The 121896-nt window shown below is 53.2% G+C and overlaps 1 protein-coding gene and 1 pseudogene across 2 annotated transcripts; both read right to left on the minus strand.

Annotated features, from left to right (window-relative positions):
* Positions 1 to 55343: 55343 nt before the first annotated feature.
* Positions 55344 to 121316, minus strand: USP12 (ubiquitin specific peptidase 12). Of its 2 annotated transcripts, XM_075562788.1 has the most exons (9): positions 121096 to 121316; positions 87472 to 87552; positions 79286 to 79499; positions 73873 to 74102; positions 66805 to 66881; positions 66609 to 66692; positions 63149 to 63346; positions 61601 to 61679; positions 55344 to 58481 (listed from the first exon to the last, which is right to left on the minus strand). In XM_075562788.1, exons 1-9 carry the CDS (start codon positions 121141 to 121143, stop codon positions 58380 to 58382), a joined length of 1113 nt encoding a protein of 370 aa, XP_075418903.1. In that variant the 5' UTR covers positions 121144 to 121316; the 3' UTR covers positions 55344 to 58379. The 2 variants fall into 2 exon arrangements, with proteins under 2 accessions (XP_075418903.1, XP_075418904.1); XM_075562789.1 differs by lacking the exons at positions 87472 to 87552; positions 121096 to 121316 and having other exon boundaries at positions 79338 to 79471.
* LOC142461535 (large ribosomal subunit protein eL13-like) lies at positions 68832 to 72988 on the minus strand (annotated as a pseudogene).
* Positions 121317 to 121896: the final 580 nt, after the last annotated feature.

Raw genomic sequence — 121896 nt, forward strand, 5'->3', positions numbered from 1 at the left:
AGCTGATGGTCCCTGGCTATTACAAGATATGGTGCCTGGGGTCTTAAAGACTTGAAGTTCAACAGCCATCTATAGAGAAGCAACAAAGCCCATGTGGAAGAAGCACACCAGCCTGTGTGACCACGAGGTGTCAACAGGATCAGGTATCAGGCATCAGAAAACCCAAACAAGCAATCATACTGATGTGAATGAGGGGGTCGGAGTGGAGACCTAAATCCCATCAATTGGACATCCCCTCAGAGAAAGGTCCCAAGGAAGGGATGAGCCAGCCAAGGTGCAGTATAGATAGCACTGACAAAACACACAACATTCCTCTAGATTTCTAATGCTCCCTCCCCACCCCTTCACCTCCCTCATGACCCCAATTCTACCTTACAAATCTGGCTAGACCAGACCATGTAGACTGGTACAGATAACAGCTCTTGACACACAGTATCCAGGACAGATGACCCCTTCAGGACCAATAATGAGAGTATCGATACCATGAAGGCAGGGGGAAGGAGTGGGGAGAAGGGAGAGAATGGGGGAGACAATCGCAATGATCAATGTACAACCCCACCCCCAGGGGGTGGGGTGTAAAACAGAATCATGGGTAAAAGGAGACATCAGATGGTGTAAAATATGAAAATAAAAATAATTTATAAATTATTGAGGGTTCACGAGGGTGGGAGGGTGGGGAAGGGAGGGGTAAAAGAGGAGCTGATACCAAGGGCTCAAGAAGAAAGAAAATGTTTTGTAAATGATGATGGCAACCTATGTCCAAATGTGCTGGACACAAAAGGTGTATAGATTGTAGTAAGAGCTGTAAGAACCCCCAATCAAATGATTTATTAAAATTTAAAAAAACAGGTCAAGGGGGGTTCAGGAGAGGGTGAAGGGCCACCATCACTCCAGCACCCCACAAAGCTCCAAGTCAGTCCATCCTGGGCTCCTCTGGGCATGATCCTCCTGTACCCCAGTTTCCTCTCCAGAGCCGCCCCCTCAGGGAAGACATGGAGTGTTCTGCTGCTTGCAGGAGCAGGCACTGACGACCAGTGTCCATTTTCTCAAGGGTTACCTCTTTCATGCACCCTGGCCCACGGGAGCCCCAAGGCCACCCGAGAGCCCAGCCATGGAGTCCAGCCCTGAATGATTAACCCGAGGAGAGGGGCCCTGAAGACCGCCAGGGTCGTGGGAAAGTTCTCCTGCTATCTCAAGGGCAGGAGAGCAAAGCTGGGCCAGCCCGCTGGCTTCCTGCCATGTCCCTCCCTGGACTCTTTCCAAAGACCAAACCCTGGCCTGCCCAGCCTCGCCAACATGACCACTCGAGGGACACGAGAAGGTGGAGGCTTCTCTTTAGTGCCTGGCTCATCAGATGACACCCACGGGAGAGAAACTGGTCAGGATTTCACCCAGACTCTCTGCCCCCAGACAGTCTCCTCCCCTTCAATCTTTTGCAAGAAGGAACAAGGTAGCACTTCTGAACCATCCGCTGCTCCGAAGCTGAGACTTTCTGCTCCAATAAAGAGTTACAGCCTCTGAAATCCACAGGGGATGCTTCTCCTCAGTCCCAGCGGGAATTGACTCGATCCCCAACAACACCTCCAAACGCCCACAGTTCATCTCATTTAGACCCACAGCCATCCAGCCGACTCCAACTCTAATCAGCTCCCCAGGCTGGAGGAGAAGTGCTCCCTGGGGAGTCCAAGGCTCCCCATCTGTACGGGAGCAGAAAGCCACATCTCTTATTCTGAGGAGCGGCTGGTGGGTTCAAACCGCTGATCTTGGGGTTAGCAACCCAATACACCACCTACTACACCACCAGGGCTCTTACCGCATCTCCTTAGGATGGCTACACAAGCACCTACTGTGTGTCCACTGAGGTGGTGCTCAACACGAAAGTCAACAGAATTCTTTCACGGGGGGCTTAGGACCCACAGATAGAGTGACGATGATGATAGTAGGGGTTGTGAGTGTCGTGGTTTGTGGACACACGTTGGTTCCAACGCATGGCGAGTTGCCTGGTCTAGCGCCACCTTCAGGATGTTCAATGTGTCTTCAGGATGTTCAATGTTGTGTGGCTCCTGGTGGCTCGGTGGGTTAGGCATTGGGCAGATAACTGCCTAGTCAGCAGTTTAAACCCTGCAGCCTCTCTTTGGGAGAAAGATGAGCCTGTCTTGCTCCCATAAAGATCCACCATCTTGGAAATCCCAAAGTCGCAGCTCCGCCCTGTCCTATAGAGTCCCTGTGAGTTGGAATTGACTGACAAGCTGGGGGGGGGGGCGGGGGTTTGAGTTTCCAACTGTGGGGTTCTATCTTCCAGCACGGTACTCTATTGTGAGTCCTTATTGGCTCACTGTCAGAAATAGATCACCAGGGCTTTCCTCTTCCTAGTCTGTGTTAATCTGGAAGCTCCACTGAATTACTTTAAGTATCACAGCAACATGCCAGCCACGAGAGGGCCACAGACGGACAGATGGACAGGTCAGTGTGGGGTCATGAGGATTCAATGGGTTCCCAAACTTATTTGGCCTACAGCCCCTTTTGCAGATAAAAATGACTCAGCCATGTCCTCGCAATTAAAGGTGTTTCTCCTATAGCCCATCATCCAGGGTAACGTGGAGGGATCTGCTTTTACAGCCGGCTCTGCACCTTTCCAGAAGAAGCCCAGGTGGTATCCTGGTGATGCATTGAGCTGCTGGTCACAAGGTCAGCAGTTCAAAACCACCAGCCGCTCTACTGGAGAAAGACGAGGTTTTCTACTCCCGTAAAGAGTTTCAGCCTGGGAAACCCAGGGCCAGTTCTACCCTGTCCTTTAGTGTCACAGTGAGGCCGGGTGGACTCGAGGGCTGTGAGTGAGAGTGAACCGTGCCAGCACCCACCCCAACCTCGGGGTGTGACACACCCCTGCCACTTGGAGAAACTTCTAACGAACATTTCGCACTAACTCCCCAAGCTCATCCTCCTACCCATCTAACACAATGTGGGCTAAGACGATCAGAACCCCTTCTCTGGCTGGGCGGCCCTGGGCTGGAGGGTGGTGTACAAACAAGTCCAGGTTGAATCAAGAGGGCCGTGGGTCAGGTGACGGGCCAGCCTTGGGTGTGGTCACGGACCTGCTGCTCTTCGGGGGCTGGGGATGGGTGGATGGCCCATCCTAAACTGCCCACCTGACGGTTTTCTAAAGGCTCCCACATAGCTCCAGGCTGTTCCTCTGTCTTCAGATTCATCAGTAACCTTCTGAAGTTAGGCTGAGTCATTCTGCATCTCGGCAGCAGCACGATGGCACAAGCAATTCTCAACAATTCAGGGATCCTCTGGGAAGTTGATCGACTCCTGGTAATTCACAGATCCTCTGGGAAGTTGATCTCTGCGGGCCGGAGGTGGGCGGGGGTGGGGGTGGAGAGGGGCAGGGGAGAAGACTTCCTAAGGTGGTGTTTGCTTCTGATAGCTCCTGGCTGGGGTGGATGGCAGTCCTGTCTCACCCTGGAGAATCTGGGCCAGGTTAGGAATTTGAGCGTCACACCAAATGTCACACCCCGACATTTGGAAACATCTGGACAGAGACGGAAACCTGTGCTCCCCTTGCCCTGCCACACTCCATCTGGCCTGCCCCCTACCTGTCACTTCTCACCTTCTTAGTCTTCATCTGTCAGCTTCACCCTCACCCAGGCCCCTCATGGCCCCAGTGAGAAGACCCAACAGCATTTGATTAACTGAAAACCTTGCCCTAAAGTAGCCGTATCTGGTCACGATAGCTCTTTGTGGATGCCACTGGCTTCAGGTCTTGTCTAGTTCCCTGGTGCATGCTGCTACAACAACTATATCACAAGGGGGTGCCTTTCATAAACAGAAAGTTGTTTTCTCACAAATTTCAAGATTTGGGAAGGTAGACATATGAGTTCAGAGCACAGACTATAGAGAGATACTCTCTCTTTCTCTCTCTCTTTCGGCTCTGGGGGAAGGCCCTATCTCTTAGCTCCTGTCCCTCAGTTCCTGGGTGAGCTGCTTGTAGCCGAAGCGAGAATTTTGCTGATGGCCCATCAGGAATGGGCCCAGTGATACTGAACTTCGAGCTGTCCCCTCCCCAGCCCCTTCCCTCTGCTGAGCCCTGGGCTGTTTGGCCTTGGAATGGGCGTGGTTGGCTCCAAGGTACAATCCTCACCTTCCATGTGGGACACTGGGGTTGGATCCCCAGCCAGCTCACCCCACGCCCAGCCACCACCCACCCACCAGTCAGTGGGGACTTGTGCTGCTGAGACACTGACAGGCTGAGACTAGGAAGAAAGGTCTGGTGATTGGCTCCCCTATCTGATAGGATGGGGGTGGGGAGGCTCTCTGGGTCAGCAGCGTTTCATTCCAGTTATCATGGCGTCCCCCAAGCCCAGGGACCAACTCCACAGCAGTGCACAGCCACAGCAGTGGCACAGTGGGTTAAGCAGTCAGACTGCTGACCACAAAGTGGACAGTTCAAACCCACCAGCCACTGTCCAGGCAAAAGATGAGGCTGTCTGCTGCCCTAAAGAGTTGGAGTCTCAGAAAGCCTAAGAAGTCGTTGAGTTGTGTCCTGCAGATTCGCTGTGAGGCGGAACCAGCTGGAGGGCAGCGGGTTCGGTGTGGCAGCAGCAGCGTGGAGCCAGACAGAGACGCTTTCGTGGGTTTACTTGTTTTGAACTCAGACACACGCTGCGGTCCTTGGGAATCACAAAAAAGCTCCACCCCGCACAGCCCACTCCCCCTGCTCCCTGCTGCCTCTAGGACGTCCCCCCCTTGCACTCCCTCCCTCTACCTCCCCCCCAACCCCCACCCCCCGTACCTGTGAATCAAACCAGCCCCTCGCTGAAACCCCTGCTGGCAGCGCTTCCACAGAGATTCTAACTTCTGAGCCACTGGGAGACCCGAGACCTGTACCAGTGGTATAATGGGTCAGGGCATAATCACAAGGTCAGCAGTTCAGACCCACCAGCTGCTTCTCGGGAGAAAGAGGAAGCTAGCTGTTCTGTCAAGCTTTATGGCTGCAGAAGGCACAGGTGGGGGGGGCAATATAGCGGGTGGCAGGTGGGCTGCCAACCCCCAGTGGCTCCTGGGGAGGAGCCTGAAGGCTTTCCACGCCAGAAAAGAGTGGCAGTCTCTCCCTGCAGGCTCCACGCCCCTGGGCTTCATTTACTGAGAAACAGAAAAACAACACAACTTCATGAGAGTGACACCCCCCCCATCTCCCCCAGTGGCAATGAACTTCTGAGAAACACCCTAATAGAGTGACCCCCCCCCCCCCGTGGCAGGACACCTCGGAGATACACCCCAATATAAACAAGCATAAGCAAAATGAAACAGAATGGCCCTCACAGGATTGCCAGGATAGTATGTATCTTAACACAGCCTGGAGGGCGCGGATGCAGCAAGGCCTGTGTGTCTCCAACCATCAGGGCAGCCCTCCTGGTGCAGCTGTCTCCTGCTTCCTCAGACACCATGTGATTTCTGGCTTATGTCCTCAGGCTTCAAGTGTGTCTGGGGTGGAGTCCAGGTCACCCTGTGGAGTTTCCCCCTGGGGTCTCACCGAGGCAGCCTCTGGAGCATGCTGTGCGCCCCAAAGATCCAGGATTCAGTGTCCCAGCCTGGGTTCCCGGGATACCCCCAGATGCCAGAGATCAATGTTGCCTACCACCAAGACCCTCCCCACCTACTGTCCCTCAAAGCATCCTTAGGCTCTCCTCCCGACACCTGGCGGTCAGTGTTCCCTCCCCTCCCCTCAACAGGCATGCACCTATGCTCCCCCAAACTTGCCCTTTCCCTCTCCCCTCTCCTGAGCCACTCCTCCCATCAGAAAGCCTCATCCCTGACAGGGCTGCCTCCCTCTCCAGGGGCCTCACCCCACCACTCAGCACACAGCATACCCCCTCCCCCACCATTTGATCCCAGCTGGCGTGAGGTGCTCTCTGGCCAAGTGAGTTACACCATACAGTGGGTGGAAAGTCTTGTGGATCCAGTGGCAGTGAAAACATCTCAGCACTGGTGTGGGTCTCCATGTGGCTCCTCCAGCTCCAGGGCTTAGGCTGCCATCAGATGGGAGTTCCCAGAATCCTCAGGAGAATGCCATGCCCACACAGAGGCATGATTGGTTATGACTTGACTGACAGGCTAGACTCCACCCCTTCACTCAAGTTGACAGGGGATGATGTCACTGCCACACCCATGGTTGTAACCACCATGTCAATCCATCTCCTTGAGGGTCTTCTCCTTGTTCAATGACCCCTTCCTCCACCAAACACCAGGTCCTCTCTCTCCTGATAACATGTCCAAAGTACATGAGACAAAGTCTCGCCATCTTTGCTCTCAAACCCAAACCCACCTCACCACCATCAAGTCGATGCCGACTTGACCCTGTAGGAACCTGTAGGAACAGGGTCCTGTAGGAACAGGGTCGAGCTGCCCCTGTGGGCTTCAGAGACTGTAACTGTTTGTGGGAGTGGAAAGTCCCATCTGTCTCCCATGGAGCAGCCGATGGTTCCGAACTGCTGACCTTGGGCTGTGGTGAGCAGCCCAGTGTGTAGCCACTAGGCCACCAGGGCTTTGCTTCTAAGGAGCATGAAAAAACAGATCATCCGCTTTATATTGTTGTTGTTTTTCAGCGCCATCTGGTCAGTTCCGACCCATAGTGCCTGTGTTCGTCCAGGTAGACTAGATAAATAAATTCATAGACACGCATATGTATAGAAGAAAGAAGTTTGTGTACAAGAGCAATTGAATATTGAAAAACATCACAGCCCAGTCCAGATCAAGTCCATAAGTTCAATATTAGCCCATATGTCCGATACAAATCTATGAAGTCCTCTTCAGACTCATGAGACACATGCAATGATGCTGCATGCAGGACGATCACAGACCAATGGGTGCAAAGTCAGTGGCGGTAGAAGCATCTCAGCGCTGGCAGGGCTCTCCCGGTGGCTCCTCCAGTCCCCAGGGCTGCATGGGGGGTGGGGGGTGTTCCACGTGGCTTCTCCTCAGGAATGTCTCACAGGAAGTGAAGAGAGAGAGAGAGGTGTCTCCTGACTCCAAGGAGGAAAAACCAGAGTTCCCAGAATTCTCAGGAGAAGACCATGCCCACACAGAGGCTCATTGGTTATATCTTGATTGACAGGCCAGACCCCTCCCCTTCTGATGTAACTACCACAGTGCCCCTGAGCGCAACAGAACAAAACATCGCCCAGTCCTCCACCGTCCTCATAATTGTTCTTGTGTTTGAGCCCATTGTTGCGGCCTCTGTGTCCGTCCATCTCCCTCTGGGCCTTCCCCTCCTTCCCTGCCCCTCCGCTTTACCAAGCACAATGACCCTCTCCAGGGACTGGTCTCTCCCGACAGCCTGTCCAAAGTCCGTGAGACAATGTCTTGCCATCCTTGCCTCTAAGGAGCACTCTGGCCGGACTTCTTCCATGACAGAAGGGTCTGTCCTTCCAGCAGTCCCTGGTACATCCAACATTCTTCTCCAGCGCCCAGCTTCAAATGCATCGATTCCTCTTCCATCTTCCTTGGTCACAGCCCAACCTTCACAAGCACAGAAGGCCATGGAGAAGACCATGGCGGGGGCCTTTCCGTGGAGAGGAGAGAGACGCCAGAGAAGCAAAGCACTTATGAAAGAACACAGGGGCAGGCGGAGTCTCCATCTCAAAGCCAAAGCCAGCGCGGGACTCCATGGAGCGCAGTTCCACCCTGAGCCGCTCGGGGCGCCCTGAGCTGGCTGAGCAGGGCTGCTGGTGTAAGATTGTAATATTGGCAAAGTGGGACACCATTGATAAAACTCATATCCTGGCGAAATAGCCACATGGCAGCCGAAGACGGTATACCCTAGCTTGTCGTGCATTCTTTCCAAAAATCAGGACTTTTTTTAAACATCGTGGGACGCGGGGAAAATTGTTAAAAATCGGGGACTGTCCCGCCAAAAGCGGGATGTCTGGTCGCCTGTGATTGGGCTCAGAGGGCCCGTGGAAGCTCCAGGAAAGGAGTTGGGGGGTCTTATGTTGTGAGGGACCATGAGACACTGTCCTGGGAAAGCAGAAACCAGGGCCAGACCACTTGCACCTGAGGGAGTGACCCTTGTCAACCCTGTGGGTTTCTGAGGAACATGCTTCCACGGGTTTTCAGTGGTTGATGCTTTGGAAACAGATCACCAGGCCTTTATTCGGAGGCACCTCTGGGTGGGGTGTCCAGCCAGGGGGGAGAAACATGCTGCCGCCATAAGCCAGACTCAGCTTCCAGAGAGGGTGGCCACCCCGGCAGGTTTGGGGCACCCGCTGGCCTTATCTGCAGAGGCTAGGGGGCTCTCCCAAGAAAGCAGGGTGCTATGCTGAATGACACGTGCAGGCCCATCTTTGTATGCAAAGTATGCTGACCCTCGAACAGGAAGCCAACACGGTACCCAGGTATCAGGTATGGGTGACCTGTGACATGCCCAGCCTGATTGGGACTCTGCCACCAGGAAGTTCATCAGTTCCTCTGAGGCCGGGCATGAAAGGCTGGTCAACGTCCAGAATGGTGGACTGTGTATTTACCTGGTGGCCAGAGAATGCATGTCACATAGGTTCTTCCACAAGAAGCCCCTCTGCTGAGCTGGCCTAGAGGCAGCCTGCTCACACTGCTTCCCCCAAAGGATCTAGTCCTGATGATTCAATGTTTGCTAGCAATGGTGCTTCCAGCTGAAGAAGCAGAGCTTTGAAAAACTCAGAGCCAAATTCCTCCTAACGCCTCACCAAATCCCAAAACAGTCCTCCACAATCCAGTCAGCCAGGGCTGTACATGCCCAGGTCTGGCGGGGAGGTGGGCATAGGTGGACCTCTGCTGTCAGCAGCCAGGGCTGACCAGTGTGCCCCATACAGATGCTGCCACCTGCTCCCCTTGGTTTGTCTGTTGTGCCTACTGGTCACCCACTATGTGTCCCTGAGGCCAGCTTTCCTGGCCAGCTCCCCACTCCCTTTCTTGCCCAATCCCGTTCCCCTTCCCACTCCTCAGGCCACCCCCAAACCAAGCCCACTACTGCTAGCCGATCCTGATTCACGGAAACCCTGTGGGACAGGGCAGACCTGCCCCGGGAGCTCTCCAAGGCAGCGGTCCTTCAAGGAGCAGATGACCTCATCCTGGTCCTGGAGAGCCGCTGGGGGCTCCGGACAGAAGTTAGCTGTCCCACCCTTACCCCATGGAGTCCTCAGGGCCCATCAATACATCAGTATCCCCAATAGTTGTAGTCGCAGAGGGTCTCTCCCCGCCTCCTCACAAGGGGCTCAGCGTGCACATGTCTCTGCAGAGCTGGGCCTCAGTCATTTACCTAAGTCCCCCAGGGGCGAGCAGCCTGGCCATCTGCCCTCACAGCCCCCTCAGGCTGTGTCACCTGAGTCTCTGGGGTGGGGAGAGTCTGGGGAGGGGTGGCGTAGTCTCAGCAGCTCTGCTCGGTCACGGTCTGGGCCTGGTGCTGACCCCAGCACGAGGGCCTCAGCAGTGGCCTCAGTCTGCCAGCTGGTTGTCACCGCACGTCACGTGGAATCTGCCCCTCTTCCCACCAAGCACGTGGCCGCTCATGCTGGTCTCTCTGCCCCACACACTGCTGCCAAAGGGTCAGTGACTATGAGCCAGAGTGAGGAGGGGTGCCAGGCAGGGTTCAGCCACAGCCGGGGGGCCTCAGGGAGTGGCTCCCCCCACCCCATCTTGAATAAAATGGTGGACCACCAACGTGCTCGAATGCACACGTCTCTGAGAAATGACTGAGACTTTGGGATTTTAAGCAGGCTCCCAAAGCACTGGAACAACCATCAGAAAAACGGTCTCTTGCAGGTGGTGAGGAAAAAGTGGGAGCAGTGGTCTCAAACCGAACAAAACTCACAGCGACCCTGCAGGACAGGGGAGAGCTGCCCCTGGGGTCTCTGAGATGGTGATTCTTTATGGGAGTGGAAAGCCTCATCTGTCTCCCTCAGAGCGGCTGGTGGATTCGAACTACAGGCCTGTGGTTAGCAGCCCAGTGCATAACCCATTACACCACCAGGGGTACTCTGGGGTGGGGGTGGGGGTAATATCTCAAATTCAAACATGTTTTATATACCCCTTCCTACGCACAGAGGCCCTATAGCTTCAGTCTTGATGAGAGCTGACTAGCTCATGTCTCCCTTGGAGAGGCTGGTGGGTCTGAATGGCCGAGCAATGAGGAGCCCAACGCTCAACCCGCTGGGCCACCAGGGCTCCTTTTCAGGAATGAAGCTGGCTGTTAAAGTGGAGTCACCGTAAGCAAATACAATCAAACCCCGGGTTACGTGCCGGGCTGCTCACCACAAGGCTGGCAGTTCAAACCCACCAGCTGTTCCAATGGCGGAAGATGAGGCTGGCTGTAAAGAAACACCCCGGGGACAGTTCAGCTCCGTCCTGTAGGGTTGTGATGCATCAACCGCACCGCCAGGGCAGTGGTTGGGTTGGGTTTCTTCCACACACCAGGAGCCCTGGGGCTGCAGAGGTCAAGTGATTGGCCGTTAAGTGCAAGGTCAGCTGCGCCCAGGGAGGAAGGCTGGGCGACCTGCCCCTGTAAGGATGGCGGCCAAGGACCCTATGGGCGGCTCTGCTCTGGGTCAAATGGACTCGAGCAGCAGGCCCGTTCCACACGCACAGAGGGGCTGGCGATTTTCATCTCAGAGGGTCCACCAAGAAGCAGTACAGCGACTGTGTAGCAACCTTGACTGAGCCCAGACATCAGACTGGGAAGCTATCATTCCCAACACGTCCCCCAGCATGGTCTTCACACGTCGGAGGGTGGCGCTTCCACCTCTCCAAGCCTTTCCCCAAAGAGCCGACACTCTCCCATGGGCACCACGGCACAGCTGTAGGGTTGCCATCCTCTGCTTGGTGTTCCTTTCCAAGGCATCAGGTGGGGAAGAGGAGGAAGCCTCAGGGGCGAGGTCAGGCCTGGAGGGGGCACGAGTCAGCCCTATCTGAGAACAAGCAGGTACAGAGTCATGATACAAAAAGTTTTTAAAATCCTTCAGCTCAACTTTCCAAGCGTTCTCCTCGCCAATGCATGTGCCTGTTTCTCAGAACATTTCCCTGGGAAGACCTCAGGATGGGCCTGTGTCCGGGGAGAAAGGCTATCAAGATGAGCCCTTCGGAGGCCCCCGAGGGGCCACCCCCCCACCCCCTCTGAGCTGGTGTCTCGGCCCTGAGGCTCACTGGCCCCGCAGAGACCCTCAGAGAGCCACCGTTGGGATTGGACCCTGGTTACCAAGGTGTCCGAGAAAAACAAAGACACGAATGGCAGGGAGCTCCCGGGCCCTCGGCCACCCCTGACCACAGACACATCTGGACACAACTGGTTTGGGGTCAGCCTGTGCCTGCATGTAGTGGGCACCCCACAGTGATACATTCTGCCCTCTGCCCTGCCCAAGACCTCAGCTCCTGCCAGGCAAGCTCGGTGGTCCTCAAGTCTGAGTGCGAGCAAGAACTAGTGAGCAGGCCTCTCTGCCCAGAATGGTCTCCCCTGACTTTGAGGGGCGGGGAGGAGGGGAGTGGCTGGTGGTCACCACACGTGGGCATCGACTCGAGGGCAGAGAGTTTGAGTTTGGGGAGGACAGAGGGCGCCTGGCTGCGCCTCGGTTAAGCATAGGGCTACTGATTAGGATGTACAGGTGACAGCCATGGAGACCCCGTGGGGAGGATTGCTTGCTGTGTTTTTAGAGGATTTTCAGAGCTGGTTTCCAGCAGACACGCATCTGTACCGCTCCTGCCGGTATATGGCCCTGACCTGAATGGACTGTGGGGGCTGAAGAGAGTGTAGGGGCCCAGAAGGCGGCCCCACCGCCTGTGCCCCAGCTCCTTCCTCCCCTTCAAAGAGATAGGGGCAGCTGGTCTGTGCGGTGGGGTGTGCTCAGCACCCCTGGTTGGAGGTTCATTTTCGTTTTATTTTTTCCATGTGCACCTTGTATAGGCATCTCCAGGTCAGGCGAGCACGCACCCCCGACACCGAGATAAAGAAATGGGAGCAGAGGCTGCGACCCCCCTCCCCGTGGCGCCGCTCCGTCTGCGCGGCGCCGTTATCTCTGCGCCCAGCCGGCAGTTAGATAACCGGGCGGTGTGGAAAAGCCAGGCCCGGTTCAGAGCACCCGCCATCGGGAAGCGTCACGCTGCCCTGGGGCGCGCTGCAGGGATGCCGCCGCGACCTGCCTGCGGGTTCCAAACTGCTGTTTGGTCAGCTTCTTCGCCTCCCTCCAGGTGCTGGCCCCTGGAGACAGACGCACCACTTCTGGCCCCACCCCATCCCTGGAAAATTCCAGGAGTCCCTTGCTCCCAGAGAGCATGCCATGCCTGACAAGCGTTGGATCCCAGGCCGGGGTGGCAGGTGTCCCAGAGGGTCTCCCCGACCCCCCCATCAGCCCCTCCTGGCTGATGGAGAGAGGGAGAGATCAAAGTTTGATTCAGTGTAAAATAAAAGACAAGAGGGGTTGCTACTGAAGACGCCTGGGGCACAATCCTTTGGGCTGCCCCCCCCACTCAGCCCAGCACCCCCAGACCTAGGTTCCCAGCACCCCTTGACCGAGTCCCCAGGACACTGACCCGGGTCCTAAGCACTCCAGAACTGGTCCCCAGTACCTCTGATCTGGGCCCCCAGCACCCCCAGACTGGGGTCTCCAGCACTCCCATGCCCAGGTCCCCAGCACCCTGTCACAGCTCCACTTGCCATCAGGTTGCTAGTGCCCCCTGGTGGCCTTTGTGTGCTGGAGTAGAACCTTAAAGCTCCTGGGACTTTAAGGACTGGCTTTCCACAAAGGGAGTCCTGGTGGCACAGTGAGTTAAGCACTTGGCTGCTAACCTTCAAGCTCAGCAGTTCAGAACCACCAGCAGCTCTGAGGGACAAAGATGAGGCTTCTGCTTCCATACAGAGTTCCCATCTCGGAAACCCCCAGGGGCGGTTCCGCCTTGCCCTCACTCACTGCCATCGAGTCAATGCCAACTCACAGCAAGCCTATAGGACAGGGTTGAACTGCCCCTGTGGACTTCTGAGACTGTAGCTCTTTAAGTATTATTAAAAGACCATTTTACTGGGGGCTCTTACAAGAATAGACAGCCTAGCTGTTCTCCCTGGGAGCAGCGGGTGGTTTTGAACTGCTGACCTCTACTCTCCGGTCGGTTCCGACACACAATGACCCGGTAGGACACAACAGCCCCCTCGGACTTGCCTTCAGGTCTGCAGACTGTGAATCTCTATGGGAGTGAGCAGCCTCATCTTCCTCCCCAGGAGGGACTGGTGGGTGTGAACAACAGATCTTTTGGTTAGTACCAACAACTTCATTTTATAAACAAAACCAAACTCACTGCCATGGAGTCGATTGCAACTCATAGCCAGGACAGGACAGAACTGTACCTGTGGGTTTTGCAAACTGTTTACGAGAGCAGAAAGTCGTACTCCTGTGGAGCAGCTTGTTTGTGGTTTGTGCTAACCACAAGTCCAACACTTGCCGCCAGGCGCCTCACGCTTTATTTAGGATACACAAATGTTGGATGTTTGTAATTCCAGATTTGGCCCCTAGATGTCAGACTTGGACTATCTATTGTCTGTGAAGCATCAACACCTGGTTGGTTAATCACCTGGAATCAACACGCCCAGGGAATCCAGGGTGCCGCTCAGGGAAAGAGTGGCCCCGAGGTTGAGGTTGAAAAAGGCAGATCTCTGTTACGACTTCCGCCATCTAATAAGCAAAATGCCCTGTAGGAATTACCGCTTATAGTTCACCGTTTCCTTTACTTCTCTTAAGCCCAAACCAGACCTATTTGCAGAGTGGATTCAGACTCAATGAACCAGTAGAATACACCTGCTCCACAGAGTTTCAGAGACTACGTCTTTACGGGAGCTGACAGCCTCTGTTTCTCCCATACAGATGACAGCCTGCTTAATGCAGGGCGCCACGGGATATTTTAAAAGGTATTGAAGCTCAGGCTAGAGCTACAGGAGGAAAACATCTAGCTTGAGATGTGGTGCTTTTGAAACTTTTTAGGAGCTCTCAAAAAACTCACTGTCTTCCAGTTGATGCTGACTCACAGCCCCTGTGGGCTTTACAAGGCGGGAAGTCATTATGGGAGCAGACAGCCTCATCTTTCTCCCAAGGAGTGCCTCGTGGTTTTGAACTACTCACCTCATGGTTAGCAGCCCCATGTATAACCGATACACTACCAGGGCTCCTCCCAGGAAGCATTGCGGCTCCAGTACAACCATGGATGTGTGATTGGACATTTGTTAGGTACCTATGGCCCTAGAGAAAAATGGGGCTTTCTAGTCCCGGAAGGAGTTACAGTCTAGGAAACTAACAGAGACAGTTCTGTCCTGTCCCATGGGTCGCTGTGACTCGGAATTGACTAGAGGGCATTGAGTTTGGGTTTGGGGGTTTTCCAGCCAGGAACACTGAGTGGGCTGCAGAGAGATGCCGTCTCGCGATGGTGGCTCCTTAAGCCGTGCTCCATCAAATGGAGTAGCAGCCTCAGCTGGGATCCGTGTCTGGTGGGCTGTAGGGTGGGATGGGGTGGGCCCAGAGTGGGTGCTTAGGGAGGCTTCTAAAGAAGGTGACCTTTGAGCTGAGGTGGGGAGGCACACAGGCCAGGGTCATGTGAGGGGTGCACTTAGCCCTCATTTGCTCAGCAGGTGTCCTAGAGGGCTCCTGCCTGCCAGGCATCACCACCTAAGAGTTCTGGAGTCTGGGATGCGCACCTTGGCCTCGGGTGGCCCCCGTTCCTTCACATATAAAGTGAGAGGTCCTAACGGTCTCTCTCTCGTAAATTCAAGAGCTTCTAGCACAGTGGCCCCGCCAGCTGTCTGTCTGCCATGCGGCGAGGCCGCCTTGAGGCTGCGATGCTGAGAACCATACCAGCGACACTTCATTAGGGTGGCCGCGGTGCCGGCAGGCTAAGATGGACCAGGAAGAAAGGACTGGCGATCCATTCTGAAAGCCTGACCATGAATCGAATCGCGTGGAGCAGCACGGGTCTGGTGCACAGCCACTCACGGCTGTGGCGTGAGCGAGGAGGGCTTCTATTTGTGAGTCCCTCCCTTTCCAACACTGGCTGCACAGATAAGAGATGGGGACACAGACAGGCCAAGCAGACAGTAGGCCAAGGGCCCCAAGAATCATGTCCCAGTGACACAGCCCCCACCCCAGCTGGCCCCTTGACCACTCCAGTGCACCAGGCCCTCCCTGTACACATGGCCCCTGCCATGCGGCTCAGGAGCAGCCACTGTGCTGGGGGAGGGCTGGACTTGAAGGGGTGATCGAGGGGAGGGGAGGAGAAAAGAATGAGGGAGGGATGGAGGGGAGGGAGAGAAAAGAGAGCGGAAATAAAGAAATAAAGGCGGGGGCAGGGGGCAAAGAGAAGACAGAAAGTGGGGGTGGGGCACGGAGCCCGGGAGGAGGCAGGAAGGAAAGGAAAGAACTCGAGGAGCCTTAGCCTGTACAGCCCCCACCCCCCTAAGCCCAGTGCCCCCCACCCAGCTGCTCATCGCCTGTACAGCCCCCCACCCCCCTAAGCCCAGTGCCCCCCACCCAGCTGCTCATCGCCTATACAGACCCCACCCCCCTAAGCCCAGTGCCCCCCACCCAGCTGCTCATCGCCTGTACAGACCCCACCCCCCTAAGCCCAGTGCCCCCCACCCAGCTGCTCATCGCCTGTACAGCCCCCCACCCCCCTAAGCTCAGTGCCCCCCCACCCAGCTGCTCATCGTGGGGTGATCTGATCAATTCCTCTGTCCCAGCCTTGAACCTGGGATCCATTCTAGTTTCCACATCCCTCAGAAGCCATGCCCCTTCATGATGGATGGAAAACCAAAACACAGGGGAACCCCGGTCAGTGATTGGGCAGGGTACAGCCGGGGCAGGCCCAAGTCAGCGAGAGAAACCCCGCAAGCAAATGGGATCTGCTCTCCGCTCCCTTCTAGCACCCCACCCACCCCAGAAGGCTGAGTCTGAACCATTCAGCAAATCACCAGCCCTTTCTTCCTAGACTCTTTGTCCAGAAACTCTGCTGACACCTGTGCGCCTCAGTGAAGTTGGGGGTGTTTGCACTCCCAGGGGTGTAGCTTCCAGCATCGCCCCAGCACACCAAGGCAGGGGGGCCGGGGATACCACAAGGTCTGTGGACAGGCTCAGGACACCCACAAACCTGTATGGAAAAAATACACCTGGATTCATTTAGCATTTTCTCAGTTTAGGAAAGATTTTCACAAAAGCACTAGCCACCATTCTGACAGTGGTGCCTGTGGGTCTGTGGAAGAGACATAATCTGTTGTCAGCTTGAGACTATTAAGAGTGAAGGGGTGGAGTTTAGCCTGCCAATCAGGTTTCAGGTTGATGACCTCATTTGGGGGCACTAAGGCAGCAGTTCTTAACCTGTGGGTCTCAATCCCTTTGGGGGGGTGTCGAATGACCCTTTCACAGGGGTTCCCTGAATCAGAACAGTAGCAAAATTATAGTCATAAAGTAGCAATGAAAATAATTTTATGGTTGGTAGTCACCACAACATGTTGAACTGTACGAAAGGGTCGGGACATTAGGAAGGTTGAGAACCGCTGCACTAAGGAGATAAATAGCTCACTGGAGGTGGGACACAGGCTCGCTCCCTGGGAGACTGCTTGACCTTCCTGTCGACAAGCCACATGGAGCCACGCTGATGACAGTCAGAGCCGTGGAGATGGAGGAGCCATGTGGAGAGCGGCGCCTGCTGAGATCCTTCCACCTCAACCACTGGATCTACAAGACTTTCCACCCACTGGTCTGGTATCTTCCTGCATTTGGCATTATTGCATGCCTGCACAAGTCTAAAGAGGACTTTACAGATTGGGATCAGATATATGGGCTAATATTGGACTATGGTCTTGAGCTGAACTCAGCTTGGATGTTTTCGTAATGTACAATTACTCTTTCTCATATAAAACTCTTTCTCATACACATGAGTGTCTGTGAATTTGTTTCTCTAGTCTACCCAGACTAACACAGGGTCAGAGGCCTGTTCTCGGAAGCATCTCTTCTTTCCCTGACACATTCTAGTTCACTACTGACGTATGGTAGTTACTGCTGACACATTGTAGCTACTACTGTCACATTGTAGCTACTGCTGACACATTGTAGCTACTGCTGACACTTTGTGGTTAGTCACATTGTAGCTACTGCTGACACATTGTAACTACTACTGTCGCGTTGTAGCTACTGCTGACACGTGGTTACTGCTATTGCATTGTGGCTACTGCTGACACTTTGTAGTTACTACTGTTACATTGTAGCTACTGCTGACAAGGTGTAGTTAAGATGGGAATCTCAGGATGTCACACACTATCACAGCCTCTCAGCTCCCACTACCGTAAAACCTGCTGCTGGTGCCATCACTGACTCCTGATGACCCTACGCAGAGCAGAGCTAAATATTGCCCGTCTGTCCTGCACCAGCTTCACAATTGTCACCGATGCTGCGTGGGTCCATCTCACCAAGGCACTTCCTCGTTTCCACTGACCGTCTACTTTGGAAACAGATAGATGGTAGACAAATGATAGGTGATAGACGTGTTTGGAGAGATAGATATGTGATAGAAAGAAAGCTATAGATACATGGGTGAATAATAGCTATATGGATAATACAGAATTATCGGTAGATATATGGATAGATAGATCTAGAATTAGAGAGAGAGAGAGGTAATAGCTCAAGGTAGATGTTGTTTCCAGGTGCCACCGAGTGGGTTCTGGCCACAGCGATCCAGTGCACCACAGAAGGAAGCACTGCCTGGTCCTGCTCCTGACAGTTGTTCCACCCTTGCGCCCACGGTTGCAGCCTCAGTGTCCATCTGTCTCGTGGGAGGCCTTTTTTGTGCCGCCCCTCTACGTCACCAAGCCTGGTGTCCATCTCCAGGGACTGGTCTCTCCTGACAACATGTCCAAAGCAGGTAAAACAAAGCCTCCCCATGCTTGCCTCTAAGGGGCACTTTGGCCATTGTATTCTGTCCAGCACCACAATGCGATGCAGAGATTCTTCTACGGTCGTCCTTATTCATATAGCTGAACAACTAGAGATAACGAGAGATGTAGAATTAGAGATAGAGGGAGACAGAATGAAAGGTAATAGATCATAAGCAGATATAGAATTAAAGGTGGCAGATAGATGATTGATACATGATAGAAATGTATAGATACCTAGACAGAAAATTGATAAATATTAGAGATAGACATAAATGTAGAATTAGAGATAGATCGATGGTTGATAGATAAATAGATAGTCAGACACCAAATAGAGAGATAGAATAGACACACAGACATAAAAACTATTTCTCAGGGAAAACTTACAGCACTGTAAAGTAAAACCAATGCTCCTGGACAAGGTGCCCATGTGGTCACCCGAGTGGCAGGCAGAGCTGCCCACAGGTCGCTCTAGGCTGCTCCCCCATCAGATCACCAGCACTTTCTCCTGCCACTGCCACTGGGTGGCATTGAACCTGGCCTGCTTCTGTCTGCTTAACTGTTGTGCCCGCCGGGCTCCTGTACACCATCGTCAAGGCATGAGGAGGTGGCAAATGAAGAGCCCCCGGGCCGGTATTTTTCTCCCTAAACCAGCCTTTGCAGACTGCACCCGAGCAAATGCTCACAGATGCTCTCTGAAGCCTGCTCAGAGCTCAGCGCTTCCGCTGCGACTGTCCCCCTTGCCCCCTCCCCGACTCCCCCTCAGTCCTGTCCTGCACACCAAAGCCTCCCCTTCCTTTATTTGGGGATCTGTGTATTGTAGCAGCCAAATCAAATCGACTCCCAGCGACCCTATAGGACACCCGAGGCTGAGATTCTCTGTGGGAGGGGACAGCTAGCTGCTCTGAGCTGCAGCAGTGACTGGCCGCACCCGTTGGTGATCTGGGTTGTCTGCAATCTTCTGCTGTTGTGAACAACGCTGCGACAAGTGCTTCGGGGCCCTGGGGCCTCTTCACGCATGCGGTGGGCTCGCTGGGGGATCAAATGACCACTGCCTCACGTGGGCCCTGACTCACAGCTGCCAGAGACTGTGTATCTTTCTTTTAAGACTGGACATCTTTTCGGCACCAGTGTGGCAGTTGCATAATCCTTTGTCAACTTTCAAAGCGGTAGAGTCTAGCCTGTCATTCGGGTTGCAGCTTAATGACTTCATTTGGAGGCGCAAAGGAGATAAGTAGCTCACTGGAGGCCAGATACTCCCTCTCTTCCTGAGAGACATTCCTGTTGACAAGCCACATGGAGGTATGCTGAAGGCAGCCAGAGCCCTGGAGCTGGAGGAGCCATGTAGAGACCTATGCCAGCACTGAGATGCTTCCACCATCACTGGATCCACAAGACTTTCCACCCACTGGCCTGTGATCCTTTCATGTGCTGCATGAGTCTGTAGAAGAATGTATACACTGGTAATGGACATATGAGCTAATATGGGATTTATGGACTTGACCTGGACTTGGCTGTGATGTTTTCTTAATGTACAATTGCTCTTTGATATACAGTTCTCTCTGATACATATGTGTGTCCATGAATTTCCACCCACTTCTCTAGTCCACCCAGACTGACACAGAGAGCCACATCTCTCTCCCTAAGGGGAGCCAATGGATTCAGGCACCCAACCTGTCTGCTAGGAGCGCAGCACTTTAACCACTGCATCACTAGGGCTGACTCCATAAACATTGTTGTTGTTGTCACCAGGTGCTGCCGAATGGGTCGCGCCTGAGCCCAGGGTTGCATCCTTGGTGCCGGTCCACCTTGTCGAGGACCTTCCTCTTGTTTGCTACCCTCGACTTTACTGAGCGTGACGTCCATCTTCAGGGACTGCTCTCTCCTGGTGGTATGTCCAAAGTACATGAGATGGCGGCCTGGAACACAGTTCCCCCGTGTCGCACGGAGTGAAAATCAACATACAGCTAATATGTTCCCATTGAGACCCTGTAGGTCTCTAAGGGTGTAAATCATTCCGGGAGCAGACATCTCATCCTTCCCTCACAGAGGGCCCACTGGCTTCAAGCGAAGACCTCAGCCACCCAATATGAACCCCTGAGCCACCGGACTTCTTAGGGGAGAAAAGTATTTAGAGAGGCCGGGTCCAGGCCAGGCTTGGCTGCACGCACTTCTACGTCTGTAGATTGGTGACAAGATCACTTCCTGAGGGGTCTGTCCCCAACTGCACATCCCACAAGAAGCCAAGAGGAGCCGGCCAGTGTGGAGGGCAGAGGATCCCTGGACAACCCTGTAAGGAAGTGGGGGGGGGGGTGTGGACCAAAGAACCGTCATCTCTACCCAGAGGACTGGCCCTCTTGGGTGAGCATGGAACCTTAACGTCGGTGGTTCAAACCCACTAGCGGCTCTCTGGAAGAAAGGTGAGGCTATCTGTCCCAGCAAGATGTACGACCTACGAAGCCCTCCTCAGGGCAACAGCCGTGAGTCTGGCTTGTCGTTCCGTCTGTTTCCAGAGAGGAGCCCTGGTGGCGCGGTGCTGAAGCACTCCGCTGCTCCTGGAAAGGTGCACCGATTCGGAGCGAGTTGCTCAACATTCGCCTATCGAGGAACACGCGTGCTGAGAAAGTTCTGCCCCGCCCAGCCCAACTCCATTTTGTTTATTTGTTTAGGGGTGGGGTACCCCCTCTTATAGTTTGAGCATTCTGTTGGGTCACCCTTCTTTGGAATGGGCACAAATGTGGATGTCTTCCTGTCAGTTGGCCAGGTAGCTGTCTTCCAAATTTCCTGGCACAGACGAGTGAGGGCCTCTGGCGCGTCCTCCGCTTGTTGAGACACGTCATCCGGGTTCCGTCCACTCCCAGAGGCTTGTTTGTGGCTAAGGCTTTCAGTGGCTTCCTGCTCTTATGCCACCTCCTGACTTGGTGGACTGTCCACTGAGTCCTCTGTGTGCCTTCTTAAAACTTCGCAGAGACCATGAACTAGCTCTCTAGAAGCAGGGTCCTATCAACCCTCTCCGTAGGTGGCTTTTGCCCATCCTGTCCTGTGGCCCTGGTGGCAGCGTGGTTGCATGCTCTGCTGCAACCCACAAGGGCAGCTGTTCAAAGCCACCAGCATCTCCATTCTGCTCGCATAGAGTCGCAGTCTCAGAGACCCCCCAGGGGCAGTTCGACCCTGTCCTGCGGGGCCGCAGGGAGTCCTGTGTTCCCCTCCCTTCCACAATTGGGCACTAGATTGGTTGCATCTGCCTGTCTTTTGTCCCCTGCTGGACTGGGAGAAACAAACCAGGAGTCTTCCAAATTGTAATTTCAAGACAACAGGATTGTTGCGTGAACTGTTTGAAGCCCCTTTTCCTTGTCTTTGAGGAGTCCTGGGGGGCACAGTGCATTACACTGCAAGCCGCTAACCACAAGGTCAGAAGTGAGAGCCCGCCAGTGGATCCATGGGAGAAAAATGAGGCTTGCTACTCCTGCCAAGACGTGCATTCTCAGAAGCCCCCCGCCGGGTAGGGGGCTGTTCCACTATGTGGTGTGGGGTCGCTATGAGTTGGAATCGACCCCATCGAGGTGACTGTGGTTCCAAGGTGTTCCAAGAAGGAATCCGTCCCCACCCTGCCCTGTCCTGCTCGGCAAGAGTTGCCATGTAATAAACCCATTCGACATTTCCACAGCCACCTAAAGGAAATCTCCACGCAGCCCATCTGGGGACAGAGCACAGCTTCCGGGCCCTCTGCTACTGGGACACCAGGTGGGCACCGCACGCCAGCACAGAAACTGGTTTCTGCAGAACTCAACTAAGGAGAAGAGGACAGCTCACTGGGGACGAGTGACAACCCCACACGGCTGCTCTTCTAAAGGAGTCCTCCCAGGTAGGCCTGGGCCATCCTCTCCCTTGCCCACCCCTGACAGTCCTGCTCCCCAACACAGCCCCAAGGCTGGCTCTCCTGGACTCTGCAGTGGTGCATGGAGGGAGTGGACTCCGAGCCATCCGGCAGGGAAGACAGCGCCTTTCCCACCAGGCTGTAATGAGACCATAACATGCCATTAAGATGCGGCGTCTCGGCGTGTGTAATCAGGGGGTGCAGGTACCATCCCTCATGTGGTTTCATGGTCAGCCCCCAGGGCAGCTCTGTGCACGGCAGCTGAGTCGGAGCTGCTGCCACGGGGCGTGGGTGCGGTTTACAGGTCGGGCTACGGTTCAGACAGGAGGCTGAGACGCTCATGCTGGGCTCTGGCTAGGTTCGGGACATTGGTTCCTAGAAAAGAGAGGGCAGGAGAGGGAGGGTGCCCTTCCAGGCGTGTCCAGGGTGCCCGCCCTCCACCCCGGCTTCCAGCCATTGCAGGGAGGGTCACAGAAGGCTCATGCTGTCTTTCCAAACCATCTGGCCAGCAGTGACCATGGGGCAGCCCTAGATAGAACCACAAGGAGCAGAGAGTATTTTTTTTAAGTCAACATTTTCCTTAAGATGGGCCAGGTTCCATCTTAAGGAAGGCAGCCAGGGTGGGGAGATTCCCCAGCACACTGCTGGAGCACGCTATGGAAAAGGACACGGCCCTGACCCACTTGTGCTGGGTCCGGGTCCTGCCTTTGCCTCACCAACTCTGGTTCTCCGGGCTCCAGACACTGGCCGGCCATACTGCCTGCCGTTCCTGGGAGACACTGGCACCTGGTGCACTTGGATTCTTTCTCTGCTGCTGCCAGAAGCCTCTCATCTGACCTGCCACCATCCCCGGGGAATCCACCCCTGCAGCTACGCCAGTCATCGGATCAGGGGTGCCAAACTCCCTGACCTCTGTGGCTGTGTGAGACATTTCTTTTCTTTTTTTTTTTTTTTCACCGCCGAGACATTTCTTTGAAGCAAACCTCTCTTGGAAACGCAAGAGGAGCCCTGGGGACTTGTATTTGGGGGTTCCCATTGGAGGCCCCCAGGCACTCGAGGGAAAGATGGGGCTGTCTGCTCCCGTGCAGAGTGACAGAGACCCACAGGGTGGTTCTCCCCAGCCCAGCAGGGTCCCGAAGAGTCGGTATCAGCCCGATGGTGCTGGGTTTGGCTCTGTCTGTGCACACAGAAGCTTCGCTGGTTCTTCTTCTCACCCCAGATTAGACCCAGCCAAATGCCGGCTGGCGGAAAGGGAAAAACAGCTCGTTCACCCATCAGAGAGTGGTCGAGACCTCGCTCAGGGGTCATAGGACCCACTAGGAAAACAACCAGTAAGGATGTAAGAGCCATGGACACAATCAATAGCCTGCTTGACCTAAAAGATAAATTAAAATAATTAAAAGAACACAAACTCACTGGCATCGAGTCAATTCCCACTCATGGCAACCCTGCAGGACAGGAAAGACCTGCCCCTGTGGGTTTCCAAGGCTGACACTTTTTACTAAAGTCAAACAGCGTATCTCTCTCCCAAGAAGCATCTGTGGTTTTGAACTGCAGACCTTTAGGTTAGCAGCCCAATGCGTAACCAGCATACCACCAGAGCTCCCGGCATGACCCAGCCAGCATCTACAAAGCACCACCACCCACGATGCAGCAGAAGCTCTGATTTTCCAGGGCCGGGGAGCACTCTGGAGGGCACCCCACCCGCCAGGCTATGAAACAATGTCCGTACACTTGAGAGACATTGCATCTCAGGAAGTATTTCTCCAGCTCCTGCCGAAGTAAAGTAGACTCAACCACAGAAAGGAACGTGGGGGACACGCCGGCCACTTGGAAACAGAACGCCCCTGCCCTTGATCACAGTAAATGAGAGCCGCTGACACGTCCCAGTGCGGAGACAGGTGGTCAGGCTCGCTAGGAGAGCAGCACCCGACTATGCGTTTACACGACGCACATTCGGACACCTGCAGGGTTAAAGTCAGCAGTGGGGACAGGTAGACCCCACACTGGTAACTGGCCAGCAGTAGGGGTGGGGGTGCCAAAGGAACACCAGGCACAGCAGACTGGCAGCCAGCGACTGCTACTGACCTCGGATGGCGAGGAGGTGTGAGAAGAAATCACAGAACACTGAGAATAAGTGACAAGGAAATGAAAAGTGGTGTGGGTGCGACACAGGGACGTCCTTGGGGAGAATAACATTCATCGCCACTATGTCGACAGGTGGAACTGCCCCTGGGGGTTTCTGAGACTATGCTCTGCGCCCAAGTGGAAAGCCTCATCTCCCCAGAGGGGGGCTGCTGGTCATGTGAACTGCTGACCTTGTGGTTAGCACCCGAAGGCATGAGCTACAGACAGAGAGATTGTTAGCCCTGGGAGATACAGATGTAGGTGCAGATAGAGAGCAAGTCCAATGCTGAGACTATCTATATCTATATATCCAAGTGTGTATCTATATGGATATGCATGTGCCTATACCTATATGTACAGCTCCCAAGGCTAACATAGCTATACCTGGATCTGTCCCTGTGCCTGTCCTGAACCTATATCTCCCAAGGCTAAAAATACCTATACCTGTACCTGAACCTATATCTCCCAAGGCTAAAAATATCTATACCTGTACCTATACCTGTACCTGTGCCTGTCCTGAACCTATATCTCTATCTCCCAAGGCTAAAAATATATATTTCCATCTCTATCTCTAGCTTTAAAGGCTCATATTTCAAAGCAAGGGCGATCTAAGATCAATCATCTAAATTTTCACCCAAAGAAACAGTGAGGAGCAGCAAGGAAAATCAAAGCCACAGTAAATCGAAGGAAGGAAGCCAAAAAGACAAGTGTCCCTCCACGCAGCAGAACCACAGCAGAGAAACCACGCAGACAAAAGTCCATTCTTGAGAAAGACCAGCCGGTCATGTGCACCTTAGTCCTCCGAATAACATCCTTGCTTTTCAACGCTGTCAGGTGTGCGTGGGAGCACTCTCTACCCCAGCCCCAGCGTGGAGACATCACAGTGCATTCCTCCGCAAAGCTGTTAAAAAAATACTCAGGTTAAACGTGTTTGGCAAGGATACTTCAGAGGTGATGAGTGGCCCGCATCCCACTTTCCTTCAGCAGGTGTGTAATGACAGGTTGTCCTCAAATTCATGACCCTCAGCTTTGGTGACTCAGCAAAGAGGTGACTGTCAGAACTTTCCCTTGTAAAACTACCTCTTTCTTTCTGCAGTGAGCAATTGTGGCTTGAGACACCAGTGGTGGGGAAATACCCTGATCTTCGATTTCTTTCACCAAACTGTTTACAGCCACCAAGGGCTGGTAGGTGGATAGATAGATAGATAGCTTAGATAGATATCTCTATGATAGATATCTCCATATATAGATGATAGAAGATAGATAAATGAATAGATGAAAGATGGATATTTATATAGAGAGAGAGATCTCTATGGTTAAATAGATCTCTTTATGAATAGAGAGATAACTCAATAGATAGAGATGATAGAGGATAGATAGATGACAGGTGATGGATGGATAAATAGATAAGGCCAGATACAAAACATCTCAGACCTTGCAGTCCAATACTGCCTCTGTCTCAACCACTACTCAGATCTGCGATTGTATCAGAAAGGTGGTTACAGGCAAGATGCAAATGAATGAGCCTGGCTTTGTTCCAATAAAACTGTATTGGTAGACACTGAAATTTGAATTTTACATCATTTTTACATGTCATGAAACCCTGCCCTCCTTTTGATTGTTCTCCAACAATTTAAAACTACTGGAGAAAGAAAGAAAAAAAGGGGGCATTCTTCACTCACAAACCCGAGACAGGCAGCCCGCAGGCCCGAGGAAAGTCTGCAGTGTTGGCCCCGGGGCTGTAATCGGCCGGTCCCCGGGCTATGGATTCCAGGCAGGACCCTGGCCTGAGCGCAGGATTGCACAGAGGGCCAGCAAAGCGGGAGTTTTCGAATCCTGTCCCTTTCTCTTCGGGGACTACTTGGCACTCTACCAGAATGCCATGTCCCCTCAACAGGAAGGAGCGACTTTCCTGCCGTCACATGCTTCCCGAGAAGAAGAAATCCATGGTGTCACTGCCGCAGCCTGTGACATCCTGAGCCAGGGAGGTCCCTCTGTGTCTCCATCTCTCTCTCCTTTGGGCAAAACTGTGGGTTTAAAAAAATTCATCTATTTACAATAAATAACAGTCGTGCATGCCCGCACCTGAACACACTCAAACTGCCCCAACTTTGCTGATAGGAGCCCGTGCTAACCGGCCCTGTATCTTTGGGATTAAAACACAGACACACAGAGACACACACAACTCACCACCATCAAATTAATGCGACCATAATTTATCAAGGGGTCACAAGGGTGGGGGTGGAATAAGGGGGAAAAGAGGAGCTGATACTAAGAGCTCAGATAGAAAGGAAATGTTTAGAAAATGATGAAGGCAACCTATGTACAAATATGCTTGACACAATTGGTGTATGGATTGTTATAAGAGCTGTAAGAGCTCCCAATAAAAATGATCTTTAACAAATAAAATAAAACACACCCCATAATCAATCTTATGCTCAAAAGTCCCTGGAAATAAATCTTATCTCAGTAGTTATGTTTAGAGCTAGGTTTTCATTGTTGTTTATTTGTTTGTTTTTAAGGGGGAGAAACATGTTCTCATTCCAGAATGCACATGGAAGAATAAGGGTCTTTAAGTAACTAAGTTAACTTGGAAGAGAGGGAGACAATGTTGCTAAATTAGTTGCCTGAGTATCTTTTCTAGCCAGGTGGCCAGGCCAGGATGCTCAGTGGTTCAGCAGATGAGGCCTCCCCCAGGATGTGACCAAGCATGATGTCATTGGATCCCTGTGAGCCGCCAAGCAGCTGCAAGAAGACCAGGGAGGAGTGCAGGGCACGGGGGTGGCCCACTCTTATCTCAGTGGCCCACAGAGTCCCTCCTCTGCTTGCTGGTCTGGATCTGACATCTGGCTCATTGACCTCTGGTTCTCCAGGCCTGCGTATTACCCACCACCCCTGGGAATTAGCAGAGACAAACCTCTCACCTGCCGACTTTGTGCTCCTGAATTCAGCAACCGTGGGGCCGCCTGCTCCATCTTCCTGTTTTTACGTCTCTAGAGAACCCAGAAACAGTCTCTGTTGCTGGGTGATAAACTACCCAAGACTTGACCACTTAAATGACTCATATTAACACTTTAAAAGTCCTTCAAAACCAAACTCACTGCACCTTGAGTCGATGCCGGCTCACAGCGACCCTACTGGACAGGTCCCTGAGACTGGAACTCTTGTGGGAGTAGAAGCCCCTCTTCCTCCTGCAGCACAACTGGTGGTTCCCAACTGCTCACCTTGCCATTAGGAGGCCAACATTGTAACCACCACACCACCGGGCTCCTTCCAGGTAACCCTGCCCTGGTCACAATCTGACGCACAGCAGATCTGGTTGCTGTGTACCATACGATGCTGTCCTTTCCTTCAGCAGCTTGGCTTGGCTTGAACCCCCAGTTAACTTTCTCTCTCTCTCTCTCTCTCTCTCTCTCTCTCTCTCTCTCTCTCTCTCTCTCTCTCTCTTTCGCGCGCGCTCTCTCTCTCTCTCACACATACACACACACACACACACACACACACACACACACACACACACACCTCGCTGCCCATCAAGTCAATTCCAACTCCCAGCAACCTTAAGGGACAAGGTAAAACTGCCCTTGTGGGCTCCTGAGACGGTAACTCTTTACAAGAGCAGAAAGCCTCGTCTTTCTCACATGGTGGTTTTGAACTTCAGACCTTGCGGTTAGTAGGCCAACGTGTAACCAATATACCACGAGGGCTCCTGGCAGGTGGCAAGTTGAGTGAGTCAGCCTAGTCAAGTGCTACAGCTGACACACCATCTCCAAAGACAGTCTTACTCCTATAAAGTGACATGCAAGTCATCCCACTGTACAAAAGACTACAGGGATAATGCCAGCCCCCCGAGCCGGGAAGAGTAGCCCACGTTTTCTTGTGGGTGTTGGAGGGAAGTGTCTGTGCAGTGGCGGCAGGGGGTGAGCTGACCTCAGACAGAAAGGTGGGTCTCCCTTTGGTGGGTGGTTTTTCTTGGCCTCTGTTTGCAATTGGCAATGTGTCGTAGCATAAAATTTGGAGGCATTTTTTCTCTGTCCTTTGAGGCATGCATAATAAATGTCTGTTTTTGAAAAAAAATGTGGGTGGGGATATGAGGAGGAGGAGGGAGGAAGAAGAGATGGAACAGGTTAAGGAGAATGAAAGCCAAGAGGGGAGAATGCATCTTTCTTCTGGGTATCACTTATCCGTCTTTCTTAAAATAGCCATGCATAACACCATAGGACCAACAGAAGCTTGACACTCCTTGCTCAATATTGACAGGCCAAGCCAGTCAAGACCAAACCCTGCCTTCTTGTTGTTTCTGACTCATAGCAACCCAAGACGATACACATTATATCAAGATTCCACGTTTTGCAGCCGTCTAAGTGAGGAGTCAACTAAGGCCACATGAAAGAAGTACACCAGCCGGTGTGATCCAAGGATCGTAATAATAAAATCCCACATCAGGAGGAGGGAATGGTATCAGGTTAAATTGTGAACACCTGGTTTGCAGAAGGCTGTGGATGACAGTGGAAGCCCCAAATCCCTTTGCCGAGCCCCCACCTAGATTAAGCCTCTGGTGAATCCACTCTGACCAGAGTCTAGGGAGGTGAATAGTCTAGTCTTGCTACATACGAGACAGCGAGCATTGTACAGTGGATGATGGCAGATTCAGTGAGGTTAAAATGTAATTGCCTGATCATTTGATCTCTTTTGACCCATCTTAAAGTTGTTGCCAGCTTTAATATTTTTTAGAGATTACTTAAAAAAATTTTTTTTACATAATATAAAGCCAAGAATTATTCTAAAGCCATAGACCATCTCAGCCCTAATGTTACCAGTTCTACAAAGCCCGCACAAAAGTCCATGACTTCAGAGGAAACCCACCCACCCAGGAGGGACTGCAGGAGGGGCTGGCTCACCACTGCTGGGGTGCACTTGGGACCTTGTCACTGGAAGATGCACACCCCATCCACAAAGACAGTGTGCAGAGGCAAAACAAGGCGTAGCCAGTCCCGGAGAAGGACATCCTGCCGTGTGACACAGAAGAGCAGTGGAGAAGGGGAAGATCCTCCACGAGATGGGCAGACACTGTGGCTGGAGCCACGGGCTCCAGCACACCAGTGATGGTGACCCCAGGACCAGGCAGTGTTTCCTTTTGCCTCTCGTGGGGTTGCTATGGGTCGGAACCAACTTCATTCCATCCAGCCGCAATAGCATTCTGAGTGCAAGTAGTGTGGGTGTCATCCAAGTATCCGCTAACCACACTGCTGAAAACTCATTTGAACGTTGGAACGGGAGTTAGGTGGGACAAACCGTAAACTGGCCCCCATCCCACCCCTATCAACACACCTCACTGGCATTTCAGGAGAGAGGATGCTGCTAAATACTGGTGCTCCTGCGGAGAGACCTTAATGCTGCGGTTCTCAATCTGTGGGTCGCGACCCCTTTGGGGATTGAAGGACCCTTCACAGTAGTGAAAGGACAGTGATGAGGTAGCAATGAAAATGATTTTTATGGTTGGGCCCCACCACCTGAGGAGCTGATGAAAGGGCCGAGGCAGCTGCCTTATTGCAACGTTAAAAGACAAAGACACAGTAACAGCTAAGGAGACTGTGTTCTAAGGCGTCACTGCCTTGCTACTTTGTATTTCTCTCTGGGGAGAAACAGGCCTTGATTTAACATGATTGGGCTGCTAACCCACAAGGTTGGTAGCTCAAATCTTCCAGCTGCCCCGTGGGAGAACGATGAGGCTCTCTGCTCCTGTACAGTTACTGCCTTGGAAGCCCCCAGGAAGGAGCAGGTCTACCCTGCCCTACAGGGTCGCTGTGAGTCAAAACAGACTCAGTGCCCATGAGCTTGGTTTTCATGCGACTAAGACACCTGTGTGATGGGAACATGTCTGCAGCTCACTGAGGGCAGAGACATGTTTGAACATGTTTTGGTTTGAAATGAGCCTGTAGAGGTATGAGCTGGGGCCTTAGTAGTAATTGTCTTTACACACACACACACACACACACACACACACACACACACGCATGTAGAGAAAAACAAGGACGAAGGTGCACCTAACCCAAGTCTTGGTGTTTTCAATCACCTAATATATATGTGGATGTCGGACAATGAATGAATAAAGAAGACTGAAGGAGAATCGATGCATTTCCATTGTGGTGGCTGGTGAGGAATATGGGCAGTTACCATGGACTACCAAGGGCACAAACAAGTCTGTCTCAGAAAAAGTATGGCAGGGCTGGTGAGACTTCTTGTTACACACTTTGGACATGTGGCCAGGAGAGACCAGTCCTTAAAGAACGAGCCAGCACTTGGTAAAGTAGAGGGGCAGCGGGCAAGAGGAAGGCCCTCAGCCAGATAGATGGACTCAGTGACTGCAACAATGGGCTCACACACAGGAACAGTTGTGAGGATGGCGCAGGACCGGGCAGGTTGTCTCGTGCTGTCGTGCACAGGGTTGTTATAGTTCAGAACTGACTCGATGGCGTCTAATGACAACACCTTAAATAGACAGGAAAAAACAGATGATGAACCCAAGATTGGCAGGAACACTGCAGGAGAATAACGCCAAGTCTGCAAATCAGAGGGTAGGCTACTGATGACTCCCAGGATGGACAGGCAATGTGGTACGCTGCTGGCTCAAGTCCAAAGAAGTGGAGGTCCACCAGCCAGGTGCAGGATCCAGACCAGGCAAATGCAAGCAAGCTTTCCCACGGCATCTACTTTCCTAGGAAGTACGTCACACCCCTGGGGAAACTTTCTTTCAACTGCATCAAGTCCGTGACCTAAGTAAGGGAATTGCCTTTCACCCAAATCTTACAACTGACTGGTTGCTCATGGCAGATCCCGTCATGGAGTTGCTGGTAATAGGTTAGATCACATTATGATTGATGACTACCAAACTCCTGTGCATCCTGACCCAGGTAAACTGACACAAAATCTACCCATCACATCTGTGGTAGGTACATAATCTGGTGTCAATCTGAGAGGATTACGAGGGAATGGGTGGAGTCTAGTCTGTCCATCAAGATATAGCAAATGAAGCCTCTGTGTGGGCATGGCCTTCTCCTGAGAATTCTGGGAACTTTTGAATTTCCTCCTTGGAGGTGGGAGACACTTCTTTCTCTCTGCTAACTCCCTGAGAGATGCTCTACTGACAAGACACGTGGCCCTACACTCTGGGAGATGGAGACGCCACTTGGACCTACCCTGATGCAAGCAGACCTCTGCAGCTGGAGGAGCCACGTGGAGACCCCTGCCAGTGCTGAGATGCTTCCGATGTCAATGGAACCACAAGACTTCCAGCCCACTGGCCTGTGATCTTCCTGCATTTGGCATCATTGCATGTATTTCGAGAGTCTGAAGAGGGAATTATAGATTGGTATCGGACATACAGGCTAATATTGGGCTTATGGACTTGATCTGGACTGGACTGGGATGTTTCCTCACTATTCAATTGCTCTTGTAGATAAACCTCTTTCTTATATACATATGAGCGTCTATGAATTTGTTTCTCTAGTCTTCCCAGACTAACACAACACCTTCCAACATTGTACTTTGGAATCAGATACCTGTCAGAGCTGGGGGTTCCTTCATCCCCTGAAAAGAAGGAACTTCTGTAGCCAGATCCTTAAGCCCCAGAGTGGCCATCCCCAAGGCTGGCATTGGTGCCCCCTCCCAGTCATTCCAGCCAGTGTCACCCTGTGCCAGGCTAAGCACTCACCAGGGAGAAGACCCAACTCCGCACCTTCGGGAAGAGCGCGCCAGCGGTGAGCCGGCATGGTCCTCCGGGGGCATCTTGGAGGTTGGACTCTCTCCGTCGCTTGTGGCTCTTTCCTGTTTGGTGAGCACAGGTCAAAACTCTCTGGCTGTCACTTCCAGGGGCCCTCGGACTTGGACATGCCTTCCAAGATTTCCACTGTCCTAGTTATAAGGGTCGCTGCATAGATAAGCTGGAATCGGTTGTTGCTGCCCCATTAGATCAGCCTAAGGGAATGTAGCACTTTATGATTCAAGTCAGAGAGCAAAGTTTGGGGCTAATGGGTACCTGTCACAGCTCGTGTTGGGCTATTCTTTTATCTGGTCATCCCTCCCTTCAAGTTCACCCAGGAAGGGAGGAGGAGGGAGAGGGAGGAAGGACAGAAGAGAGGGGGGTAGGGAGAGATGAAGGTTGGGATGTAGGAAGGGAAAAGGAAGGAATTGGAGAGGAGAGGGGAAAGGAAGGGACCCGGTATGGGGTTTCCCAGGCTGTAAATCTTCCCAGGAGCAGGAAGCCTCATCAGCCTCATCACTCATCAAGAGTGGCTGGTGGGTTTGAACCATGGACCCGTGGTTAGCAGTCCACCACTCACCCAACAGCACCACCAAGACCCCTTTCTAGGTGTGGCAGTTACATCATCTCCTCTCAACTTGCAAAGGGGTGGAGTCTAGTCTGTCAATCATCTCATAGCCAATGAGGCCTCTGGGTGGGCATGGCCTTCTCCTGAGGATTCTGGGAAATCCTGTCTTCCTCCTGGGAAGCATGCACTCCCTGCTTTGTATTCTGTTGTCAAGCCACATGGAGACACGGTGATGGCAGCCAGAGCCTTGGAGCTGGAGAAGCCACTGGATCCACCATTCCACCCACTGGCTGTGATCTTCCTGCATTCGGCGTCATTGCAGGTGTCGCGTGAGTCTGAAGAGGAAATTACGGACTGGTGTCACACATGTGGGCTAATATCGGATGTATAGACTTGATCTGGGCTGGGCTAGGATGTTTTCTTAATATTCGATTACTCTTTGCTATAAAGTTCTCTCTTACACACATATGCGTCTCCCTGGATTTGTTCCTCTAGTCTACCGGGACTAACACAATAGTAGACCACACAATAATGATAATGATGAAATAAGATGATAGCAGGCAGATGCCAATGGTCTCCCTTGCAGGCCAAGTGAGTGGCGTGAGATTCCCTAGGCCAAGGTGGCAGCACTATAAAAAACGAGTTGCACGGAGCTCGATCTAGGCCTGGCCTTCCCACCGATTGCTCCGAGGGACTCACGGAGCACAGCCGAGACCTGGGCTTCCCATCACGGCCGCCACGTTAATTCGTGAGTCGGTGGAATGAACCTTGGGGGTTGGTTATAGACTCATGCTCTGGAAGCAAATGGCAGTTGCTATCATTAACTGAGTGGTATCCTGAAGCTTAAATATCTTTATTAATATTTTAGGAGCCATGGCAGGGTGATGGGTTAAGCAGCAGGCTGCTAGCTGAACCTGCTCATTGCTCCCAGGGAGAGCGGCACGCCAGCCTGCTCCTGGGAAGACCTGCGGCTCCGCAAACCCTGTGGAGCGGCTCCGCTCTGCCCGGCAGGACCTCTGCCAGTCGCGGGTATGATTAACCGAGGGACGTGCTGAATCTTAAATATGACTATGTGGAATACCCTGTTCTCAAGCCGACACAGAATAGATGTGAAAGAAATGGTTACACAAATACAACTGAGTTGTGTTCCTGACGGTGTTTACCCAGCTCTGGTGGAATGTCTTCTAGGACATCCTCCCCTCATCCTAGAAATAATTTGGGGTTCCCCACCCCCTCGCTTTCATCATTTCATGGTGTTGATCGTCTTCATGTTCGGCTCCCTCTAAATTATGTTGAAATTCCTCAAGGTGAGAAATAAGACAGAAAAACTCATCATCTGACTTAAATTGAATGTTTCTTTCTATTCACTCTGCGTCCCCATCTTAGGACCTGGATTCCCAAATGGCTTTGAACTTCAAGATCCACAGAAGGTACAAAGGCCTGTCCTGCGGGGTCTTCTCAATGGCTGGCCACTGGGTGTCAGTGATGTGCAAAGAGAGGCAGCGACTCTTGTCTGCATGTGGTAAACACACAGGGACCACTTTCAGCAAGCAAGTCACCCAGGGACAGGCCCCCGTGAGATGGCAGTAACCAATGCCACCCTAACAGGCTGTGAGCAGAGCAGACAGTGCCGGACAAGGCTGGAGCTGAATTCCTGGCTTGCACTCCTCAGTCTGGCTGTGGTCAGTTAACCTCGTTAGGTACCATCGAGTCCATGGTGACTCCTAGAGACCCTGCTGCAGAACAAAACTCTGCCGTCCTGCTCCCGCCTCACAGTGACGGCTACGTTCCAGCCCGTGCTTGCAGCCACTGTGTCCACCATCTCATTGAGGGCCTTCCTCTGTCAGACCCTCCACTGGGCCAGCCAGGTACGCTGTGTGTCCCTCTCCAGGGACTGGGATCTCCTGACAACAGGGGCAGTTCATGAGACCAAGGCTGGCTGGTCTCGCCTCTAAGGGGCGCTCTGGCTGTGCTTCTGAGACAGCCCCGCCTGTTCCGACTGTCCAGGGGACTCTCAGCATCATTCAGACTCTCCGGTGCCTCTGTGACCGTCCCTGTTCCCAGCAACACACCAGTCACCACAGCAGCTCACTGCAAGATCGCAGGTTCACATCCAGCCAGAAGTGAATCCTAACAGAAGCTTGGAGATCTGCTTCCAAATTCTCAGCTATTGAAACTGCTGGGGAGAAGAGCTCCAGTCAGACAGGCGGGGCCACCATGGATGGAGCACAGCGCTACACCCACACACGGAGGGTCACTGAACGCAGCAGGGATCTACACTGACAGTCACCATGAACTGATTCACAGTCCTACACTGGCACACAGAGAAATGCGGGTGAAGGGAGACAGCGGACAGTGTGAGATATTAAAATAATAATACATGATATTTTATCAAGGGGTCACAAGGGTGGGATGGTGGGAGAGGGAGGGGAAAAGGAGGAGCTGATTCCAAGGACTCAAGCAGAAAGAAGGTGTTTGGGAAATGATGGTGGCAGCAGATGTGCAGATGTGCTTGATACAATTGACGTGTGGATTGTTATGAGAGCTGGAAGAGCCCCCAATAAAGTGATTTATAATATGTATAGTTCTATAACGTAAGCATTTCTTTGGAATGGGTACAAATGTGGATCTTTTTCAGTCAGTTTTCCCAATAGCTATTTTCTAAATGTCTTGGCATAGACCAGTGAGGGCTTCCAGTGCTGATCAGCTTGTCGAAGCTTGCTGACGCTTCATCAATTTGTTTGATCCATTTCAGACTGCAGGAAGGCCCTTCAATTCTGTCCTCCGAGTTTATGTTCTCATGAACCTACCACCAGTTCTCGTGGTTGGCACATGCATTTGCACAAGAGTCGTATGGACTGGATTTCCTTGACTGTGGCTAGATTGATCCTGTTGCAGACAGCACTGCACTTCTGGGGCGGATCTTGAGATAGCCTTTTGATGAGGAATGCAAAGCCAATGTCCTTGGCTCTGTCGCTGGGGTGGGGGGAAGCTGGATGACTTTCTGATTCAAAATAGCCAGTATCTGTCCAGTCTGCTCACTGATGCCTACAACAGCGACCTTTTATGCGTACCGTGTCATTTTTGACGATTTACGGTTTTCCTAGATTCATATTTCGTATAGCCCAGGTTCCAGTTACTAATTGATGTCTGCAGGTATTTCTTCTCACGTTGGCTCGTGCCCCATCAGCAAAGGGTCCTTATGATCGACTTCCTCAGTCTCTCCCTCGGTCATAATGTGAGCACCTCCCACGCAGGGGCTCATCTTGAGGCACCATCTCTGACGATGCTCAGCTTCTATCATGAGATGCTCAGTGTCCGACAATGTTCCACGTTCTCCATAGGGTTTTCCGCAGCGACTTCCTCTGAAGCGGGCGGCCCCCTGGCTTGTCCATTTAAGGACTCCATCCCTTCTCCTTCGCTGTCTGCTCTTGCTCTAGAAGTGAAGCTGAAACCTGTTGTGTTCGTCTGAGTACTTTGTAGAAACAAATCCACTGAAACTCATTTTATGAGAGAGTTTTCTATAAAGGTTTAGTGCACATCAAGAAAACATCCCAACCCAGTGCTCCCCATGCCCACAAGACCAACATTAACCCATATGTCCAACACCAGTCCACAAAGTCCTCCTCCATCTCACAAAACACACACAATGATGCCGACTGCAGCAGGAAAGCCGAGTCAGTGAACGTGTAAGCATCTCAGTGCTGGCAGGGGTCTCCACACGGCTGCTCCAGCACCCAGGGCTGCATCGGGGTATGTCCATGTGGCTTCTCCTTGGGGATGTCTTGTAGGAAGTCAGCCTTGCAAGCTGAAGCAGGGAACTGCTAAGGCAGCTGCACCCTGGTGTGACCACCACAGAGCAAGAGACCCGAAAACTAGAAAGGCAAGGCTCACAGAGCCATTTATCCCTCTGCCCTTCAATTAATCCCACATGTGTTTATTGGCCAAGTTGGCACAATAAACTAAATGACCTGTGCACTTTGGGTGACCCTGCTGGCGCTTGAAATACCCGTTGCGTCGCTTCCAGCTTCACAGTAGCACACAAGCCACCCCAGGGCCACAGACTGACAGGCGTGTCGCGTCATCTACCTCTAGAGAAACCTGTCTCATCATTGGCTTTGCTCCTCAAGGACCTTCTAACTAAGACCCCGGTGCCCTCAAGTTAACTGATCTGACTTACGATCACCCATCCCCTGCCCGAGCACATATGTTATAGGGCAGAACTGCTCCACAGAGCTGTCTCAGCGGGTTAAGGATCAGGCTGCTAACCACAAGGTCAGTGGTTCAAGCCCACAAGCCACTCTAAGGGAGGAAGATGCGGCAGTCCAAGGCTGTAAAAGGTTACAGCTCTAGAAACCCCCCGGGGCAGTTCTACTCATCACCCAAGGTCACTGTGTGTGGAATCCACTTGGCCGACAGCAGTGAGTTTGGTTTGTTGGGGGGGGTTGGGGGGGGCGGATCTTGACTTAAGGTAATCACCAGGCCTCTCTCCTCCAGAGCAGCTGTGTGCAAACCTCCGGCTGGGGCTGCTGTATGGGTTTGAACTGCCATGAGCAGAACTGATGCAGGTCCCTTCCCTGTGGCAGCGTGATCCAACTGAGACGGCTTCCCGTTAGGAACAGTGCAGGTCTGAGTGTGAGTCCAATCCCTTCTTGACGCGATCAGTGCACCCAGGAAAAGATCATCTAGTCTGCACCTGCCAGCTCGGCTTCATGAAAAAACACAAAACAAAGAAGAATGACAGAACTCATCTGCATGAGTCTGGGTAGACCAGAGAAACAAATTCATAGACACTCAGATGTGTATAGGAAAGAGCTTTATAGACAAGAGCAATTGAATATTAAGAAAACATCCTGGCCCAGTCCAGGTCAAGTCCATAAGTCTGATATTAGCCCATATGCCTAATACCAATCTATAAAGTCCTCTTCAGACTCATGAAACACATGCAATGACACAATGCAGGAAGGCCAGTGGGTGGGAAGTCTTGTGGATCCAGTGGTGTTGTAAGCATCTCAGCACTGGCAGGGGTCTCCGTGTGACTTCTCGGGCTACAGAAGTCTGGCTCCATCAGCCTCTTTCCATGGGTCTTCTCCACAGGGATGTCTCCCAGGGAGTGAGCCAAGAGAGAGAGTCTCCCACCCCCAAGGTGGAAAAACAGGAGTTCCCAGGATTCTCAGGAGAAGACCACACCCACAAGAGGCCTCATTGGCTATATCCTGATTGGCAGGCTAGACTCCACCCCTACACTCTGATGCAGAGACAAAGCCGCAGCTTTGAAACAAAGCACCCGGTCATGAAACAAACAAGCCCAAGAAAGCAGCACAGCAAGGGAGACATGGGCGTCGCCCTCCTCCTTTGAGAGAGTCTGTGGTGGGGATGTCTTTGGAGTCATGGATGCAGACACCCAGTTGTAGACTCAGCCCTGAGACCAGAGTGTGCAGACTGAAATTGTGCTAGGACTCGGAGCCCCAAATACTCCTGGCAGCCCATCCACTGCCAGCGCCACCACACCACAGCCCCCAAGGGAAGCTACAAGCAGCAAAATGAATAAAGAGACTTGTTGTGATCTACCCAGCCAGAAGTAGCTGGTCCCCAAAAGTGGCCTGAAGTTTGGGCAGTTCCAGCAGCAGGCTGGGGTCCCTCCAGGGTGTGGGGCTGGCAGGAGCTTGCCTGTTCTCTGGTTACTGCTGGCAGCCGAATATAAAAGAGACTCCCAGACACAGAGCTTTTGCAAGAGCTGTCGAAACACAACAAGTCTATCCATAGCCTGAGAAGGGTCAGCCCGGGCTCTGTGGCACCCTGACTTGGGAGCAGTGACCCCCAGGGGACATGGCCCAACACACACGGGAAGGCCAGGGGCCTGACAGCCCCTCTGATGCTCCCCAGGCCCTGCCACAGGGCCAGCTCCCCAGAGACCCACAGACCCAGCACAGAGGCAGGCTTTTGTCCCCCTCCGGCCTCTGCCCTCCTCGAAGAAAGAAGAAGAGGAAATCACTCCTACGAAGTCCCTGATGCAGTGGCCTGATGCTTCAGCACTTGGCTGCTAACCGGAAGGTTGGTAGTTCAAACCTATTAGCCGCTCCACAAGGGAAGGATGAGACCACTTGCTTCTGTCCAGATGGCAGCCTTGGAAACCTACCGGGCATTCTGTGCTGCCCTGTGGGGCTACTGTGCGTCCACGCGACCTCAGCGGCAGTGGGTTTGACGTGGGTTCCAGGTGATCTCCGTATCACATACCTGCTCGTGCCGGCTCCTTCTGCAGAGGTCAATTCTGAGAGGGCGGGGCCTTGACTGACCTTCTTCTTCTTCTCTGCATCCTGAGCACCTACCATGCTGGCTCGTAGGAGGCACTCAATAAATACACGTTGAAAGAAGGGGCCCACTGTAAAATGCGTAAGTACTTCCCACACAGATGTCCGTGTGGCCCCCTGTCTGCCGCACGATGCTGCTTTCCTCCCGGTGGGGAGAGGCCAGGGGTTGCACCTCAGGTGGACGCACATGAGATGTTAACACTAAGGGTCCGTTTCTGTGTGGTCCGATCCTGGTGCCCTGGTTGGGGGTGGGGTGGGGATGGGGGCAGAAAGGGGCTACAAACTCAGTAGGTTACAGGAGTGAGTGTCATTCACCCTCAACCCACCGCCCTCAAGCCAATTCCAACCCATGGCGGTCCTGTGGCTTTCTGAGATGGTCGCTCTTCACGGGAGTCACAGCCTCGTCTTTTCCTTCAAAGAACAGCCGGTGGTTTCAAACTGCTGGCCTCGCGGTGAGCAGCCTAACGCGTTACCCAATGCTGTGACCTGAGTGCAGCTAGTGGCAGGACCAGGTTGGTCACAGAGGAAGGGGGAGAATCCCAGAGGCCCACCCAGGGCAGGCCTACCGGGAAACCTGGACATGCCTCGCGGCCCCTTCCTGGGTGGGCAGAGCCCAGGTAGGAGGAGTGTGCCGCCTGCCCAAATGTCCGCACCCTTCATGGGCTACGAGAGCAGATGTCACATGGTCACATCCTCTGCATGGAGTCCTTTCTGTCTAGTCCCCTGACTCCCTTTGGGAGAAGCCGCTGGACTGGCCATCTCAAGTGGGCGCCTGCTGGGCGGGCATCACTTCATCACGAATCACAAATCCCTAAGATGATACTCGCCCAAATCTATCACTGCTCTGCCAGAAATACCACAAGGGTAACTTTCACAAACAGGGATGTATTTTCCCTCCCTTTAGGAAGCTGGAAGTCTGGATGCTGGTGCGGGCTCTGGTGGAAAGCTATCTTTCTCGTCGTTGACTCTGGGGGAAGGCCATTGTTCCTTGACTCCTTGGTGATCTATCTGCATGTCACCTGGCTCCCCCCGACCCCCATCTGTGCTGGTCCCTCAGTCTGCTCTTGTACACCCCAAAGAGAGGGACTGAGAATGGGTCCTACAATGATAAGCCCTCTGGACACAACACCACCCTCGCCGTCTCCACCATGTCTGAGCCCACAGGTACGGGGTCAGGATTTACAATACAGATGTGCAGCTAACACAAGGAAATCCCTGTCCAGCCTCTGGGTCTCACTCTTAGCATGGGATAGCCTATCAAGTCCAGTCACCCCGGGGGCCATGGCAAGATGATTCTGACCCGTCTGGTTGAGGGTGAGACCCTCAGCCTGTGCAAATCCCCAGGATGCAGTCGTGGGTTAAGAACTGGGCTGCAAACCTCAAGGCCAGTAGTTCAAACCCACCAGCTGCTCCTTGAGAAAAAGATGAGGCTGTCCTCTGCTCTCGTGAAGAGTTACAGTCTCGGAAACCCACAGGGACCATTCTGCTCTGTCCCACAGTGTTACTCGATGGCAGTAAGCTTGATTTCTGAGTTCCCCAAAGGCCGCAGCAGGTCCGTGCTGATGCAGGAGACTCTGAGCAGGGAATCTCAGGCTGTGTGTTACAATCAGGTGGGCAGATGGCCAGCCTGCTGCCGATCTGACCAAATTTGAATCATTAGAGGCCTGGGCAGGGGATTTACTCAGAAGCTCCCCAGGTGAGACAGGCAGCAGAGGTGAGAGCCATTGGCCTGTAGTCTCTTTTTCTTTCTAAGATGAAAATGGGGCCCATAGGTTTTATAACCAATATGAACTTTATGATCAAAAACAACAACTTCTGATCTTTAATACGTCACGAAAAAACGCCCTCAAAGCCATCCAGGTGATTCTGACTCCGAGTGACCCCAGAGGACAGGGCCGAACTGCCCTGTGAGTTTCCACGATGGTCGCGTTTCATGGGAGTCCAGAGTCTCATTGTTCTCCCTCGTTACCACATGAAGCACCTGCAATATTATTTAGAAGAGAAGGGAAAAAGCTACTGTCAAGTCCACTCTGACTCACAGCAAACGCCCCACCCCAACCCCCATGGGTCAGACGAGGTCGGAACTCCACCGGGGTTTCAACGGCTGCTTGCTCATCAGTAGTTCTCCAGGCCTTTCTTCCACGGCAGCCCTGACGGATCCAGACTGCACCACCAGCGACACCACCCTGGTGGTGTGGTGGTTATGTGTTGGGCTGCTAATGGCAAGGTCAGCAGTTCTAAAGCACCAGCTGCTCCGTGAGATGCCTCGCCCCCACAGTGTCTCGGGATTCTTGGCTAGTCAGAGGTGAGAGGATTTCTCCCTGTTACATCTTAAGAGTTTCTTAATCTGCTGAATTTCTGTCGCTGTCCAGTGAAGAGTCTTAGATTCTCTCTACCAGGGTTGGGTACACACCAGCCACAGGGAACAACAACCTCTCGGTCACCCCCAGGAAACCATCAACTACAACCTCTCGGTCACCCCCAGGAAACCATCCCTGCCGAGTTCATCACTCTCTTTCCTTGACGTCGCACATGGACTTGGGTGAAGGCTTATGGGTGATTGCAGACCAGTCAGCCATTGGTGCATCTCATGGCTCACAGCCCCCACAATGCACTAGCATGTATCCCACATCCTCCCTCCCTGGGCTTCTGGCTCCCATTCCTCCCCCTTTCCTGACTCTTCTCACCTTTGCCCTGGGGTCAGGGCTGCCCTTTGGATCTCAAGGGCTCCAACATTCTCAGGAGTGTGCCTGCCTAGCCCTGGCTATTGATCGGCTGAATATTGAGCCACCGGCATGGGTTCAGTTCCAGGCCTGAAGGGGGACCCAGGTCCAGAGTCTCCAGGGTTCTGCCAGTCTCTATCCAACCTGTAAGCGTGGACAAATGTGTACTTCTGCACTCCTCCAGTACTGACTTTCTACCTTTTCACTACCTAGTGATACTCTACCTTTCTGATGGAGTCCTGGGGCACACTGGGCTGCTAACCACAAGGTCAGCAGTTCGAGCCCACCAGCCATTCAGTGGGAGAGAGATGTGATAGTCAACTTCCATTAAGCATTACAGCCTCGGAACCCCTATAGAGTAGGTCTACCCTGTCTTGTAGCATCGCCGCATGCGAAACTACTTGATGGCAGTGGGTAGGTGGTGGGGCTTCCCACTTAATCTGTCATATTTTTGAGGACAAGGGGTACACACTCTGCCTTTTTCCTGACCTGTGGTGGGGAAACAGGTCAAAGTACACAAGCCTCTCCCTCGTGGCGGCTTGTGTGTTGCTGAGATGCTGGAAGCTATATCACTCGTATTTCAAATGTGAGCAGGTTTCAGCGGAACTTCCAGAAGACTGATAACAGACAACAAAGAAGGAATTGGCTATACAATAGATAGATAGATAGATAGATAGATAGATAGATAGATAGATAGATAGATAGATAGAATAATGAATAATTATATATAATATCACTCAAGACTCACAGTCTCAGAAATGGTAGTGCAGGGGTGGGGAGCCTTTCCCAAGAGTCCTGCGGATATTGCTCACAGCGTTCGAGGACCCTGCTGCTCAAGCACTGAATGAACTCACCCCGACCATGCTCAGAGCTGCTGCCCTTCGGGGTGTGTGTGCGCGTGTATGTGTGCGTGTGTATGATGTGAACTGATCTTGATGATTTCTGGAGCCTGATACAGCCCACGGGCCAGACGCCCCCCACAAGCTGCTATAACGGGTCCAAATGAGTCTGAACTGATGGGACGGTCACAGGTTTTGTTTTGGGAATCTTTACAGAAGAGAGTTTCCTTTCGTGGGGCGTCGCGGCTGGCAGGTTCAAACCATCCAGCTCCTGGTTAATAGCTGAGCGCGTAACGCTCACCCCTCCAGGGCTCCTGCATCTTGATAGGACCAACCATGCTTGTTAAAATTAGTCAGCTTCCCACGAGATGTTGCCTAACAAGCCACCCCGAAAGTAGGAGGTGTATATAATGAGTTTCATGAGTTTTGGGGTGGCGCCAACAGCTACCAGCTGAAAGGTGGGCCATCTGAGTCCACCCACCTTTGGAAGAGAGGCTGGTGACCTATTTTTGGAAGACCAGTCTCTGAAGACCCATGAGGCACAGCCCCACTCGGCCACAACAGGATCACCATGACTTGAAGACAGATGGCTGGTTTACCAAAGCCTCTAGAGCTGCGTCCTTCCTGCAGTGTGCAGTGCATTCCTCACAGAGTCCCTGGGCTGTGCAGTGGTTAGCGTGCTTAACTAGTAACCAGAAGGTTTATGGCTCGAATCCACCCAGAGGCAGATTCTCCTAAGACTATTCTCCTAAAAATCGTCCATGGCAAACCCTGGAGCATAGCTCAATTCTAACACATCTGGGCCATCGCTTAGCTGGACTCAGCACCCTGTCAACTGGCGTGGGGTGGGATAACCCTACTGGCACACTGCTACATCATCTGGGTCTGGATTTGAATGGGACATAGCAGGGAATGCATTTTATCGGCTCCCTGGGATCCAGGAGAAGATTTGAAGGCTGGCATGGCCCAGCATGAAGGCACGGAATCATCTGATGACTGGCACTGAGATTTCCTCATGGTCTGCTCCCATAACCCTGTTTGAGCTTCCGACATGGTGGTTTGGTTCCAAGAGTAGGAGGCCCTGGAGAGCAAGGTGGAAGGGCGTGGCTTTTTGATGATCATTCTCAGAGGTCAGAGAACATCCTTTCGCCCAAACATCTGCCTGTATTCAGGGAAGTGTGTGTGCATGTGTGTCGGTGTGGTATGCCACTCCATGAAAAGGGTGAATATATATATATATATATATCAATCACTCCATGAGAAGAGTGGCAGGGTCACGTGGTAAGAAGAGACTTGAGATGCCATGCCATCTTTGAAGATGTGGTCGGCCACAGTTAGGGACATGGCTCTTTCCTGGTGAGGGCATTGCCATCTGGAGAGCTAAGTCATCATGAAACGCCTGTGTCAAATGAACATAACAGGTGTGAAGCCGTCGCTCTGCCGTGTACCCCCACCTGGCTCCATCCACTTCTGAAGGCCCCTTTTGTTCTCGCCTCCAAACTTCCCCGCGTTGTGACCTACACCCCGTCCAGGTCCGCCTCCCTCCTTGGGGTCTCAGCGCTCCTTCCTTTTCAGTGTTCTCTGGGTGTGGGCCACAGAGAAAGGCCTGAAGGGGTAAGAGCAGGGCTGGAGGAGGGACGGGGATGGTTTGCCAATGACCTTCTCGTAGGACATTCCTTACTATCTTCGAAGAAAGAGCAGGGAGCACAATGTTTTTGGCACAACTTTCTGGTCTTCCTCTCCCCAGTGCAGATTTCCACGTTCCTAAAACGCCCTCATCATAAGGCCCCTGAACGTTCAGGGTCATCTGAGGAAATCTACAAGATGACCTCTTTGGAATTCTACAACACAGTCTCCAGAACCTTCTGAGCTGAGCTCCCGGTGTCTGACATTTAACTAGCTCAGTGGATTCCCTCACAAGCACTGTTCTGATTGGACCTTACTCTCTGGATCAGATTGGCCAGTCCAAGAGGTGTCCTGGGGTACAATTTGTCCCCGAAAACAATCTCCCTCAGCGTTGATTTGGCTGATCAGACGGATGGAAGATCCACTCTTGGAGCTGGCTGTTCTTCAAGTGATGCTTTTGGCCACCTCTGGAGTCCAAAGCTTGCTGAGACCAAGATGATCGCTTAAAACGTCAGCTTGTCTCATCATTCATTGAGGTTGATGGTGGTCGTCTCCTGGCTGATATCTCCCAGGTCTTCTCTACCTTCCTCAAAATGCTTGACCACCTAAAAACGGCTGGTGCATGTGGGGCGGCATTTCTATAAGCTTATTGCAACGTTTCAACGATTTGGGAAGATGTCGCCTTGAGCTTTGTGAAAAATGGCCAGGCCTGACTTCAACGTGGTTCCCCCATCCCATCGGACAAAAAAGGAAGCATGATAATAAGGTTAGGTCAGCGTATTGCTGAGAGGTCCTGTTTGAAACAAGCCCAAGCAGGGGTGAGCTAGAATCCTGCTACCAATTCTCCCTGACTTACCCCATGATCTCGTCTTTGGAAAACTCAGAGGTGACTAGGGTTAGGCCCCTCCTTCCTCACTGTCCTCGCTAATCAACACATGCTTCTGAACTACTGAGCGCGAGGAGCTGTTGGGAGCAGAATATTTCCCACTGTTTTCGTCCATCTGGATGTCAGGGTCCAGACCAGGAGGATCCTAAGGTCTCCAAGACAGAGAAACCCTCTCAACTTTACAACGCTGAGTCAAACGTCCAAACAAGCCATCCCTCTAACGTCGTGCTTTCAGGAGGCTTCTTAATGCTCTATTCTCTGGAGGACGTCCCTCAACATTATTGGGGGGGTGTTAATTGCTTATTTTGTCATATCTATAGCTACAAATATTTGAAAAACTCATCAAATTCTCTGCGGAGTCAATCTTGATGTGTGGCCACTCTACAGGACAGAGTACATCTGCCTCAGTGCGTCTCCAAGATTGAAAGTCTTTACAGGAGTAGAAAGCGTCATCGCTCTCCCGTGGGGCAGCTGCTGGTTTCTAACTGCTGACCTTGTGCTTAGCAGTCCAAAGCAGAGACACTATGCCACCAGGGCACCTACACACACACACACACACACACACACGTTGGCATTTCAACCATTTGTAAGTGTACACGTCAATGGTGTTGAGCACATTCACCGTATTGTACAACCATCACCGCTGTTTATGTCCAGATGATTAACTTCACCTGAAACAAAAACTCAGTGCCCCTTAAAAGCAATAAGCCCTCTCTCCTCCCTCCCACCTGCCTCTGATCACCAATCGCGAATAAAACCTTGGCCTCTGTGCGTCAGCCGATTCTACATTGTTATCGTTGGAAACCAGCTGGTGTGTCACAAAAGAATTTAAGTCCGTTTCAATGATACTTTTCCTCCTTGTGTAACCGCTGTGGCCAGAATTTAGGTCGGTGGGTCAGGGGACTGAAGGGCTCTTGAGACGCCTCTCTTCTTAAATGTTTTTAGCCAGAATCAACGTGTGCACAAGCTGCACTGGAGAAAATAAAAGATGTGTTGCATCGGGCAAATCAACAGTACAAGAGCCTTTTATGTGTTAAAGAACACAGATGTGACTTTGAGGACTGAACATGGTGTCTTCATTGGACCCAGGTGCATGTGAAAACTGGACAGCGAATATTGTGGCAGTCACAGAATCTCCTGTCAATCAGGGAATAGCCAATCATGCTCTGTGTGGGCATGACCTTCTGTCTTCTTCCCTGGAGGTGGGACTCTCTCTCTCTCTCTTTCTCTCTCTCTCTCTCTCTCTCTGCTTCCTCTTCCTACTGACAAGGCACGTGGAGCTATGCTGATGGAACCAGAGCCCTGGAGCTGGAAGAGCCATGAGAAGACCCATGCCAGTGCTGAGATGCTTCCACTGCCACCGGATCCACAAGACTTTCGATCCACCGGTCTGTGATCTTCCTGCATTCAGCATCATTGTGTGTGTTGCGTGAAGAGGAATTTATGGACTGGTGTGGGACATGTGGGCTAATGTCGGACTTGATTTGGACTGGGCTGAGGTGTTTTCTCAATATACAATTGCTCTTGTCTATAAAGCTCTTCCTTATCCACATATGAGTGAGTGTCTATGAATTTGATCCCCTAACCCGCCTGACTGACACAAGGACCGGGAGTATCATGGACTGCCATGCCTGGGAGGAAAGCAGTCAGAATGGTCTTTATAAGTGAGGGCAGTGAGGCGTGTCTTGGGTGCTGTCAGGAGAGACCAGTCCTTGGAGAAGCACGTCGTGTTTGGTAAAGGCTCCAGGAACAGGAGGAGGTCCCTAAAGGAGATGGACTGGCGCAGTGGCTGGCACAATGGGCTCGAACACCCTAATTGTGAGGATGGTGTAGGACCAGCTGGGTTTACCTTCTGTTATACAAAGGGTCGGCCTGAGTCAGAACCGACTTCCTACACACACACACACACACACACACTGTGCATGGAAAGACTCCTGCTGGGGCAGAGAGCTAAGGGTTGCACTACAAACCACAAGGTCAGTGGTTCAAATGCACCCCCTGCTCCCTTGAAAAAAGATGGGGTGCTTTGCTCCTGTACACTAGCTAGTGGTCTCCCAGACCGTAAGAAGCAATCCGTTTTACTTTGTGCCTTCTGTAAGGTAGCTAGGAGTCACAATGCATTCTGCATTGGGCTTGGTGTTTGGGTATTTGGATGGGAAAAGCCCCGAAATAAAGTTCTCTGTTAACCTTCTGCAGGCTTACTTACAAGTGACCTAGCATGCCCTTTCAAGGATTTATTGGAAGAAGTTACAAACAGGTCTCTGAACAGGTTCCTCTGTGGACCGACTCCCTGCTGGGAATTTCCATTTCTATCCTGGAAATACTGAATCAGAACCTGCATTTCAATAGGAGACCCAGGTGATAAGAATCACCACCTGTGGGGAAAATGCAAATTCTCAGCAGGAGGTTGACCCGGAATGAACCAGGCTCAAGCCTGCTCACAGGGGCACAGGCAGGCCCTGGGACTGGAAGATAGGTAGGCAGTGTTATGTAAGCGACATAGCACACAACCCGAGTTCAATCACATCAGGAAGAGTTGTGAAATCATCACCACAATCAATTCGAGGTTGTTTTCTACTTTCCCCTACTCATTGTTTGTAGTGCCTTATTTCCCCCAACCGCCCTGCCATGTCCTTCTAACCTCCCTGGCATGACCTTCCAAGCTCCTGCCTTCAAGTCAATTCTGACCCTTAGGGGCCCATGTCTCTAGGTGGTCACTAATCTAGTTATTGATTGTGTAGTTTTACCTATCCTGGATTTCACATACAGGAGGAAAAAACCCAAACAGCTACAAAATAAAGCAGAATGACCTCAATTGAAAAGAAAGCGTAAAAACCGGAACAAATTTAAAATGGGGTTTAAGGGAGATCAAATGATAAGGTGCAACATTTTAACCCAACCGTATCTGTCATAATCGACTCTAAAATGCTCTCTGATAGCAAAGCCATTCACATCTGTGGCAGTTACATAATCTCCTATCAACTTGAGTGAGGGGGTGGAGTTTAGCCTGTCAATCAGGTTGCAGCTTGATGACCTCATTTGGAGGTGCCAAGGAGATAAATAGCTCACTGGAGACCAGACCCAGAGTCTCTGCCTTCCCTTTCCTGCTGTTGAGACACTCAGAGAGCTGGAGGTGACACAGACACGTGGAGATCTGCCCCAGCGCTGAGATGCTCCTGCAGCCACTGGATCCACAAGACCTTCTTCTCCCCACTGGCCTGTGACCTTCCTGCATTCAGCATCCTTGCTATGTGAGTCTAAAGAGGAATTTGTGGACTAGTACCAGACATATAGACTGATATCGGATTTAAAGACCTGATCTGGACTGGGCTAGGATATTTTCTCAATATAGAATTGCTCTTTTATATAAAGCTCTTTCTTATACACATATAAATGTCTATGGAATTGTTTCTCTAGTCAACCCAGACTAACACACATCACAGAGTTGTGGGCAGAGGTTTAATCCTCAGATGGATTGTGAACTTCCGCTGTCATCCGCAGCCTCTTGAAAACTAGGTGTTCACAATTTAAGCTCTGACACCATTTCCACTTCTGGATTTGGATTTTATTATCTATAATCCTTGGATCACACAGGCTGCTGTGCTTCTTCCATGTGGACCTAGTTGACGTCCCACTTAGATGGCTGCCTGGTGACCCGGGGCTACCCCATTTGCTATTTTCCTGCCATCAGCTGCTTTTTAAAGTCTTCTGTGACCAACTCAATAACCCACTTCACTGTCATGGAGCCAATTCCAACTCATAGTGCCCCTAGGGGACTGGGTAGAGCGGTGACTTTTTACAGGAGTAGAACACCTTATCTTTTTTTACCTAGGGGCAGCGGGTAACTTTGAACTGCTGATCTTGCAGTTAGCAGCCTAACATGTAACCACTGTACACTGTACTATGGGCTCCTGTCTGCAATCAAGTTGGCCACAGTTCAGAGGCTCCCATAGCAACAGAACCTGAATGTTCTCTAAAGGAAAGTTGTCAGATGGTGGGGAAAGTGCTTTCTTCAGGAAGGTAGATTACCCATAGCCAGTCATGTCCCACGGAGGGCTCTGCCTCATGGGTAGAAAAGGGGTCCCACTGTTGGTCATTTCTTGTCTACAAAAAATGTAAAACTGATGGAAAATGTGATCACATTGGCCTGTGAAAGCTACTGCATTGATTTTGGGGTATTTCGCAGTGCCACACCCTCTTCCACACAGGATGGGAATTACTGACCAAAATAGAGACTAGGCTGGATAGAAGAAATAGGTGACTGCACCAGGGGCTGGGAAGCCTGATGGAAGATCGCATAAGGCCAATGAGAAGTTAAAAACAATGACAAGCACATGTTTCCCACTTTGAAATCTTGAGGTAGATGTGTGTGCTTTGACCCACTGTGGTCGTTACATCATCTGGTGTCAATTTCAGACAGAAGAGGGAAGGGGTGGAGTTTAGCCTGTCAATTGGATCACAGCCTGATGACCTCATTTGGAGTGCTAAGGAGCTAGAACAGCTCTCTGGAGGTGGGCCACATGCTCACTCCTTGTGAAATACACTTGTTGACAAGACACATGGAACTGTACCAGAGCTCTGGAGCTGAAGGAGTCACGTGGAGACTCCTGCCAGCACTGAGATACCTTTACTGCCACTGGATCCACAAGACTTTCCACCCACTGGCCTATGATCTTCCTGCATTCAGCGTTATTGCATGTGTTGCATGAGTCTGAAGAGGAATTTATAGATTGGTATTGGACATATGGGCTAATATTGGACTTATGGACTTGATCGGGACTAGACTGGGGTGTTCTTGCAATACTCATTTGCTCTTGTATATAAAGCTTTTGTTATACACATATGAGTGTCTCTGGGTTTGTTTCTCTAGTCTGCCTGGACTGACACACCCACTCACCACTTGGCCAATCAGGAACTACTCATGGGAGTCACCCATCTAATTGCCAGTGGATTGAAATCTTTTTCGTGGTAAAGTGTATCTTTCTGTGCTCTCCTAGTTTAATAAGCAGAGGGGAGCATGGACCCTGAAACAGAAATACAGGCCCGGTGCTGGGCCTGGGGGCTCAGAACCAAGGTCTAGACAATACCCAGGTCTGTTGGCATAACCCAGTCTAAAAGCCTGTGAGCAGCCATCTCAGATGCAAGCGTCGGCCTCTCTGTGTCCAGAAGAAAGGAGAGAGAAGGAGATCAAAGTCACGTGGAAATCATCCCTTCAGTGGACTGACGGACCACCAGAACGCCCATCTCCCGAGACAACCCGGAGGCCAGGAGAGCTTGATGGTGCCCAGCTACCACCACCAACGACTCTGAAAGGGATCCCATGAGACGGTCCTGGATAGAGTGGGAGGAAAATGTGGAATAAAACTCAAAATCATGAAGACCAGGCTTGTGTGCCAGTCCGATAGAGACTGGTGAATCCCCAAGACTATAGCCTTTAGTCCTCCTTAAGATCTGGAAATAAACACACACCCCATGGCTCAATTTTCAGCCAACAATAGATAGGGCTCCAAGAAGAACTGTTAACATCGGTGTAGTATGCACGCCTCAGACCGACCAAGCAGCTGAGATCCAAAGGGCAGCGCTGACTCCAGGGCAAAGCTCAGAGGGGTTAGGAGAGGAGGAGGAGGGGCAGCAGTGGGACCAGCAATGTCACCTAGGGCAGGCTGCAATCAATGAGACACAATGAAATGTTATGGAGAGTTGAATGGCCGTCTGCTCTGCTACGTGCTGTGAACCTCCACCTAATGCACAATAAATAAACTATGGGCTCCACGGCGACCGAGTGACCAGGGAGAAGCCCCCCCCCCCTCAGCTGCCTTCTTTGAGCAGCAGCGTACAGCTTACCAAGCACAAGCCATCTGAGAAGCCCACCCACACAGGCGCTTAACGGTCTGGGCTGGGCGCCGCTGAGCACTGAAAGCTCTTTCACTGAAGAACGCAAGGGGAGCAACTGGCGCGTCCGTCTGTGTACATACCTCGATCCCAGTTGTGTCCGGGACACAAGCCATTCTTCCGACATCATGTGTGAAGGCAGGTGTTACCCCGCCCCCGCCCCCTGCTTCCCTTCCTCAAAGGACGTGATTCTCTGACAATCCTCCCATCGGACACACTCTGTGGACTGGCAGCTGCTAACACAAAGGGTGGTCATTTGAACCCATGAGAGAAAGACATGGTGATCAGCTCCCCTAAAAATGTACATTTTGGGGGACCCCGTAAGGCAGCTCTGCTCAGCACCAGAGTCGCTCCCAACCAACTCACTGCCATCAAGTCGATGGCCACCCTGTTATACAGAGAACTGCCCTCTCAGGAGTCTGAACGGAAACTCTCTGGGAACAAACCGTCATGCTTCCAAGGAGCTGCTGGTGGGGTCGAGCCGCCAGCCTCTGGGCTAGTAGGCCAGTGTTCAGACCACTGCACCACCAGGGCCCTTCTGTTAGGCTGTGGAGTGGCTGACACCCTTGCAAAACTCACGCCTCAGGGGCACGCTTGTAAATCCAAGAGACTTCTACAAGGAAAAGGGAAGTTTCAGGCACTCACAGGACATCCCAGGGGCCCAAAGGAGCGCCCAGAGAGGCCTGAGAGGGAGCTTGGGCCTAGGCAGCACGTGTACCCCGCCCTTGGACCTGCAAGAGCGCACACCGACAAAAGAGTAAAAAAGGAGTCAGAGAGGGGAGTCAGAGAGCAGCCAGAGAGACTTGGCCTTCTGGTGACAGGCTGAGATCTCCTTCAGCTGAGCAGGCGTAGTTGAAGGTATTGGCTGACCTCATTGGCTGAGTTTAAGCACTCCTGGGGGATGTCTTGTGGCTGGGCCTAGTCTGTGTGCACCCAGGTAAACCTCCCACCTGGGCCTTGTGGGGCAGGGGGACAAAGCATGGGGGGCGGGGCTTGTGTCTGAGCATGCTCACTTTGGATCTTTCCATAGGTGTAATTAGCCTGATTTCTTTCCCACCACGTTATTGCGGCATGGATAGCTAATTTTCAGTAGCGTAGGCATTTGGCGAAGAATGCCCCCCTTTGTCCCTAACCTAGCTACCTGTCCCTGTCACTGTGTGAGCCTGCATACAGCCACTGTGCTTCTGAGTCAGCTATGTTTAAATACTGTCATTGATTTTGCTTACAGCAGTGGGTATCACCCTTCCTGATGCCACAGCCCTTAATACAGTCCCTCGTGTGGTGACCCCCCAACCATAACATAATTTTCGTTGCTACTTCATCACTGTAACTTTGTCACTGTTACGAATTGTCATGTAAACATCTGATATGCAGGATGTATTTTCATTGTTACAGATTGAACATACTTAAACATAATTAAAGCATAGTAATCACAAAACAATATGCAATTATATATTGTGAAATATTCATGTCTTTCCTGATGGTCTTAGGTGACCCCTGTGGAAGGGTCATTCGACCCCCAAAGGGGTCTCGACCCACAGGTTGAGAACCGCTGGCTTGGCGCATCCTGTGCTTGACTCTTAGGTTTCAAATATATGCTTGAACTGATTCCCAAGGGTTTAATGGAGAGTTCATTGGCATCCGGCTCCTGCCTGGGGTCCACCTGGCCCTCGGGTTTCCCTGGTCATGTCTCAGCTTTTGGAAAGGAGCTATCCAGACCATGAACGCTGCAGCTGGGTATCCTCAGTGCCTTTAGGTTTCTTGGGGTCTTTGTCTCCTATGACTTCTAGCATTGTTGAGAAAAATCAGGACATCCGTTGTAGCTTGGGAAATAAAATGAGTTGTGCCCCCATCCTATGGCCTCTGTGGTGGTGGGGTGTTCCAAGAGAAGGCTTCCTCTATTAGCCTGCCTTCCTGGTCAGCAGCCTCCCCTCGACCTCTGTCCACTTGCACTGGTTATTCAGAGCTCCATCGCTCCAGGACACTGGCGCCCTATTTGGGGAGTGAGTGACCAACAGGGAGGTGGACGCTGACTCCGCCACAGGGGATGAGTTTGGCTCTTCTGAAAAACAGAACTGCCTTCTCCTAGTCTAAACCTTTGGGAGTGGGTCTCCGGAACCCCGCCCTCCTCCACTGCCCAACCCTCAGGGGGTTCTGCTCCTCAACCAGATTTCGAAACGGATCCACTCAAGACCTCAAGCAAGAGGGTTTTGCTTGATTTTCTTGAGACACGTCCTCTGACTTGGAAACAAGCCGCAAGCCTGGGCTGTTTCATCTCCTTTCAGGGTTTGATGAAGAGACAGATCATTGACACCAGGTGAGGAAGCTCGGAAAGGAATGGGCCCTTCTGGGAAACTGTAGTCCGCTTATTTCCTGGAGGATGGGGGCTCCAGGCAGTGGTTACTGGAGAGGGAATCGGCCTGCATAAGCGAGGGTTTTTCCTTTGGGAATGGTGAGGGGGAAATAAACACCTTCAAGTAGGCTTGGGAAATCCTTCATCAGACAGTATTGAAAGTTCTCCCTCTTCAATTCCTATGACCCGGAATATGCCCGCCCTCGGGCTGCTTGGAGGGCCAGGTTGTGAAAGGGAGAACTTGGTGATCTGCTCTTACAAGGATTACATTGTCATGGCAACGGGGGAGGGGGTTGTCCTCCTACTCTGTCCTACCCTGTGGCTGTGAGCTGGAATCGATTCAGCAGTTAAGGGGCACTGACAGAGCTCTAGATTCTCCCATCTCCAGGCCCACCCATCTGATGGCATTCCTGCAGATACCCATTTTCCCAATTCATCCTGTTTATTCTGCACATTCGTTTGCATATCACACCTGGACATAGGTATGTACACTTCTCGCCTAATGACTCTCTTGTTATCCCAGGATCCGACATTTCCTGTTTCTCACCAAAGCGGCAGGTGAGGAAGTGATCTGTAACATCTCCACAACACCCCACCATTAGCTCTGGAAGCCTACCTGTGTCCATATATTGGGGGGAGTGTAGGGAGGGGTGAATGGTCACCTTGCCACAGAGTTCATAAGCCACGTTTCCCTGCCTTCCTCCTAAGCGATCATTTCCAGGACAACAGAGAAGATGCCTGCGCTTTCCTGCTGACTGCCTACAGCTGGTGGTTAAGAGCAGGTACTGGTGAAAGGCTTTGATTAAATGCGCCAGAACTTGAGCAGGTTAGGAAGCTAGCTCAGCCCTGACAGTGAGGGGCCCGAGGGCCATTCTTCCCTCCTGAAAGTCTGCATTTCCTTCCTCGGTAAAATGAAGACACAGAGATTGTTTAAATTAAGAATTAACTTTTTTTACGAGTTATTTGAGTAGCTCTTGAGAGGCAAGCACAAGAACCCTGGAGAGGTTAAACATATATATCATTGTGAATGAGGGGGGAGTGCAGAGTGGAGATCCAAAGCCCATTTGCAGGCCACTGGGCATCCCTTTACAGAAAGGTCTAGGGGAGGAGACAACCAGTCAGGGTGTGATGTACCAACTATGAAACATACAACTTTCTTCTAGTTCCTAAATGCTTCCTCGCCCCCCACTATCATGATCCCAATTCTACCTTACAAATCTGGCTAGACCAGAGGATGTACACTGGTACTAATAGGAACTGGAAACACAGAAAACCCAGGGTGGATGATCCTTTCAGGACCATTGGTGTGAGTCCCGATACTGGGAGGGTGGAGGGAGGGTACGGTAGAGGGGGAACCGATTACAGGGATCTGCATGTGACCTCCTCCCTGGGGGATGGACAACAGAAAAGTGGGTGAAGGGAGACATCGGACAGGACAAGATATGGCAAAATAATAATTTATAAATTGTCAAGGGTTCACAAGGAAAGGGGGACCGGGGAGGGAGGGGGTGAAATGAGGAGCTGATGCCAGGGGCTTAAGTGGAGAGCAAATGTTTTCAGAATGATGAAGGCAATGAATGTACAAATGTGCTTTACACAATTGATGTATGTATGGATTGTGGGCTAGTCCAACTGGCTTCTGGGTTTGTTCCGAGATGGACAAATGAGCTTCGGCTTGAAAGCTGACTGCCGGGGCTGAGGCCTGAGGGCAGGCCGCTGCCCAGAGAACCGAGTAGGACGGGGATGAGTATCTCTAGAAACCCAGTAGGTCCCCAGTGGTCTAGGACGTAAGGTCCCAACGATTTCACGGCAATTACCGTCCTGCAGGGAGGGGAAGTGGGAGTTGTTGACTTTTATGGGAGAGTCCCCTCCCAGATGTCATGCACCTCAATTTAGAGAGACAGACACACTTCTTGTCTGGGAAGGCACTGTGCACACAGGCACAGCCCATGTTCCGTGCTTTGCTCACAGATGTTGAGTTTTCCACAGAAGGAGGGCGAGGGAGGCTGGGGGCACCATGCGCCCAGCAGCTTGGCCTCACTCCTGCCTCTGCAGGGCTTTTTCTCAGGCTCTGGTCCCCAGTGTCGGCAGCGGGACTCAAATTAGGTGTGTGCTCGCAGCAGTTTCATGTGCAGAGCTGCTGGGGGGAACAAAAGTAATTACTTTGGGTCATCAACCCCAAGAGCCAAATTCCCTGCCATTAAGTGCACTCCGACCCAGTGACCCTGTGGGACAGGGGAGAGCTGCCCCTGTGGGTTTCTGAGGCTGGACCGCTTCCTCCTTCAGAGTGGCTGGTGGCTTCGAACTGCTGACCTTGTGGTCAACAGCCCAAAGTGCAGCCACTCTGCCAACACTGGCCATTTTCCCAAGCGTCGCCTCAAATTCATGTCAGGACCCACCGGGGTGCATTTCGGGCTGGGGAAGGACAAAAACCACACTTGAAAACCCACAAGCACAAATAAACCAACTTTAATAGATATTATTTTGTATTTATATAGCGCCTTCTTCAAGAACCTTAGAAGCTTTACAGACATGATCTCTAATTAGCCCCCACAACAACCCTGTGAGGTAGGTATTGCTCCCGTGGGACCAGACAGGGAGACTGAAGCACAGAGAGGGTGAGTGACTTGCCCAAGGCCACACAGACACGTCACCGGAGAGGCAGGTGGGCAGGCAGGCGGGGGCCCTCTCCTCCCAGCTCCCCGGGTGATGCCCAGGAGCAAGACTCATGAGTGAAAGTCTCAGAGCAGGCACGTGATCCCAGGGAGATCGTCCTTCAGCCCCCAAGGAAAGGCAAAGCCCTCCGCTGACGGCTAAGGCGGCCAACGAGGGCCGGGCCTCACATTTCTGGTCCCCCTCCGCTCCCTGGCCATCCCAGCCCCCTTCCGAAGATCATGCTCCCGAGACAGGGGCTGGGTGGCTTGGAAGCAGGACTCGATTGGGAATATGTGACTTTGAGTTAATTTATAGAAATTGTTTTCCGCCAACATACAACATTCGGGACGCTGTCCGCCACACACACGCACGTTCACGGTTACGCAGCACACGGCCACCACTGACCACGTTCCCTTGCCCTCCGCTCCACCGCAGGCGCCCACAGCCAGCACGGGGCCCCTGCTCCCGTGGCCTGGGGTCTGCGTGAACGCCCCCAGCCCCGGCCGCCCGGGTGCCTGAGAGCCACAACTTCATACTTCCAGTCGGCTGCACTAAGAGACAAAGAAAATGGAGATCCCTTCCCCCTCCCCACAACGCCCACCCCCCTGACAAAAGCACACAGATCAAACGTGGCGTTGGCGTGAACAGTGGGTGAATCCCATGGGGTCCACGACAGAGGCCCTGCCACGGCATTTTCTCCTTCGACGTAAAGTCAAAGACCGCAGAGAGCAGTCGGAGGCTGGCTGTTTCCGTAAAGGGCTCCGTTTGTCGTTCTCCCACCTGCCGTGGCTGAGCCAATGGGACTGGCTAGCCTGCCTTTCCCGGCCTGGAGTCTCTGACCGCTGACGGGGAGCTGTGGGAAGTCGGCCTGCCTCCAAGACAGTTCAGCAGAAGTCCTGAAACCGGAACAAACTGAACCAAAAGGGGTTCCCCTCCCGGGGTGAAGGCGCCCCTCTCCCCCCGCCGCCAGGTCCGGACTGTGGATCTCTGGGGGGCCGGGCAGGGCCTACAGAATTTGTGTACCGCGGTGCCGGTCAAGGTGCTGCATTAGAAAAACAGAACCACAATAGCAGTGCGTTAACTCACACCGAGCCCACGGTCATGTCCCCCCAGCATATCTGTGTCAGCGGTCCAGTTGGCCAAGGGACCCTGTCTGAGGACCGAGTCGGGGAAGGGCCGTTTCCTGAGCTAGAAGGTCCAGGGGAGACATGTGAGTACCAGCCTCCCAGGTCGCGGCTGTTGTCTGGTTGTCACGTTCAATACTTTTAGGAAAATAACTCTAGAAAAGAGATTTTAAAAGAGAGAGGGGACAAACGATCACTGCCTGAGAGGGTGAACTCGCACCCTGGGGCCCGTTTTAGAGGGTGGGGAGCAGCTGGTCAAAGCTTCCTGCGCACTTCAGACACCTCCCTGAGGGGCGGGGCCGCTGCAGCTGGTTTCACACATCTCTTAAGGACATGATCACTTGGGGAAAAACAATAGAACCAGAAGGAAGTCTTAGTGAGCAAATTTCAATTAAGAATCTCTCTCTGTAGTCCTGACCTACTTCATTCAAATGCAATCTCCAAAGGGTTTGTGCGCCAGTGACCAGGCTGTAGGGGTTTATCCAGAATGGAGGACTCCCTTCCAGGGTCAGAAATGACACTTGAGAATGACTTGGCTGTCAGGCATGCATTTCGCCTGCGCCCGACCCCACTGTCCACAACAGGGTCCTCCCGAGCTGAATGGCTCACAGCCCACCTGGCACTGTGTGTCTCCGTGATCGTCCGGCAGATCCAGGGCGTTGTGCTCAGTGTTTGTGTTTCTGAACTAACGTGGAAGCTGAAGCGTACAGCAAAGGACAAAGACTGAGCCAGGGACTTCCTGTGCTCCTGGGAGAGGAGGTCGCCCCACCCCTCTGGTTGAAGTAAACCTCCCTCTGAAGGTATCGGAATTGATTTCCAACAGTATTTAAAACTCACCTTCAAAACAGAAACCAAGCAAAGGAAAAATTAAATGAACAGAAACTAGCATTTGAAAAAGAAAAAAGCAGCTCAGATTTTGTGGGCGTGTTGCACGATGTGTAAGGACAATAAATAAGGAAGGGGGAAAGAAATCCTAATTACAAAGCCAGTCTTTCCCCTGGGGACACTGCTCCCTATACACACACACACACACACACACACACACACAGGCACACACATATGGGCACATACACACACACACACTGTGTACGATTACAAGCTTCTTCAGAGAAGCAGAACCTATTCCTCTTCCCGACGCTGGAGTCTTGGACCGGTTAGTTTCGGACATCAGGAAGGCAACTGCAAGTGTTGGGCCCGAAAATCATTTCTGGTTTACGCTTGGAAGAAACACATGAAGACGACAGAAAACAAACCCCCCTGAGCGGCATATGAGACACCGTAAGCAGCAGGCGAGCTGGGCCCCAACACTCAGAACAATCCAGATGCCGACTCTTCCTCTCGTACCCAGAGAAGGTCCACACGTGACCGGCGTGATCCTGCCGTGCAGCGTGAGTGCAGGGGCCGGCCAGCACTTGGAAGGGTGCTGGCGAGGGGGGGGGGGCTGGGGCCTCTGGGGTGCTGGCAGATGGTGCAGAGCACAGAGCACGTGATACCTGAGCGAATAAATCAACCACCATGATGGGGGGAGGGGCGCGTTCATCCCGAGTCTCTGCTTTATTTGTGTGCAACGTGCTGCTGCCCCTGAGCGAGCGTGCACGCCGTCCGTCTGTCCGTCCACCCGCAGCTGGGGCTCAGTGCTTTCTCGGGTCCCAGTTCACTGGGGGTGGGGGGCACCCTGTGGCTGAGGGTCTCCCTTCAGCACTGCCCCAGTTAGTCCCGGGACTGGTAGAAAAGGATGTAGCCAGACTCAGAGTTCTTTGAGATGTCTGACGTCAACCCGTAGAATTCTTCAATCGCTTGGGCGTCGATCTTCTGCCGGGAGAGGGGACAGACACACTGTTAGCAGGGGCCCGAGGACCTATGGCCCACCCTGGCCCACCGCCCAGCCACATTCCCCTCCCCCGATGGGAGGCATGGTTACAAGGTTACAGCTGTGGCTCCTGTACGCCTGGCCTCATTTCTAAGTGAAACTTTTATCACAGGCATGGACGGATAGAAGGATGGATGTAAAGAAAAATGCATGGTACTCTTAGGCCTTGAGACTGTTCCAGGTTTCACATCTCCACTGGGGGTTTTGGACAGATGGGCTCCCCTCAGACCAGGGATAAGGGGCGGGGGAGCGGGACTGGGGCAAACCCTCTCACTTACTGTTCTGAACTGCTCACCAGTTGAGATAGCTAAAAAGTTTATTGTGTCAACCTGGCCGATAAACACACGTGGGGTTAATTGAAGGGTGGAGGAATAACTGGCTTGGTGAGCCTTGCCTTTGTAGTTCTCGGGTCTCTTGCTTTGTGATGGTCACACCAGGGTGCAGCTGCCTTAGTCAGTTCCCTGCTTTAGCTGGCAAGGCTCACTTCCTGCAAGACATCCCTGAGAAGCTGTATGAGCTACCCTGATGCAGCCCTGGGTGCTGGAGCAGCTGTGTGGAGACCCCTGCCAGCACTGAGATGCTTACACGTTCACTGACTCGGCTTTCCTGCTGCAGTCGGCATCATTGTGTGTGTTTTGTGAGATGGAGGAGGACTTTGTGGATGGGTGTCAGACATATGGGTTAATGTTGGACTTGTGGGCTTGGGCAGCACTGGGTTGGGATGTTTTCTTGATGTGCACTTACCCTTTATATAAAACTCTCAAACATATGAGTTTCTGTGGATTTGTTTCTCTAAAGCACCCAGACTGACACACCAGTCAAATCGCCATCATCTCATCAGGATGCACTTTCTTGCATATGAAACAGTTCTGAACATCCAGAGTGGCTTTATGTTACAAGATTCAGACAACCCTGAGTCCTGGCAAGAATGTGGGGTACATGGCATGGCCACAGGCAACCCATAGGTGGGGACGTGCAGTGGGGCCAACGCTGAGGAAAAGGTGCTCTAACGATGAGCACACAGGCACACTCTGTTCCAGAGCCCTTACCCCCAGGACGACATGAAATACACAACCGGTCACGACTCCGGGGCCACAGAGAGGGGACAGCCTGGAGCCCAGAAGGAGGCACGGACACAGAGGCCCACTGGATGGAATGAATGACGCAGTCCCGGCACCATGACCACAACTCGTGGGGAAAAGGAAGTGAAAAGATCATGGCGTTTCCCAGGCTTCTTCAAGCCCCCTTGCAACGTCCACGTCCACTCAAGAACAGGCAAAGCTAAGCGTAATGATAAAAGTAATAATTCTTTGTTCTAAGAAATGAGGAAACTCAGGAAGAATGGGAATTCCGGAACAATTTGCTGTGCTTATGCAGAGCTTGCACACGGATCAAGAGGCGGGGTTTACACTCAGGGAAGGTGTGGGTCGGGCTGCATCCTCTCGCCATCCTTGTTCCGTCTGTGTGCTGAACACACACTGGAGAAGCCGCATGACGCCAGGGAGAGAGCGGCATCAGGACCGGAGGAAGGTGAGGAACAGCAAGAGCTGTGTGGATGGCGGGTCGTGGCTGGCCGCAGGAGAGGGGCCTTGACACACTTGCTGATGATGACCAAGCACTGCAGCCTTCGGGACGGGTTACCACTCGATGTACAGAGCAAGGATCCTAGCCGCCTTCAGTATGCGCGACAGCTCAGTGTGGAATGAAAAAAACCAAAACTCACTGCCACCAAGCAGATGCTGACTCACAGGGAGCCTACAGGGCTGTGCGTCTCCGTGAGTCTCAGAGACGGTAACTGTTTCTAGGAATGGAAAGCCCCGCTGTCCTCTCACAGAGAGGCTGAGGGTGTCAAGGGCTGACCTTGAAGTTGGTCCAACATCGAGCCACTGAGGCTCTTACAACTCAACAGGAGCAACGGGGAACATCAAGATCAACGGAGAAATGACTGATGGTGTCAAGGATTTCATCTCGCTCGGATCCACAGTCCATGTTCCCGGCAGCAGCAGTCAAGAGAGCAAAAGACGAATGTCATTGGGTCAGTCTGCTGCACAAGGCCGCTTTAAAGTGAGGAAAAGCAAGGAGGTTACTTGGAGGACTAAGGTGTGCCCGATCCAAGCCCTGGTCTTCATTTCGATGTCCTCACCAGCAGGTGCAAGTTGGACACGGAGTCAGGAAGGCGGAAGGAGAAGGGGTGCATCGGAAGTCCAGTGCCAGAGAAGAACACCAAGTACCAGGGACGGCCCGAAGGACCGACGGGCTTGTCTTGGAAGAAGTGCAGCCAGAGTGCTCCTTAGAGGCCATGCTCTGGTAAAGTGGAGGGACAGCGGAAAAGACGACACCCTCCACCAGACGGATGGACCCAGTAGCCACAGCAGCAGGCCCAGGCGCAGAACCGGGCAGTTTCCTTCTGTGGCGCGTGGGGCTGCTATGGACCAGCACCAACTGCATGGCCGCGAACAAGACCCGAGCGTGGAGAACTTTCTGGGGTGTTGGCCGGGTAGAGAAAGGACAGGGCCTGAAGGGATGCCATCGTGATCTGAATGGTGGACTGGAGGGAGCATGTACGTACGCGCAGACACTGTGACTGCGGGGACTAGTGTATACGTAAGGTTAAGATGCATGGGCTTTATCTCAGCGGAGTACTTCAGTCACACGTGTTGTGTTTTCATAATGAATTCTGTGACACTCGCTGCCATCGAGTCAGTGCTGACGCACAGCACCCCCGTGGGTTTCTGTGAGTAAACTGCTCCCGGGCGCCAAAGGCCCAGGCTCTCTCGCCAAGAGCTGCTGGTGGTTTTGAACTGCCAGCCGTGTGGTTCGCAGGCCAGCGCCTAACCACCTTTAAAAAGGACACTGCTGCTGAGGCTTCCCTTGCTTGTTCTACCCGGCCCAGGACATCCGTCCAATGCTGAGGCACTGGGAGAGCCGTCAGGGAGTGAGCAGCGGGAATGAGCACAACGGAAGGCCTGGGCATTGTCTACCACTCGTCGCCTGGCCGGAGCGAGCGGGGCAGGCGCAACACAAACACAACTTTACAAACGACGGACGGGACGCTACTTACTTCTACAATGTCATCATCAAACAACAACCAGAAATCATGACTCTTCACTATTGCAATATAATGACCTCGGTTGGGACCACTGCAGAGAGAGAGAGAGAGAGAGAGAGTTAGCTAATTCGTTAATTCCGTCTAATCTTCACATTTCAGTACTCTGCAGGCCCCAGATCCCGCAGTCTAGAGTTGGGAAAGCTGACAGTGAGACCTGGTCCCCTCGACTTTGGACACGTTATCAGGAGAGGCCGGACCCTGGAAATGGGCATCCCAGCAGGCTTTGCACAGCAGAGGGGCAGCAAAAAGAGAAAGACCCTACACGAGATGGACTGTCACTTTACAATTTAAACCTAAAAAGGAACCAACTGCACTCATTTGAACTTGGCAGTCAACTGTAAAATCAAATAATTAACACTCTACTATGATAAATATAGCTGGTAGTTTAGTTATAGAAAATCCCTTTGTGAATTTTACACAACTGAATTTTGAAGGGGTTACGCAAATACTTAATTGCCTCTTTAACGCTGCACCGAGTTCTTGTAATAATGCTCAAGTTGCTTCTAGGGCAGGTTTACGTCCTTCCCTTCGCTTGCTCGTTTCCATTGGTCACGGGCGAGAACAGGCCAAGTTCAATGGCGAGTGAGTCCCCATCCCATCCCGTTTAAGAGTGTCCCTCCTGCCCCACCCACTCTTTACAGCAGAGAACAAGGGGAGACTTGCCAGGGCAGAGGTGTTGGGTAAAAGGCAAGGTTCTCAGCAAGATGGGACTGTTCTCTCAGAGTGAATGACTGTGCCCGCACATTAGGGTCGTTGGGTCCACCGTGTCCAGTTCTTAGTGTCACCAATTACCTACACAGCTGTCCCTGCATCTCACTTGATGGCTTTGCTTTATAGAAGGATGCAGCAAAGTGCTTATTGATTACACAGTTTACACATAGTTTCCATTAAGTTATACTTCGATAATTACAAGTACGAGGCATACTGCACTTGAAATTCTTCTAGGTAAACACAACTGGCCAACAGCAGCCACCTACTGCCCTGTCCGGGGCGCTCAGCTCCTCCCTGCTATGTGTGGTCAGGTAACGGGCACGACAGCCCGTGGAAACCTGGGGAGCACCCAGCCTGGGTCTCCCTCAGATAGGAAAGGGACATTAACAGACAATGGGCCTGAGAAGCCAAGTCCAGGAGACCTGAGGCACAGCAGCTCAGCGGGAGGTGGGGTGGTGGGAAGGAGTGTCTGAGACGCAGAGAAGGGCTAGAGACGACGTGAGAACAAGGGCTGGGGTGATAACCAGCCCTCAGGAAGCTGCTGATTAGGATTTGCACTGTGAACACCAAACGCCCACCCTGACCTTCTCCCAAAGGGCGACTGGTGGGTTTGAACTTTGGACCTCTGGGTTTGATGCCACATGCGCACCCACGGGCCACAGAAGAATGTAAAGGTTTAGAGAAGAAATGAGATGGCGAACAAGCCAACATGAAACAAACCGTCCCCGGTCAGAAGCCGTGGCAGGCACAGGGCCACCACAAGCCCCACTCCCACCCCCAGCAGCTTACCTCCCACAGTGCACGACCACGGCCACCAGGTCGTACATGCGGTCGGGATTGGTGGCGTCCCCCGAGGTGTTGAAGAGGCGGAGCTCCAGTGGGAAGACCACGCGGTAAGACAGCTTTGTGTATCGATGGAGTTGGTCCATGTACTTGAACCTCTTCAGGTGGAGGGCGAGGATCATGGGCAGTTTCTTCACTTTCATCCTGTGGAAAGGGACGCCACAAGGCACTTTTGTCGAAAGATGCCCCAGCCCATGTCCCTGCAGGGACCAGTCAGCGCTACACCGGGAGGGGAACTTCAAAGTGTCTGTGGCGGGGTCCAGCTCCTCTGAACCCCATCTTTCCCTGTGGACTTCTAGAAGCCCCCTCAGAGCCCACAAACAGGTGGAGGCAGTTTCTATTGCCCAGCTCTTTCCAGTTCATTCTGACCAACTGTTTTTCTGTGGGCAAAACTGGAGGGCTAGGGGACATTCGGAGGGCCTTAGACCACCTGTCACCACACCAAGAGGCATGCGGTCCTGAGAGCTGGCTTCCCGAGGAGACCATGAGCATGGGCGAGTCAAAGAGGTGGGTTTGTCCACCGAATGTGCTGGCTGCCAACAGGAGGCCAGTGGTGCGGACCCCCAGCTGCTCCACAAAACGATGCGGCCCTGTGGCCCTAGGAAGCATCAATAGCAGCTCACATCCCCCGCCTCACGGAAGGGAAGCCAGTCCTGCCAGCCATCACGGGCGGGGTGGCCAACACAGGCTGGGGTTCGGTACAATCTCCATCCACGACAGGCACCCATGCACATCACGCCTGCGGCAGAGTCCACGTGCGCGCGTGCGCGCGCGGTCCCGCAGTGACTGTCCGCCAGGGGTGAGAACGAGCCAACCCCAGGTCCTGGCTATGTGCGCACAGCTCCTCCTTCCGAGCGTGCACGCGGCTGGGAACGTAGGCGTTTGGGCGTTTCCATGGTGAAGCCCCGCCCTCACCCCGCCCCTAACAATCTCGGCCACGCCCTTCGGTACTCCACTCCCACAGAGCACCAGCCCGCTGTGCAGCCGAACCCTCAGGGGGCCTGGCCTTCCTCTCCTGAGCAGGACTCCCGGCGGGCAGGGAGCGTGCATGGCCTTGATGGAGCAGCGCTGACCTGCGGTGGAGGGATGCCCCGACCGATGTGGAGGGAGGCAGAGCCTCCTTCCTAACTTAAAACCTAATGCTGCTGAGGCCACTTAAGCCACTACCTCTGAGAGAGGTGAAAACCCAATTAGTTTATAATGTTCCACAGAATCCACACTCCTATTATTCATAAAATATTTATTACTCAACTCACCTGGTCTTTTAAAATCGAATTGCTAATGGCCAACAGCAGGAAACCAGCCCACTGCCCTGGGGCCCAGTCCATCGCCCAGTGGCTCATGCCCTGGGCAGCCGCCGGGGCAGCGGTTCTCCACTGCCCTCACGCCTCGATCCGTTCCTGCAGTTCCTCACGTGTGGTGACCCCAACCATAAAAATGATTTCCATGGCTACTTCATCACTCATTTTTGCTACCGTTATGAATGGGGGACCCCTGTGAAAGGGTCGTTCGACCTCCCAAGGGGGTTGAGAACTGCTGGTCTGGCCACCAGGCTGCCTTTTAAGGACACGGAAGGGGACACTCACAGGCACTGGCACTGAGCTGTTTCTGACTCCCAGTGACGCTGTCAGATAGGGCAGAGGGGCAGCTCTTCACGGAGCAGACTCATCTTGCTCCTGCAGAGCGGCCGCTGGTTTCAAACTGCTGACCTTGCAGTTAGCAGCCCAATGCCTATGAGAACAACTGTCATTCCTAAAGAGTGACTCAGTGACACAGAATTTACACCCCTGGGGGAGGTGTCCCTGGGTGGTACATCACAGTGCTGCACCTGGCTACTGACCCAAAGGGGGGCGGTTGAAACCCGCCCAGAGGCAACACCCAAGAAAGGCCTGGTGGTCCATGTCTGAAAGGGCTCGGTCACTGGAAAGCAGAGGGGGCGCATTTCAACCCAGGGTCAGAATCGGCCAGCTGATGAGAAACAGGCTGACACTGTGTGTGCGGTCCTGGGAATGTACGCTAAAATAACTCTACAAGTGGATGTTTTTTCCTCGGGAATCGTGTACTGAAACTACAAACTTTTTGGACTTTTTCCCCTCGGGAATCACGCACTGAAACTATAAACTTTTTTTTTTTTACAAACTGAAAAACCACAAACCACACTGGCTGACATGGACAATCGAGTACAACCCACGGTGATCCCGTGAGCTATACAACCGACAGCTCCGTGAGTTTGGGGGGTGGACTGGCCCCCTTTATCCATGCTCAGGGCGCCCTCCCTCAGTATTTCATCTCCTCTCAACCCCCCGTCTCGGCTGGAGCCTTCCTGGAAGGAGTACCAGGCCTCTCATCCCATATACAAGATTTCTGAAGGAAAACAAAGTCCGTTCCTAAATATATTTTATCCTGTGGAAAGCTGGACACCCCAATTACGCCACATGAATGCTACATTAGTGTGGACACGGGAACAGCACAGACTCACGTGCTTCTACGCCTTGACAATAAAAAGGAGCTTTCTTTTTTTACCTGTGACTTAAGAGCCATTTCTACCTTTACCTTTCTCAATGGTACAATTTAAAATTATGGGGGGGGGGATAAGAAGATAGAATAACACAAAAAGACAGTCAGTATAAACACACATCCTAAATATGCCAGCCGATCTAATATCAGACTAAAGTACATTTCAGGACAAGGAACATTCCTAGAGATAAAAGAAGGACATTCCAGAACAAGCGATAATCAATTACCCAAGGAGGTATAACAATGTTAGATGTATATGCTCCTAAAGTAACGATCAAAATCCGACAGAATGAAGGAACAGAAAAGAGTGGGAGTTGCTAACAGGCTCCTTTCAGTAACAAAAAGTCAGCAAGAACAGGGACGGAATGAACAACGCACTGTTGACCCAACACTGTCCTCGATCCCCAGAAGACACGTTCCTCCCAAGTACAAGTGGCACTGGGGAGTGACAGATGATGTCTCATCACACTTCAAGAGGAGCATGTGCTCTGACCAAAAAAACCAGCAAGACATATCTAGAAAACCCGGCCTCCCTCCCGATATAGAAACCAAGCACTACAATTCTAAATAGCTCACGGGACGAAGAAAAGAAAATCAACAAGGGAAATTACACGAGCCTCATCTGTCTCCCTCGAAGCAGCTGGTGGGTTAGAACCATCAACCTTGCGGTGAGCATGGAGTAGATGCTCTGTGAGCATCAGCCAGACTGGGCCGAGCTGGCAGGCCTTTCCTGGGAAGACAGTCACAATCCACACTCTGTGCTGGGCGCTGCACTGACAGGGACTCTCATGCACCTCGTGACGACTTCCCGAGCCTCCACTGGGGTTATTTATGATCGAGCATTTTCAGTTGGAACACCTCCTCCCCACCTCCCTGCGCGCGGCGTTACCGTTTGTGCGCCTCCTGCTTGCTGCGGCATTCCTCACAGTAGTACTTGTACTCGCTGCACAGGGTCTCGGTGTTGCTGAAGCCCCTGTGTGAATGTCAAAGGACACCAGTTTGTGGGGCCCACGTGCAGAGCTGAAACCAGCTGTGCGTTCCCAAACAGCCATCCCTCGCCAGGGGGAAAGGGCCCCAGGAAGTACCTCAGGCAGTGAGTGATCGAAGTGTTCTGTTCCACGTCCACAGAAAGGTCTAGAAAATCCTCATCTTTGCTGCTTATCTGCAAAAAGAAGGACCGGCCTTGGATTTCCTCACCACCGAGAGGAAGTCGCTGCTTCTAGTGGCCGCCGCCCTGCCCCAGCCCACTGATCACCATGGTGGGCCGCTGTTGCCAGGGCTGCGGGCACCTTGAGATGGCTGACGGGATGTAATCACCTTCCACCTCCTCCAGTCTGCCTCCCACCCGCAGACCTGGTGCTCAGTATTTCTCTCTCAAGAATACACCTGCTGTCACACATATTTGGGCAACACTGCATAAAGAAATAGTGTATCAGAAAAGCTACTATGTACACACATCCCTGGAGTAAGGTCCAGCAACTATGGCAGGGGCCAAACCCAATCCAGGGATACATGCGGTAGCCAACTAAATAGGAGGGACAAAGACAAAAAGACATGGGTGGTGGGGGGAGCAGGGCACTAACCACCCAAGGGGAGGGTATTGTTTATATCTCCACAGGACAGGGAGGGAGAGACCAGGCTTCAACCCGGTGCACCAAGACATGAATACAACATACCAGCATGTACCAGGGAACCAAAGAGAGCTGGGCACCCCTACTCTCCATCTCATAAGAATGCACTTCAGAGGACAGCACTGGGGTTATAGCTTGGGGGCAGGGGACCATCTGAAAGAGCACACGGGAGAAAGGAAAAGGGATGGAGAGGGAGGGGAGGACATCCTGGCCCACCAAACCCTGAGAACAATATTCCTGCTGGAGCAGACAATGCACAGGGAGGACCATAGGGCTGGCCCCACCATGAGACACGATGGTCCTCACTAACACCATAGTGCTAGTAAAGACCAACAAACAGACCTTCAACTATTTATAGGCCTTTCCTTTTTTGTCAGCGGCTTTCTTTTTGTTGTGGTGGTTATTGTTTTATTGGTTGACTTCCTCTATTGTTTTATTTAGCTTTGCCTGTTTTTTATGCTTATTAATGTATCTGCATGCCTGTCTAGCTAAGACAGGTGGGATAAATAATTCAGAGATGAAAGAATAGGACCAATGGTTCCGGGGATGATATGGGGGAGGGGGAGGTGGGAAAGAGGAATGCGGTTGGGGAGGAGATAACCAACCCAGGGGCAAGGGAGCAACAAGTGAACTAAAATCAATGGAGAAAAGGTCATAGGATGCGTAGTGGAGCTTAATCAAAGGCAATGCAGCAGCAAGGAATTACTAAACCTGAATGAAGGTCACATGATGGTGGGACAAGAGGAAAGTAAAAGGAAATAGAGGAAAGAACCAGGAGGCAAAGGACATTTACAGAGGCCTAAATACAGGCATGTACATATGTGTGTGTGTGTGTGTGTGTGTATAAAAACGAGAGGGGACTAGAACTGTATATCCATATCTATATGTTAAGAATTAAGATTGCAGATGGACATTGGACCTCAACTCAAGTACTCCCTCAACACAAGAACACTTTGTTCTAACAGTCTGGCATTCGGTGATGCTCACCTTCCCAACACGATTGCTGAAGACAAAAAGGGTGCACATGCAAATGTGGTGAAGAAAGCTGATGGTGCCCAGCTATCAAAAGCTATAGCATCTGGGATCTTAAAGACTTGAAAATAAACAAGTGGTCATCTAGCTCAGAAGCAACAAAGCCCACATGGGAGAATCACACCAGCCTGTGTGATCACAAGGTATTGATGGGATCAGGCATCAGGCATCTAAAACCCAGAACAAAATCATACCCAATGTGAATGGGGCGTGGGGGACATGGAGTAGAGACCCAATGCCCTCTGTAGACAACTGGACATCCCCTCATAGAAGGGTCACAGGGAAGAGATGAGCCAGTCAGGGTGCAGTATAGCACCGAGGAAACACACAACTTTCCTCTGGTTCCTTGGTGCTTCCTTCACCCCACTATCATGGCCTCAATTCTACCTTACAAATCGGATTACACCAGCGTGTGCACACTGCTACAGACAAGAGCCTGCAACACAGGGAATCCAGGACAGATAAACCCCTCAGGGTCAATAAGGAGAGTAGAGATACCAGGAGGATTAGGGGAGGGTGTGGGGGGGAGAAAGGAGAAATCGATCACAAGGATCAATCTATAACCCCCTCCAAGGGGTACGAACAATGGAAAAGTGGAGCGGAGGATGATGTAAGATATGAAAATAATAATCTGTAACTTATCAAAGGTTCGTGAGGGAGGGCGAGCAGGGGAAGGAAGGGGAAGAAATGGGGAGCTGACATCAGGGGCTCAAGTGGGAAGAGAATACATGAAAATGACAACGGCAGCTTATGTGCAAGACACACTGGAGGAAGGCATGGATTGTGATAAGGATGTAAGAGCCCCCAATAAAAGCATTTAAAAAAGAGTATATACACAGCTAGAGACAGAAGGCTTCAACAGAGAGGCAGATTCACTCTTCGGTGGATCAATGTGGTTAGCCTGAATGGTTATTGACTAAAGCTGCTGGAGGGAGGCTGAGACTTTGAGGAGTCTCAGTCCATACTCTTGACTTTGGGCAGACTGTCTGCGTGTACAGTGCAGGCCACAGGCTGACCCCTGGAGGGCGGGTGGGATGGCCGGAATCCACCCAGCACAAATCAGAGCAGTGCCCAGTTGTGCTTTGGGAGCCAGAAGGACTGGTAGCGAGTTCTCTCCTGACACTCTCCCCACCTGTGCATTCCACCTGCCCTCAGCCCCCGGCCCGTCCATCATAACACACTATCAGAGCCCTCAGCAGTGTCTGGGCCCTCCACATAGCTTCCCACTCCTACCTTTCTTTTCTTCCCATTCTCGCCCACTGCACGTTTCAGTGCGAGGCCTGCATCTTCCTGAAAATACGACGAGAGGCTAAACTGCGAACATTCTGACACCCTTGAACACAGACCAACTTCCACAACACAGGTCACACCAAGACCCACGTGCTCACAGTGACCCTCTTTTGGGTTTTCGAGAGTGTGGATCTTTATGGGAGCAGGTGGCCTCCTTTTTCCCCCATGGAGCAGCTGGTGGGTTTGAACTGCTGACCTGTGGTGAGCCCAACATTAACCCGATGGTGCCACTGGGGTGCCTTAGAACTCAGAATCCCCTCTCTTGCTGGACCTGATAAGGGTTAAAATGTATGAGGATAAGGGAAATCTATTGGTTAGCTGGTATCATGTTCTTCCTTATCTGAAATTACACCCTTGGCAGGGGTACTTTGCAAATGCTGCAGCTCCATGCATGGTCAGCCATCGGTGGAGTTTCCATTGGGCTGGGGCTGGCTGCCCCCATCACAACTCCCAGTTGCTTCAAACAAAACTGACACCTTGTTCTCATTAGTTTCTGTCTGGACATGCATAGCTGATTCTGTCAGTCAATGGGCTGTGTTGTTCTTCCAAACATCTGCCAAGCATTTGTCTTTCTTGCTAAGCACCTTCTTTCCCAGTGACTAGGCTATGGGGTGAACTGTGTTCCCCCAAATAAAACCAAAGCAAGTTCACCACCATCAAGCGGATTCCTACCCACAGCAACCTACGGGTCAGGGCAGAGCTGCCCTCGAGGGGTTTCCGAGACTGTAACTCTTGTTTTTGGTGGGGGAGGGAAGGTGTTTATTAAAGGCCCCGACAGACACAACTCTACTTCTTCTTCTCCACATCCTGCTCTGCAGCCTCCTTGGCCCTCTTCGCTCGGATGCCAGAGCTGGGTGATGGTGCAGACCATGTGGAGACGGGCAAAAGCCTTGAAGTCCTGGCTCTTCTTACGTGATGACCCGGGCTTCCTCCTGCTCGTAGACGTTTTGGATGGGCATCACAGGTCCAGTAAGCTGCGTGGCCAGTTAGAGTTCCTCTGCAGAGCTGTCTCCCTTCCTGGGGAGGAGGATGGGCTTGGAGCGCTACTCCTTCAGCCGCTGCACATTGGCCTGCGGGGACTCGGTGGACTTGTTCCACCTCTGGGGGTCCACGGAGATGCTGATGGTCTCCGTCAACTTCTTATGGACGCAGGCCACCCTCAGCGATTCCAGGCTGAAGCCCAGGCCAGTTTGGACTTTGGTGTGATAGCGCACCGTGGGGCAGCACACGACGGGCCAGCCTCGGACCGTGGGGCGATGCAGCAGGCTTTAACTTGTCCAGCCTTGCGCCAGGCAGATCTTCTACACCGGCTGGCTGAACCACGCAGACACATGCCGCTGCCAGTCCTTGTGGAAGTGCCATTCAGGCTGGTCGCCAGGGCTACCTTCAGCCCTCCTCCAAGTGGAATGGCCGGCAGAAAGCGAGACTGTAATTCTTTATGCGAGTAAGAAACCTCACCTTTTGTCTGCAAAGTGGCTGGTAGTTTTGAGCTACTGACTTTGTGGTTAGCAGCAGGCTGTATCCCGCTATGCCACCCGGCTCTGCTCCCCAAAGCACATGCTCTAAGTCCCGACTCATGGTTAAGGAGCCTGGGGGACAGTGAGGGCTAGACTTGGGGCTGGACATTCAAACCCACCAGCCTCCCCTCAGAAGAGAGACAAGGCTGCTTGCTCCTATAGAGACTTACAATTCTTCCTCTCCTCTGGAGGGAAACATGGGTAGGGTAGGGACTGAAGGGTGGCAGCAGGTGGGACTGGCATTGTCGTGGCTGTGCCCGCATTTGGGATGGTTTTGCTGTGCCATGCTCCAGACAGGCTCAGTGCCAGCTGTGTCTGGTCCATCACTTCCAAGGCACGGAAGGGACAGATTACTCAGGAAGCCAGTTGACAGAGGGGCGGGTGGAGGAGGGGCCATGCCACGCACCAGGGGAAGATCCCTGAGGGGCAGGAACAAGGGAGAGGCAGAGAGAGACCTTCCTCCAAGGCCCCCGGAAAACACAGCCTGACCCTGGAGCGCTGGGCCTGAGCATGGACTCCCCTCCTCTGGAACCGTGAGAAAGCAACCTGATGTGAGGCAGGCCTGGCACCTAAGACCACTGTTACAAAGAAGGATCCTGCAGAGGCAGCCGCAGATGCTCACTCGTGGGATGCGCTGCTGTGCGGCAGGGTGCCGGCACGGTGGTACGCAGTCCCGGTGCTGCAGCAGCAAAAACGCCCAGCTGCTAGGCAGGTGGTGGCTGGAAGGCACCACAGGGGAAAGACGTGACAATCCGCTTGACGCTTTGGGTGCCCGAGGGGGCGGTTGTATGGCGTCCCTGAGGCCACACTGGAGCGATGGCTGTGTGTGTTCTCCCTGCAGGCTGCCAGAGAGGCACGGGGATGAGGAGGCATCAGCTCATAAGTGGGGAGACGGGACATGAGCTGGGCCTGACGGTGCACCGGTGCACGCCAGGCTCATGCTCAGGGGCAGCGAGACCCAGGGGCATGCCCCAGATGGGACACAGTGAGAGGCGCCACACAGCCATGCAGGGTTCCTGCTGCCAGAGCCCAGTCTGCACCAGGCAGCAGGGCACGTCACACCCACCCAACATGGCCACCATGAGCAGAACAGGGGCTGCATTCCCAGCCTACGTCAGCATCATAAGCCACCACAGAAGCACGCATCAGACCCCACAAAGGCTGATGAGCCACTCCAGACACGCAGATGACACAGCGAGCTCACAGAGGGCGAGGAAGACCTCGGTGCCTGCTGATGGCGATCAGAGGCCACGCCTGGTCCTCGGCCTGGGTTCTAACTCTGCAAACAGAAAACGAAACCGCCCCACGGGCCATGAGGGCTGAAGTAGTCAAGGCCTTCCTTTTCCTGGGGTCCAGAGACAGCTCACGGAATTGTCAGCCAAGGAAACAGAAGACACACCGCATTGGGAAATCAACTGCAAAGTGTTCATAGCAAAGATCTAACTCTGAGGGCTGAGGGCCGGCCGACTCAAGCCGTGGTCTGGTCCATCGCCTCACATACATGTGGAAGCGGGACGGCGGCTGAAGAAGATGCCGAGATAGCTGGTGTGTCTGTGAGAACGTGCCGGCAAGGAGCGCTGAGCGCTAACACGCCTGCCTGCAGGGGAGCAGGGAAGCCTGTCCTGGACGAAGAGGCACGGGGAGGCTCCCGCGAGGCGAGGATGGCGACGTTCTGTCTCTCATAGCCTGATGTGTTGCCAGGAGAACCGTCCGTCCCCGGAGATGGGCATCTTGTTCGGTAGGTAACACACAGAGCCATGGGAGAGACGAAGGCCCACGGCCAGCTGGGTGGGCATCATGGCTGCGACAACGGGCTGGAGCATGGCAACCCCCGGCAGGAGGCAGGAGCGGCCGCGTCGGGTGTGCTGTGGGGGAGGCTACCGGGAGCTGGAACCAAGCCAACAACACTCCACCACCACGACACCGAGGCACGAGAGGGCAAGCCAATGGCCGGCTATGTACTCAGGTGGGGAGAGGGGGGAGACGCCACTGGCTCCACCGACAGATGGGCAGGCACTCGTGTCAATGAGCGCTGGTCCGATCTTTGGTTCCTATGTGTGAATTAGCTAGCATGCTAAACATACAGACAGAAGTACTAGGTTATCTGACCGACCCCCCCCCCCCAACCCCAGACACACACACAGCCAACTGCCCCTCGGCTCTTGTTTACAAATCATGCAACACGCACACGTGTTCTCCTCCTCGCCTACGGGCAAGACGAGCTCCCTCCTAGGCCATGATACACAGCGTGTGGCAACGTGGGAAAGGAAAGCGAAATCACCCATCTCCTGGTCCGCCCAGCTCCAGTGAGCTTCACCGAGGCACGCAAGCCCCACGCCGCAGCTCTCTGGCTCCTCAACAGGAACACAGGAAAAAAAACACCCAAGTTTTTCAACGTCTATTAAGTAGCTTTTCGTCACCTCAGGTGTTGGTGGCCCACAGGTAACTACTAAAAATAGCGTGCCCAGAGATTCAGTTCAAACGCAAAGCGCTCTCCTGCATACAAGGTGCTCCTCGTTAAGCAGGCAGGCGCTGTGCAGGACACGCGGGCCCCGTCAGCGGGAGTGTGATGTGGGACACCGGTCCAACGACATCCCCTGCCCCTCTTGCGCACGGGGGCGTCGCACATCATGCCCCACGTTACTCCCCCCCCCCCCCCCCCAGCACGTGCCGCCGGACTTACGGTTTCACACGTAAGACACCTGGTCTCATTCGTCAGTGTCCCCTGAAAGATCTCGTGGACCCACGTGGGGTCTGCCGGGCCGTTGTGGTTCTCACGCTCCGGGTGGCCGTTGGGCAGGCGGCCATTTTGCTTCTCCTGCTTTCTCTCTTCTTGCAAAATATCGGCGATTGTGTTTAGTAGATAATTTAAGAATTCGTGGGCATCTTGCTGCATGTAGTTGTCAAAAAGTTCTGAAAAGGAAAACAATGCCACTGGATAATTACCACTACCTCCACACAAACGACGACCACGGTTTAAACTGCATCCAAATGCCTGCTGTCTTACAGGCAGTGGGCAAGACCCACATGGCTTTCACATCTAAAAAGTTATGGCTGAATGTGAGAGGCGTAAACGAGGGTGAACGAGGATGCCTAAAAAATCATCAGCAATTTTCGGTGTAGGGAACCCTGGATTGAGGAGCCTAGAGACAACAGCGAGAATAAGCGTTCCCTGGGGGCTGCTACCAAGGAGCTCAAGAAGGAAGGGACTGTTCTGAAGCCAGTTTTGGTAGCAATTGTGCAATGCTGCTTGATGGGATTGGGCGGTGGAATGGTGTGATGTCTGGACTAGCTCCTCATAAAATGGTGTGTTCATCTGGGTGGACTAGAGAAACAAATTCACAGACACTCGTATGCGTATAAGGAAGAGTTTTACATAAAAGAGCAATTTTAAATTGAGAAAACATCCCAGCCCAGTCCAGATCAAGTCCATGAGTCCGATATTAGCCCATATGTCTGATACCAATCTATAAAGTCCTCTTCAGACTCATGAAAAACATGCAATGACACCGAATGCAGGAAGATCACAGACCAGTGAGTGGAAGGTCTTGTGGATCCAGGGGGGTTTTAAGCATCTCAGCGCTGGCAGGAGTCTCTCCATGTGGCTCCTCCAGCTCCAGGCTCAGGGTAGCTCCATGTGTCTCTCAACAGGAATGTCTCACTGAGAGAGTGTGTGTCCCGCCTCCAGTGAGCTATTTCTCTCTTTAGCGCCTCCAAATGAGGTCATCAAGCTGCGACCTGATTGACAGGCTACACTCCACCCCTTCCCTCTTCAGTCTCTAATTGACAACAGATTATGTAACCACCACAAATGGTTTGGAGAAATAACTAAATTAAATTGTACAAGCCCATGAACAAACAATACCAACTAATCCATGAAAAGGGAGCAAACAATATTCACATTGACCTGGCAGCCACCTGGGAGATAGGAAACCTTTATTTTTCTTAGCTCCCTGAATCTGTTATCACACACATCGCAGGCTGGCAATTTTAAAAGCAGAATATCTGTTGCCAGCCTCTTGCCAATGCCTGACTGGCTGCTCCATCCCCACAGCCTGGGAGTAGGCAGATCAAGGTGAGGCTGGGAACCTGGGGGTGAGGCATGGGGTTCACCGTTCTCTGAGGTGATGCTGATGCACAGGAAAGGCATAGGACAGAAACTGTTTGAGTTAGTTTATTGTGCCAACCTGGCTGATAAACACATATGGGGTTAATTAAAGGACAGATGGATAAATGACTCGGTGAGTTTCGCCTTTCAAGTTCTCGGGTCTCTTGCTTTCTGATGGTCTGATCAGGGTGCAGCTTGCTTAGCAGTTCCCAGCTTCAGCTTTCAAGGCTCACTTCCTGCAAGACATCCCTGAGGAGAAGCCGCATGGACCTACCCCGATGCAGCACTGGGTGCTGGAGCAGCCGTGTGGAGACCCCTGCCAGCACTGAGATGCTTACAGTTTCACTGACTCGGCTTTCCTCCTGCAGTCGGCGTCATTGTATGTGTTTTGTGAGATGGAGGAGGACTGTGTGGATTGGTGTCGGACATGTGGGCTAATGTTGGACTTGTGGGCTTGAGCAGCACTGGGTTGGGATGTTTTCTTGATGTGCACTTACCCTTTATGTAAAACACCCTCTCATACGTGAGCTGCTGTGGATTTGTTTCTCTACAGCACCCAGACTGACACACCGTTTGCCAAGCCAAGGACGTGCTCATCATCAGTGTGTGTTCCCGCTGTCCTCACTAGCCGTGCACCCCGCCCCGCCCGGGCCTTTCCATCAGCTCACGATGCCACTTAGGGGGTCAAACAGAGTCATGGCATGGAGAGAAGTCTTTGATCTTGGTAATTCCTAAACTGCCCTTCAGGTGCTCACAATGCGCGCAGGTGCTACGGACGCCCAGGGGAAACGTGGAGCCTGGCCCGGCTACTGCCTTGGCTGAAGTGCTGACCGCCAGAGGAGGGTCTGGTTTGGTCCCCCAAACAGGCCTGCGGGACTGACTGTCACTGGCCTTATTTCACAAGTGAGGAGGCTGGGCGAGAGAGAGGGTGCAGTCCCGCATAAGAAAACAGCAGAGGTGGGTTTTCCGTGGCAGGAAGCCAGCGGTCGTATGAGCTCACTAATTAAATGAGAAGCCCCAGTCAGTAGCAGGTTCGCTATTACAATTCACTGAGAAAAATTACCCACCTAGAAAATTTTCATTTCTAGCACCTTCATGTACATTTAAATCCCAGAAAGGGAACGGTTACTACTTTTTAAATTCAGAAGAAAACTTAGGGGAAGCCTTTCTAGGAGAAATGGAACAAAACAAAGGACACTTTAGATGAACTGCAGTACAAATGCATATGCTTAAGGCCTAAGCGCTAAAATCAAAGCTAACAGAAAGGTATTGTCTGCAACATACATGTATGTATGTACATATGTGTACATATGTATATATGAACATACACATACGAAAGAAAACAGCACAAAGCGGCAAAGAGCTGGAAATCCACAATTTATAGAAAAAGAAGTCCAGGCTTCTCCCACAGGTACAATCGGGTTGTTTTTCTCTGCCTTTGCAAGGTGATCACAAAAATAAGCCAGCAATCAGTGAACCCCTTATTGGGAAGTACAGTAGGAGAAACGACCAGGGCATGCTCCCTCCCACGAGTGGCGTCCACAAAAGCCTCTTTCACAGTGTCACCGAGGCCGGGCCGCGTGGACCTGCCTACACCACAGTTCTTGGCGGGAAACCCGGGCCAAGAGGAAGATCTGCCTCAAGGGGTTACTGAGAGAATTAAAGTGGCCCAGAATGCAACACTGTCTGCGCTCAAAGACCGTCAGCATGTCCTGCTACTATTATTGCGGTTATATGGAGAACACACACAATCCACGTCAGAAGCCCCACGTAAAACCCAAGGATTTCTGTCTGTATGGCTGTTCCACCTCCCGGCAGACAAAGAGAGACAAGGCGCCCACGGCACAGGACTGCATGGACCCCGTAGAGTCTTCATATCCAGCAGTTCACAGGACGCCTTTAAAAAAATCACATGCTCAGTGGGACAGGCAGCACAGAGCAGGCGTGCCCAGTGCACGCACTCCAACAAGACCTCGCTTCTGCCCGCTGCTGGGCCTGTGGGTGCCTTTTGAGAGGGTGCCGCTTGGTTCTGCTCCATGCGGACCCGAGGCGGCCCCGGCTGTGTCTGCAGGAGCCTACGTCTGAACCACTGCATGTCAACCCGACTACAGTTACCCCAGAGTGGGATCGCTGTGAACGGACCTCTGCTTCTGTGCGGGCCGGCCCGGTGACATTCCTAAGACAGTCGGTGCGAGCAGCAGAGACTCAGAACGCGCACAGTAGGAGCCCATGGAGAAAAGCAGACGGCAGCATCATAAACACTGCACACAACACAGCTCGTTTCTCCTACCCTGGGTCCCGGCTGGCGGGGACAGGTAAACCGCTCCACAGGGGCTTTTCCCGGCTCAGGCCTCTCAGCCGCAGAGGGTCAGGCTTCTCGGCCCAGGGGCCTGTGGGCAGGCTCAAAGCACCCACTTCTCTGCTCCCTGTCTGCACCCCTTGGAGTCTCCAGGTGTCCCGTACGGGCCTGAAGGAGCAGGTTACTCCCAAATCAGAAGTTCCGGCTGGCAGGTGTGGGTGGGGCAAGGCAGCAAGAGCAGCCCCTATCTCCTCGGTCATTTTACACGGGCACTTCACTGGATGAGAGGGGTGTCTTCCATCCATGGCACATTCTTGAGGCACAGAAGAGAGGCCCGCTGACCAGCCTGCCACCTGCCTATCCTCCCAGCACTTGCCTCCCCGGTGATGTTTCCCTGAAAGCAGTCTTGACCCACATCTATCTGCTGCGTGCCCACGTTTCGCTGTTCACCGTCCAGTTATTATCTGCAGGGACGCCTCGCCTTCTAGCCAGTCTTCATCTTGATCTCTCCGGTTCACAGCAGGTGCCCTGGCTCTGCTCCGAGGCCACCCTGAAGGAGCTCCGGGAGCCCACTGGTAAAGCACTCGGCCACTAGCCAGATCCAGATCCCGCCGGCCTCAGGTGGCCCTCTGCCCTGCGGGGCTGCTGTTGGAACGTACCTTCTACATAAACAAGCAACCCCGCCGGCGTGGTGTGCAGACTGACTCTCGACTGAAGACTCAGCTCCCACGTTAACTGCGGCAGGTTTGCATTGATCTCTTGACCTTGAACCCAAACACACTGCCATCGACTCAATTCCGGCGCGGAGGGACCACCCCTATAAAGGCTTTCAGAGACTCGTGTTGGGAATCTTGGCAAGTCTGTCTGCATGTTTTTCCTGGCTATCCCTAGGGTGGGAGGATGAAAAGGCTGTCTACTCCCATGAAGAGTCACAGCCTGAAACCCTTTCCCCTGGGACTGGGCTTGGACTCGCTGGCAGTAAGTTTGGTTTTCGGTGTCACAGGGGAGAGGCTGCTCTCTGTGGTCGCGGGAGTCACACTGACCCGTGATGGTGGGCTGGGGCTTTTCTGTGTTTGTGTGCCTGTTGGCTGTGCTTTTGTAACCGCAGACTGCTGCAGGACTATTGCCCCGCCTCGAAGAAAGCCATGGTACGTGCACAACGAGGGAGGAAAAGTGTCTCGGGGCTGATGTGCCAAGAGGAACACGGTGACTTACTTCCCTCCCTCCTCTGTCTGTGTCTGTCTGTCTGTCTGTCTCTCTCTCCCCCTCCAGGTACAGGGACCGGGTTTCTGCCTAGGGCACTTCAGGTGCTGACCACACCCACAGTAGTTACCATGGCAATGCCCCACAGACTACATAGAGCTGAGCCTTCCGGGAGGTTCACCCATCAGTGGCCGGGGCCGAGGCAACTGTAGGTGCTTGGCTAACCCTCGGAGTCCTGGTGGTGCGGGGGCACTGAGTGGAGCGCCGAGCTGCTAGCAGGCACGTCAGCAGTTTGAAGACACTGGCTGTGCCTTGGGAGGAGGCCGAGGCAGCGCGGGAACCCCTGGGTGAGGGGCAGGGGCAGGGGCCGTCCCACACTGTCCTGCAGGGTGGCTGCTCTGAGCCGGAAGCAGTGCCCGCCAGGGCAGTGGGGTTCGGGCTTCAGACCTAACTAAGCAAGATGTGAGGAAGTAGAAGAAGAATTACCATTTTCTTTCCGTAATCTCGTTATGAACTTCTTAGGCGGTATCACACCAACCTTTCTCTTCTGCGTGGCTATGCTGTGGAAGAGGTCGGCCAGGCACGTAAGCAGGCTCTCCTTCTTGCGAGGCTGACTCTTGTAGGCCAGGACTTTCTCCCGGAAGGGGCGGCAGAAGTAAAGTGCTTGGAGGACGGAGTTGCAATAGCACGTATTCCCAAACTGGAAGGAAGGAGGAGGGGGAAAGTGTGGTTAAAGTGGGGCGTTGCCATCTGCAGGAGGGAGCTTCTGGGCGTTTGCGGGGAAATTCCACCATCTTTTCTTCCCACTTCCCCGTGAACCTGGGGAAGCCCCCTGCACCGTGGAGATGGGAAAGAAGATCGGGGGAAATCTTACGATGCTTGTACACATTAAAAACAAACAAGCTGTCAAAGGGATCAGGTATCAGGCATCATCAGAACAAAAATGAATGAGGAGGGGAGTGTGGAAACCCAAAGCCCTTTTGTAGGCGAGTGGAGATCCCCTTACAGAAGGGTCTCGGGGAGGAGATGAGCCAGTCAGGGTGCGATATAGCAATGATGAAACCTACAACTTTCCTCTAGTTCCTAAATGTCGTCCCCCCCCCCCCGCCTGCCCACTACCATGATATCCTACCTTGCAAGTCTAGCTAGACCAGAGGATGTACACTAGTACAGATAGGTACTGGAAATACAGGGAATCCAGGGCGGATGATCCCTTCAGGACCAGTGGTGTGAGTAGTGATACTGGGAGGATAGAGGGAGGGTGGGTTGGAAAGGAGGAACTGATTATAAGGATCTACATGTGGCCTCCTCCCTGGGGGATGGACAACAGAAAAGGGGGTGAAGAGAGACATCGGACAGGGCAAGATATGACAAAATAATAATTCATAAATTATCAAGGGCTCACGAGGGAAGGGACAGTGGGGAGGGAGGGGAAAAAGAGGACCTCATGCCAAGGGCTTAAGTGGAGAGCAAATGCTTTGAAAATGATGAGGGCAATGAATGTACAGATGTGCTTTACACAATTGATGTATGTATGGATTATGATAAGAGTTGTATGAGCCCCTAACAAAATGATTTTTTAAAAGATACGAATTAAAAAAAAATTACTTGAACAATGCAAGTGCTGCCAAGTTTAGTATACCAATAAGTAAGGTATGACACTAATAAATAAAAATTGTATTTTAAAGAACCAAGCACAGAGAAATCATCGTTTTGTGGATGCAAGCTGGCTAGTAAACAGACGCTTGAGGAAGAGGTCCCAGGTTAGCATGGAAGGGAAGCACAAGCTACTTCATTTGCCCTTATGGAAAGTGACTTAAAGGGTCTCATTAAGTCGGGAGACGGGCTCAGCTCCACAACTCTCTGTCAGTTAAAATTCCCATTCTTATCGTTAAGAAGCCCTAGTGGTGCTGTGGGTTAGGCTAACAGCACCCACCGGGGAGGAAGGTGAGGCCGCCTGCCCCCACAGATATGCCGTTTCAGACTTCCCAAATATGGCTGGGGATTGATTCGCTGGCGGTGGGTCTGCTTCTGGCATTTGTATCAAAATGTTGGTTGTGTCCGAAGCATTTTAAATATCCTACATGTTTAACTATGAATGCTCCGCAGTTTAAAAATTAAAACACAAGGGTGGATGGGATTGCCTTTTGTTTTTTAAAGAAAGAAAAACCACAGGATCCTCTAACATGTTAGAACGTTCTATTAAAAATGTTTCAAGGTGACAGCCAACAGTCTAGCCTGAAGTGCCAGACAGAGCCACTCTCAGAGTGGAGCCAAGTCCTGGGTGTGGATCCATCCTCCCCGGCCGCCCGCCGAGGACACGCAGACAGCACTGCACCTTGGTGGCCTCCAGGGGCTCAGGGATGAGCCTCCCGCAGAGCAGACAGAGATGTGTATTGCCTTCCCCTTCCTTCCCCGGATCAAACTGGCTCCCGTCTGCTAAGGAAACACCAGGAGGCCCGCTGGGTGCTGCAGGACTGTACAGACCTCTCAGCAAAGCCTCCTGTTACCACCAGGGGGGCTGTGCCCCACAGGACTCGTGTTACAAGCTGGGCACAGCCCTTACGACATGGGCAGGATGATTAAATGCATACGAGGGGGCTTGGAAAGTTCGTGAAAAACTGGAACTGCAGATAATGGTGGGTGCACGTGCACAGAAACATGTGCACACACACAGGAACACGCACAAACACGTGTGGGTCCTGGCAGGAAATCAGACTCCAGAGGAAGCCAAGAAGGCCCGGGCCTTAAAACCCAACGGGTCCGAGATTCAGTCTCTGGACCTTCCCTCCTGTTTGAAAGTTTGACTGACTGTCGCTAAGAAAAGTTCTGTTCCTTAAAGGGAAAAAAAAATCATAAGGTAAAAAAGAGATGAAAATTTCCCACAAACTCTTTGAAGTTCCCGCCATATGTAGATAGACATGTATTTGCTCTTGCCCTACCCCCAGCAAAAGAGAAAGAATGAGTTGTAGGGGCAACAGCAGTGGGTGGAGGGAACCAGACCAGAAGTCGGGATCCTGGACATGCATCTTGTTATGAAGGGTTCCCTTCGTGCCCCCTAACTGTATAAAAACATAAGTTAAATCAGAAAGGAACGCAGGGAGCGACCCCTAAAACGGAAAACCCACAGAAAGAAATGAACCTGGTGCTTATGTGAATTATCATGTTGGTGTCATAACTACACAAGCCCAAGGAAAAGCCAAACTCACTGCCACTGGTCTATTCTGATTGTAGAGATGATTCAGAGTACAGCCTGCCCCGTGGGCTTCCAAGACCTCAATCCATAGGGCAGAGGAAAGAAAGCCTGCTTTGTCCTGCAGTACAGCTCGTGGTTTCAAACTGTTGACCTGGCAGTGAGCAGCCCAAGTTGCAAACCCATTCATCATACCACCAGGGAGCCTAAAACAACCTAGGCCGGGGTCACAGCTCCTTCTAGTGACGTTAACCAACGGTGTTTCTGTTTACCTTGGGGAGACACGGTCCAAGAATACAGGACGTGCACACAGAAATGGGGCACAGCACTCTCGGGGGTCACCCTGGTAGAATTCTACCAATGAGTTACACTGATGATTACATTGAAATGACCACAGATACATTGTAAATAAAGCAAGCAAGGAGTTTGTTAACATCATCAAGACTAAGGCTTTGAGGGTGAAGGAAAGGAAACAATAATGAAAATCAGCCAAGTAATAAAACGACAAGTGAAATTGGAAACGCGAATGAACTCAGTGCTTAAAAAATCTTAGTGTCTATGATTGTATGAAGGAGAAAGGATGTGTGCGTGTGTACGCGTGTGCTCACGTTCCAGCCCACAGAAATACCTCTTAGCAACCCCCCCCACCCCCTGCTTGCAGACTACGGTCTCTAAATACGTTCCCCTCAAAGGGGCACAGGGAGACCTTGGAAAGAAAGGCGTAGACGGTCTGGTTCAGGAAATGTGCAGTACGCAAGATCACGGGGATACTTGTGTGTGCATAGCGGAGCCAAAAGAGCTAGTGCAATGCACCAGCACATACCTACATGAAAACCCAAGGACTACTAATGGCGTTAAACCACAAACTCTCTCCCAAGAGTTCCCACCACACTCCGGAAACTAACTTTTGAGAGGAGTGGATTAAGCACTGGGCTGCTAACTCAGGGTTGGTGGCTGGACGCCCCAGCCGCTCAGGAGGAGAGAGGTGAGGCCGTCTGCTCTCCCAAAACAGAAAGGCTCCGAAACCATCGCAAAGTCCCTCTGACTCGGAATCAGCCTGGTAGCAGCAGGTTTTCCTTGACCCGGTGATGGAGAGACAACGTTCCCAACTAATAACGTCGGGAGAAGCCATTGTATATAGCGAAACAGGCAACAGCTATCAGTGGACACAAACGGCTGGGGGGGTCAAGGTTGGTGGGGAACTTTTAAAGACCTCAAACCCAGTTTGAATTATTTTAACAATAGATTGTTTTTATTGTCTCATCTCCTATGGCCCAGACCTGCCTTGCAAAACAAGACAACACAGCACAACGCTAGGCTTTCCCGCACTCAGGGAACGGAGTGACACCACGAGCAGGGGCAGCCCAGATCCTGACCCTGTAGGGCAGCTCCCAGACAAGCCAGTGGTCGGCTTCTCTACAAATCAAGGAGAAACTCAAAAGACCAAGCTGACTGCCATCTCACGGCATCCCCTGTGGGTCTCCGAGATTGTAATTGCTATGGGAATAGAAAGCCAAAGTCTTTCTCCCATGGAGCTGCTGGTGGTTTTGAACTGCTGACTGTGTGGATCGCAGTCCAACGCTTAATTAACCACTACACCACCAGGGCTCCTGTGGAGCAGGTAGCAGAGTCGAAATGCTGACCTTGTGGTGAGCAGCCCAACCTGTAGGGCATTACGCCACCAGGGCTACACCAAGGGAAAGAGGGAGGAAGACCACTTCGAGGCGATTAACGCCACCGAACTGTGCCGCAGAGAACAGGTGAGAACAAACGACGTCACACAGGTACGTTTTACAGCAACAAACCCACAAGCAGCAGTGTGAGCGGTAAACAAACTGGAACAGCCGCAAACGAAACCACCTCTACTGCGCCGGGCCTATTCGGACTCCCAGCGCCCCTGCGCGCGGGGAGGGCCGCCCACGGGTGTCCACGGCTGCAGCTGTCCCCGGCGGAGCAGCTGGGGTGTTTTCAAACACTGGCCTTGGGTGCCCAGCTGAGCGCTCAAGGCACTGAACCCGCGGGCTCGTCGGGAAGCTCAAGGTGCCGACATTTTGTAGAGAACCCCACCAACAATCACCCTTCTGGCTCCACATGACTCGTCCAGACGGTCTCCTCACAGAGCAATACGTTATTGTTACCATCAATTCTGTGAGGCTCCGGCTTACAGTCCTGCCCAGGAAACATTATTCAGGGGATAAAAAGGCAAGCTGATTCAAAAGGCAACTTTATGAGCTTCAAATCACCTGTTTCCAAAGAATGCGACTGACCACATGGACCCTGAGATGAGAGTGGGCGATTTCCCCAAAGGCTCTCCTGCCTGCCTGCTCCAAGTGGTTCCAGAGCCTCCCCTCTCTGAGCCCAACACTACCAGGAGCAGTTACACAACTACTGCAGAGTCCAAAAGGGAACCCCAGCTCACCCCCACCCCGCATGGGTCTGCTGGTCTCTGACTACTGCTCCCTTTGCCAGGAGACTGCAAGAACTGGAGGGTGCCCGGCTGCCAGGACTGACGATTATGATCAAAGGTTCTAATGAGGAATCCCGACTGAGGGTGGGGGCGGGGGGTGTGGAAGGGGGGGGGCTCCAGAAAATGACATCACATTCTCAAATGAGCCAGACTCTCTGGAGCCATGAGGCTGTGAACCCCCAAGTAACTACTGCCCAGGAATAATTCTTAAGCCTTGCACCAAAAATATCCCCGAAGTCATCTTCTTTCAAGCAAAAAACGATGTAGCTTACAGCCTTGAGTAGATCCCACTGGATTTAGAGATCAGGAGCTTTCACTGTGTGTCTCTTCCGGCGATGATCTCAAAACTTAGTGGGATCTACTCAGGGCTGTAAGCTGGCTCTCACTCTTCAGCTTCACCCTGAACGTGCGTGCCAGTGACTGATGGTCTGCCCTACAGCTGGCCCCTGGCCTTGTTTGTGGCAGATGGTATTGACTGGCGTAGGCATCATCTCTCCCCCAGACGTGGCCAGTGGGGTTCCTGTGTGTCCACACACAGGTGAGGTCCACGTGTAGTCACTGTTCTTGCTGCTGAAAGAAGCACAGCGCTCAAGGCAGACGGTCTCTACTAAGGAAGTGACATCGCCGCGGTGTGGTTGAGGGACAGAACCAAGCAGGAAAAGGTTAGAAGGAATGTAACTGTGAAAGGAGCCCGGGTGGCGTCGTGGTTATGATCTGGGCTGCTGACTGCAAGGTCGGCAGTTCGAAACCACTAGCCACTCACAGGGAGAAAGAGAAGGCTCTCCACTCCCATGATGAGTTATTACATTCTCGGAAACGCACAGGAGGTCTACCCAGCCCTATGCTGTTGCCCTCAGTCTGAATCAACTCGAAGGTAGGGATTTGGTTGTGGTTAGGCGTCGGTTCTCTAAGAAACAAAAGGTTGGTGGTTCAAAGCCAACAGCTGGCCCTGCAAAGACGTGCCGCCTTGGAAACCCATTGAGGTAGCTCTATCCTCTCCGAGAGGGTCACTAGGAGTTAGGATCGACTTCCCACCAGTGGTGCGGCTTGGTTTGTAGGACCACGGCTCTGGGGCCTGCTGGCTCACTGTTCACAGGCTTGGCCACTGACCACACTCTCGGCGAGTGGTTAGAACCACAGGGGGCCAGCTCCCAGAAGGCTCCGTCCCAGGAAGCCTGGGAGCCAGGCCCCCTGCCTCCCACGTGGGGCCTCCAGGAAACATGCTCTGAAATCAAAGGTGCAGGAGCTGAACGCACACCAGGTGGAGAAGAAGCTAAACCTTCGATCCAAAAGATGGACCATTAAATGCGGGGTGGGGGGTGGACAAAACTGACCAGCGAGCAGGATGTTCGGAAAGACCAAGGGGAGAGATCACACTGACAAGGCGGGGATGGGGATTGCCCAGAAACTGCCTACAGCAGGGATGTTCCAAGCGGAAAACGAGGAGACTCCAGTCTGAACAGCCATGGTGTCCGTCCTCAACTCAGCAACGGGACTGGGAGAGGGGGCTGTGGAGTCTCAGGAAAACCCCGAATTTACCTCCAAGTCACACAGACAAGGCCACACACCAGAGTGGCCGCACACCATCGCGTTATCCAGACGAGGGTTCCAGAGGGTGCATCCAGAGGGGATGACAAGATCATGTGTGTGTGTGTGTGGGTGTGTGTGTGTGTGTGTGTACACTTTCACACATCCACTGCCTAAAATAAAGGACTACAATTATAGAGTAGGTCGACAATACTGTGTGATGACCTGGGAAAGGAAAGGCACCATCAAAGTTTAAAATGGGGCAAGAGTTCTCCCCACGGAGCCAAGTGAATCCTTGCTGGAAGGAGGGAAGCCTCCCGAGGGCAGCAACATGCTTCTTTTTAGCAGTTTTATTGGCACTTCATCCACATGCCATACAATGCAATAGTCCAATCGCATCAGGAAGAGTTCTACAGTCATCACCAGCCAATTGTTTAACACTTTCTTCTCCTTTGTTCTCATTGTTATTCGTGTGATTATTACTTTTTGTGGCAAAATATACCTAACATTCTCCAATTCAGCGTCGGCATGGAGAATTCCGTGCCACAGATGATACTCTCGTGTTGGACAGTCACGACTGACATCTTTTCCACGTATACCACCACCAGGAACACATGCCCACCACCCCCTATTCCTTCCCCCCGTGGTAACTATCGGTCAAGTCTGGATTATTAGTGTTCGACTGGCAGTCACTTTCTTAATATTCACATATTATACACTTTCATGGCTAAATCACCTTTAAAGAGAGCCGTATGTACAATAATTTCTAAAACTCCCTCCCCTCTTGCACATGCCTGGTTTGCTCCCCAATTCCCACCCCCCCTTCCTCTCCCCCGCTGGACCACTGCATCACAGTCATTGTCTCTAAACATCCACTCCTCCTGTGCCTCATAAGCTGGGAAACCTAATAGAAACAATAGGAAACAAAATGAAAGAGAAATAAAATAATAATAGTATCGAGATAAAAATAAAGGACAAGAAAGAAAAAAACTACATTTAAAAATTCAGAGAAGATGTTTCTTTCTTGGGACAGTAAAAAAATATTTCAGCCTAGCAAATTCAGGAAGGGTCAAGAGGGAGGTCAACTAACTGACCAAGTGTCATAGCAGACCATGGTTCGATGCACCCTAATCAAGGCGGCAACAGTCTCCGTCTGAAAGTCACGCTGTTGGGGCAAGTCCCCTGGCCCTTTCTGACCGAGGCCTTGACAACATCTCTGTGCATCGTGGACTCCCGGGGCTAAGCTATCTGACAGGTGTCTTAGGACACCCCTTGGCCGACGAGCTAGATCATGCTCTGGGGCCCTGCAGACTTGGGGCATCCTTTGCTTCCCGTGCACAGTTGGGGGTGACCCCCCACGGTCACCTCCGGTGTCTTGGTTCTGAATGTGAATGGTGCGCAAACGCGGCTTTTCTTTCAGTGAACTGTGAACATATTCCTGGGGTTTCCGGCCGACTCCCATCCCAAGCATTGATGGACACTTACATTGACTAATCCAAAATAGTGCTCGTTGACAGGAAACTGCTCTGGACCAATCTCTTTCTCTAATGCCGAGGCATTGGCGCCCTGCAAAGGGGAAAAGAGAGAGAGTGTAGCAATTAGCGCTTCTTCGCTGGTCTTTGTGAACAAGAACAAGGTCTGTCTAGGATTCTTATCACGTGCAGCGACATTGAAAGAAAACAAAAGGCGGCACTTTCAGGACTAAGGTGGGCCCGACCCAGGCCCTGGTACGCTCCATCAACTCCTGTGCGCATGAGAGGGGGTGGGGGGCGGGGAAGACCGCAGCCGCATCATCCACACCTGTGAATGGTGGGGCCGGTGAAGAACCTGAAAAGGACCACAGACTGCCGGAGAACCAGCAAGTCCCTCTGGGAAGAGGTCCGGCCAGAATGCTCCTTTCAAAAGATGCTGAGACTGTGGCTCACTTACAGTGGCCATGTCCTCCGGAGGGACCAGTCCTTGTGAAGGGAATCGACCCTGGTGATGCGGAGGGACAGCTCAAGCAGGGAAGACCCGCAACAAGAGGGACTGGCACAGCGGCTACAGTCACAAACGTCGCACCCACGGCGAGGCTGCCGTGAAATCGCTGAAGTGCGCTCAGTCTGGCCTGCCTCAGGGGCCAGCCAGGCGGTGCTGGGCTTACACTGCGACCTGCAAGGTCAGCGGGAGAAAGACGAGGCCGCCTGCCTTCCTGCAGGTTACAGTCTCAGAGTCCCGGGGGCAGCTCCGCTCAGTCACAGCACAGACGCTGGCCTCCTGGCTTGGCGGCACAGTGGCCAAGCAGTGGTCTGCTGGGTGAGAGGTCTCAGGGCCCAGGGGGCAGCCTGCCTTAGGACCATACTGGGGCATCTCTGCTTTGCTGGTGATGGGCCCCAGGGCAGTTACACCCACTTGCCCTGGGTACTGGGTGCACTGAGGACCATAATGGACCACCACCACCCTGTAATAGGGTCAGCAAACAGTCTCCAAGAAAATGTGCTCACCAGGACTACCCCCTTTCGAGGATAGGACCCTAACAAAGACCAGGCTGGCTGTCCAGCTGAGACTGGCGGGCCACGAGGCCATGTTCCCCCTCCCCTTCAGTTCTGGAATTGAACTCAGCTAATGGGCAGCACAGGGGAACAGACAGGTCTGTGACGGGCCCATACCTCCTGAGAGGAGCACACTGGGGCCGGGCAGCATCAGCCATCTGAGACCGAAGGGCAGCACTGACCAGGCAGAGCGCAGGGGCCAGCAGAAAGGGCTGTCTGAGACAGAAAACCCAGGGAGATGAACGGTGATCGGTGTCACATGCACCAGATGATCTGCTGTGCAAAATGTCACTCACTTCACAGCAAAGAGTAACGAATACAAGCCACTACCTTGTGTACACCAAAAGTTACGGCTAGCGGTTACTCCCAGTCAACTTCTTTAAATACAGACGAGAAAGCCCCAGACATCTTCCCAAATAGACCCTTGGCTGCTGTGCCCGGCAGGGACCTGGTGCCGACTTCCCTTTTCAAGTCTCCTACGGAGTGTGGGGACCTGATTCTGGGAATGAGGGCAGCAGCCGGCCCTGATAAGCTGAGAAAAACAGATGTCCTTGAGGCACAGGGGCTGGGGGTGGGGGTCTGGGTGGGGGTGGGGAGAAGTGAAAGTGGTGTGAAAAGCAAAAGCAAGCTCACCTCCTTGGACTAGAAACAAATGAACGGATCAGAGAGAGCTCCCGCACATCCCTGCTTGGTCTCCTGCCCGCCAGGAAACAAGCCCTGTCCAAGAGCATCGGCCAAGTCCCCCAGGTGACAGAACAAATCCACTCTGCACTCGGGCTCCAAGCACCTGGGACACGGCATAGAGGCAGCTGCTTGCTGTGGAGGTCCCCGTGTGCTGGAGCAGAGCCACCCCACAGGCTTCCCTTCCAGGCCACCAGCCTCCCCCCTCGGAGACCTGGAGAAAGTCGACACACAGTACCCCTGCACCACGGGCACTGTGGCTGCTGTGCCGGGGCTGTGACTCAGGGACCCCTGCACCACAGCAGGAAACACTGCCCAGCCCCGGGCCATCCCGACAGCCCAGCCCTGCCCAGGCTGGGCCCCACGGTGGCTGCTGTCAGTCCACCTAACCACGAGGTCAGTGGTTTGAACCGACCCTCTGCTCCTCCGAAGAGGGACAAGGCTGTGGGCTCCTGCAGAGATGGCCTGCCTGGGAAACCCACGGGGGCGGGGGACTCCTCGTCTCTCCTATGGGGTTGCTGAGTCGGCACCGACTGGGCACCCGCCGTGGACAGCTTCCATGTCCTGTCACTGTGGGGCTCGCTGGCCGTGTGAGTGTGACCAGAAATGTTTCCCTGTTTGAAGTGACTCCCACTCTGTCCTTGGCTGCTTCTGTTTCCTCTCTCCCAGACAATGCTGCCCTTGTGCTGCACAACTTGGGGGAGCGAGCCCTGGCCCAGCCAGCCGGATCCGGGCCACTGACCTGGAGACAGAGCTCAGTCAGAAGCTTTCCCATTCACTCCTCTGCTCCCCAAGCCACGGTGTCCTCTATGGAGCACTGGTGGTGCCAGAGGCTATGAGGTGAGCTGCTAATTACCAGGTCAGCGGTTCAAACTCCCCAGCCTCTCTGAGGGAGAAAGGCGGCCCGGGAAGCCCTCTGGGACAAGTTCTACTCCGGCCTACAGTCCCTTGGGTTGGGGACTGAGATGACTTTGGGTCTCCAGGGTCCTCGGCGCAGTACCTGAGAAGGCAATCGCGTGTTCCCCTACAGGTGAAGAGGGATCAAACTGACCATCCAAATGACCGACTGACACGGTAACAGTTCACACTCTAGACGCCAGGAGCCAGTCCTCCCCACACTCACTATCCCGAGTCCAGGGATGTGTCCTCGGGGTTCCGAGATTTTATGGGAACGGCCAGCCTCTGGCTCCCGCAAAGCAGCTGGTGGGTTTGAAAGCCCTGACCTGGTAGCCAGCAGCCCAACACTCGTCCCCAGCACCACCAGGGCTCCCATGTCGAATTGAAGATGGAAACACGATAAAACCGCCACGAATGTTCCGTGCACTTGAAAGAACACCATGCACTGACTGCAACGTGAAGACTGCCCGCTGACAGTCAGAGCTCAGTGACCACAGGGACCACCTCCCACCAGGCCCAGTGGGTCCCTGACCCCAGACAGGGTCTTCCTAGCTCGGAGATCCTGAGACCTGAGCCGAGCCAGCCAGTTTTTCCGTGCAGGGCCAGCTGGCTGTGGGCCCTCAGGAGCAGCTCTGGAAGGGGCACAGGGGCCCCACAAAGGACAGGACAGCATCAAGGTAGCCATCAGTCTCTTGTGTGTGTGCGTGGGGATGGGGGGTTGGGCAGCACTGCTCTGTGGCACTGTGGGGAGACGGAAGGAAAGCGAGTGTGCTGGCCCCACAGGCTGCCCGCCCGACTGGGGTGTCCCCAGGTGGAGGAAGGGCACCCACTCCAAACTCTCGGGGAGGCGGGGGGGGGAGAGACACCCATCCGCAGGGTTCAAATGAGGCAGGTGCTGCATATGCCAGACCTAACCAAATGCCCAACTCACTGCCAGAGCCGATCCCAACACAGAGCCACCCAACGGGACAGGGTCAACTGCCCCAGGGGCTCCGAGACCCTGGCTCTTTACGGGAACAGAAAGGCCAACTGCTGACCATGCAGTTCACAGCCAACCAAGAACCCAAGCGGAAGGAGGGTTCCTGATGCCGACAGAGGGAGCACAAGGCACCTGTCAGTGGGGCGCTGGGCAGCTTAGCAGGCTGTCCCAGCCCATCCCCAGCACCTTGTCCTCGTCTGCGCTGAGTGAAAACCACACTGCACCCTCTTCCTAAAGCAAGCACAGACGGTGCGCCCCAAGCCTAACAGGAAAGCAACTTTCATATGCGGGAGGGACGCCCGCAGGAAGCAGGGCCCAGCTCCTGCTGGAAAGGAGAGGGCCATGAACGGAGCCACCCTCGGGCCACTCGGGCCAGGAACCAGCGGGACAGTGGTGGGAGAGTACTAAGCCAGCACCTCCGCTCTCAATCAGCCTCTGGGACACCGCCCTGCGTGAAGGTGACCTTGGAGTCGGAGTGATAGGGTCCTGAGCCAGAGTCCTGCCCCCACAGGGAGACCCCATGTGCTTTGTTTGGGCCCACGTCTTTGGAAGCCACTGTGTCACAGAAAGGAACGTGTCCCGGTCTGTAACTTACCCAACATTCTGACGTGTCCCCTTAGGGAATTACCAGTGTCACCTCTAACCTGGCAGGCCGTTATAAATACTAGAACGAGCATCAGGCCCCATTTGTGAGCTCTGTGTGAAACGTTGTCATGAGCAGTGCATGCTCACCGACTACAGAGAATGCCAACGAGCCAAGCCCCCTGAGGCCCGGTGGAGCCTGTAGGACAGAGCAGGGCAAGCTGGTGGAGGCAGCCAGGCACATCTTTCTCCCATGGAGTGGCTGGTGGGTTTGAACCGCTGACCTATCAGTTGGGAGCTGAGGGCTTCGCCACTAGAGCTCTTTTCAACAGCAATGAGAACGCTCAAACAAAATCACAGTCTTGTTACTCCCCACTTCTCTGCAGGTTCGGTGCCAGAGATCGCCACTGTGTGCCGTTTGATGCTCATTCAGGATTACGGCAGACCTTCATGTAATTCACACCTCGGGTGCTGGGGGCAGCTGGAAGTTCTCTGCTACCAAGCAGAGCTCGGACTCAGCGGCTCTGACCTACGCCGAGGACTACAAAGAAGTCTTCCAGCCCAAGAACAGCATCAGTCGGACACCACCCCACAGACGTGAGCCCTTCTCCGCCCCCACGGAGGACGACGCGGCCCCAGCCAAGGAGGCAGTTAAGCCCACTCCCGCCATGGACATCCAATTACCAATGCCAAATCTCGAGGTCCTGCCCCAACCCCGGTCGTATCTGCCGCCCCAACACCCAAGGCTGAGCCTGTCGTCATCCCCACCACCCGAAACGAGCCCATCGGACTGCAGGCCTCCGACTTCCTGCCTGCTATGAAGATGCCCCAGCAGGCGGAGCTGGCCGACAAGGACGCCATGTCCCAGATCCGCAAGGGACACGACACCATGTGTGTGGTACTCACCAGCCGGCACAAGAACCTGGACTCCGTGCAGACCACGTGGACCACAGGCAACGTCACGACGTCTGTGGTCGCTGCAGTGGCCATCAACGACCTGCTGGTGGTGGTGGACCTCCTCAACATCGTCCACCAGAAAGCCTCCCTGTGGAAGCTGGACCTGTGCACCACGGTGCTGCCCCAGATCGAAAGACTGCCGCAGAGCAAGTATGAGAGCTCCGTGCGGGTGGGCTGCACCTCGCTGAAGCTGATCCTGCAGCGCTTTCTGCCCCTCATCACCGACATCCTAGCGGCGCTGCCCTCCGTGGGCGTGGACATCAGCCGGGAGAAGAGGCTCCACAAGCAGCTCAGGAGCATCAGTGGCCTTGTCAAGAGCAGGGCTGGCCTCAGTGGCCGCCATGGCAGTGCCTTCTGCAAGCTACACCTGCTCATGGCCAGTCGGACTGAGGGGCTGGGGGGGGGCGGCTGGCAGCCACAGGGCCTGCCTATGCTCCCACTCCTGCCCCACGGTGCCTTCCTGCCCAGGAGTCTCTGCCCGGTCGCCACTGTTACCCCACGGCTGTGCCAGAGGGAGGAAAGGTGGGCGCTGGACCACTGGCCACCCCCCAGCCCAGACTCAGACCACACTCTAGGCACAGTTGCCCAGCTTGGCCCAACAAGTGCTTCTTGGGACAATGAGCTGAGTCCCAGGGCTTCTACTGTAATTTATAAGGCAAATTTTATTAAATTTATAACTATTTTTTAAAAGTCCTCCTCTTTGTAGCCTCCCAGCGGCTCCTTGGGAGACAGGCAGGCTTTCGACTCCTGCAAAGAGTCCCAGTCTGGGACTAGTTCTACCCTGTCCTGTAGGACCTTCCGTGCGTCGACTCCACGTCAGTGAGATTGCTTTTTGTACGTGGTCATTTTAGCAGCAGCCATCTGGGAGCAGGGCAGGGCGGGGAGTGTGGGGAAGAGTGCAGGAAACCAGTTTTTCTTCATTTCCTCGAGTAAAAAACAAAAACATAAACACACACAGTCCTGCCAGCACAGACAGACACCTGATTTAAAGACATACATTGTGTGTAGAATTCTGGGAGCAGCACATTCCGCCCAGAGTGGGTCATCTCATGACAGAATGCCCCTGCCCCCCCGCCCCCCCCCCCCTGCCAGGTCCCTGGTCACAAAGGAAGGAGCAAGCTGAATCACATGACGCCCTGCCCACCTTGGGGAGGCTTAGCAGCATCCTCCCTGCCTGTCACACCCTGGCTGGGGGGCGGGGGAGGGGAATGACGAATGGCCATCACAGGCTCCTTTAGACCTGTGACTGCCTCCACTTCCGAAACCGCAGCTGCTAGAGGGCTGGCCCACAGTCCAGCGCTCACTGATGGTTAAACCAAGAGCAAACTCACTGCCTCCAGTGGATTCCAACTCAGGGCAACCCTGAGTAGGACTGCCCACTGTGGGTGTCTGAGACTGAAAACCTTTCCAGCAACACACAGCCTCATCTTTCTCCCAGGGAGCGGCCGGTGGAGTCGAACTGCTGGCCTGGTGGTTGTGCATTCATTACCCAGAACGTCACCCAAACAAACCGCCCTGCTGCTGCGCTCACATCGATTCTGACCGAGTGCTGCAGAGCATATGGTGGGCTGCCTCAGGGGATTTCTACAGCTGGCTGCTCCGCAGGGGGCCAGGGGTGTCTTTCTTCCTCCTGCCACGTGGCTGTGAGGTTCAAACCACCAACCTTTCAAGTGAGAGCTGAGCTTAACCACGGCACCACGAGGGCTCCAGTGTCCAGTGCAGTTGTCGTGCCACCAGTGGGTTCCGACTCACAGCGGGCAGAACAAAGCACTCTAGCACCACCGCAGCCGCCGTGTCCTGTGTCGCTGACTGCCACCACGTTTCTGCTTTCTTCTCGCACGAGGCCCTTTTAAAAAAGCACTTGACAACTCATCTGCTCCCGGCGTCAAACCCACTCTTGAGATGGCCTCCAAATTCAGGCGGGATGTAGCCCAAGTTGTACTTTGACTCTTAAGGACTTGCTTTAATTTTCTCCAACTTGAACTTGCACGTAAGCAGTTGATGGTTGGTCCTCGCCTGGTCCATGGCCTTGTTCTGATGGATGATACTGAACTTGCATTGAACCTATCCAGTCTTTTTCAGGCGTAGCCAATTTCATCCCTGTGCATTCTACCCAGAAAGGCCAATGTATGTAGTCAACCGCTTACGGTGCTGAAAGGGTTATTTCCAATAAGTCGGTCATTGGTCTTGCAAAATTCTTTAGCACCAAGGCCATGTTTTCCAACTAATGAAACTTCTTGATCAACTTCCGATTCGAGATATTGTTAAAATGTTTCCATTTCTTCACCTTTGGCAAGAGTGGGTGGTGAGAAAATCTGCGTGAGAATCATGCCCACTCGCCTTCCTGGTAGGTGTGCGCACACCATCGTATCACTGACTACAGCCACCACAGTGAAGCGTCCTTGTGGACGAGGAACGTTTCATTCCCAGGTTGCCATTCCCAGCAGAGTGGACCCCACTGGCCTATCCAATATGGCCAGTACCAGTCCACTTCACTCACTGCTGTCCAGGAGACCAGTCTTTTACATTAAAAAAAACATTTTATTGTTTTTACAGCTCTATCACAATCCATCCATCCATCCATTGTGTCAAGCACATTTGTACATATGTTGCCATCATCATTTTCAAAATATTTTCTTTCTACTTGAGCCCTTGATATCAGCTCATTTCCCTGCTCCCCCTCCATCATGAACCCTTGATAATTTATAAATTATCATTTTTTTCATGTCTTACACTGACTGCTGTATCCCTTCCCCTATTTTTCTGTTCATTCCCCTGGGAGAGGGTTATATATTGGTCATTGTTATCGGTTCCCCCTTTTCCCCTCTACCTTCCCCTTCATCTCCTAGTATCGCTACTCTCATTATTGGTCCCGAGGGGTTTATCTGTCCTGGATCCCCTGTGTTTCCAGCTCTTATGTGTACCAGTGTACATCCTCTGGTCTAGCCAGATTTGTAAGGTAGAATTTGTGTCATCATAGGAGGGAGGATGTGGGGAGGATGGAAGCATTAAAGAACTAGAGGAATGTTGTGTTTTGTCAGAGCTACACTGCACTTTGACTGGCTGGTCAATTCCTTGTGAACCCTCTGTGTGTGGTGGGGGTGTCCAGTCATCTACAGATGGGTTTGGGTCTCCACTTGGCCTTCTCCCTCATTCACATCGATATGATTTTTTGCTCTGGGTCTCTGATACCTGATACCTGATCCCACTGACACCTCATGATCACACAGGCTGGTGTGCTTCTTCCATGTGGGCTCTGTTGCCTCTCAGCTAGATGGCCGGTTGTTTATCCTCAAGCCTTTAAGACCCCAGGCGCTATATGTTTTGATAGTTAGACACCATCAGTTTTCTTCACCACATTTGTGTATGCACCCATTTGTCTTCAGTGATTGTGTCGGAAGGTGCGCATCACAGAGTGCCGGGTTATTAGAACAAGGGTTCTTGCGTTGAGGGAGGACTTGAAGGAGACCAGTCTTGAGCATCTCGTTTCCGTTCTGACAACCCTCCGTGGTCCTGCATTCCCATGATTAGAGCGTGTTTGCCACTGCTTCTCCGCTCGAGCTGATCCATCAGCACATGACGATCCCCAGAGCTCTACTCCAGCCACGTCGAGGCTGTCTCTACTGCCTCCCCCAACTATCATTTCATTTGGAAGTTCACAATGTATCACTGGCTATAAAACCCGTTGTTGGTTTGCCTTGATAGGACCCCTTCATTGATTTTTTTAAAGAAAATATCTGCAAAACACTCAAGCCTGGATAACCATGGTTTCTCAGCCATTCTTTCTAATAAAAATGGTGTTTGGAACTCAATGTCTCTACATTACGGACACAGCTCTTCCCAGCCAGGCTCTGAGCGTCTTCCACGGGAGGCGCACTCAACTCCTGGCACTCTCTCCGCCAATACTCTGTGCCATTCATTACATTTCCACTGGTCAATTTTTTCTCCAAGTGGATCATCAGGTTTCCTTCCTAGTCTGTCTTCCTCTACAAGCTCTGTTGAATTCCGCCCACCATGAAACGAGCCTGCTGTCATTTGAAAGGCTGGTGACAAGGCTTCCGGGAATCACAGCACCACAGCACGACAAACTGATGGGCACGTGGTGTTTTCCGTTCAGATAAAACTTACTATATGAACTATGTGGTCCATATCCTCAGGGTGCTAAGGGATAGGCAGAGAACCTTGATCACACACAAAACATAAAGCCCTACCGTGATTACTTAATAAAAGATGGGATTTGCCTCAAGATCATCTGGGAAACAGTTAAGTTGGGGGTGAGTAAAGGGGAGGGAGTGGGCCAGCAAGCGTGTTTTGTGCTGAAGCTCCGTGGGAGAGCGTGCACACTACGACTCACCCTCCTCAGCACGGGGTATGTGATGAGCCAGGGTGCGCCATCTACTACTAAACACTCACATCCACAGGAGCCCTGGTGGTGTAGTGGTCATGTGTTGGGCTGTGATCTGAATGGTCAGCAGTTCAAAACCACCAGCAGCTCAGTTACCGTCTCAGAAACTGCCAGGGGGTCATGGGGTCAGCACTGACTCGATGGCAGTGAATTTGCCTTGCTTGTTTGGTGTTTTTTTTAAACATAAAGATAACCATATACACATGAGAGCTGGTTAAAACCACATGTCGCCTAACTGCCGAGGAGGAGGCCCCGACAAGAACTGCTTCAGCTCAGAGACAACCTCTCAGAGAGTGGATCAATTTCAGAAGAACGAGAAGGTACCCATCACACAGGTGGGAAGTGAATTTCTATCAGACTGAGGCATCTCGGGGACAAGCACCATGGTGGCTGACAGACGTGCAAGCGTCCCCCAAGGCACGTCTCCTTCCTCACATCTTTGTATAACACCGCCCCCTCCCCTCCAGCAGACGAGGACAAAGGTGGCAGGCTTCGCTCTGAGATGACGGCACATGGTGACAGAAGGCACCCTATCTAACCAACCACAGTGAGACGGGCTCACGGAGAGAGAGGCCCACGTGGCAAGGAGCTGTGGTGGCCACTCTGTGCTAAATCACAGCGGCCCTATTGGGGCGCGGCAGAGCCGCCCCTGTGGGTCTCCGAAACTGTAACTCTTTATGGGAGTACAAAGTCCCGTCTTTCTCTCGAGAAGTGGCTGGTGGTTTCAAACTGCTGACCTTGCAATTAGTAGCCCAACACTAACCAAAACGTAACCACTGGGCCACGAGGGCCCTAATGGGAGGCAAGAAGCTCTGAGAGCTAAAAGCAGCCTCTTCCCAACAACCAGCCAACAGCAGGCTCCCAAGCCTAGGGGTCCTGCAGGCCACCTCTTCGAGTGTGGAAGCTGAGCCTGTGCCAGCTGAGACCCAGAAGAGGACCGGCCCTACTCTGCCTGCGCGCCGTCTGTCACAGCACACAGGAATTGCATGAACGCTTTTTCAATCTGTACCTACAGGCACTAAACCTACTGCCATCAGGTCGATTTTGACTCCCAGTGACCCTAGTGAACAGAGCAGAACTTCCCTGTGAGTTTCCAAAGCACCTTCTTTATGGGAACAGAAAGCCTCCTCTTCCTCCCATGGAACGGCTGCTGGGTTCAAACTGCCAGCCTTGAGGTTAGCACCCCAGTGCTCAGCCCACTGTGATACTGGGCTCCTTCTATAGGCGTTATTTGGCAAAATTACCCTTGTGAAAACATCAGGCAAGCATTCATTAGGCATCCTTGAAGGGCCAGGGACGCACTTGAATCCTCAAAGCAACCCCCTTAGCAGTGACCCAGATTTTACAGGCAGCAAAGCACAGGCGTGCCATAGGTTACCACGAATCCCAAGCAGACGGGAAGGTAACGCTGTTCTTTCTTTGCGAGTACGTGCATAAGAGCAGTGTCAACAAAGAATGCACGCATACTTGAACCTGAAAACAGAAAACTCAAATTGCCAGGTGTTCACTCCCAGGAAGAACAGATGAACGATTTCACAAAGACTAATTCCAGGTCAGATACAGGCGGCTGGACAGCCAGAAGGGAACAGAGGCAAAGGAGTACTACAGAACTTCAAGCCAACAGGCTGAGCCTTACTCAGAAACCCTCTGCAGCCGTCCCAATGAAAACAACCACCCAAAGGTGTTAAGAAAAGACTCTGACGGCAAAGTTGATGTGGAAATGCCAGTGTAAACTCATTCAAAAAGAAAGGCAATATGTTGCCTTGGTAACTCCACTAACACCGCCTTCAAGCCCAGCCATGCAGGAGCAATGAGCACCCTGAGGGACCATTCACCACTGAAAGAACCACACACCCAAGCTCAGGGGGGCAGTGTTCAGGGCCACCTCTGAGCCACGTTCCTTGCCAGGTGAGCACACCTCCTGGAAGCAACACCTGAGCCCAACACTCACATTGCTGGTGCAACGGCAGAGCAGAGACACGGTACATGGAAGAAAAGACTCAATCTCATCCTGACAGGACGACCAGGAGCAGCCTAGAAGGTGGCTGACTTGTCGGCCTCCACAGTGCCCAGAGCCCTGCAGGCAAACAGGCCTGTGGGGCCGCTTGCTCCGAGTCAGGGGGACGGAAGACAGCCGGCGGGATAAGCTCCAGCTGCTGCTGGACACTCGCGGGCAGCTGACTGAACCTTCAGCGCCGTGGATTAGACAGCAGCCCTGATTGGCTGGAAGACACCCCGTTTATGAATGAGAATACTCTTGTTCGTGTAGGAAACACATCAGAGACTTTTAGAGACTACAGCAGCACAGCTCTCCCACTTTGTTTCCAAATGGGTACGGGGGGGAGGGGGAGGAAGTATACGGATGATGGAACCTCCAAAAGCTTATGGGAAAATCCCACCACCTTTCCATTCCACTTTTCCAGACTTTGTGCACACCCGTCCCCCACCTCGTGTGTGTGTGTGTGTGTGTGTGTACACGATAATATGGAGCACAAAGTACCCATCACCTATGACACATTCTTGCCAAAAGGTCAAGACTTCACATTTAATTCTTAGTGCCTCAGAAACCCGAGGGCTAGAACAACAACCAGACCATTGGGACACATTCGGTCATTCTGTGAGAAAACCAGCTCGGGCTCTTCAAAAAATCAGTCATGAAACAGCCCCTACCACCACCAAAAGGGGGGGGGGGAGTAGCCTTAGGGGTTACTCTGGATTAAAAGGATACAAAGCAAAAAAGCATAAACCTTGATTGGACTTCTTGACAGCAAGTCAAAAAGACAGTAAAGGGCAAGTTTAGGATGATGGGGGCAGCATGAATCCCGTCTAGAAAAGTATTGTCAGGTTTCTTGGCTGAGAGGATGGGGCCGCGTGGCAGAGAGAAACGCATCCACATTTTCAGATGCGTCTAGACATTTGGCTACTTATTCTTTCCTCCCTAGAACTCAATTGCTCCACAAGCCATCAGCGGTTCTTGTTGAAAGGCCAGGCCATTAACGGAGAGAGTAGGTGCTGAGTGTTGGCTTAAACCTACCAAGAGAAGGAGGCTGGTGTGTCCAGGGTTTCCTGTCACCCTGGGTAGCCCGCTGACCAGCTCTCCCTTCCCCTTTCCAGTCCTCAAGAGACACTGGTGGCACAGCAGAGAGGTGCTTGGCTGTTGATGGAAAGGTCAGCAGTTCAAACCCCCAGCCGCTCAGCAGGAGAAGAATGGGCTGACTGCCTTGGAAGCCTGGGGGGACAGTCAGTTCTGTCCTCCAGGGTCGCTGTGAGTCAGAGTGGACTCGATGTACCTGGGGTCGGTCCCGGTCACTCTGGCACTGCCTCAGATTGGGATTGGCCTTTGACTTTGGGTGAGAAAGGGCATGCAGACAAATGAAAAGGAATCTGAACCCCAAACCCACACTGGTGGGTCAATTCCAGCACCTGGTGACTCTGGAGGGCAGGGAAGCAGGCTCCTGGGGGATTCCTGGGCGGCACAGCATGCGGGATCAGGCAGCCTCCTCCTCCTGCTGTGGAGCTCCTGGTGAGCTGGAACGGCTGCCCACACAACTAGTGGGGCACTGCTTAACCCACTGCGCCACCGGGGACCATTTCTCCAAGGCCCGCTCTTTCCATTACCTGGGTAAGACGGTTTCCCAGTGTGCCCTCTGGAAGAACGACAGGTGACAAAGGATGAGAAATTCTGCTCCAGGCTCGGCTCCACATGGCAAGCAGAGCCCCTGAGAACCAACCTGTTCCCCATCGCACAGCTGAACGGCAGCCGAGGAGCTGAACTTAAGCACCGCTTGCTCCTCTGGGAGAACGAATCACGTGCTCTCAGATGGCAGTCCATTGTCAAATATGGCTCTTCTGCCTAATTGTCTTAACCTGCCACCAAGTGATCAGGTGGGGTTATGCAAGCAAGGTGTGGGGGGCTCACATGCCAGGCCCATCAGCCCTGCCCTTTCCCTGGGCAGTCTGAGGGCCAAACCAGAAGCAGGAACACAGGGCAGCCCGGGCCATCACGAAGGACTAGCCACCAGGGGGCGCATGCAGGTCCCCGGTTTACGGGGAAGGATGAGGGGATGAGGGGCTGCAGCCCTGAGACCAGACACCATGGGACGGAGGGCCAGAGAGAGATGTGGCTGCTGGCTGAGGGGACGGCTGCTGTGGACAACACCTGGATCCTTCACCTTTTCTGGTCCTGGTCTATGATGACCTGTTCACTCCCCTAAGAAGCCCCATAATCAATCACTGGGGATTGTCTGCAAGCTCTGCGGGCGGGGTCACTGTGACAGACCACTGAAGCCAGCAGAGAACTGGCATGCCAGAGGTGAGGTAGTTGGTGCCCTCACAAGGCAAAGAAGGAAGGGGGTGGGAGCATGCCCGACCTCTGTCTAAGGGCAATTGGCCAAGAACTGGTGTGCAGATAGAGTCTCCTTCCCCCTGATATGGTCTAAACCAAAAATAACTTAATTACTGGCCACTGAGTCGATGACGCTCACTCTCAGCAATCCTTCAAGGGCAAGGCAGAATTATTCCTGTGGGTTTTGCGACTAACTCTTTATGAGTAGAAAGCCTTTCTCTCTAATAGTAGACGGTGGTTTCGAACTGCTAACCTAGCAGTCTGCAGTCCAGCACTTAACCACTGCGCCATCAAGGCTCCTGGTGGAGCCAAAGGAGGTGACACGTGGCCCCTGTGACTTTTTCTCAGCAATAAACAACTGATGATGATTGAGATGATGAAGAGTGGCTGGGAACCCAGCTGCTTGGTAATTGACGACTTTCAGGCAGCCATTTCCCCCGCTACTCACCGCTCCACATTCATAGCTTCTCAGAAGGAAGGACAATTCACAGTAAGTCACATGCAGAACTAGATCCACATCACTGCACAAGGAGCCCCGGGGCACAGTGGGTTAGGCTTGGACTGCCAACTGCAAGGTCAGCAGTTCAGGCCCACCAGCCGCTCCTCGGGACCACACCAATGGCCAGTGGTGGAAACCCTACCTAGAGGTGCGCGGAGTTGGGACTGGCCCCATGGAGTGGGGTTTGGGGTCTGGTATAAAGGATAGCTTGTCCTAAAGTCCCTTGTAACCCGAAAATTCTTTAACTCGGTGACACTGGGTTTGGGCTGTGAACAGAGAGGATGTGAAACAGTGAAAACAGAAAGCACGTCCTGGGCCACACGTGGTTATGAAGTGGAAGCAGACAGCAGCAACAACAGCCAAAAGGAAAACCTGCTTCTGAAAGAATGCACGGTTTTAAGAGAACACGTGGGGGCCTCACAGTCTGATTGAAACACCCTGACCTTTCCATTCCATTCTCCCTCACCAGTGGCTCGCAACCTTCCTAGTGCCGCGACCCTTTGTACAGTGCCTCATGTTGGGGTGACCCCCACAACCATAACATTATTTTCGTAGCTACTTCATCACTGTCACTCTGCTACTGTGATGAATCAGGCGACCCCTGTGAAAGGGTCATTTGACTCGCAGAGGGGTCGCGACCCACGGGTTGAAAACCGCTGTCTCACACCTTTTCACGCCGCCCTGAAAATAACGGCACGCCCCAAGTCCTGTTTGAACACGCTGCCCGCGTGCACAGGGAGTGTGGGAAGAGCACGCACAGCAAACGATGCCAGTTCCCAGGGATCGATCAGTAACTGTTACGGGGAACCTTCTTTACATGTTTGCGCCGGCTGTAAACATGTATTCATTTCATGACTGGTTTAAAAAAGAAACTGCTTTAAAGTATCCATGTAAGCTGGAGCACGCACGGCCCAGGGGCGGTGCTGGGGATGGGTGTGGAGGCGCTAGAGCACTCGATGGAGAAAGGGACCAAGGAGCTACAGCCACTCCCAGCAACCCATCAGCAAATGTAAAGATCGACGCCAATGTCACCCAAGCGACACCACGGTGGGGCTCAACATTGGCCTCTCTGCAGGCTTCCGGATAAACAGAGTGGGTTAGAAGAGGCCTGCACCACCCAACTGCTAGCCCGAACCACTGCCATCGAGTGGCCACTTAGCGACCCTAAAGGGCAAGCTGGGCCTCGCCACAAGGTTCCAAGAAGGAACCTTCACCGGAGCAGCCTCGTCACTCTCCCATGGAGCAGATGGTGGGTTTGAACTGCCAACCTGGTGGTTAGCAGAGCAATGTTTAATCCGCTGCACCACCAGAGCTCCTTAGCCAAGTGCTATTCTCCCTTAGAAAGCGTACGGTTCCTTTACCTCCTACCTTGATTCAGAAACGGTGCCCTCTTGGCGTAGTGGTTACACACCGTGCTGATAACCACAAGGTCAGCAGTTCGACATCTTTGCAGGAGACAGAGGGGCTTTCTATGCAGTAGAACTGCAGTCTCAGAAACTCACAGAGGCAGGTCTACCCTGTTCTATTGGGTTGCTGTGAGTCTGATGGCAGGGAACTCGGTTGTTGATCCTGAAAGGACTTAAGACCAATATCCCTTTATCCCATCTGCTGGGCTTCGAATCAACCACAAAGTCTGCAGTTCAAACCCCAACCAGTCCCTCCTTGAGAGAAAGAGGAGCCTGTCTGCTCTTGTAAGGATTTATAGCCTGGAAAACCCTACTAAGATTACTGTGGGCTAGAATTGACTCGATGGGACTTGGGTTTGGCTCGTTTTTGTATAAACTCAAAGGAACTGCAAACCGTCACAGCCTCTGCCTTTGCTGAGATCCCTGCGTTACAGGCCCACTGGGATATTGAACTCACGGACGCTCACCTGAAGGCAAAATGGCCTTCATGACCCCACTCATTACAAGCCATCTCCTTGAGAATATTCGTGAATCTGGTCAACAGAAACTCACGGCGGTGATACAGTCTCAGTTAAGACACACTCTGAATTAACTGAGTTTGGCTGGAGTATCTAGTAACAAAGCTCATGAATTAACTACACGATCACTTACATCTCTGTTTAAGTAACAAGTGATGGTTATCAAGATGGAATTGTGAAGGATACTGTCCTCCATGTCCACAATCAATGCTCATGGAAACCAGTCAAGAGATCAAAGGACGGACTGCATTAGGCCAATCTGCTGCACAAGCCCTCGGCAGAGTCCTGGAGAGCAAGGGCGCTACTTTGAGGACTGAGGTGCCCCTGATACACGCTTATGGCATTTCTCCTCCATTGCCTCGTCTGCGTGTGAACATTGGGCACTGACTAAGCAAGACAGAAGAACTGGTGCATTCGAATGTGGTGCCGGAGAAGAATACTGAAAGTACCCTGGACTGCTAAAAGGACGAACCAATTTGTATCGGAAGAAGTAAGGCCAGAGGGCTCCTTAGAGACAAGCATGGCAAGTCTTCTTCTTACACACTTTAGACACATTGTCCAGAGAGACCGGTCCCTGGAGAAGAACATGGTGTTTGGAGAGTGGAGGGAGGCGCTCAGGAGATGGACGGACACAGCGGCGGCTTCAATGGGCTCACGCACACAAACAGTGGTGAGGAGGGCACAGGGCCTGTAGTGTCCCCATCTGGTGTGCACGGGGGCCGACTCGATGGCCCCTAACAACATCAGGGACACGCCAGCCCTGTTTCCCACTGACCTTGGGGCCGATTCTGGTAATGAACCACTGAGATCTCCACCTCCTAACTCACCCTCCACCAAAATAAAGAGTAAACTACCCTAAGAGGAGCCCCGTGGGTAGTGGTTATGGGTTGGCCTGCAAACCCCAAGAAGCAGTTCCCAAACCCCGTCCACTCTGCAGCATACAGATAGGCTTCCTACTCCTGTAGAGACGGATGGCCTGAAGTCAGCAGGGGCAGTTCTACTCTGTCCTGTAGGGTCGCTCTGAGTCGGAATGGCTCGGTGGCAGTGGGTCAGACCTACTGCAAGTAGAGGGAAGGGAATAAAACTGCAGAGGAAAACCATGAGAGTATAATATAACACGAGAAAAAGTGCCAACCAAGTGGGCAGACTAGATTAAAGGGGTCTGGTGGCGCAGTGGGCTAAGTATTAGGCTGATAACTGAAAGGTTCCTGGTTCGACTCCACCAGTGGCTCAAAGGGAGAAAGACGAGGTTGCCTGACAGTCTCAGAAACACTACATGGTGCTACTCTGAGTCCAGCTGGGATCTACTGGATGATAGTAGTGGGTGCGTTTACCTGGACTGACCTGGAAAGATGACTCAGTAAGTACTGGGCTCAGAAATGGCAGCCCACCACCCACTCCCAACCTCCCTGACACACACAGGTGTCTGAGGACCAAGGAAAGGCTGCGTCAATAAGTCCGGCCACTTAGAGGTGGATGGGAAGATCCCCAGAAAGGCACACACTGACGGGGCTGGCTCAGGAAGACACCGGTGGGCTGGCAGCAAGCCAGCCAAGGGGTGGACTCATCAATAAAGCAATGCCCAGGCAGCTTCACGGTTGAATCCAAAGATTGGAAAAGGTCAGGTCCTTACAGACCCTCCTGAGAAACAGCCAAGAAGAGGTACTTCCCTACTCATGCTCAGAGACCAAACCCAAGCAACGGTGTCCTGAGAAACTACAACTGCAGACCTGTGTATCTTACGAAGAGACATGGTGGTGCAGTGGTGACACATTCAGCTGCTAACTGCAAGGTCTGCAGTTCAAAACCACCAGCGGCTCCAAGGGAGGAAAACAGGACTCTCTACTCCCATAGAGTTTCAGCCTGGGAAGCTCACAGGGCAGTTCTACCTGGTCCCAGAGCATCGCTGAGTCGGAATCATCTCGATGGCATTGAGAGTGAGTGAGATCTTTTATAGATACAGACACAAGAGTTCTCAACAGAACACAAGCAAACGGAATCCAGCAACATGCACCAGGGATCCTACACCATGGTCGCGGGGGCTTTATCACGGTGAGGAAAAGCTAGTGTGACACCTGGTCATCAAAATCATCCATCCAGCCACCCATCATTTGCCAGACTAAAAATCGAAAGCCACACGGCCATCTCAACAGACCCGGACAAACACAGCTGACAAAATCCAACATCCGCTCATGGTAAAAACAAGAGGGAAAGAAGGTGAGCCCACCCCCACACCCAACCCAGCACCCATCCACCCAACATCAGGGCACTGGTAAAATACCCAAGGAGGGCGGGCGAGCGCCACTCACTGTGGCGAAGGCCGGGACGTTTCCCAGTAGAACCAGAAACAGCAGGAAAACCCACCCTCACCACTTGGCCGCTCGCGGGCTTCTGGCTGGGGCTCTCAGGCAGGAGCGAACCAAACGGTATTGTGCCGGACCGCAGCAAGCACATTTACATCTATTCCCAGATGACGGAATCCAGAAAATGCTAAGAACCCATTAACAAGAGCCTGTGACTACCCGTAGGAGCTCCGCAAGGGTGCAGCGTGCGAGGCTGGGGAGAAAGAAGAGCAGCCCCACTGCCACGGAGTCCACTCAGACTCATCGAGACCCCACAGGGCCGAGGACTGCCCCTGGGGACTCCACTTCTTTGCAAATCTTCCCGGGTGAGGTAAAGGTTATTGTGCCAACCTGGCCAATTAACACATGTGGGGTTAATTGAAGGGTGGAGGGATAAATGGCTCCGTGAGCCTCACCTTTCGAGTTCTCGGGTCTTTTGCTTTCTGATGGTCGAACCAGGGTGCAGTTACCTTAGCCAGTTCCCTGCTTCAGCTGGCAAGGCTCACTTCTTGGCAAGACATTCCCAAGGAGAAGCCACATGGACCTACCCCGATGCAGCCCTGGGTGCTGGAGCAGCCGTGTGGAGACCCCTGCCAGCCAGTGCTGAAATGCTTACACGATCACTGATTCGGCTTTCCTCCTGCAGTCAGCCACACTGACTATGTTTTGTGAGATGAAGGAGGACTTTATGGATTGGTGTCGGACATATGGGCTAATATTGGACTTGTGAGCTTGGGCAGCGCTGGGTTGGGATGCTTTCTTGATGTGCACTTAACCTTTATATAAAACTGTCTGTTATACATACGAGTTTCTGTGGATTTGTTTCTCTAATGTACCCAAACTAACACGCTGGGCATAAAAAGCTTCACCTTTGTCCCAGGAAGTGCCTGGTAGACTCGAACTGCTGACCTTGCAGTTCACAGTCCAATGGTGCAAAAAAGCAGTTATTCTAAATGAACAGTCCCAGAAAGAGATTAAGAAAGCAACTCCATTCACAGAAATAGCAACTTCAATCAGAAGAAATAAACTACTCAGTCATAAATTTAACTTTGAAAGGAAATTCTGCACTGACATTCTGGGCCACACCAAGGGTTCTGGAAGGCCGAGCACTGTCAGGTGGAAATGGAAGGGTGATTCCACACTTCACGTGACCCTGTGAGGGCCCAGAGCAGCCCCAACAATTCTGGAAGCAGAGGGAGCAGATCAGTGAGACACATTTCCCAACTTTACCACTGGCTACCGGTGGAACAGAACTGAGCGTCCAGACAGAAACCCCTAAGTCCATGATCAACCAATTGCCACAAGGTGGTGCCCAGACCACCCAACAGGGAAAGGTCTTTCCAACAAAGGCTCTGGAATCCCAGAGTAGTCACATGCAAAAGGAGGAGCGGAGTTTAACCCTCACATGCACTGTGGAGACTAGACTGCCTCTGCTTTCTCCTACAGAGGTAGTGCTGGGTTTGAACCACCCGCCTTGCAGTTAGCAGCCCAGTCCTCTACCAGGCCCGTTCCGATGCACAGGGCCCCTCTGTAGGGTTTCTGGGGCAGCAAGTCCAGCCTCACCATTCTTCCCCAACTGGATTTTAGTAGCAGGTCACCAGGCCCTTCTTCCTGGTCTGTTTTGATCTTAAAGGCCCACTGAAACCTGGTCAGTATCACAGTCACACACACACACACACACACACACACACCTCGACTGACAGCCGGGGGGGCGGGCGGGGGGGGCATGCACAGGACTGTGCATGGGTGCCCTGCCCTGGCTGGGAATCAAACCTGGGTCTCAAGCTTGGAAGGCAAGGATTCTGCCGCTGCCCCACAAGTGGCCTCGCTGAAATGTAAGCCTCTCCAATTTAAAAGGGGAAAAAAGGACAATAAAAACTAAGTGAAACTAACTAGCACAGAAACTGGTATTTACGAAGTAAACCACTACATGCAAAAACAACAGAGAGAGTGCCCACAACACAAGCCTAGCCAGCCAGAGCACAATCCGTGTGGTGCCCCCAGCTTTGAGTCTGGGCACATCGGACCAGCTCTTGGTCAGTTTTAAATATAACTGAGAGAATCACGCTGATACCCACTAATACTAACTCCGTGGCTCCTACACCTCACTGGTCCCTAGAGCACCCAAAGTGTCACCTCCAAGGGTGCTCGAGGGCCAAGCGCCGGGATGCTAACCAGAACATCAGCTAACCAAACCCATCAGCCGCCCTGTGGGAGAAAGAGGCGGCTGCCAGTTTCCATACAGTTACCGGCTCAGAAACCCGCCGAGGCAGTTCTACCGGTGGCAGTGAGTGTTTGCCAAAGAGAATGCACTTCTCCCTCTACCTCCAAGTAGAGGGACTGCCTATGGGACTTCAAGTACAGAGGCAGGCGTCATCCTCATCTGGCCGTGAATTAAACAGCCGGGATTCTCGCGGCATCAGCCAAGGAACGTGTGGGACACCAAAGACTGCAGGAAGGATATGCTGAGAGGCTGTGACCGCTAGACCTCCACAGTGCCCGGATGGGTCACACACAGCAAACTTGGCATCTACAAGAGTTCTGATGCCCGAGAAGGGGCACTCTCTCCCCTGCCAACAGGGGGAGCCCTGGCAGGGCACGCACTATCATGCTTTTTTGCGGGGTGGGGTGGGAGAGGGAGGGGTCTCTGAAAAGCCCAGGTCAACCAATACCATGGAAATGAACACATTCCACTCACTAGCAGAGCACTGTGGAAGCTTCCTGACATCAGGAGTTAAGTGCTTCCCACAGGAAAACCTGGCACAAAGATAAGACAAACTGCCCGTCAGGAGGGAACTAAGCCCACAAAGCCTGACAAGAAAGCAGGGGAAAGCCCAAGGAGACCTAGAGTCCTGGCACATTAAGGACCGTTCATGAAAGGGCCGGTGCCTACAAGTCTGCAGCTCGGTCACTTTCCTGAGCTTCCTGGGCCTGGGCCCATTCGGACATTCTCCTGACAGGGTCCCCACGAGTCGGAACCACCTCAAGGGCGGTGAGCTGGGAATTAAGAGGCCACAGAACAAACCGGCAGGCTGATCTCGCCTGGCCAACGCAGGCATCGCTGCAATGCGTTCCTAGCCCACTAGCTGGGTGGCTCTTAGAGACCTGAGCTTGTCCCAGCCACCTGGTCCTCCCAGGACCCTGCGGGGCCCCAGCTCAACGCCGCCGGTCTCCACGGGCACTTCCTGAAGAGGAAAGGGGGCAGCGTGACTCTCTGGGTAGCAAACGATAGCATCAGTTCTGGCAAAGGGCAACAGTGTGGGAGTCGGCACCACAAGACCCAGGCAAAGCAAAGGAAGACACAGAATGAAAGCCCACCGTGGCATGGCACAGGGAAGACCAAAGGAGAGTTGATTCATGTGAGCTACAGCGCTGGACAAGGACACAGACAAGGCAGTCTTGGAAGAAGTACAGACAAAGGCTCCTGGGGAGGGAGGCTGGTGAGAGTCCGTCTCTCGCGGTAACTGGGAAGGACCAGTCCCCGGAGAAGGACATCCTGCTTGGTTCAGTGGAGGGTCAGAGGAAAGGGCAGAGCCAGTGGCTGCAGCAATGGGCAGCAGCTGTGAGGATGGAACAGGACTGGGCAGTGTTGCATTCCGTTGAACATGTGTAATGAGAGCGTAGTGCGCTGTGACTGGCTGGACGGCACCTGGCGGCCGCAGCATTCAGCACACGGGGCACCGTCGTGGGGAAAGCTTGGGCGTATCCAATAACCTTGTAGGACTGAGTTACTGGACTTGAAGGCCACCAGCCTCATGGGTCGCCTACGGCAGTGCTGTTACTGCCCCTAACGATCGTGGTCCACATCCTGGTTCGGACAGAAGCTTCTTGGGTCTTAAAACCTTACAAGCAGCCATTTGTGTTGCACCTGCTGATCCCTTTCCGTCTGAGCAAAGGAGGGAGAAAGAGGCCCCACAGCCAAGGGAATCACTGGTCAGAGACCAGAGAACGAGCCACCCCGATCTGACCAGGGACGCCCCCAAAGGTCCTAGAGAAGGCAGGAAGAAAATGTACCACACACACACACACACACACACACACACACACACACACACACGACTAACCTTACAGTGCTTGCAGAGATCGGAGGAATTCCAGGGACTATTGTCCTAGGACACACATTTAATCTGATGCCACTTCCCGAGGTCAACCACAGATCGGCCTATGAAATAAGCAGTAACACCCTGGGGGGAATGCTCCTTAGAACAACCAACGGTAGGAGGGCCAAAGGGGTGACATTTGCCCAAAGCAAAGTCAAGACAGCAGAGAGGGAGGACCCCGCAAGCTGGAGGGATAGGAACGGGAGGAAGGCAGGGTGGACCTGGGGCAAGGGCTGACACGTTGTGGGGGCAGCGGCCCATGTCCAGGGACAAACTATGGAATCGGAAACTAAGTTGTGGCCTGTAAACTTTCCCCTAAATCACGAGAATGTCCACACACACACAAAAACTTCCTGTAAGTACTGAGTGCAGAAAGAAGGCATTCTGCCAACAGAGAAAAAGCTACTATTAGCTTAAAACCCGCCCTCCTTCCTCGGCCTCCAGTGGAAAGCAGGCGGCACCAACAGGCAGGGGCTTCTTGGGTCACAAGAACAAAAAGAGCTGTGAGATCAAAGCCAAAGGCCAGGGCAGCCTAACTGCGCCCGCCCGGCCGTCAGACACTCACAGCGGGCAGTACGGGGCAGCCCAGCTGAGCCTCTGAAATCAACCTGCAGGGCACGTCGTCTCCAGTAAGTTGTTCAGACGGGCTGATGCTACGCAGCTTTGGACCTGCGGGTCAGCCGGGCAAACTGCACCACCACTCCTGCCCACAGTGCACACACTCAGGAAGAGCTTGCCATCGTTCACCGAGGTGCGAGGGGACCGTGTACATCAGGCAGCTCGCTGCGGCACCCACCACCGTGCCACGCCACACTGCTCCGCCCTAGCAGGGAGCCCCACAGAATTCCTCTTGACTGCTCCCAGGAACCCATCACTGATGCCATTGTTCTGATTCCAGAGTCGATTTATATATACTGTCACCCCCAGGGGGCCCTGGGGGCATGGTGGGCTACAAGATGGGCTGCTAATCACAAGCTCAGCGGTTCAAAACTGCTTGACGCCCCTCAGGAGTGAGATGAGGCTTTCTGCATTCATACAGGCAGACAGCCCTGGAAACCCACAGGGGCAGTTCTGCTTCTGTCCCAGAGGGGGGGGGGGGTCTCTGGGAGTCTGGATCAACTTTGACTAGATGGCGGCAGATTTGGTCCCTGTCACTGCTTTCTGACACTGGCCATAGGATCCCATGCCTGCGGCACGTCACGGACTGTCAACAATGAAGACTTCTCAGTTCAGCCACCCTGGCTCCTGGCACTGACCTGCCCCTTCTCCCTAACCACTCCCCCATCCACCCCCAAACAAACCTACAGATACTTCCCGGTATTTAATTAGTTCTCCTTTATCCGGTGGGATGGAGGAAGGGCAGGTTGGCCCCCGGTGTCTCTGCTGGAATCAGGTGAGGGCACCACACCATCTGCTAGCCAGAGGCTCTGCTCCCAGGAGGCCAGGTTCTCAGAGGAGCTGCTGTGCAGCCCTGGACTGTGACTCAGCACATGTGTCCATGACACAACAGAGAGCGGGCCGGGACTGACCGGAAGACACACACCTTGTTCTTGCAGGGATGAGCTAAGACGGAGCCCTCTTCTGAAGGCACCCTGCACGGGGCTGCTCACAGTTCGAACCCACCAGCCGCTGCTCGGGAGAATGATGAGGCCCTCTGGGCCCGTAAATCCAGCCGGTCTCCGAAACCCAAAGGAGGGCACAGTGGCAACAGCGGCCCCACTCGCCCGGGAGGCTCAGTGTGTGTGGGAATGAATCCTGTCACAAAGGAGACCAGTCCTTCCTGAGCCAGGCAAGAGGAACGACACCCCCCCCCCCTCTGTGCAGACTACAGGGTAGCAGGCCAGGAGATAATTACAGCTCCCTTCCTGCTAGGAGTTCTGGCTGGGGGGGGGGGGGGCGGAGAGGACTGAAAGGTCAGAACATTGAACCCCACGGGGCAGTTCTGCAACATTATCACCCAACATAAGCGTTCTCAGAGGCGTGGAGTACCAGGCACTGGGCTGCGAGCCCCAAGGTTGGCAGCTCAAAGTTACCAGCCGCTCCACAGGAGGAAGATGAGGCTGGCTGCTTCCGTAGGCATTTACAGTCTCAGAAACCCTATCCAGGTGGCTACGGCTCATAACTGACTCAGCAGTGGGATTTTTATATAAGACCTAAATGGAAAATGAACTAGAAAGAAAAAGTTATTCTGTACAAAAGAATTAAATTTGTAAGGCTTACAGATTAATCTGCCCACCCAGGAGAAGCAGGAGACTGGCCAGCGCCGATACAGAATGACACCAACACCGGACACCGCTCCCTCCATGAACCAGGGGCTGGAGACCTGCGGGAGCCGGAATGCCGCAGGTTCCGGGACTTGCAGGTTCCGGGTACAAAGTAGACACCTCACCTGAACTGAAGAACTGCTTGTCCACAGGAGTGTTCACAGCTAGGCAAATGCAGAATCTCAAAAAGGCAACCCAAATCAGATCTTTTTCTTTTTGGTGCTGGCACAGAAAAGGTTGTGTCAAGAAGTAGGTCCTGTGTGGGTCAGCCTCTGATGAGTACGATGATGATGTCACTCACCTCCGGTAGAAGCTTCTCCAAGAAGACCGTATTTGCTTTGGAGGGTCATTTTCCATAAACTCGATCCCATTTTTTTAAATGATCATCTGGGACGCTAAGTGTGATTCCCATTTAGAATGTCCAACTCCAAGGTTCGCGTATTATCTAAACCATGATTACACCCACCCTGCCATCGAGTCCCTTCGGAGGCACAGGGTTTCCCAGGCTGTCCGTCTTTGTGGGAGCAAACAGCCTCATGCTTCTCAGGAGGAGCGGCTGGTGCGTTTCAACTGCCAACCGCTCTTAGCCCACTTTGCCCCCAGCCGGGTACCACGATGAGTTCAAAATGTCGACCCTGAGAAATAGCAACCCTCCCCAGGCAGAGAAGAACTCCCGTCTCTGAAGGAGGAAGTCTTCACGGGAGCCTCCTCTTGCTCCCTGAGCCTGGCTGGTGGGTTTGAACCATCCGCCTCGTGGTTAGCAGCCCACTTTGTCACCAGCACCTCTTTCCAACTATGATCAGGACTCCAAGCCTGGGGGTGAGCATCACCACCGTCGTCTACAAACTCAGAGGACACTGTAAGCTCACAGAATAAATTTCTGCTTTAAAAAGAAATGTACACTTATAAGGACTATTCATTAAAGAATTGTTTGATTCAATCCCTTATCTTAAAAATCAGGAAAAGCATCTCGCAGGAAGTTTTCAGAGATTTTCTTGGATACACAGGCTTAAATGTCAAAACCGGGGCTAGAATTTACCTTCCGGCCCTACCTGCTCCTGTTTAATAGGCCACGCTGGAGGGCACACAGCAAACACTATATGAAGTTTCAGGGCGAGGGTGGCTGAAAGAGAAATGCAGCAGGATCGGATGCAAACTGGGAAAACCGAGGCTTCCGGAAAGGAAGGACACAAGGTTCACAAGTGCTTCCAGAGGGAAAGCTGTACCAGAGAGTGAGGAGACGCAGGCAGGGAGAGCGGGACTCCAGAGGTGGCACAGCCAGGGTGGACCTGGTTCCTGGGGACTTGGACTCGGGAGAGACAACAGGCAGGTTGTGACCAAGTCTTAACTGGACTTGACTCACCGGGGAGCCGCGGAAGGCTGGATCATTAACCTACTTCGAGGTGATTTAGAAAAAGATTCGATAAAGGGGAGGGCGCCACCAGGCTTTGATAAGCACAGTCCTGGGAGGCATTTGCACCCCGCCACATAACTGAGTCCCCGCATTTGGAACCAGTGCATCTGAAGCCATTTCAAGTGCAGTCAGCCGCACGCAGGTTGCAGAGTCCAGCCGTCTCAACTTCGTTTGGAATAGCTGGTGAGTGGCTGTCTGGGAGCCCCTGGTCGGTGAAAGTGTTCGAAGCACTCCCGCCTGACCGCTAACCCACACTCCCTTCAGAAGAAAGGCCGGGCAATCGGCTCGAGAAAAGGAAGAAATCGGAGTCAAAAGGAACTGCACCTGGTTTGGCCTGAGATAAGAACGGACCCGCTGGGGGATGGCATCTCTACCAACTCTGCAGCTTTACCCTGGGATGACCGACTGACTGACCCTGGAGCCGGGTGCTGTGCAGTGGTTACACACTGGGCTGCTGTCCCCAGGGTCAGCAGTTCGAATCCACCCAGGGCGAACAATGAGGCTTTCTACTCTGGTGGAGATGTACAGCCTGGGAAGGTCTTGTGGGCAGGGCAGTTCTATGCTGCCCGATAGGGTGGACTCAATGGCAGGGAGGCAGGCTGGTCGTGGCGGGAACCGGGTGCTCTGCCACCGTGCCTTAGCAAGTTAGCATCCCTGCCACGCTTTGAAACACTGAACCTCTCCATGCATGTCCGGAACTTGGACCTATTTTTAAACTACCATGACCAAACAGAATGTAAAATGGTAAACTGGATATAAACTAGATTAAGGGTCTTTTATTTATTTCTTTTTGGAGTCAGAGAAAACACCCTCCAAGTGTATTTCAGCGTTGTTCCTGTTTGCTTCCCGGGTTTCTACGGTTACACGGATGGTTCTGTGGGGAGCAGAAGCCTCACCCTGTGTGTGGTCCCCTTCGTACGGGTGCCACCACCTGCCCCTCTGCTAGCGGAGGCCTGCGAGGGCTGTGGTGCTGAACAGGGTTCTGTGGAGCTTCCTGACTGAGAGGGACTAGGAGGAAAGGCCTGGGGCTCGAAGCCCACCTGCAGCCGACCAAGGGGACAGCATTATGCAGTTCGTTCGTGGGGGCCTCCGAGTTTCCAGACTTTCAAACTCTGTCTAGAACAAGAACATTGACGACCCAAAGGTAATGTCCAAGATCTAATATCCAATATCTGCAACTTACGATCCCGAGCTGTGCTCCCAAGACCTGCTGAAAGTACTGCCTTGCCGATGTTTGTCTGTAACCCTCTACGTGTTCCCACATTCCCTATCAAAACTTGATCAACGGCGTATATGCTACGGGACCTGTCTACAGGAGGCTGCCTTGCCCTGTAGGGTCAGCAGGTGCTAGCGTGGACTTGAGGGCACTGAGGTCAGACAAACAAGGAGCCCTGGTGGTGCACTGGCTGCTAACGGAAAGGTCGACTGCTGGGACCCCCAGCTGCTCTGCAGTCTGCATCTGCCAAGCTGGCCGCCCGGGGAGCCTGCGGCGGTTCTGCTCTGTCCCGTGGGCTGGGGTGAACTCGGTAACAACAAGCAGTGGGTTTTTGTATACTCGTTATTTTATTGGTGCAGCATTAATGAATAAAACTTAATAAAACATGGTGTTAATAAAAGAACTACACATACTCTATTTCTGAGAAGGAATTGGAGATTTCATTATTTAGTGGGGGCGGGAGGGGGGCTTCTAAAGGTGTGTGGGAACATTCTTATCTTCAAAGTCCATGGATTAATGAAGTGCCCAGCATCCCCGTGTGCCCACACCCATCACCCGGCTCAGGTGTTGTTGAGCCTTTTCTAGTGAGATGCTGGCTTTCACCAGCCACACACCGGCCTAGCCGCTCGGACGGGAGAGAAGGCAGTCTGGGTGAAAGACCAGTTTCCCGGGCCTTCCCCTTTGGATGGTGGGGGGGGGGCGGCGCAGAGGGGGGCGGAATGCTGGCTGCAGCCTCTTTAGAAATCAAAACCCCTCAGAGTTGCCAAGGGCTTCCGGTGGGGCCTTGTGAACAGCACATTCTAGCCCCGATCTCAGGCCAGTGCAGGGCTGCCCAACCTCCTTCCACCCAGTGCCTCTGCTACAGCCCCTGCCCTTTATCCAGTCCCTCCACCATCACCCCCATGGCCCAAGGGGAAGCCAGGAGCCCCACGGCCCAGCCAACCATGGTGGAAGGAGGCCACGGCATGGTGGTCATGAAGACGGGGTGGGGCCTGGGAGGACCACCCACATCATCCCTCTCTAGTCGCAGGCTCCCCAAGTGCCTCTACAAGTGCACCTCTGTTTCCCACACAGAGGCCTCTGTGGCTTCGGTTGTCTTCCCCATCTGTCCCCAGGCAGGAACACTGATATTTCGTGGGTGGCAGCTACTGTGGGCAGGGCCCAAAGTCTAACCTACTTCAGAGGCCAACAAACCACCACCGAGAACACTGGATTATCCCATGGGGAAAAGTGGAGAGGGCAGGGAGGACAGTGTTCTAGAGCAGTGGTTCTCAACCTTTCTAATGCCGCGACCCTTTAAAAAGGGGGGTCGTGACCCACAGGTTGAGAACCGCTGTTGTGGCGTTAAGGTACCCTGGTGGCAAAGTGAGTTACAGGTGAGCCTGCTAATGGCAAGTTCAGCAGTTCAAACCCACCAGCTGATCAGCAAGGGAAAGATGAAGCTGTCTGCTTCCATAAAGGTTTACAGTGTGGGAACCCCGCACAGGGTCACTCTGAGTCAGCATCGACGGGAGGGCAGCGGGACTGGCTCTTTGGTTGGGCGGTTGGGGCTTGCATCTCTGGACAGCCTCACTCATTCTGGTCTGGCTCTAGTACGAACGCAAGGGCAGCGCATTCTAACACTTCACAGGCAAGCAGGGCCAGGCCTTGAACAAGACTGCTCTGAAGAGATTAGGTGTTTTTAAAACTTTTACCCTACTTAAGGGATTGTACATTGGTCCGGGTAAGTTACTTGAAAATGTCCTGATATCAACGTTATTATTTATGGGTGTGGTGACGGGAAAGTGCTTGCTATGGCTCTGCGGTTTGTGCAGAGAGCGCAGGGCTGGTCTGTGTGCCATTGAGCTGGGTATAAGAGGGTCCCTGCAGGAGCAGGAGCACGGACAGCTACCTCGCCATCAACAGAGAAGGGCTGTCAGCTGCCGAGACGGCACTGAGACCCTGAGGCAGAGCAGAGGAGCCTCGCTGAGCAAGGCCAAGAGACAGGGAGGCAGGTGTCTCAGCCCACAGGATGGGAAGGAGGCTGACGTGCAGAGTGGAGTGCCCTCCGGGCACTACCAGCACTGCAGGGGCTCTGTACACTTGGCTGAGCAGGGCCGAGGCCAAGAGGCAGGGTGGTGGAGAGAGGCATAGGTTCTTCTGTGAACAACAGAACTGTATCTGGACTTTTTCTGATCCTCAACTGCTGGCTCACTGCCCTCGAGTCAACTCTGACTCACAGCTGCCTCATGAAAACCCCCGTAAGTGTGAGTCCGTTAGTACTGCATGGCAGTGGCAGCGAATTAACGAACCGAGAGAGGAGAGGAGTGGAGTGGGAAGGCTGACTGGTGTCAGAATCGGATAAAGACCAAGGGAAGGAGGGAGCAGGTCTGACCACTGCCTTGTGGCAGATGGCCTTGGGCTGGCTGGTGCAGGGTTGAAGTCTTCCCTCCTCCTGTGTAGCCAGAGGTCAGAGTCCTCGGAGGGAGTCTCTGGGAGGTGAGCAAGGCGCCCTGGTGAGCAGGGCAATAAGCAGCGGCCGTTGATCCTGAGGTTATGCCGATTCAAACCCACCTGCCGCTCCTCAGGGGAAAGACGAGGCATTCGGCATCCACAAAGATGTACAGCCTTGGAAACCCGACAGGGTTGCTTTTCCGACTGAATGGCAGTGGGTTTGGTTTTATTTGAATGGTGCAAACAGTTTGCTACTAACCACTAACCAAAAGGTTGCCATTCAAACCCACCCGGGGTGCATCAGAGAAAAGGTCTGGAGCTTACTTCCAAAAACTGAGCCACGGGCAAACCCACAGGCACAATTCTACCCTGGCCCACACTGGGTCACCAGGGGTTGGAATCAACTCCATGGCTACTGGTTGGGTTCTTGATAGATGAAGGAGCCCAGGTGGCGCAGTGGCTTAGGCGGTGGGCTGCTAACTGCAAGGTCAACAGTTCCAGACCACCAGCCGCTCTGTAGGAGAAAGATGAGGCTGTCTACTCCTGTACAGACTGACAGTCCCAGAAACCCAACAGAGGGTCACTCTGAGGCAGAACTGGTTTGAGAGCAGTGAGACTGATAAAATAAAAACTCCAATTGCCCTGCCACATTCCAAAGGCATGCAATCTCATTGGTGCTTCACTAAACTCCGGGCTAGCCACTGCAGGAGGAAGAAGGAAAGAAGCATTCTGGGATGCCCTTTGGGAGCAGAGACCTACCTTGAGTTCCTGCTCACATGACCCAGGCCAGAGAGAAAGGGTAGTCCCCATCCTGAGGGCTTACACAATCCAACGGGGAGATAAGAGAGATGTTTACACCAGAGTTAGGATGGTACGCCACTGAAATTTTATAAGGGGAGCGGGGGTCAGGAAGCTATTCAAGGAAGACTATTCCTGCTGCCTAGGAGACAAGCAGGAACTAGCCAAAGGGGTGTGGGAGTGGGGCAGGAGGGAATGGCCATGAAGTCCATGACTAGCCTGCTGCAAAGCGGGAAAGAAGGATTATACATGTTCCTTCAGGAAAGACTGAGGATGGCTTCAGGATATCTAGCACTATTTCAGGAGTGCACCAGGATTTACCCAAATGTCAAAATAGCTCACCCAGATCAAACCCACTGCCTGCTACGGGGTCCACACAGACACACGGCGATCACAGAGGGCAGAGCAGAAGGCTGTGATTCTTCACGAGAGTAGGAAGCCTCACCACCGACCTTGAGGCTAGCAGGCCAGCCCTGAACTCACTGTGCCACTCCAAAAACCACACCCACTGTCCCCGAGCCCATGCCAACTCACAAGCAACCCTACAGGGCAGAGTGCAACTGCACCTGCGAGGTCCCAGGGTGGTAAATCTTTACATAGCCTCACCTCCCTCCCCAATTTTAACACTGCTTTTGGAACCTCACTTCATGGCTGGGGCCTCCTATTTCAGTCTCTGCCAATGGCACATGCCACCCCCACCCCCAACTTGCAATCAGAGCACCAAGTAGGGGCCCCAGAAGAAGCGCTGTGCAAGGTCAGCAGCCCAGTCACTCCGGAGCCACCTTGGCAAATCTCTGGATGCCCTCTTTTCCTAATCTGATTAGAGCAGATGTTCATTGGGAGTTACATATTGTCCATCTCCCTCAGTTAGACTCTGAACCACCAGGATTCCGGGGACTTGGGCTTGACTGCTCTGGATATTCCCAAGATTCAACTAAACCTCTGGCACTTAGCCCACAGGGGTCAGTCCATTCCGCCTCATAGGAGGCCTACAGGGCAGGGTAAAACAGCCCCCATGACTTCCGCCCCTGTAACTCTTTACAGAGGCAGACAGCTTTGTCTTTCTCCCTAGGAGGGGCTGGTGGGTTTGAATTGCTGGCCTCATGGTGAGCAGCTCAGTCAGTAGCTAGCTGTGCCACCAGGGGCTCTTCCTTCCACGTGCAGGGAGTTGGTGCTAAATAGATACTTGAATGAGTGAACAAAAGCAAGATCACAGAAGCGAAACCCCTCTAGCTCCTGACACTGGACGCTGACAATGCACTCTGACCTGACCATGTGCATTGCTGAGAGACTTGGTCAAGCTGTCCCTTTGAAGGGCTTCATGCCCAACAGTCCTTCTGCTGTAAATGAAGAGAGTAACTGACGTACCCAAAACATAACACTGTCCACGTGATCGGCTACAATCGTCTGAATACCATCCCTTTAATGTCCATGCTGCGCTAGGCCACAGACCATGAGAAAGGATCCACGGCCACAGGAGATGGGTGGGAGTGAGGAGTGGACTCTTGGATGAGTCATTCTTCCTTAAGGTTTCCTGAAGGCTGTCATCTCGGAAGCCCACCTGATGCCGGCCACTGGTAGACGCCATTCCTCAGTCTACACACAGAATCGGTGCCTTCCCATCTGATTCCCCAGCTCTTTACAGAAAGACACACAAAATGAAGTGCCCAAAAAGCCCAGCAATCGGTGCATACAAAGGGCTAGCCAGGCAGGAGACCAAACAATTGCTAAAATAGCCACTAGACCCCTATGGCCAGGAATATAACTTTGGGAGGGAGGTGGGGTGTGATTTATAATTAAGACCGCGAGAGGTCAGCCCCGGAAGGAGTTAATGAAGGCAATTCTGCCCCACCGTGCAAGACCAAGACCAAGGTAGTTCTTTGGGGCCAACCAAGACACAAACGCCCAACTTTTAAATACACCCACATTTGGCTTCTTTCGGGACTTGCCACACTTCCCTGCCTAACCGACCTAAAAGCCCCTAAAAGCAATACCCCCCATGCCCCGCCCCCCGGCAGCACCCACCCCCACCCCGTGCAGAAAGCACTCCCCGCGGCACGAAAATGGGCTGAGTACTAAAGTAAACAAATGACGGGTAACGCGTGTGGATTCCGGGAGACGCGACTGCCACCTGGACACGCGGCCGGGAACGCAAGGGCTCGGTCCTCCGCAATAGTAGGAAAAGGAAAGGGGGAAAAATGTCAACGGCACTTGGTTAAACTTTCCACCTTCCCACACACACCAGCACCCCCACCCCCACCCCCGGCTGCGAGGGCGCCCTCTCCCGAGGCGCACGCCCGGAGGGGACCTGCACTTGACTTCCGTCCTCAGCACCGGCAGCCAGGAGACCCTTCCTGTCCGCCCGAGGGGACCCTCACCTTCCCAGGGACACCTCCCAGCGCGACCCGGCCGGTGCAGAGGGAGCCCGCGCGCGCTGCGGCCCAGCCCGCACCCAGCACCCCCTCGGCCCGGCCAGGCCCGCACCCGCCGCCCGAGGCCGCGCCGCGCCTCCGCCCGGCTCCACGGGACGCAGCCCGGTGGCCGCCCACTCGCCACGTCCAGCGGCCGATCGCGCCCGCGGCCCCCGCAGCCCCACGGGCCGACCTGCAGCCGTGCTCGCCGGGCGCCTCCCCTCCCCCGCGCCGGCCTCCACCCTCGGCGCCCCGTTCAACCGTCCGGCTGGCCGCGCTAGGCCCCTGCCGCCCGCTCGCCCGCCCGCCGGCCCGCCCGCGCCGCACCTACCATGGTACAGATGGAGGCGAATTTGGAGACTGTCATTAGGATTTCCATCCGCCCAGCGCCATCTTCCACCCAATCACAGCGGCGGCTGGCGGGGGACGGAGCCGGACGCCCGCTCTCGCCGCAGCCCCGGGCGGACCCCGAGCCGCGGGGTCGGACAGTCCGAGCCTGCGCTACCGCTGCCGCCGCCGCCGCCGGCGCTCAGGCACTCCCGGCCGCCGCCGCCGCCGCTGCCGCCGCCGCCGCCGCCGCCGCCGCCGCACACCCCGCCCAGCGCGCCCGGGAGCGGCTCCGCCGAGGCCCTAGTGCCGGCCGCTCCAGCTGCGCGGCCCCGCGGTGCCGCCCCCGCCCGCCGCCGCGCGCTTAGCGCTCCCGACCGCCCGCGTAGCCACGCCTACTACCGCGCCCCGCCCGCCGCGCAGACGTCGCCGCCCCGCCCACCGCTGCGACCCGCCCCGCCCACTACACCGAGAGGCCCCGCCCACTGCTCTGCGCCGGACAGCCCCACCCTGCGCGCAGGCAAAGCAGGGTCCGGGCCGCCTCGCTCCGGGCCCGCCTCCCCGCGGTCCTAGAGCCCGTTCTGCCCGTGGGCCCGGGCCGAGAGGAATGGGTCCTGGGGGAGTCCCGCTTCCCCAGCCTCGCCGCCGAAACCGAAAAGCTGGGCGTTTATCTGGGTGGCTCAGGGGGGAATAGGGGAGGGGGGAGAAACCTGCTCGGTAATCCACCCTCCCGGTCACTTTCCAAAAGGCAAGGTTCTGCTTTGTATTTTTGTTTTTAACAGATCCTGGGCATTCACCTGGGTCA

This window comes from Tenrec ecaudatus, chromosome 11 (assembly GCF_050624435.1).
Source record: "Tenrec ecaudatus isolate mTenEca1 chromosome 11, mTenEca1.hap1, whole genome shotgun sequence".
In the NCBI taxonomy this organism is placed as follows: Eukaryota; Metazoa; Chordata; class Mammalia; order Afrosoricida; family Tenrecidae; genus Tenrec; species Tenrec ecaudatus.

Excerpts from the sequence above, each read along its gene's own strand:
- USP12 (XM_075562788.1), bottom strand. The coding sequence starts at position 121,143 with ATGGAAATCCTAATGACAGTCTCCAAATTCGCCTCCATCTGTACCATG. Across the intron at positions 74,103-79,285 it reads GAGATTACGGAAAGAAAATG|AACTTTTTGACAACTACATG; the intron begins GTAATTCTTCTT and ends TTTCCTTTTCAG. Across the intron at positions 61,680-63,148 it reads GTGGTCGTGCACTGTGGGAG|TGGTCCCAACCGAGGTCATT; the intron begins GTAAGCTGCTGG and ends CTCTCTCTGCAG.